Source organism: Pseudophryne corroboree, chromosome 11 (assembly GCF_028390025.1).
Source record: "Pseudophryne corroboree isolate aPseCor3 chromosome 11, aPseCor3.hap2, whole genome shotgun sequence".
In the NCBI taxonomy this organism is placed as follows: Eukaryota; Metazoa; Chordata; class Amphibia; order Anura; family Myobatrachidae; genus Pseudophryne; species Pseudophryne corroboree.
The window spans coordinates 319,209,140-319,353,318 of NC_086454.1; the positions used below are offsets into that span (position 1 = coordinate 319,209,140).

Below are 144,179 nucleotides of genomic sequence, written 5' to 3' on the forward strand. Positions count from 1 at the left end.
CCTAACAAAATTCTTTGTTACAGAGAAACTCAGGAGAGCTCCCCTGAAAGCACCCAGTCTCCTCTGGGCACAGGATCTAACTGAGGTCTGGATGAGGGGCATAGAGGGAGGAGCCAGTGCACACCCATTCTAAAGTTTCTTTATAGTGCCCATGTCTCCTGCGGAGCCCGTCTATTCCCCATGGTCCTTACGGAGTCCCCAGCATCCTCTAGGACGTAAGAGAAATTAGCATTAAACCAATACATTTGTCCCATAAAAAAACCCCTGATTTTTCTATGATCCTCTAAGCCAGTGTTTCCCAACCACGGTCCTCAAGGCACACTAACAGTCCTGGTATTAGTGATATCCAGGCTTGAACACAGGTGACTTAATTAGTAGCTCAGTTATTTTGATTTAACCATCTGTGCCGAAGCCTGGATATCACTAAAACCTGCACTGTTGGTGTGCCTTGAGGACCGCGGTTGGGAATGCCTGCTCTAAGCGCTACATCCGTAACCCTACTATACATGTCACATAATGCGAAATTATGGCGGTTTACTATGGAATGAAAGCTGTTTTATGTCCCTTATAAAACCCACGATTTTTCTATGATCCCCTAAGCTCACACACTAATACTTTTCCATATATGACTGCCTACAGCTCTACGCGCTACTATACAGGTCACATAATGCGGAATGAAAGCAGTTTGCTATGGAATGACAGCCGTTTTATTTGCCGCCCTTAACCAAATTAAGATGAAAGCAGTGCATATGTCCCATATAAAACCCCCAATTTTTCTATGATCCACTAAGCGCACACACTAATCCTTTTCCATATGCATCTGCCTACTTCTGTACCCTACGATACACGTCACACAATGCAGAATAACGGCGGTTTGCTATGGATTGACAGCTGTTTTATTCGCCTTTAGTCCCATGGGCAGCACAGACAGTGTAATAGTTAGCATTACTGCCTCACAGCACTGAGGTCATGAGTTTGAGTCCCACCATGGCCCTGTGTGGAGTTTGTATATTCTCCCTGTGCTTGCGTGGGTTTCCTCCCACAATCCAAAAATATACTGGTAGGTTAATTGGCTCCCTACAAATTAACCTTAGTGTGAATGTGTGTGCGCGTATGTGTGGTAGGGAATATAGATTATAAGCTCCACTGGGGCAGGGCCTGATGTGAATTGCCAAATACTCTCTGTGAAGCGATGTGGAATATGTGTGCGCTATATAAATAACTGGTAATAAATAAATAAATTATAGTCAATTCCTTTGAGCGTCTCCTAAACTGAGGCTCTGTTGAGGTTCTGATGCAGATGGGAGGGGTTAGAGGGGGGAGGAGTTAATGATTTAGTTATTGTGCCTAAACTCCTACAGCACTCACACTAATCCCAAGTGTAATGACTACTGCAGCGTCCTCCGGATGGATGAAAGAGGAATTAAAGTGTTTCAGAATATATTGGAATGTGAAACGATAGGAAACTTCCAGTTATCGATCACATGCGGCTGGATAACGCCACTCACCCTATGAACACCACGATGCCCTGGATACCACTGGCTATGAAGGGCAACAAGGGGTCTCTCCAATGGTGGAAGAAACAATGAAAAGATGGCACCATCAGAAGCTGTAGACTTAGCCGTCTCCACCATGCCCTCCTTACCCCTCAGCATCACATGGAACCGAGTGCCAAATGGAGTTTCTGGCAAATTCAACTAGATAACAGTCATTCCAGCTCACAACCTTCATAACTCAAAGAGAACATAAGTACAGACTAATAAAGGCAGTATATAAGTTCACATAGATACATAATTACATTGTGCAGTTAAGTATAATTATGTAGAGAAGACAAATGGTCTGCTTCTAACCTGCGCCTCTTGTCCAATTACCAGCTATCAAGCTTAACTCTAATGGGCCCTACCAACCGATACGGCAGACTGGCGACCCTGCGGCGGCAGGGGGTGGGGGAGGTGACAGGGGGAATGAAGTTTCTTCACTCCCCCCGTCACACGGCTCATAGCAGTGCACACAAATATGGACGAGATCATCCATATTGACCTGCATGCACAAGCGACGGGGCACAAACGATGAACGAGCGCGGTGCTGCGCATCGTTCATCGTTGCTGCCTCCACACTGAACGATATGAACGAGTTCTCGTTCATTAATGAACGAGAACGTTCATATCGTTTAGTTCTATCGGCCAGTGTGTAGGGCCCTTTAGACTTCTCTCAGCTTGACCAGTCTCTAATGGGCCTAATTCAGACCTGATTGCAAATCTAACTCTATCTGCACATGTTAATATATCTGCCCCACCTGCAGTCTACATGGTTTCACCCATTAGAGAAAAATATTGCTGTTGCAATAAGGTCTGAATTAGGCCCTATATTGGAAGCTTGTGAACATACACCAGTTTGGAGGCCTATCGTTTGCACCTAGTTTGCGATAGGTGCAAGTGCTCACCAGTAATGGGACTAGTAACAAACCAAGTGTACCCATAGGGGGCAAACACACTGGTAAGTATATGCTTATTCCCATGCATGCAGTCCGGAACAAGGTTCAGCTGATTTTCCGGCCAACTTTGCACCCAGCGCTATGAAGTATATTACTATGTGGATAAAACAAATTTGTGCTTGAATCAGACAGTCCCACTCTGCACCCAGAGACTCGGGCGACAATAAATCATTGCACCCATTCAGTGAATCACATAGGTCTTTTCTCGCCCATCCTATAACCCAAAGAGGGAAATAATCTGGTGACGTAAGACAAGAGCGACAAATTGAAGGAGGGAACGGAACAAAGAGGATAAGTCCTCCCTGGGAGAATTGAATAGCGTCATGCATTGGGTAGATTAGTCACCTTATTTCATGTGACTGTAACAGCGCATAATCACCCCATGGCGTACATAGGGTCCGCGAAGACCAATGCATAAAACCAATGTGTTCACCCACAAATAAGAGAGAGGCACAATCCATACGCAGCTGCGCCCTCTTGCCAGTACAAAGATCATGACGCATTTCTCACTAGTGCAAAGCGTTAGGGTGGACGGCAGTATGCCCGATTAGCACGCGGAATGCCAGACACACCGAGTAGCTGCCTCTGGTTATTATTAATAAAACGCACCTGAGACTATCGCCAACAAGCGATCCTCCCCGCAACCACTGGGGCTTATTGTCCCCGCTGCGGGTAATCTGCGATTCCCCACTATTGCGCCAAATGCAAGCAGAAGACTCAACTTGCAGGAAATGAAACAATTGAGAATTTGCAACGAAAAATACTTTTTATTTACAAGATTCACACAAGTCCAAAATATATGCCATTGATACAGGATACATTCATACAATATTTATACTCCTCGGAAAGATAAACGTACGTGGAAACCGCTTCATTTGTAAACAAAATAAATGTTAATAATTTGGGCTTCCACTACAAAGACAAGCCATTTCCCTGCCGCCTGCAAATGTGTTTTGACAGAGGGAACAGAGCTGCTCAGATGTCTGGCTTCATGCTCAGAGGGCAGGAAAGGCAGAAAACGCAGCGCGAGACAGGACTGTATACACACAGAGCAGCGGCTCCGAGCCTAACCTCTCACTAAATGATGAGGATGGTTTAAGCTAGAAAAATACACAATCTGCTCTGGTGTTTAACATTCACATCCCAAATAAAATAAACACTTCCCTCTGTTCTCCTGTGTGTTAGTTACCGAACCATCCGGCGCTGGTAAAGTACAAGTTCAAAGCGAGCTTCCCCATTACATTGGTGACTGGGAAGTGAGAGCTTCATGTACGACAAGGAGGCCTGGAGGCGTGGTTTTGTCATAGTTGTTTTTATCATTGGAGTCAAATTAAATAGAACAGCAAATAAAATGCCCATAAACAAAGGGCAACTGCTATGGAAAAAAACATATATAGCAATAAAAAAAACTGTGTGTGCTGTACCATAGTCTAAAGCAGGGATGGGGACCCTTAGGCCCTCCAGCTGTTGTTGAACTACACATCCCAGCGTGACCTGCAACAGTTTTAGCATGGCCAAATTGCAAAACTGTAGCAAGGCATGCTGGTATGAGTAGTTCAACAACAGCCAGAGTGCCGAAGGTTCCCCATGCCTGGTCTAAAGTAAGGGGAAGGCAACGGGCAGCCCTCTAGCAGCTGTGGAACTACAAATCCCAGCATGCTCTGCCACTGTTTTGCTGTTAGGACATGCTAAGACTGTGGCAGGGAACGCTTGGATGTTACATGTTGCCTATCCCTGGTCTAAGGTGTTGTTACAGGTTACTGCCCTAGCAGCAGGTACCCCGCGTATAGCGCAGGACTGGCTGGACGATGGACGTATTTTGCAGACTTTGGGCCTAATTCGGAGTTGTATGTAAAACGGACGATAACGCACATCTTGGATGTTTTTGGGTCTGTGACATGCTGCTGGCACTTGGGGGTGACGACAGGCAGTGCTGCAGAAAACAGGAGAGTGTCGGGAACGTTTATCTGGGCCTACTGAAGCCAGTGGATGCACCGTGGACACTGCTTCAGAGAAGCCAGCAGGAGGCGTTCATTTAAATGAGACTCCTCCTGCGGAATTAACATTTTTATTTTCATTGGAAAAGAACAGATGCATCTTGATATCTATTATAGTAGATAGAAAACTAGGGACACCGTTACCACCCTTGTTGTTTTCACAGCATTATGAGCCCCAATCCCCAGCAATGTAAAAACAGTTATTTAAGCCAGGAAATGGCACAATGTTGGCCAATGCATCTGAACAATGGTAACCGTGTTTGTGTCATTTTAATTCTGCCAGATTTTAATGGACACATTTTCCTTAGGTCAAGGTAAAGGCAGGTAACTGCAGAGCATGCTGGGAAATGTAGCGTGTTGTCACTGTGGTGATGGACGGGGGTAAGAACATGGAATGATGGATGAATGGGGCCTATTTATTTCCGTACTCTAGAATAAACTACCCTCCTGGGTTCCTCATATTCTTCCTCTTGCTCCGAGTCATCCTCACTCTCCTCCTCCACTGGCTGCCGTGTCGGCAGGGTGCTCGACAGACTCTGAAACACAAACGGCGTAAGATTTTACTTCAGATGAATTCTACTGCAAATGTATTCCATTTATTCCATTCAACTTTTATTTTTTCATTAAAAGGAAACACACAGACACAGGAGTATGGTAGAGAGTACAGTTTCCTACAAGGCCGGGTAATCGTGACTCTTCCCCCCCCCCACCCTGAAATATGTAACCCTGTAGTGACAGTTCACCCATTGGGGTATTGCAGATGTCAGCAAGAATTGGTGGTCAGTCCTTGCACCACTGGAGCTTACAGTCTAAATTCCCTGCCGCACAAGGATACATAGGGAGAACATAAAAATGGGCACAGGTAGGCCATGATTGAGACTCAAACGCATAACATGACCTTGCTCCAGTTTATACAAAGAACACGTGCGCATGGAAGATGTGGGGGGCGGAGAGGGGGATGTGCGCTAGAGGTCTCAAATAAAATTCCACAGATTTAGGGGAATCTGGCAAGTGATAACACAGGGGAGAAGGCAATGTTTGGGGGCATGTACTGATACCTTCTACTGTGCAACCCTACTGGTGAATTGTACTGTGGTTGACGAACAACACCGCTTATAAATGCTGCAACTTTTCTTTTGATAACTATGGAACATATAGTCATGCAACAGCTCAATACACCTCCCTGTAGCAACTAGAAGGAACCCTCCGTTTACCATCAACTGAATATAATTTTTTCCATAGAGATAGTGTACTGGTGCATACGTCCGGGGCTTGGCTGCTGGCCTCAGGTAACGGGGTGTGGTGGGAATGACCCTTATGCGCTAGAAGCGGGGACAATTCATAATGAGGGTGGACATTTAAAACTGCACCTATTCTGTTTATCATACATCTGGAATCAGCAGCTTTGTAGCCACCTATTCACCCATTTGTCTTCTATGACTTTCCCCATTAGGTTACACAGCAACCACTCAGTCATTAACAGATCACCATTGCCATAGATAGAGCCACGGTATCCTGCAGCGCTGCACAATAATGTAGGCGAGGCACAAGTGCGGATCATTCAACCTTGTCAGGGATTACAGCGATTCGGCACTTCCCATGCACCCGCTGCGCTCTCTCCCTTCACAACGTGAACAGTAATTACAAGCAGCGGGCGGCCAGGTTCCAGATGAGTGAATCTGCCGTTGCCGACCTGTGTCTTCTTCTCGTCTCTCTCACAGCATCAAGCAGCCAGTTGCATGACAAGGAATCAATTCTTGGTAGCACGTTTTTTAATTTCCTGAAACCCTTCTCACGTACCGGGGCAGTGATTCATGTGAGGCTGTTCATGCCGAGAGGATTATTGCCGTCCTTAGGGGAAAAGCCGAGGCGCAGGAAATGTCAGCGGTTTTTATTAACCCTCTCAGCTTGTGCGGACTGGAGTAATGCAACTTTTTTTCCCCATACAGGTCTTGTTGGGAACAGGAACATTAGTGAAATATCCCCAATGTAAGATTAACTCCTTCCCTGCCAAGATACTTTTTCATCTCTCCGCTGACGAATACTCTGCTACTAATTTTGCTTACAGAAAGTACCGGTGGTGAGGATAACCCCCCCCCCCCCCCCACCTACCCCCACCACCTCTCACGACCTGTCAATCGAAAACCATTAGCAGGCAATTAACCCCTTCACTGCCGAGACTCTTCTGCAACTTTGTAGCATTTCAACATCAAGAACAGTAATTTATGCCATACCTTTGTATTCATTTCAGAAGCGTTTAAATGTACTGAAAGTAGCAGCAGTTTGCTTAGATCTCCTCTAAGGACAGGCCACCAAAAACAGCGTTTTTATTAAAACTGCTAGGATTTGGGTATTAGAACCTCCTCCCACCTCCTCCATACATGGATTTAATAATATTAATGATCTCCACAACATAGCGTGTTACTGTCTGGTGATCACCAGTAAAATAACTACTACGAGGGGGATCAGTACGGAATCCCGCCGGACGGGATCCCGGCGGTCGGAATACCGACACCGGGATCCCGACTGGCACAATCCCGACAGGGGGGCGAGCGGAACGCAGCCCCTTGCGGGCTCGCTGTGCTCGGCACACTAATTTATTCTCCCTCTGTGGGTGTTGTGGACACCAACAGAGGGAGAATATGTCGGGATTGTGCCGGTCGGGATCCCGGTGTCGGTATTTCGACGGAGGGGATTCCGTCCGGCGGGATCTTGACCGCATCACCCTAAGAGGGTGTACTCATTGAAAGAATGTAAACTCCTCTTTTATATGAGGGGGCCCCCAAACTTAGAGGTGCCATGATGGGGAGGGACGGGGACCGGACTGTACATATTTTCCTCCCCATCCACCCCAGATCTACTGGTATTTCTGCAGTGCAGATTGATATTTACTAGCGATTATAGGGAACACATCATTTCAAAGAATAGACTCTCCTCCTTCAATGAGGGTGCCTGTGCATTTATTATAGACAGGATAGGACAGATTAGCCCCTATTCCTGTATTTCATAATGATATCTGTAGTGCAGGGGATCCACACGCGATCACCAGAGAATAACTTCACACACCCATCTTTGAAACGAGGGAGCCCTGATTCGGTTTATGCCAGGGTGGGGGAGATAGGGGAGGGATCATTAAAAGTGCTCTATTTCCTGGCTAACGGTTTTGCAAGGTTTATCCTTGAAAGGGGCGGAACTCAATGACATCATTGCGGGCCCAACACAATGACGCCAACAAGCCACACCCCATCTTATGTCCAAGAGAAATAATTTCTAAGAATGGGACTTCTCCCCCATTTGAAACCCTGCAGTGTTTAGGACGAGTCCCACTCATTCTTAGCAGCAAAGGGGTTAAACAGGAGCAATCTTGTTTCAAAGAGAGTACTTCTCTATAAAATGCTCCATATTAATTTCTATCCAGAAAATAAACCAGTGCAACTTAAGCAACCAGATTTACCAGCAACAGAAAACGGGTAATTGTAGAAATTAGTTTCTCCTTTCTACTCATCAAACTACTGTGACGGCTGCAAATGGGAGCAGCTAAAGTCCGACGATAGTCACCACATCTATCAAAGCTCTACTTCTTTACCATATTGCTCGTGTTCCAGGTGGTGTTGGAGGACAGGTTTGTTGCCTGAAGTGGTCGTGCGTCTTGAATCCCAGTGTTTATATGTATCTTTGCCCGAAAATCCTGTAAAAAGTGAAGAGATTCCATTAGTTCAAACCCAAAATAAAAACTTACTCTGAACTAAATTTACTAAACGCGTAATCATTTCTGATGCTATGGAGAATGAGCAATGGGGAAATGCCATCTCTGTAGTGACGGAACCTTGCCCGCATGTTACCGTCTCTACTTTGGCTTCTTTAATTGGAATAGCAACTATGATGCCACTGGTTCTGCCAACTGGATGCAGGTTATTTTGGGGTATGGATGAAATTGTTAGAGGTTGTGGGAAATGCCTCATGTCGGAAATGAATAACAGTGGGGAAGCCTTTTCCAAATTTAGGGGGTTATTCAGAGATCTTAGCAGTTTTTGCTAAATTAGCAAATTGCTAAGGATCAAATCACATGTTGGGGGATGCCCAGCACAGGGCAAGCTGCCCAGAATGTATGGCGCATTTCAATTGCGATCACATAGCAGGAATCAAATTAGAGAATGACCACCTGCATATGCAGCCAGACCACTGCCATGTTTCTGATGCAGGTGATGTAATCGGCCCGAAAATGGCCATGACACAACTGCGTTTCCTGCTCCACCCCCCCCCCCCCCCCCCCAATATTGCGTCACCACCCCTGAGCCCCCGCCGCCTGTCAATCATAATGTAATTGCATCTTTCCGCATTATGATAGGTTATGCACGCGCACTGTGGCTGCTGCGCCTGCTTAGACGGACGATAATCGTCCATTTGCGAATCTTTAAATATCCGCCTTCGACCCTAACAGTCAGGGTTAACTGGATTAGTTGCCTGGAAGCGACTTTAACTGGCCTTTTCATGTGAGCAATGACCCAGATAATGATGAGATCTACCCCCACAATGATTCCTGGAGAAACCAAACCTTGGTGGCGGGGAACCCACAGTTCTACTACTCAGAGTGGAAGGTTTATATAAAAGTCCCTTCCTTTAGACCAGTGGTTCTCAAACTCGGTCCTCAGGACCCCACACGGTTCACGTTTTCCATGTCACCCAGCAGCTGCTCTGTGTATCACCAACTGTCACATTTTAAAAATCTACAGGTGACCTGCAAAACATGAACCATGTGGGGTCCTGAGGACCGAGTTTGAGAACCTGTGCTTTAGATGATGATGAAAAAACAGAAGTGATGGTGCACCTCATGCCACATGGATGGGCGTTAACAATAGCATACAGGACAGGATACCTCCATATCTTTCTCTAGCTCGCAGTCTTGCAGGCTGTGAAATGCGTTGGTGTAAACTTCCAGTGCCCGGGAATGGAAGACCATCTCAATCGTCAAAAAGTCAGAGAATATTTTCTGGTAATAAAAGAAAGATAGATCGCATGTGCATGGCAAAACACACAATAAAAGCTTTGCTTTTTTTTTTTTTTTTTAATAGCTGGAGACAGCTTGCGAGAGACAATAGGTGAACTCCGTAGCAGCGGCAAGAATCATTTTTCTAAAACAATCTGATGAATTTTTGGCTGGGGACATGTTATGACTTGTTTAAGATACACATCCCTTAAAAGCATGGATTAGCCCTTATAAACATGGATTATAAATGGAGATAAATTATAAATTCACGTTTAATGTAAAGAATCTGGTCAAACATTCAAACACTGGATCATTTTCTGAGCATTTTCTTATTCAGAAACCAGATGGAAGTTTGCTTGCATTACATCCATTTCCAATGTGAAACTGTCATTTGCAAGATAAAGAAGCAGATTTAACAGCCAAGAAGTGGGATGACCAAAACGCAGCAATGTATACTGTATGTGAATATTTGGGGGCCTTGTAATAGCTGCAATAGTAAGAGTGTGTGTTTTTTGGGATAACCTTCAAAAACGCACAACCGAGTACTCTTATAGGGCGGAATTTAATTGTTGCGCGTGGGCACCCGACAGAGCTCCGTTTGGGCGCAAACGGCTGCTAGCGCCAGCATTTTCGAATCAGCACTTTGGTTGGGTTTAGTCGTTTTAAACCCAGGCTGTCTGGGCACGATCAGTGCGAAACCCCCACATTTGAATAGCGCCCATCCGGTTACAGGGTCAAATGTAATAGTCTGGTTTGCGGATCTTTAAAATGTGACAGTTAGTGATACACCTGTGCACCTGTAAACCGTGTGACCTGTAAAACAGGGACTGTTTAGGGTCCTGGGGACAGACTGGGGCAGATGTATTAAAGGCCAGTCCTCACTGGCAGATGTGGGGAGAGATGTGTGCTGAGCGTGCGGGGGGAGACAGGGGGGCCGCTCATTTCACCCAGCGGGTGAAGTGAGCGACCTGCTAGATTGGCCTGCATGCAGGCCAATCTAGCACCAGTGATAGCGATGCGCATCGCTATGAGGGGTACACACGGAGTGATCGCTGCTTAAAATCTAAGCAATCTAGTCAGATTTCTTAGATTTTAAACAGCGATCGCTCCGTGAGTACCCCCCTTAAGACTGGAGAAGTGATAAAGAAGTGATAAGTGCAAGGTGATAACGCACCAGCCAGTCAGCTCCTAATTGTACATTTTCAAACCCATAATGACTGGCTGGTGCGTTATCACCGGTTTATCACTTCTTTATCCCTTCTCCAGGATAATACATCTGCCCCGTAGTTTGAGGACCACTGAGGCAGATGTAAGAACGTGCGCTATGTGCTTTTTACACAAAGCGCATGTTATATCCCGCTGTTACCGCTTCCCCTGAATGTCAGAAGCGTCTCTCAGCTGGGATTTAAAGAATGCACACAGCGCACTGTACAATAACGTATACTGCGCTGTGTGCATAGGACCGGGCAGCCTACCTAATGTATTATCCATGAGGTGGCTCTTTGCTGCGCGATCTTCGCCTCCTGTCACTTGGGCAGCTCGGTGCTGGCGCTGAAGCACTGTAGCTGCTCGTTGTGGGGTTTTTAAAAAAAAAAATTATTGACTGTCTGTGACGTCAACGGGGCTCATCTGCGCATGCGCCGGGTCATGCTGCACGGCTCACTGGGAGCTGGGGAGACAGCGCAGGCTAGCTGCCATGCTGGCCTCAGGTGCCCGGAGTTCATACACGTGAATTGCGCATGCGCCGGAGGCTGCCAGCGGCGCAAGCAGGAAGAACTGAAAAAGACCGCATGCACAGAAATCCAGCGGCAGCGATACCAGCCTAGCCGATGTGGGAGAAGGCATATCACGGGACAGGTGAGATAAGGGTGGTATTCAGTATACCTGTTGTTGGGATCCCGGCGCACAGTATACCGGCGCCGGAATCCCGACACCCGGCATACCGACACTTTTCCTCCCTCTTGGGGGTCCACGACCCCCCTGGAGAGAGAATAGATAGCGCGCCACCGTGTCTGCAGCTCATATGCGCTCGCCCCGCTGTTGGGGTCCCGGCGACGGTATGCTGGCAGCCGGGGACTCGGCCGCCAGCAACTCATACCACACCCGTGAGATAACGCCCTCCCACATTGGCAGGCACTCATAATACATTGTGGCGGCGGGGCCGGGCGTATCACCACGATAATGTGGTGATACGCCCCCAGGCACATAACGTCTATTAGGACGTTTTTCATACATCTCCGCCAATGTTCGATCCGATCTTCCTATAAGGATTTGTACGGTACTATCTGTACACTGCAATTAGGCATGGACTGTACTAATAATGTTACTTATTTCAAAACCAAATATTCAGTGCACTGAAAATGTACGGTAACCTAGAATAATAAACCAGATCCAACGTCTGTATTGTAGTTTCATATTGTATCAAAACACTGTCACCCTTTTAAATCTCCTTGTTAAATGCGTCCGATGGTTCGCCCTGTGACTAGGTCACCTGTAGTAAAATGGAGCTAAAACACTGCAGGAAAAAATACTTAAAACATAATGAAAAGGCAAGAGAGCTGTAAAAGGTATTACGAGTCCAGCTCAGACAGCAGAGGACATACTGTACATTTCAGTTTATCAGCGCCAGCTGCGCAGCAGTCTATCTGAATGATGTGAGCGGAGTGTGATCAGTGCATTGTTCATTATTGCTCTAAAAAATCTAAATCTTCTATATAACATCTGTATTATTGCGTCCTCGCTGTGCGATATACGTTTTGCTTATTGCGCTTGCTGCCCGCCTCGAGCTCTCTGCGTCCTGTTTAGCCAGCATTCCTCGTACCCCTGATGAGTGACAAGCCACCCGCAGAGTCTGATATCATGTCAGGGACGACTGTTTACTGCGAGGCGGATGTCTGCCCTGAGTTTACAGCCGGGCTCCTGAGACTTTCCGCATGGAGTGTTGTTATAGCCACATATGAATCATTACAGACAGCAGCAGATTTTGGTTTTCTCCAGTTATGGAAATGATATATGAAGGCAGATTCCTAAGACTGTTGTGATCTGCAAGTCGGACCCCCACCGACTTGTGACTGGACAGATCTTTGTGGAACAAAAAGTCTCAGGATGGCGGTCGCTTTTTATGTTTTTATTGCTCTCATCTGTGACAAACTTTTACCAACTATAAATTAAAAACTTAGGGGTATATTCAATTAGGGTCGGATCCATTCCGACATGCATTTGTCGGAATGGATCCGACAACCCCTATTCAATCTCATCTCAATTCGACTTTTAAAAAGTCGAATTGAGATGAGGAACCCAGAGGAGGAGAGGGGGGGAGAGGGGAGCCGCGGGGAGACCAGCGGGGACAGCCGGCGGGCAGACGGAGGAGAGCAGCCCTGCAGTAGCGCTGCAGAAGGATGTCTCACAGCCGCCCGACCTCATGGCAGTGTCCACCCGGCTCCAGCAAGCGTGACCTCACTTGCTGGAGCCGGGTGGACGCTGCAGTGAGCGGCGCGGCTGTGAGACATCCTGCTGTAGCGCTTCTCTCCCCTGTATGCACTGCGGCTGTCCCCCGTCTCCCCGCGGCTCCCCCCCTCCTCCTCCTCTGGGTCCCACATCTCAGTCCGACATTTTTTTTATGTCGGACTGAGATGGTTGAAAAGGGGGCCAAAACCTGTAGGTTTTGGCCCCGTTTTCGACACAAGCACGTGGATCGGCAGCTATTCCTGTGATCCACGTGCTTTTCGACAAGTCGAATTCCTCCCCTTCCGACCTAAAAAAAGTCGAAAACTGCCGTCTTTTCGACAGACGGCAGCTTTCGACGTCAATTGAATATACCCCTTAGACCTTTCAGAGGCTCCTTGTACTGTAATTAGTATGAGAGGGGATAAATTCCTTCATCTTTGTCCTGCTCATCTCCACGGTGAAATATAAACACAAATTAGGCTGTAAATATAACAGAAACTGATCTCCCCATTGTCAGAGCTTTGGATTCAAAGGGGGTAATTCAGATCTGATCGCAGCAGCAAATTTGTTAGAAGTTGGGCAAAACCATGGGCACTGCAGGTGGGGCAGATATAACATGTGCAGAGAGAGTTAGATTTGGGTGGGTTATTTTGGCCTAAAGTGCGCTACTGTCTGCAAACCTTATTTTCAGGGACTATAACATATAGTCCATTCTGATGGCTGGCATGTGAACCAGGCCCACAGTCAGGTGGCTGGCATATAGGCCATGTGCCCATTAAAGTGATTGGCATGTAAACTAGAATGGCAGTCTAGTGACTGGCATGTAAGCCAAGTACCCAGCCAGGTGGGTGGCATGCAAGCCCAGTGCCCAAGTCAGGTGGCTGGCATGCAAGCCAGAATGCAAGTCTGATGGCTGGCATGCAAGCCAAGTGCCCAGTCAGGTGTATGGCATGTAAGCCAGAACGCCAGTCTGCAGGCTGGTGTATAGCAGACATGTAATTACAGTGTCAGAGAGGCCTTCCCACCGCTGACTTCTAAGAGGTTCCCTCTTATTATGGCCGTGGGATCTGCTCTTACTCATGCTACAGAAGATAGTGAACCCACAGCAGTAGCGCAGTTTTAGAACAATATATAACCTACTAGGAGACACAGTTCTGCGACATCCTGAGACTGGGCACCCAGATGTACAGTAGAAGAGACATATACATGACCCAACTGTGCAATGCACACAAGCAGACGCAGGTAGGTAACCTTCCAGCACAAACATTTACAATTATTAGTTACCTGAATGTCTTTGACTTTCTGCTGCTGGAAGTTATCGATGACTTCCTCCAACTGCTGCGTAGTACGCGCTGCGTCTAGAGACGCTTTCTGTACGTTGGACTCTGCCTGGAAGGATGGATCACACCAAGGAGACAGGAGTCAGGCACAAGTTCCAGTGGGCAAGGGTTAGTGCCATGACTACTTGATGGCAATGCTTGTATCTAGCCCCCTGGTGTCCTATAAGAACCAAATCATCATAGAGGCAACATTCTCTATCTAGTTCGCTGCTTGGGCACAGTACACACGGGCACTCATTTACGTCGGAACTATTGCAACGCAGCAAGTGTAATGCACATTGTGAAAGACGTCCCCACTTCAGAGAGTGAATCCAGGACCTATGTTGTTAGGAGAACCTGAACCCTATTGCTACTACTTATGGATCAAGTATGTGACAAAGACTTACTGCTGCTGGGTATATGAGCTTTAGTACTGGGGCAAATCTCCATTGTGCCCATATTGTAGTATGAACCCAGGGATTACATGTGTGACGGATCAGGGAAGGACAGCACCAGACACGGCTCGGGGAAAGCCAGGGTCGGAAGAGTAATGGTAATACAGAGGAATGGAAAGATGAATCAGGAAACAGGGACAGAGTATGGGCCTGACAGACATGTAAGGAAGTGGGAGCGATTTATCGGGTCAGCATTATGGATTAGAAAAAGTGTTAAACTAAACAGGCAACAGTCTGCTAATGAAGCCTTGCACATGCGATAGGATTAAACAGAACGTGAGTGTGCTGAGGGAATCAATTTACACTTTTCTGGGGTTCAAGGCAATAACAGGAGTAAAAAAAAACATTGGACTTCACACATCAAAACATTCCTCAAGAAAAGGAAAAGCAGAATGCAAGATACTGGAGCTAACAAGCAAATATTCTCCACTTTACATGCATTGACCCCTACATTTAAATATACAGTAGGGATATACTTAGTCACCGTGGAGTTGCACGACACCTGGCACTTGGGAATTTATATGGCCATGCAACTTCCTGGTGACTAGGAATATCCGGATATTTCCCAGCAGGCAGGGTATGACACCATATAGAACTTTCACAGACTGCTCTTACGTCACTGTGTTGCGGATCAGTCTCATTCACTGTGCCAGTATTTCTCTCTGCCCGGCTTATAAAGAGCAAGTTGTGAAAATTATATATAATGAGTTAATCAGGCACAATTAGAGACATCACAAGACGGACTCGAGTGTCTGGCAACAGTCATATGTTACCGGTGCAGCAATCCATATAAAGATATTAATTCCCCATCTGGTGATTATGCACATTATTGAGGATAGATGTGATGCTGGATTTACTGCACTTGTTCCTGGCTGACCGCTCTCCGTAAGGAGAGGTATACAAATGGGAGAAGTCGTTAGACCCGATGCAGATTCATTTGCACCGTTAACGTGAGCCGACTTATACCAGACACGCTACTGACCGCGTTACCTTGTTTTGGGCGTCGCCTGCAGACTGAAACGCAACCACAGGACAATCACAAGATACGCAGAGAACTCTTTATCGTAGCTAAACATAATTTACATTACACATTTCTATGTAAGCCTCATGCTACATCTATCAGTGGAATAACAATGCAAAGAGTGTGGAAAAACAATCTACTATGTTACAGGTTCTCAACTACAACCCTCAAGTACCCCAAACAGGATTTCTGTCTGTGTAAGCAGGTGGTGAAATTACTTACTGAACAAAATAGATCAATTCAACTGAAAATTATTACAGAAATCACCTGAGAGCTGAAGTTGAGAACCCCTGGTCTAAGTAATCACTGGGCCAGTGAGAGATTCCCTGCATATACAATGGGGGCACAGGGAAATTGGTGCAAGCTTGGCATACAGTGCAGCACAAATGAACCAGGAAGAACCATGGGCAGTTTGTATCACTCATAAGTGAGCATACAAGCCAGGTTTCACGTCTTCTCATGTAGACTCACACCTTGCATTGGAAGTCAGAGTTACAGAATATTAGGAAAGGCGATCGTGATGGGGCAGCCCATGGGAATACAAGTAGGCAGTGCTTATTCACATGGCTGCACATCAGCGTCCGAATACCTTGTGCAGGGGGGACGCTAAGCACATTATATATATATATATACACACACACATATATATATATATATATATATATATATATATATATATATATATATATATATATACACACACATATACATACACACATACACACACACGTGTAAATGTATGTAATATATGTGCTGGTGTGTGTCCGGGATCGGCAGCGGTGCTGTATACCACAGCCACTGTGCAGAATCCGGGACTCTGCTTTAGGCTTCCCTCTCCTAAGCCCGCCCCCAGACTCTCATTGGCTAGTTTTACAGGAGTCTGGGGGCGGGCTTAGAAGAGGGAAGTCTAATGCCAAGTCCCGGATTGTGCGTGGCGGCTGTGGTATACAGCGCCGCTGCCGATCCAGACACACGGCAGCACATATATTACATACATCTGCGCATGTATCTTTATATGTGCTTAGCGTTCCCCCCCTGCACAAGGTAGTCGGCGCTGGAGCCACCACTGGTGTACACAGTGGGGGCACAGACCAGCCATAACATATAGGGGAATGTTTAGGTGTATATGTAAGCATTTTGTGTGTACAAAAAAATAATAATAATAATTATTATTATTATAGCACTTTTCTCCCAATAGGACTCAAAGGGCTTTACATTTTCATTTACAGTACAAAATAAGCTTAACAAAGAGAGAACTAAACATATGGGTTGTATTTTTAGTGACTAAAGGGACATTAGTGAAACGCGTGAGTAAACAGGAGAGTTTAGTCTGTTTTTGAAAGGTTCTAGATTGGGGCCTCTCGAACTGTGCGGGAAAGCGAGTTCCAAGGAGTTGGAGCCACAAAGCTTGACCCCCAGATGAAGTCAGGGAGGTTCTAGGTACTGCTAATAATCCTTCATCTACAGATCGCAGTAAGCGAGTGGGGCAGTATGGAATCAGAAGCTGTTTCAGGTACCTTGGTCCCTGGTCATGTAGGGCTTTGAAACTCAGTAAGCCAATCTTGAAATAGATTACCCATCTTACAGGCAGCCAGTGAAGAGTAAAGAATAGATACTACGTGGCTGGAACAAGGCTGGTTGGTGAATAGCCTGGCAGCTGCAATTTGTACCATCTGCAAGTGGAGTAATTAGTTTGCTGGGAGACCCAGGTAGAGGGCACTGTATGTGTGGTGATACAAATGCACGTATGACTTTAGGCAGATCTGAAGGAACCAAGTGCTTTATTCTGACTATGTTCATCAGATGAATGAGGATTTGATTGCGGCTGATACCTTATGTTTAAAGTGCCAAGTGTATGTGCCTAGAGGACAAACAGAAGTAAATGCAGAGAAAAAGAAAAAGCACTGTGCTTCTCGTGTAATGATGGTTCCCCACAATGCTTTAATATACAGAGGAAGCTTAAATATATATGAACTTTGCAATATATATAAGTTGTGCACAAATTAAAAATTATACATTAATGGTCTGTTTTGTTTGTGTTCCCTTTCTTTAGTACTATGGATAAACTGTAGGTGTCACTATTACCACAGATGCCCATGCAGAGATTTAGTGAGTGGACCCCTGTACAAAGCACACTGGAAGTTCCGTAGGTTTTCCATCAATGTTCTTAATAGTGTCCGCCTGGCACATGGTTCATCCTCAATTATGGCTTATATTAATCAGACAAGTGAGCAAACACCAGGAGTGTACTTGTTGTACGTGACACCTTCTTGTGTCTACAGCTTGTGCAACTGGAGGCCCAACATAAACCCAATTAAAAGTACAGGATGTCACATGACCTCCAGAACCGCTGTGCTTGTGCAAACATCAAAACCTTCTCCTGAGTGGAAGTAGCTGTACACCCCTCTACACAGCAAGGAACACCCCCAAAATATACACTCTCTATCCCTTTATTTATTTATTAAGTTTCTTATATAGCGCAGCATATTCCGTTGCGCTTTACAATTAGAACAGTAGTAATAGAACAAGCTGAGAAAAAACAGACAGACAGAGGTAGGAAGGCCCTGCTTGTAAGTTTACAATCTATAGGGAAATAGGCATTAATACACAAGGATAGATGCTACCTATTGCATAATGATCACCAGATTGCTAGGTTCTTAATAGGTTGTATGATATGATCACCCAGCAATGTTGGCCAAGGGTCAGGAGGGTGTGAGAGTAAAGAGAGACAAGATATGTGATGTTATGTGTAATGTACAGAGAGGATGTAATTAGATAGGGTAGTATTGAAGGTTATGTGGGTGGGTCTGGAATTTGATAGGCTTGTCTGAAGAGGTGAGTTTTCAGGGAACGTTTAAAGGTTTGGAGACTAGGGGGGAGTCTTATTGTGCGTTGGAGGGCATTCCACAGAGTGGGTGAAGCCTGGATCAAGTCCTGTAATTTTGAGTGGGAACAAGTAATCCAAGTAATCTTATCAATAGCCCCCTCTACTAGATGAAAGTCGGATTTTTGTTCTGCTATGAAAAATTGAGTGTCCTAATGAGGAGACTACTCTGTCATTTCCAATTAATATAGTATTCTGCGCAACTTCATGGACCAACCGCTGCAAAGGTCTGTCATATTGCTCCACAAACCTACGTGCTTCAGAAGAGAACCAATCTCTGTGATATCACAGATCCCTAATGAATGAATAGGTTGAATATTGGTTTAGCGGTTTAGTAGGGAACAGGTACACTTCCACTTCTATTTAATGCAGAGAGAAGTGGGGCTCAGCTGAAGTCTATGGGGGACCATTCCGAGTTGATCGCTCGCTAGCAGTTTTTAGCAGCCGTGCAAACGCATTGTCGCCGCCCACCGGGGAGTGTATTTTAGCTTTGCAGAAGTGCGAACGCTTGTGCAGCAGAGTGCCTGCAAAATCTTTTTGTGCAAAACAAGACCAGCCCTGTAGTTACTCTTCGAGTGCGCTGATTGTTACGATGGGGGGGGACGGCTGTTGACGTCACACACCCGCCCAGCGAACACCCAGCCACGCCTGCGTTTTTACTGCCACGCCTGCGTTTTTCTAAGCACTCCCAGAATACGGTCAGTTCACACCCAGAAACGCACACTTCATGTCAATCTTCCTGCGTTCGGCCGTGCGACAGGAATGTTCGTTAGACTCTGTGCAAACCCACGATGCTCATTGTACCTGTACGACATGCATGCGCAGAAATGCCGATTTTTTAGCCTGATCGCTGCGCTGCGAACAACGGCAGCTAGCGATCGACTCGGAATGACCCCCTATGATTTAAGCACATGTAGCAGGAGTTAACATATCTCAGTAAATTAAAGTGACAAATGATCTGTGGACTAAACCGTTAAAAGCATTAAATAAATATGGTGCAGTATCATAAAATGCTCCGAGATATCTCATTTATTTATGCTACATTCACTTTAACTCTGATTTAAATCACCGTAAGTGCTGTAAAGCGCTGGGGAATGGCAGGGGAATGAAATCCGACTCGTCAAGTACCGAGAGTAAAGTGTCATCATATTGGGTGATAATGAAAATCTAACAAGTTGGAGATTAGGCACATACAGCATTTATCGTTATTATCCGCTAATTCGCAGTCATTTGGCCTTGTGTCACGGGCGCAGCGAGATGACCAGCACAGATAGAAACATTATTAAAGAACGAAAATTGAATCTTTAAATAGTTTTCCTTTTTTTTTATTAAAGAAAATGTTTCAAGACAGTTAAGACACTCGCTAGTGACAAAGGCCCTCGTTCCGACCCGATCGCACGCTGCACTTCCTCGCAGCGGTGCATTCGGGTCTGGAATGCGCATTGCGTACACGCGTCGTTGCCGCTGACAGCGGAGAAAGCGCTCGCAGCGTCGACCGCAAGAAGATTGACAGCAGGAAGGCATTCCAGGGCGTCAATTGACTGTTTGAAGCCGTTTCCGGGGAGTGGTACGAAAAACACAGGCGTGTCCAGGCGAACGGAGGGCGGATGTCCGACGTCAAAGTAAAGCCCATCGTCGCTGGTTCCGTCACACAGGGTAAGTATGTCCAGGGCTGGTCTCGATTTGGTAGGAACTTTTTTAGCATAGCAGGGCTGCACAAGCGATCGCAGCCCTGCTATGCTAAAATACACTCCCCCATAGGCGGAGATTAGTTGATCGCACCAGCAGCAAAAAGTTGCTTGGTGCGATCCACTCGGAATGAGGGCCAAAATACAGTTAGGAAATAGTGCGGGGGTAAGTGTAAAGTAACATGTGTAAAGGGCACTACAGAGTATAATAGGTCAGATGTATTAAGCCTGGAGAAGGCATAAAGAAGTGATAAAACCAGTGATAAGTGGAGGGTGATAACACCAGCCAATCAGCTCCAATATGTAAATTGACAGTTAAGAGATGATTGGCTGGTGCATTATCACCTTGCACTTATCACTGGTTTATCACTTTTTTTATGCCTTCTCCAGGCTTAATACATCTGCCCCAATGAGTGGGGTCTCTGCTGGGTGTGAAGTGCGGGGTCTCCGCTGGGTGTGACATTTAAGGACATATTATTATCTCTTAATTACTGTCTGTAATTTACAGGGAAAAATAACGGTGGGATAATGATACAACACTGACAGAACTTTACAGTAACACTTAATGAAGCAATTTTCCGGGAGGCTAGACAGAAAGGAATTGGAGTTACTTACTATGAATGGGGCCTAGTGGAGACTTGAATAGTGCACGGTGAGAAAAAGAGGCCGGAGGGCCCTGCTCATGAAAATATACATGGGAGTGGTATACCATAAAAAGAGGAGTGAACTGTGGAAAAACTAAATATAAGGAGGGCTGCTGAGTACATTTCCAGGGCATGTTTGACTCCATGAAGGTCTTATAAGGGGTATAGAAGCGCAGCACAGTAATATTATTGGATGCAGGAGTGGGAAGCGTTAAATATTCTAAAGGCAAGGCAATAATCAGAGGGAGAGCTGAGAGAGCAAAGGACTGTGAGATATAGGGGGTTATTCCGAGTTGATCGTAGCTGTGCTAAATTTAGCACAGCTACGATCATTCATACTGAAATGCGGGGGGACGCCCAGCACAGGGCTAGTCCGCCCCGCATGTCAGTGCCGCCCCCCCCCCCCCCCCCACAGAAGTGCAAAGGCATCGCACAGCTGCGATACCTTTGCACTTCAAGAGTAGCTCCCCGACCAGCGCAGCTTTAGCGTGCTGGCCGGGAGCTACTCATCGCTCCCCAGCCCGCAGCGGCTGCGTGTGACGTCACGCAGCCGCCGCCGCGCCCCCCTTCCCCCCAACGGTCCTGCCATGTTTGCGTTGGCCGGACCGCGCCCCCTAAACGGCAGCTTAACGCCGCAGTCCAGCCCCCTCCCGCCCAGTGACCGCCTTTGCCTCAGAGGCGATCGCTAGGCAACGACGGCTGGCATGCGCCGGCGCACTGCGGTGCAATTCAAACCCGATCGCTGCGCTGCAAGAAACTGCAGCGAGCGATCGGGTCGGAATGACCCCCCATAGATCGGGTAAGAGCGGATTAGTGCTTTCAAAGTAAGGATGAGGAGTTTAAACTGGATTCTGTAGGGGAAGAGGAGCCAGTAAAGAAGATGAAGGAGAGGATGTAGATCAGGTGGGAGATGTCAAGGGCATGATATGGGTGAAATGCGTGGAAGCCACCGCTGTAATGAGTGGGGCACAGCTGGGTAGAATGTGTGGGGGGCACCGCTGTGTATATTTGCAGATTTTTATGAAGCGATTGTTCCATGATAACATGTTTTATCCTATTAATGCTTGTCAGCGACATGATACATATAGCCTGTAATGTACAGCAGATGCTTGTGTGAGCCTACTAATTTATTCTTTAGAAGTAAAATAAGCGATCAAAATCTAAACTCTAATTAAACTTTACTTCATTAAGTTTACATATGTGGTGTTCAATTGTAAACAGTGCTTTTATGCTATAAATCAGGGTACAAGGTGGAAGTGTATTCTAAATGAGTATACCAGTAGAAGCCAAATGCTCTATTAAATGAATATGTCCCTATGTATTGTATGCTCAGGGCACGGTGCAGAAGGGCTGTCACTTACCTGCACCTCCGCTAATACGGAATGACGTAAATAGGGCACTCACCTGAGACTGCAATAACAGGAGTCAAGGAACAGTCACAAAGTATTCTACTGATTGCACAACAATATCAGTTCCCTGGGGTAGAACAGTTTCCATATTACCAAGTCAGTGCTAAACAGAAGACACGGAACCAAACACAGCATTAAATTGTGTAAAAGCTCCCGTACAACGGACAGATTTACAGCAAAATGCACTATACTGTATAACAGGGGTGTGGATCATAGGGTCGAACACACTTAGGTCGACTACTATTGGTAGACAGTAACTAAGTCGACACCTAAAACAGGTCGACATGACAAAAGGTTGACATGAGTTGTTTTTTTTTTTTTAAACCGATGTCATTTTCTTCGTAGAGTGATGGGGAACCCCAGTTAGTGCGCCGCTGTGCTTGGCACAGGTTACCATTCCCAGTTGTAGTCCACGTGAAAAAGTTCAAATAATGGAAAAAAATTGTGAAAAACATGTCGACCTATAAACCATGTCGACCAATAGTGGTCGATCTAATGCATGTCGACTTAAGTGTGGTCGACCTAGAGACCGGATACCATATAACAGACATATATTATACTGAAAGGCCAACAAATCAGGCTGCGGAGGAGCGATCATTCAGTTTAAGGCATATCTACCTTAGGGGGGTCATTCCGAGTTGTTCGCTCGTTATTTTTTTCTCGCAACGGAGCGATTAGTCGCTAATGCGCATGCGCAATGTCCGCAGTGCGACTGCGCCAAGTAAATTTGCTATGCAGTTAGGTATTTTACTCACGGCATTACGAGGTTTTTTCTTCGTTCTGGTGATCGTAATGTGATTGACAGGAAGTGGGTGTTTCTGGGCGGAAACTGGCCGTTTTATGGGAGTGTTTGAAAAAATGCTACCGTTTCTGGGAAAAACGCGGGAGTGGCTGGAGAAACGGAGGAGTGTCTGGGCGAACGCTGGGTGTGTTTGTGACGTCAAACCAGGAACGACAAGCACTGAACTGATCGCACTGGCAGAGTAAGTCTCGAGCTACTCAGAAACTGCACAGAGAAGTCTTTTCGCAATATTGCGAATCTTTCGTTCGCAATTTTGATAAGCTAAGATTCACTCCCAGTAGGCGGTGGCTTAGCGTGTGCAAAGCTGCTAAAAGCAGCTTGCGAGCGAACAACTCGGAATGACCCCCTAAGTGTTTACCTCCGGTGACAATTGTACGGCTAATTCAGCGGAACACAGAAATAAATGCAGATCCATATGCGTGGTTACGTGCATGTATATAGCTGCACCACCCCCAGCCATGCGTTTGTTAAAGTAACCACCATCGCTGTAAGCACACACGTTTTAGCCCAAACCAGGTGCAAGAGATCCATCCAAAATCAGACGGATCTCTACGTATGCTCAACATGGCAGTTCCCAATTCCATCTCAATGATCTCAGGGCGTGTCCTGGGCATGTTCCGCCTACATGCCGACGACAAGCTCAGAGAACACTTAGCCCTCATACGGGTGTGGTATTGATGGTCAACCGCACTAAGGTTCACAGTGTCCAGGTCGACCACTATTGGTCGACAGTAACTAGGTCGACAGGATCTCTAGGTTGAAAGGTCAAAAAAAAAGGTCGACATGAGTTTTTAAATCTTTTTTGGTGTCGTATTCGCTGTACAGTGACCGGGAACCCCAATTAGTGTACTGTTTAGCTCGCCATGCTTCGGGCAAGGTGCCTTGCTGTGCTCGGCAAAGGTTACCGTTCACATACATAGTTCACGTGGATCGTAAAGCATGAAAAAGTTCAAAAAAAAGAGAAAAAATATGAAAAACTCATGTTGACCTTTTGACCTAGAGACCCTGTTGACCTAGTTACTGTCAACCAATAGTGGTCGACCTACAGACCGGATACCCCCACATACGCAAGCCCAGCTGACTCACATTCAACCGCAAGCAGAGAGGCTTATGACTCTGAATTGTCCACAGCTGCTCACAGATGTGTAATGCTTGGCCACAGAGCATGCAGTTCTAAAAATAACAATAACCATCAGCACGACAGAGATGCCCCTGTATGTAACCCGATTATCTACTTCTCTACAAACTATCGTCCTGTTTTAGGCACGTTGTGCTGTTTTCAGGTACGAAAGATTAATTATTCTGATTAGTTGCAGGCATAGGCCTGAGAAATGCATTAGTAGATGTCAGTGGTTGGCCAGCGAGTTGCATTAGCTACAAAACAACCTAAAAAAATAAGAATTTACTTACCGATAATTCTATTTCTCGGAGTCCGTAGTGGATGCTGGGGTTCCTGAAAGGACCATGGGGAATAGCGGCTCCGCAGGAGACAGGGCACAAAAAGTAAAGCTTTCCGATCAGGTGGTGTGCACTGGCTCCTCCCCCCATGACCCTCCTCCAAGCCTCAGTTAGGTACTGTGCCCGGACGAGCGTACACAATAAGGGAGGAATTTTGAATCCCGGGTAAGACTCATACCAGCCACACCAATCACACCGTACAACTTGTGATCAAACCCAGTTAACAGTATGATAACAGAGGAGCCTCTGAAAGATGGCTTCCTAAACAATAACCCGAATTAGTTAACAATAACTATGTACAATTATTGCAGATAATCCGCACTTGGGATGGGCGCCCAGCATCCACTACGGACTCCGAGAAATAGAATTATCGGTAAGTAAATTCTTATTTTCTCTATCGTCCTAGTGGATGCTGGGGTTCCTGAAAGGACCATGGGGATTATACCAAAGCTCCCAAACGGGCGGGAGAGTGCGGATGACTCTGCAGCACCGAATGAGAGAACTCCAGGTCCTCCTTAGCCAGAGTATCAAATTTGTAAAATTTTACAAACGTGTTCTCCCCTGACCACGTAGCTGCTCGGCAAAGTTGTAATGCCGAGACCCCTCGGGCAGCCGCCCAAGATGAGCCCACCTTCCTTGTGGAGTGGGCCTTTACAGATTTAGGCTGTGGCAGGCCTGCCACAGAATGTGCAAGTTGGATTGTGCTACAGATCCAACGAGCAATCGTCTGCTTAGACGCAGGAGCACCCATCTTGTTGGGTGCATACAATATAAACAACGAGTCAGATTTTCTGACTCCAGCTGTCCTTGCAATATATATTTTTAATGCTCTGACAACGTCCAGTAACTTGGAGTCCTCCAAGTCACTTGTAGCCGCAGGCACTACAATAGGCTGGTTCAGATGAAATGCTGACACCACCTTAGGGAGAAAATGCGGACGAGTCCGCAGTTCTGCCCTGTCCGAATGGAAAATCAGATATGGGCTTTTGTAAGATAAAGCTGCCAGTTCTGACACTCTCCTGGCCGAAGCCAGGGCTAGTAACATGGTCACTTTCCATGTGAGATATTTTAAATCCACCTTTTTTTAGTGGTTCAAACCAATGAGATTTTAGAAATTCCAAAACCACATTGAGATCCCACGGTGCCACTGGAGGCACCACAGGAGGCTGTATATGCAGCACTCCCTTAACAAAAGTCTGGACTTCAGGAACTGAAGCCAATTCTTTTTGAAAGAAAATCGACAGGGCCGAAATTTGAACCTTAATAGATCCCAATTTGAGACCCATAGACAATCCTGATTGCAGGAAATGTAGGAATCGACCCAGTTGAAATTCCTCCGTTGGAGCACTCCGATCCTCGCACCACGCAACATATCTTCGCCAAATGCGGTGATAGTGTTGCACGGTTACTTCCTTCCTTGCTTTAATCAAAGTAGGAATGACTTCTTCCGGCATGCCTTTTTCCTTTAGGATCCGGCGTTCAACCGCCATGCCGTCAAACGCAGCCGCGGTAAGTCTTGAAACAGACAGGGACCCTGCTGAAGCAAGTCCCTCCTTAGAGGTAGAGGCCACGGATCTTCCGTGATCATCTCTTGAAGTTCCGGGTACCAAGTCCTTCTTGGCCAATCCGGAACCACTAGTATCGTTCTTACGCCTCTTTGCCGTATAATTCTCAATACTTTTGGTATGAGAGGCAGAGGAGGAAACACATACACCGACTGGTACACCCAAGGCGTTACCAGCGCGTCCACAGCTATTGCCTGCGGATCTCTTGACCTGGCGCAATACCTGTCCAGTTTTTTGTTGAGGCGAGACGCCATCATGTCCACCATTGGTCTTTCCCAACGGGTTACCAGCATGTGGAAGACTTCCGGATGAAGTCCCCACTCTCCCGGGTGAAGGTCGTGTCTGCTGAGGAAGTCTGCTTCCCAGTTGTCCATTCCCGGGATGAACACTGCTGACAGTGCTATCACATGATTCTCTGCCCAGCGAAGAATCCTTGCAGCTTCTGCCATTGCACTCCTGCTTCTTGTGCCGCCCTGTCTGTTTACATGGGCGACTGCCGTGATGTTGTCCGACTGGATCAACACCGGTTTTCCTTGAAGCAGAGGTTCTGCCTGGCTTAGAGCATTGTAGATTGCTCTTAGTTCCAGAATGTTTATGTGAAGAGACGTTTCCAGGCTCGTCCACACTCCCTGGAAGTTTCTTCCTTGTGTGACTGCTCCCCAGCCTCTCAGGCTGGCGTCCGTGGTCACCAGGATCCAATCCTGTATGCCGAATCTGCGGCCCTCCAATAGATGAGCACTCTGCAACCACCACAGAAGAGATACCCTTGTCCTTGGAGACAGGGTTATCCGCTGGTGCATCTGAAGATGCGACCCTGACCATTTGTCCAACAGATCCCTCTGGAAAATTCGTGCATGGAATCTGCCGAATGGAATTGCTTCGTAAGAAGCCACCATTTTTCCCAGGACTCTTGTGCATTGATGTACAGACACCTTTCCTGGTTTTAGGAGGTTCCTGACAAGCTCGGATAACTCCTTGGCTTTTTCCTCCGGGAGAAAAACCTTTTTCTGAACCGTGTCCAGAATCATCTCTAGGAACAGCAGACGAGTTGTCGGCATTAACTGGGATTTTGGAATATTCAGAATCCAGCCGTGCTGTTTTAGCACTTCTTGAGACAGTGCTAATCCCCTCTCTAGCTGTTCTCTGGACCTTGCCCTTATTAGGAGATCGTCCAAGTATGGGATAATTAATACGCCTTTTCTTCGAAGAAGAATCATCATCTCGGCCATTACCTTTGTAAAGACCCGAGGTGCCGTGGACAATCCGAACGGCAGCGTCTGAAACTGATAGTGACAGTTTTGTACAACGAACCTGAGGTACCCTTGGTGTGAGGGGTAAATTGGAACGTGGAGGTACGCATCCTTGATGTCCAAGGACACCATAAAGTCCCCTTCTTCCAGGTTCGCTATCACTGCTCTGAGTGACTCCATTTTGAACTTGAACTTCTTTATGTACAGGTTCAAGGACTTCAGATTTAGAATAGGTCTTACCGAGCCGTCCGGCTTCGGTACCACAAATAGAGTGGAATAATACCCCTTTCCCTGTTGTAGAAGAGGTACCTTGACTATCACCTGCTGAGAGTACAGCTTGTGAATGGCTTCCAAAACCGTCTCCCTTTCGGAGGGGGACGTTGGTAAAGCAGACTTCAGGAAACGGCGAGGCGGATCTGTCTCTATTTCCAACCTGTACCCCTGAGATATTATCTGCAGGATCCAGGGATCTACCTGCGAGTGAGCCCACTGCGCGCTGAAATTCTTGAGACGACCGCCCACCGCCCCCGAGTCCGCTTGAGAAGCCCCAGCGTCATGCTGAGGCTTTTGTAGAAGCGGGGGAGGGCTTCTGTTCCTGGGAAGGAGCCGCCTGTTGGTGTCTCTTCCCCCTTCCTCTGCCTCTTGGCAGATATGAATATCCCTTTGCTCTCTTGTTTTTAAAGGAACGAAAGGGCTGCGGTTGAAAAGTCGGTGTCTTTTTCTGTTGGGGAGTAGCTTGAGGTAAAAAGGTGGATTTCCCGGCTGTAGCCGTGGCCACCAAATCTGATAGACCGACTCCAAATAACTCCTCCCCTTTATACGGCAAAACTTCCATATGCCGTTTTGAGTCCGCATCGCCTGACCACTGTCGCGTCCATAAACTTCTTCTGGCCGAAATGGACATAGCACTTACCCGTGATGCCAGTGTGCAGATATCCCTCTGTGCATCACGCATATAAAGAAATGCATCCTTTATTTGCTCTAAAGACAGTAAAACATTGTCCCTATCCAGGGTATCAATATTTTCAATCAGGGACTCTGACCAAGCTACTCCAGCACTGCACATCCAGGCTGTCGCTATAGCTGGTCGTAGTATAACACCTGTATGTGTGTATATACTTTTTTGGATATTTTCCATCCTCCTATCTGCTGGATCTTTAAGTGCGGCCGTCTCAGGAGAGGGTAACGCCACTTGTTTAGATAAGCGTGTGAGCGCCTTGTCCACCCTAGGAGGTGTTTCCCAGCGCGCCCTAACCTCTGACGGGAAAGGGTATAAAGCTAATAACTTCTTTGAAATTAGCATCTTTTTATCGGGGGCAACCCACGCTTCATCACATACATCATTTAATTCTTCTGATTCAGGAAAAACTATAGGTAGTTTTTTCACACCCCACATAATACCCTGTTTAGTGGTACCTGTAGTATCAGCTAAATGTAACGCCTCTTTCATTGCCAAAATCATATAACGTGTGGCCCTACTGGAAAATACGGTTGATTCGTCACCGTCGCCACTGGAATCAGTGCCTGTGTCTGGGTCTGTGTCGACCGACTGAGGCAAAGGGCGTTTTACAGCCCCTGACGGTGTTTGAGGCGCCTGGACAGGCACTAACTGATTGTCCGGCCGTCTCATGTCGTCAAACGACTGCTTTAGCGTGTTGACACTATCCCGTAATTCCATAAATAAAGGCATCCATTCTGGTGTCGACCCCCTAGGAGGTGACATCCCCATATTTGGCAATTGCTCCGCCTCCACACCAATATCGTCCTCATACATGTCGACACACACGTACCGACACACAGCAGACACACAGGGAATGCTCTTAACGAAGACAGGACCCCACTAGCCCTTTGGGGAGACAGAGGGAGAGTTTGCCAGCACACACCAAAAGCACTATATATGACAGGGATAGCCTTATAATAAGTGCTCCCTGTATAGCTGCTTTTATAATATAATTTTTGCCACTATTTTGCCCCCCCTCTCTTTTTACCCTGTTTCTGTAGTGCAGTGCAGGGGAGAGACCTGGGAGCCGTCCTGACCAGCGGAGCTGTGTAAGGAAAATGGCGCTGTGTGCTGAGGATATAGGCCCCGCCCCTTTTCCGGCGGGCTCGTCTCCCGCTCTTTAGTGTATTCTGGCAGGGGTTAAATATCTCCATATAGCCCCCGGAGGCTATATGTGAGGTATTTTTTAGCCAAATAGGTTTTCATTTGCCTCCCAGGGCGCTCCCCTCCCAGCGCCCTGCACCCTCAGTGACTGCCGTGTGAAGTGTGCTGAGAGGAAAATGGCGCACAGCTGCAGTGCTGTGCGCTACCTTTAGAAGACTGAGGAGTCTTCTGCCGCCGATTCTGGACCTCTTCATGTTTCAGCATCTGCAAGGGGGCCGGCGGCGAGGCTCCGGTGACCATCCAGGCTGTACCTGTGATCGTCCCTCTGGAGCTGATGTCCAGTAGCCAAGAAGCCAATCCATCCTGCACACAGGTGAGTTCACTTCTTCTCCCCTAAGTCCCTCGTTGCAGTGATCCTGTTGCCAGCAGGACTCACTGTAAAATAAAAAACCTAAGCTAAACTTTCTCTAAGCAGCTCTTTAGGAGAGCCACCTAGATTGCACCCTTCTCGGCCGGGCACAAAAATCTAACTGAGGCTTGGAGGAGGGTCATGGGGGGAGGAGCCAGTGCACACCACCTGATCGGAAAGCTTTACTTTTTGTGCCCTGTCTCCTGCGGAGCCGCTATTCCCCATGGTCCTTTCAGGAACCCCAGCATCCACTAGGACGATAGAGAAAACCCATTTACAACCTGCACTGACAAAGCTTCTGTCTATGCCATGTTACCCACGTGATATCCGGGGATGAGTGGTCTTCAGTTTGCCGGCTGTTGGGATCCCGGTGCACAGTATACCGGCTAATGTAACGTAACAAGCAGAAAGGATACAATCACGTGCCGGTCCGAAGGTGTTCTGTGCCGTAATTTATCCAACTTCTCCAACTCTTTTATCTCTTTGTTCCGGACCGTGTTGAACTTCTTGATTTCTGCCTGCAGTTAATGGGGAAATGTTACAGAGACACCAGACAGATGGGGTACCGACAGCACAAGGACACAGTGACGAGTGACATACAGGACACCGACGGCACAGGGAGACCGTGACGAGTGACATACAGGACACCGACGGCACAGGGAGACCGTGACGAGTGACATACAGGACACCGACGGCACAGGGAGACCGTGACGAGTGACATACAGGACACTGACGGCACAGGGAGACCGTGACGAGTGACATACAGGACACTGACGGCACAGGGAGTCCGTGACGAGTGACATACAGGACACTGACGGCACAGGGAGACAGTGACGAGTGACATACAGGACACTGACGGCACAGGGAGACCGTGACGAGTGACATACAGGACACTGACGGCACAGGGAGACCGTGACGAGTGACATACAGGACACTGACGGCACAGGGAGACCGTGACAAGTGACATACAGGACACTGACGGCACAGGGAGACCGTGACGAGTGACATACAGGACACTGACGGCACAGGGAGACCGTGACAAGTGACATACAGGACACTGACGGCACAGGGAGACCGTGACGAGTGACATACAGGACACTGACGGCACAGGGAGACCGTGACGAGTGACATACAGGACACTGACGGCACAGGGAGACCGTGACAAGTGACATACAGGACACTGACGGCACAGGGAGAACGTGACGAGTGACATACAGGACACTGACGGCACAGGGAGACAGTGACGAGTGACATACAGGACACTGACGGCACAGGGAGACCGTGACGAGTGACATACAGGACACTGACGGCACAGGGAGTCCGTGACGAGTGACATACAGGACACTGACGGCACAGGGAGACCGTGACGAGTGACATACAGGACACTGACGGCACAGGGAGACCGTGACAAGTGACATACAGGACACTGACGGCACAGGGAGTCCGTGACGAGTGACATACAGGACACTGACGGCACAGGGAGACAGTGACGAGTGACATACAGGACACTGACAGCACAGGGAGTCCGTGACGAGTGACATACAGGACACTGACGGCACAGGGAGACAGTGACGAGTGACATACAGGACACTGACGGCACAGGGAGACAGTGACGAGTGACATACAGGACACTGACGGCACAAGGAGGAAGAGACACAAACATGGCAAACAGGCCACTGACGGCACAATGACACCGAAACACGTGGCAGACAGGCCGTGACAGCACCAGGAGACCAAAACGGACACGAGCAAGGTGGGCTGCTCTTGTCACAGGTAGACAGAGATACATGATGGAACAGGTGGACTGAAATATGAGACAGAAAGGCCACAGATGGCACAAGGAGTCAGATATACGAGACAGAAGGGCCACTGCTGGTACTGGGAGACAAGAGACAGAATGGCCACTGCCTGCATGCACAGGAAGACAGACACACGAGGCAGGTAGGGTGCCCTTGTCACAGAGAGACAGAGATACATAAGACAGTCGGGCCGTAGCTGGCACAGGAAGACTGAGATAGGAGACAGACAGGCCACAGCTGGCACAGAGAGATAGATGGCCTTATTCAGTGGTGGACACAAATCGCATGACAACTGTGGGCCGTATTCAATAGCTGTCGAGTTCTTTCCGACGAAACGGACCCAAGAGCTCTCTATTCAATGCCGGGTAAACCGGACAGGTTTGGCCCGTTCACAACAATGTCAATCCGACTTTTTTTCAAAGTCGGATTGACATTGTCGGAAATGGGGCTCGAACCTGTCGGATTTGGCCCCGCTTCCGACAATACACGCGGATCGGCGGCTCCACGTGCAAAAAACGGGCCCCTAATGAATAGGTCAGAACCCCTTCCGACCTAAATCTGTCGGAAGCTGCTGTCTTTCCGACAAGATGGCAGCTTCCGACACTTATTGAATATACCCGTGTCTTCATACGCAGCGGCACAGAGAATCAAAGACACGAGACACAGAGGCTAAAGCCATCACAGGGAGACGGACACATAAAATAGACAGGCCACAGCTGGCAAAAAGGAGACAGAAGGGCCACTACCGGTACTGGGAAAACGGGGAACAGAGGCAGCCATTGCCTCACAGTTTCATAGAGCACAAGGACGAGTTGCAGGCTGGATTACGGATCAACAGCTTTGTACTTACCCGCTTTTCCTTAATTAGAATTCCATACATTTTTATTGGGCTTAGAACTTTAGTTTCCAGCCTCTCCACCTGCAAGTAAGGAAGAGTCAGTGACAGTAGATTATTCCACCATTTCCTTCCAGACACAAGTCATGTTCTGTAAACGGCATTTATTCTTATTGTTCAGACTTCAAAAAAAAGATTTTAACACCGATATCAAGAAACGTGTTTAGGACGCTGAGACTTTCTGACTATTTTCCAGTACATGGAACATGCTCAGTTTCATAAAGATGACCTCCTGTCCTCTACGCTCCTTCTCTGACCGCTCTCCTCCACCTTGGTAATTTCCTCTCAAGCCCTCGAACTCAGATTCTCTACCAGTCTCCCCAACTTTAAAAGCACTCTTGACACGTACCTTTTTTATTAGGGTGTACCAGTCGTCCTCATATGTTATACTTTTCTCCTCCACCACTCTAGCATAGATTGTTCCCCCTTCACCATCCAACTGTTCACCCCTTCCCCCGAGTATGTAAGTTCTTACGAGCAGAGCCCTCCACCCTCTTTTCTCACCCTAGCACTATCCAGGTCACCAGTGCCCTTCCCAACTGTCTCCTCCCCTCTGCCTCCATCCACTCACCCATACGTTGGGTACTGAATTGAATCTCACCTTTGACTCACTGTATGCCTCTGCTAGCTTTAGCGAATTGCCCTACCCTCGCACCTCTTACCTGTCCTACCTGGTCTGCGATGTGAGATCAAAGTTTAGCATGCCACTTTCTGATGGTACTCAATGGCACCTTTTTTTATTTATTATAGAATTTCTGATTCTTTTAACCAGTTCCACAATAAAGGAACAAATTAGTCATATAATTTTGTTAATGACTACTTATCTGAAGGGGAAGCGGTTACAATACCGCTAATCGGGATCCTGGACGTCCCAATGCCGCCGTTGGAATCCCGACTAGGGGGATATCCAATTAGCTTCAGTAATTTACCGGTGCTAATAGTCCCGCCGGGGGCTATTTAATTAGCCTCGATAAGCCGGCACGAGACGCGGCTTATCGGGGATTTTGTTTTACCTACCTCGGGCAGGCGAAACCAAATACCCGGAAACAGCCTGCTTTTGTGCGAAAACGGGACTGCTTCTACCAAAAACAAACAGGTTTCACTTAACCTGTGTGTTTTCAGGAGAAAGGGCATATTTTTTTTTTTTTTTTTTTACAGGCGATCTATTAGGATAGCATGAATAAAAAAATTAAAAAAATCCGGTGAAACACTGTGGTAAGAACAAAACAAAAAAAATTGCAAAAAACATAAGTTTTTTGCACCCGATGTTTTGCCGGGGCTAATTGGATATCCTCCTAGCGGTGAAATGCAGCCGCCGGCTGCCCAGGGTGTCGATGGTACTATAGGGGGTCATTCCGAGTTGATCGCTAGTGAAAATTGTTCGCAGCGATTAAGTGAAAAAACGCGCGACGTACTTTCACAACGGGTCTAGCGACGCTTTTCAGTCGCAATGGCAGCCGCAGAGTGATTGACAGGAAAGGGGGGCGTTTCTGGGTGTCAACTGACCGTTTTCAGGGACTGTTCCAAAAAACGCAGGCGTACCAGGAAAAACGCAGGAGTGGCTGGCTGAACGCAGGGCGTGTTTGTGACGTCAAATCCGGAACTGAATGGTCTGAAGTGATCGCAAGCGCTGAGTAGGTCTGAAGCTACTCTAAAACTGCACAATATTATTTTGTAGCCGCTCTGCGATCCTTTCGTTCACACTTCTGCTAAGCTAAGATACACTCCCAGAGGGCGGCGGCTTAGCGTTTGCACGGCTGCTAAAAACTGCTAGCGAGCGATCAACTCTGAATGACCACCATAGATAGTACTTTTACCTTTATATGAATACTGGTACTGTCTTATTGTAGAAAAGTACTGATGTTTGGTGCTTATGCAGTAGTCTGCCGTTGTATATGGTAATTATGCTCTGGTACCCAGTTACTGTTTTCTATGTTTACGCTGTAGGGCGCTGCATACACTTTGTGGCACCTCATAATAGATAGCAATAATCACCACATCATATATGAGGGACACAAATGTGCATTCTACATACAGTATGAACATAAAGCAATGACCCTTCAGCACATTTCCCAAGGCTATAAAGTGAGGGTTTTATTCACTGCTTTCTACAAAGATATCAGCGTGAGGGAAAATGCTGACCGGGCTTTTATGAAACTCCCAAGTGAATGGCAGCCAGCAATTAATGAGTAAATAATTATCTCGCCAGCAGCCTTGTTTCCTGGAAAAGTGCCTAATTAAGAAGGTTCCGAGGCGGCCTTTACCTCCACTTTCATTCTTTCCTCCTATAGAGAGATCATTTAACTGCCTGCGCCGCCTGATTCATTAACGCTCTTCTGTGTTAGAAATTACCCAGCAAAGGTCAGCTTTCCGCCAGCAGAAGATGAACAATGTTGCGTGCAGATTATTGCTTTGAGGATTAGCTAGCTATGAATATGGAGATACGACAGGCAGGGAGGGGGGGAGGGCGGAATCCTGTAGTAATTGACTTCCACATACACTGCTGTTTGCGCGACCTCTCTCTGATACTGGAATTAGCTTTGAAGCCTCGCTCGCTACTTCCCTTTTATCCATAATTTAGGCTCTTTCAAGTAAATTCAGCTCCTGTAAATGTCACCTCTAATAAAAAAAATATATATAGTTCGCTCCCTGCTGTAAACAATATCAAATGCCGAGGCATCAATCATTATAAAACAACCAATCGCCGCCATCATCGCACAACTGCGCACATTGCTGTAACTCTGCCCTTATCAGGGTAGGGAATTAGCCGCGCATAAAAATAAAAGACATTAATGAGCTAATATAATAAAGGAGACATCACCTCAATGGAATACCAGTAAGCAGCAAAGCAGAAAGGGTAGCAGTTGATTTACAGACGGTCATAATCCCGGCAGCCATTGACCAACGGTCAAAATAGCAATATTCATTATGCCGACATGTTCAAAATGTCAACATAGTCAGAATACCGACATTTGAAATGCCAACATGCGCTTTTAAGGAATTTTTGCCCCAAAACAGACTTGTACATACTTTACCATGCCAGTGGACCTGGAGGGGAAATATAATAGTGTGCCAAGCGCAGCGAGGTACACTTAGACGGTGTCCATGTCGACATTGACACAAAAACCCCCAGAAAAACCCATGTCGGTATTTTGACATTGTCAGCATTACAGCTGGTGCAAAACACAGCTGCCAGGCTGTTAACCAACCAGCCCCGTTCCAGCCACATAACACCCATCCTCTACTCCCTTCACTGGCGAATCATCTTCAAGATTGGCTTACTGAGTCTCAAAGCATTACATGACCAGCGCCCAAGGTACCTGAAGCAGCTTCTGACCCCATACTGCCCCACTCACTTACTGCGATCTGTAGATGAAGGACTATTAGCAGTACCTAGAATCTCCCGGAATTATTCCGGGGGTTGAGCTTTTAGTCATGCGGCTCCGACTCTATGGAACTCACTTCCCCGCATAGTGCGAGAGGCCCCAACTATAGAATCCTTCAAAAGTAGACTCAAGACTTTCCTGTTTACTCAGCATTTCCATAATGTCCCTTTAGAATCTACATCAGAGGATCTCAAACGCAGTCCTCAAGGCACCCCAACGGTCCTGGTTTTAAATGTATCCATGCTTGGCCACAGGTGACTTAATTAGCACCTAAGTCAATTGGATTTAACCATCTGTGCTGAGCCATGGATATCCCTAAATCCTGGACTGTTGGCGTGCCTGGAGGACTGCGTTTGGGAACCTCTGATCTACATGTTTCTGTATTTTATGAAAAGCTTTTCTGTACTTCATTATTTTCTGTACTATATTATGCTATGTATCTGTTAAGCGCCTTGCTTCCTACTGGAGAAAGAGCGCTATATAAATAAAATTATTATTATTCATATTATTTTGACCGTGACGGTCAGTGGCTGGCAGGGTTATGACCGTTGGTTTTGTGTCCGCCGGTAAATCATACTGAACCTGCAGAAACAGGTACATCAAGTTATCATCGATTCACATAAACTTACACAACACTTACTGCTTAGTGTTACCTCCTCTGATATGGCAAAAGATGATTCATTCTAATGGTATCAGATGCTCTCTAGGCGATACCAGTGGCCTGTCTAGATTACAGTACAATGCCTCAGATGTCCAATACAAATGGCTGGACACACAGAGCCTATATATTATATAAATATAACCACTTTCTAACGAAAATGTATTGCCACTATCTCAATATGTTCTCCGCCGAAACAGAGGTAGTATTATGGCGGGTTTATATTTCCCTCCGCTTGTGCACCCTGTGCAACGCTGGAATAATTACATGATACGCTAATAGCGCTCCATCTACCTGGCATTAGAACGCGAAGTTGCCCCCATATGTACTGTTACTCATAGCAACTAATAAGACAGCGGCTTAGATCAGTCTAGTGCAGGTTAGACAAATGAAAACTAATACACGATTGGATGTTTGGAAGCCTGGAAGGCAGCACATCTTATTAAAGCAAAAGGAAACTTCTGCATTGTTTAGCTTCTCCATATTCCAATGCATTCTTATGGAATGGCAACATTTCGGTCCCATTTGCTAATCTATGCCTAACTCAATGATGTGCCGGTTTCTTAGTGGGAGATGTATCAAACCATCTAAAGAGGACAAGTGGAGATGTTGCCTATAGCAACCAATAAGATTCTAGCTATCATTTATCTAGTACAAAATGACACCAAGAATCTGACTGGTTGCTTGGAGTAACAGCACCACTCAATGCATATATGTTATTCGTAATAATACATTACGGCTCATTCTGATGGACATGCGTTTCTCCTACACTTGACACATGCAGGTCTTGTGCCTACATTGCCGCCATGTGGCCGGGCTCATCCGGCAGCGCACTGCGTTTCTGAGACAGGCAAACATAGTAATAAAGCACTGAACACAATGGTCTGTGTTCTAGAACAGGAACAATAATAGAACGTGAAAAGTTTGCAGTAAAGGTAAAGGGGAACCTTTCAGCAACTTATCATTGTGTCACCAGGGAAGGTGCTTGTCGTAGGTACCTGGGCATGTCTATAGTCCTGAATCTTTGCCAAGTCTTCAGCCATGTTTTTCAGGGCACTCCTCAGCTCTGGGTTCTCGGTGTTTCCAAAATCAATGAGTTGCTTGACCAGCTGGTCCGCTTTGTCCCGCAGCTTGGCCGTCTTACGGGTATAGGAGGCTAGTATCGTGCAGAGCTGCCCGAAGTACTTCTCCGCATTGGATACAGTGTTTTCCATAATCTTGATTTGGGCATCTCTGATGGGAAGAAAAGGTAATTAGTGGAACGATTAGAACATGGACCAGTGCTTAGGGAATGAAGTACCGTCCCCTTAACTTGCTAGAACTGAGCGGAACTGTTCATTGGGGCAACAAAGAATTGGCTTTAAAGCGGAACCCTTATCTGTACCCACTTGCAGGGACGTGCAGTCAGGGGAGGTAGGAGGCAGTGCCTCCCCTGTCATTAATGAGTAAAATAATACAAAGAAGATACTTATGACACATAAGTATCTTCTTTATTATTTTACTTATCATTAATGTGTGCATAATTAGTTTGGGAGGCACCGATCGTGGTGCCACCCGTAGTGATTGGGAAAAGATATGGGAGCGGGGAGCGGGGGGCGGGCGCGGGCTAGCAATGGGCAGGAAAGCGGCACCATTAGAAGTGCCGCTTTCCTACAGGGACGTGCTTTCAACCTATGAAAGCACGTCCCTGTGAGTGAGGCCACAGTGATTGGCCAGCGGATCCGTCACTGGATCCGCTGTCAATCACTGTGTGTGCGTCGGTGGCGGCGGAGGTGCGGGCGGGCGGCGGAGGTGCGGGATACGGCGGGCCGGGCGGCGGAGGTGCTGGCGGTGGAGATGCGGGCGGCGGTGGGACGCGGCAGTACGGACAGTTCTGCAGAGTTTGGCAGCGGAAGCGGTACCCATTTCAAAAATGGCGCCTCAGCATCATTTTTGAAATTCAAGATGGTCGCCGCGAGCTAATCATGGCTCGCCGCGTCATCGCCCCGCCCCCTCCGCTGACTTATATAAGTCAGCGCGAGGCAGCGGCTGTCAGTCAGACGGCGGAGGAGGAGCTGAGAAGAGCTCCTGAAGACCGAAGACGCCGTGGAAGTCCTGGATGGGCGGCGGCTATGCAAAAGAGCTTAGCAGCCGCCGCCCACCAGGTGAAGACGCTGGAAGTCCTGGGAAGGCGGCGGCCATGCAAAAGAGCTTAACGGCCACCGCCTCCCAGGTGAAGACGCCGGAGGAAGATGCCAGAAGCCCTGGGAAGGCGGCGGCCACGCAAAAGAGCTTAAAGGCCGCCGCCCCCAGGTGAAGACCCTGTTTAATAAAGGTTTTTTTAAAGTACGTGTAGTGTGTTTTTTTAATATTTTCTTTACAGGTGGACTACAGGTGCCAGCGGGCCCTTTATGTTCGGGCATGCTGGCACTTGTGGTTCTCCAAGTGCCAGCATGCTGGGGCAGGCCTGCTGGGACCTGTAGGCCACCTGTAAAGAACAATATTACTATTCTTTACAGGTGCCAGTGGGCCATTTATGTCCGGGCATGCTGGCACTTGTGGTTCTCCAAGTGCCAGCATGCTGGGGCAGGCTTGCTGGGACCTGTAGGCCACCTGTAAAGAACAGTATTAGCATACAATGAACCCCGCACCCACCGCCACCAGGGGTGCGGGGCATAGCACTGGGCTATCAGCCCAGTGCTGGTTATTGCTCGGGAGGGGGGGACCCCATTTTAATTTTTTGGGGGCCCCACTTTCCGAGGAATTCCAACCCTGGGCTGACTGGTTTGGGGGGTGTTTAATGGCATGGCAGGGGGACCCCACACTGAGTGTCTCCCCTGCTATGGCATTACCCCCCCTGGCTGGTTCTGCCCGGGGGGAGGGGGTGTTTAGCTGCAGTGCCTCCCCAGCCCCTGACCTCACCGCACGTCACTGGTACCCAGTGGCTGCAGCCATTCTGTGACCTGAATCAACTGAAAAGCAATTAGTAACATCACAGATATGTATTTATTTCCAGTTATTAATATAGCGCTCACATATTCCGCAGCGCTTTACAGAGAATATCTGGCCGTTCACATCAGTCCCTGCCCCAGTGGAGTTTACAATGTATGGGGCCAATTCAATTGTTTTACCCCGCAGCTACCACCAGGGGAATGCAAAATAGAGCAATTCAATTGTTGCTCCTTTAGGCGCCCAGTAGCCGCGGGGCTGACATTTTTTCTCGCAGCCTCCTGAGGTGTGAGAAAAAAATCTGTGGTAACTCGGATTTAGCCAGAGGAAAGCCCCGCAAGCACAGAGAGAATATACAAACTCCACATCATTAGGGCCATGGTGGGAACTGGATTTATGACCTCAGAGCTGAGAGACAGTAATGCTAACCATTACACCGTCCATGAATATCGTAGACTAGCTATTCACAAGAAATCAGTATAAGTACAATGCAACTAGAGTCACACTATTAATGATTATCATATTCTAAATGGACTACTTGAGCCACAAAGCGCACAAACAATGGCTGCTAAACTAGATGACAGGTCTCATTTACACAAGGAACCCAACAGATATTACTTTATTAATAAAATAATATCTAACAATTATACACAGTCATAACACGTCACATCACAGGCATAAAGTATGGGGCCTGATTCAAAGATGCACGATATGCATTAGCTATTGGGAAAGTCTCATAATGGAAACTCTGGGGCCTAACATAGGGGCTAATTCAGACCTGACATGCGGGGGGGGGACCAGCACAGGGCTAGTCCGCCCCGCATGTCTGGCCCTCCCCCAGGGAGTTACCCGTCGCACTCCGGGTCGCAGCGGCTGACGTTGCCCGGTCATTTAGAATCTGTTGGCTGCTATGGGCAACTTTGCCACTTTATCTCTCTCCAAGGATCTATACATCTCCCCCATAGATCATATTTACGATTGGTTGCTATTGGCAACATCTCCACTTCTAAGAAAACTCACACTTTAGTAAATATACCCCATTGTTTTAATATGTTGCAAACTATAGGGTGCATGGGGTTTCAGCCCTGGGCAGGCTACTATGACTCATTAGTGATGTCATAATGTGATGCTGGGCAGGCTACTACGACTCATCAGTGATGTCATAATGTAACACAGCCCTATGTAAAGGTTGGCCCATCAATGTGTCAGCCACTTGTGGTGATACTTTGAGCCGCAGCGCTACTCTCCGAGTAATTCATAGAACTGGAATCCGCCGATGACTATTGGCGTTGGATTATGAAAGACGAGTTTGGATGCCATCTTATATCGTCTTGATAATATCTTCAATTAACAACTGGTAAGACTATGTAGTCTTGATTGCAAACTATGCATAAACATCGTGTTATTATTCCGGATGTGACTTGCCATGGGAAATTTCCCATCATGCAGCCTTCCGGCAAATTAATTAGAAACATCAAGCATTATATTCAGCCGCTTCAGCTTCTGTGTTCCCCATTGCTGAAAGGCAGCTTACCTGAGATCACAGACAAAATGGCATCAGATAAACTGATGTGCAGAATTGATAAGTTAAACGATGTCCTCCGCTACGAGTGGCTGTCTATCTGGGAAGCAAACATTATCTTGGATTATTACTGCCACGTGTTAGTAGTGAGGAAAGACGCGGCCAGCTTGTTTCCCAAGAACACTGTGCCCATCGTGGCTAAATCTGATAGTGGAAGCAGAGCAGGCAGAACAGGACGCCTCTTGGCTTGCGGGAAGCAAAGGCCTCTACCATTTAGCCTGTCAGGAAAACCCCTCGCATCGACCTGGCTTCCCGTTTACAGAGAATGTACGGACGGAGCTTGGAGATCATGTGATCTCCAAGTGCTGCCCCCGCCGCGTCATCGGCTATGTCACCAACCCAGCAATATGCCGGGTTGGAGACGGCAGTGGGAAGAGGAACGGACGCAGCTCGCAGCCGGGTAGCATCCTTTTTCCTGCAGTTTTTTAAGTCAGGACTGTTCTGCCTAAATTGGGACAGTTGGGAGATACTTGGGAAATGTATCAATCCTTGTAAAGAGTGAGGAAGTGGATAAGTGGAGATGTTTCCCCACTTATTTTATAGAATGCACTTGATAAGTGCTAGCTATAGAAGCTGGTTTGTTGCTGTGGGCAATATCTTCACTTGTCTATTTCTCCACTCTTGAGAAGGTTGCCCCCCCCCCCCCCCCCCCCCCCGAGCGCAGTACTATCAGCGGGAGGAGGGGGAGCAGCATAGTAGTGCTCGCAGCCTGGTCCCAACAAGTAAACAACCCTGGTAATGAGCAGCATGACACCCAGAGCCAGAGCATGAAACCCCTGGCAACGAGCATGAAACCCCTGGCAACGAGCATTACACACCGCTGGAAACAAGCATGATACCCAGAGCATGAAACCCCTGGCAACGAGAATGGAACCCAGTACATGAAACTCTTGGCAACAAGCATGGAACCCAGAGCATGAAACCCCTGGCAACGAACAGGTAATTACAAGTAATTAAAAGCATTACTGTATGACATATTGTATCACGGGCATTGCGGTGTGTGGCATAATATGGTGCAAGGGGCATCAGGGCCGGATTAAGGGCCACATGGGCCCGGCACTGAAAATATTCAAGGGTCTATTGGAAAACAGAAATGCAATTCAGGCCCGGCGCTAACCGCTCAGCAAAGGGATGCAGGTCAGGGAGGCACCAGGCTGGAGAGGCGCTCTCCCCGTTCTGCATCCCTGAGCTGAGCTGCTGCCGACTGCTGCTACGCCTGTCACACTCTAGGATAGGCAGCGACGCCGGCAGCACGAAGCATCGCTCCCCTGTCACAGACTCTCAGTGCGGACCTAAAAGGGGGTGGAGCTACACGGGACCAGGCTGTAGCCTGCTGCTCAGGACAGAGGATGAGCTGCCAGACTTCCTTATGTAAGTGGCTGAAGAGTGAGCGAATAAAAGTGTGTGTGTGTGTATATGTATACAGTATCTGTGTATATGTATGCGTGCGTGTGTATATGTATACAGTATCTGTGTATATGTATGTGTGTGTGTGACTGTGTAATGTATGCACAATGGGGGTCATTCAGAGTTGATCGCTCACTAGCAGTTTTTAGCAGCCGCGCAAACGCATAGTTGCTGGCCACGGGGGATTGTATGTTCGCTTTGCAGGAGTGCGAACGCCTGTGCAGCCGCGCGGCAGCAAACACATTTTGTGCAAAACAAGACCAGCCCTGTAGTTACTTATTCTGTGCGATGATTGCTGCGACGAATGACACGGTAAGGACGTCAGATACCCGCCCGGCCACGCCTGCGTTTTTCCAAACACTCCCAGAAAACGATCAATTGTCACCCATAAACGCCCTCTTCCTGTCAATCTCCTTGCGATCAGCTGTGCGACTGAATGCGTCGCTAGAACCTGTACAAAACCACGATGCTCTTTGTACCCGTACGTTGCGCGTGTGCATTGCGGTGCATACGCAGATTAGCGCCCGTACGTTGCGCATTGCGGTGCATGCGCAGATTAGCCGTTTTTTTCACTGATCGCTACGCAGTGAACAACGGCAGCTAGCGATCAACTCGGAATGTGTGTGTGTGTGTGTGTGTGTGTGTCTGTGTATGTACTGTATATGTGTGACCGTGCGGCATAATGTGTGTAAGCGTCACTGGTATAAGGGGCGTTATGTGTGTAAGCTTCACTGGTACAGGGGGCGTTACGTGTGTAAGCGTCAGTGGTATAGGGGGCGTTACGTGTGTAAGCATCACTGGTATAGGGGGCGTTACGTGTGTAAGCATCACTGGTATAGGGGGCGTTACGTGTGTAAGCATCACTGGTATAGGGGGCGTTACGTGTGTAAGCATCACTGGTATAGGGAGCGTTACGTGTGTGTAAGAGTCACTGCTACAGGGTTCATTGTGTGTTTAAGTGGCACTACTACAGGGAGCATTATGTGTTTAAGCGTCACTGCTACAGGGGACGTTACGCGTGTGTAAGAGTCACTACTACAGGGTTCATTGTGTGTATAAGTGGCACTACTACAGGGAGCATTATGTGTGTAAGCGTCACTGCTACAGGGCGTTACGTGTGTAAGCATCACTGGTACAGGGCGTTACGTGTGTAAGCATCACTGGTACAGGGGGCGTTACGTGTGTAAGCGCCACTGGTACAGGGGGCGTTACGTGTGTAAGAGTCACTGGTACAGGGGGCGTTACATGTGTAAGAGTCACTGGTACAGGGGGCGTTACATGTGTAAGAATCACTGGTACAGGGGGCGTTACATGTGTAAGAGTCACTGGTACAGGGGGCGTTACGTGTGTAAGAGTCACTGGTACAGGGGGCAATACGTGTGTAAGCGTCACTGGTACAGGGCGTTACGTGTGTAAGCATCACTGGTACAGAGGGCGTTACGTGTGTAAGCGCCACTGGTACAGGGGGCGTTACGTGTGTAAGCGTCACTGGTACAGGGAGCGCTACGTGTGTAAGCGCCACTGGTACAGGGGGCGTTACGTGTGTAAGAGTCACTCGTACAGGGGGCGTTACATGTGTAAGAGTCACTGGTACAGGGGGCGTTACGTGTGTAAGAGTCACTGGTACAGGGGGCAATACATGTGTAAGCGTCACTGGTACAGGGAGCGCTACGTGTGTAAGAGTCACTGGGACAGGATGCGTTACGTGTATAAGCGGCACTACTACAGGGAGCATTATGTGTATAAGCGTCACTGCTACAGGGCGTTACGTGTGTAAGCATCACTGGTACAGAGGGCGTTACGTGTGTAAGCGCCACTGGTACAGGGGGCGTTACGTGTGTAAGCGTCACTGGTACAGGGAGCGCTACGTGTGTAAGAGTCACTGGTACAGGATGCGTTACGTGTGTAAGCGCCACTGGTACAGGGGGCGTTACGTGTGTAAGCGGCACTACTACAGGGAGCGTTATCTGTATAAGCATCACTGCTACAATGGGCATTTTGTGCGCTGTCCCTTTGTAAAGTATGGGAGGGAGCAAATTTATAGTTTGCAGGGGAGCGCCAAACACCCTAGCACCAGCCCTGATGCAATCTTAATAGTTATGCTTTATGGCTGACCATGTGGCCAGCTGGTGGCTAGTGATCACCATGCTGCCATGATGATGGGCCTATTTTTATGTGGCAGCCTGTAGCTGGAGCTCCATTCGCCCCATTGTTAATCTGGCCCTGGTGGGGGTAATAGTACAGATAACAGCTCCCTCCCCACTCACACTGACTGGGGGTCTCTGTACAGGGTGGTGGGGGTTGTAATATAGAGAACAGCCCACCCTCCACACTCACACTAGGGGGTCTCTGTACAGAGCAGGGCGGGGGATAATAGTACAGAGAAGAACAGCCCCCCTTCCCACTCATATACTGGGGTCTCTGTACAGGGCAGGGGCTGTAGTAGTACAGAGAACAGCCCACCCTCCCCACTCACACTGACTGGGGGTAATAGTACAGGTGAGGGAGCAGCCCCTCCACTTCTATCTCACCTGGACAGCACTATGTTCATCCTGAGGGTCTATGGAGCAGGGCGGGGGTCAGTCTCCCTCTCTCAGGTGAGTGAGTGCCGGGCAGGCAGGCAGCAGCAGCAGCACAGCCGGATCCTCTGCACAACTGTTACCCGGCAACCTGCAACACAGACTCAGGGCGTGCCGGTGCCGCTGTCTCCAGGGGAATGGCCACACGGCTACACACGGCCGGAGTCCCTCCCATCGGGGCCCCAAACTCCCACCAGCCTGACACTAACGGGTGAGGGCTCACCCCAAACACCCGCCAGCCTGACAACTGACAGGTGTGAGGGCGAATTAAGGGCTCTCTCCATCCACACCCGCCCTAGCCCTGAAGGTTTTACCTGAGAGGCGGACACCCGTGGGACTACAAGCCCCAGCACCACCACAGCGTTCTGGGAGCTGTAATTCCACCTCACAAGTTTCTGTGTAGATATAGCAAGATCATAAGGAACCATATATTATTAATGACTCCAGCTATTTGCCACGCAGTATATTATATTATCAGGGCCTATTTATTACCTCATGAAATGTTGCAATGTGTTTTCCCCTGTATCTAGGTGCATTTGCTATTTTACCTTTACTCTCATTGCTGTAAAAAAGGGGCGATAGGCCGCTGTACACCGCAGGGCAGCCGTGGGCACTGTGTGGCCCTCCGAGCCTCTTGGGCCATTAGCGCTTTCCTGATTTATTGTCAAGTTTGTTTGTTGTAGCTGGCAACATCTGTGTAAGATGGCTGCTGATATGTTATTACTGATAGGCGCCGCTTTCTTTGCTAAAAGGCATTATTTCCACCTATTTCCGAGCTTGAAGGTGGCGTGCTGTCCATTTGGAGGTTAGGCTGGGTACACACTAAGATGTCGGGCTGATTGCGCCATCGCAAACGATATATCATAAGTGCATACACACTACAATGTATTGGCAGTGATCGCATCATACTTGCCTACCTGACCCTCTCCATGAGGGAGAAAATGCTCTGTTCCTGGACTTTCCTGGTAATGTATGATTGCCATCACCTGTGGTGAGCTAGGTAATTGATAAGAAAGGTGTTTCACCACAGGGGATGGCAATCATACATTACTAGAAAAGTCCAGAAACAGCATTTTCTCCCTCATGGAGAGGGTCAGGTAGGCAAGTATGGATCGCATCCCGGAGCATACAGGGCTGTCACATATCTTCTGCTCTCAAGATCAGAACAAAAGATAGTATACATGCAGTATACATCCCGCGGGAGCTCGCATCATATACAATATCACCCGTACACACTGTCTGACGTAACCGATATATTGTATGAGCCGGCGGCTCGTACAATATATCGTGTGCACATTGGACAGTGTGTACCCAGCCTTAGCCTCATGCTGTTTAAAAATATGTAGATTAATACAAATATTAAGGGTCAGTTCTATTGCAAGCAGTGTAATGTTGGGAACACACTAGACCGACAGATCGGCTGTAAGTTGATCCGCCGACCGATCTTACCGATCGTCAGCCCGAAGTGTTGTGCCTGATGTCACAACTGGGCTGGCATGTACATGTGGCAAATGTACGTGTATGCGTACACACAGCACAATATGGCTGTGCTGCAGGGCTGATGTGATATGTCTGTGAATGACGTTCACAGACATCGGTGGTACACACCCCACCGACGCGCTCACGATATATCGGCCATTCAGTTGAACGGTCGATATAGCGAACAGTGTATGCCCACTTTAAAATCCCATGTTTTCAAGCGACATACAGATTCTAGCTATTATCTTCTAGAAGGTGTTAAGGTGCATACACACTAGGCGTTTTTGCCCAGTGTGTATGCATAGCGATGATCGCTGACATCGCTGGGCTGAAAAGCGCTCAGTGCATACACACTGAGCGCATTTCCCCCCTGCCCAGCGATGTCAGCGGGGGTGAGCGGCTTTCCATAGCAGGACGCTATGGAAAGCCGCTCACCGCGCCGTTCATCTACTGGTAACACCAGTAGATGAACGGCGTCCGCTAGCGATGAAGCGGGAGCGCGCATCAGCGCTCATCGCTGGGGCATACACACTGGGCAGCTTTGAGCTGAAAGCAGCTCAACACACCAAAAGTGTCCTGCTTTCAGCTCAAAATCGCCCGGTGTGTATGGGCCTTAAGATAAATAATACCACTTTCAGACAGAAATGTCTGAAAGTCCTTGCATTGCAATGCCGAGTAGTTTTGCCGGTCCCTGTCTGACCTCCTTTCACGCAGACAAGCAAATTACCGGGTCGAGAATTTTGACCCAGTAATTTGCAGATCAACACGGGTATTTTGTCTGTTATTCATGAAATTACCGGGTAGAACTGCTTCACCCGGTAATTTAATTTTCTGTGTGAAAGGGGTATAAGTACAATCTGATTGATTGCTATAGGTAACATATCCACTTCTATAAACCCGCACTTTAGTAAATATTCCTCTGAGTGTGCAAGTGACATGAAAAATCTGCAAATGCCTTTATCAAACAGAAGCAGAAACATTGAACCCTTGTAGGTGCACCATAATGTGTTATATCTGTCTGTGCCTTTCAGGTGTGCTGTGGCAGTGACTGAACCTGTTCATCAGCAAATGAGATAAAGGCAATTAGCAAGTATTGTGTATCTACATCTTCTGTACAGTGTTTGGCTTGTCTAGGATAACTGATTCTTTGTGTCTCTGTAGGGTGGTGGTCTCTGTCTCCCATCTGCTAAACAGGTAATATCTATCATGTATTTACCAATATTATTACAGATGCTTAATTAACTCCCGGTTGCTTTACCATGCACAACCCCCACCCACATGCTTTTTTGGGAACCTGTGGCCTTAAAACAATGTTTAGTATGCAAAAGATATAAATTTGGAAACGTATACACACATGTAGAAAATCAGGGCTTCTTGATGAGTATGTGATTTGACTTTAGTTCTGGGGAGCTTTGAGATGTAATAAAACAACACTGCAGTATATGGTTTATTACAAAATGTAAATAAAGGTTCCTCTAGGATTCCAGTATATATTGCTGAGCATTAACGATTATGGGGTATATTCAACTGAAGTCGAAACTGCCGTCTTGTCGGAAAGACTGCAGTTTTTTTACTTTTTCAGGTCGGAAGGGGTGCCGACCTATTCAATCCCCGGCTTTTTTATCCGACAAGTCGGGGAATTCAACTTGTCGGATAGCACGTGGATCGGTGGAATAGCTGCTGATCCAAGTGCTTCTGTTGGAAACAGGGCCAAATCCTACAGGTTTTGGCCCTGTTTCCGACCATCTCAATCCGATTTAAAAAAAGTTGGATTGAAATGACGGAGCTGAGACAGGGGAGAGCAGTGGCTACAGCACAGCATATGTAGGAGGATGTGGCCCAGCCGCCGCTCACGGCAGCGTCCACCCGACTTAAGCAAGCGAGGTCTCGCTTGCTGGAGCCGGGTGGACGCTGCCGTGAGGTCTGGCGGCGGTGCCACATTCTCCTACAACGCTGCTGTAGCTGCGGCTCTCCCCAGTCTCCCCCCTCTCCTCCTCTCGGCTCCCTCATCTCAATTAGACTTTTTTTGGTTCAATCATTTTTATTGAAACAGAATTTTGTACATTTCAAATATTAAGATACAGTAAACAAAATCATGTAACGGTTAGATTACACAGAAGAATCCTTCCGTGAAGGAAATCCGTTGTATTCACCAGGGCTCGTAGTGAAGTGTAGTTTAAATTTGAGTTAAGTATATGGTAGGTCGACGACCTTCTATATTGCTAGGAAATTAAACCTCAGATAATAGGAAGGAGGGGGGGGGGGGGGGAGACGAACAGAGACGAGACAGGGTAATGAGGGGATGTACATATAGGGGAAGTTCAAACGAGACACCTTACAATATGTGCTAAAATATAGTATATGAGAAAACCAGCTATCAATGTGTATTGTTGAGAGGGTTTTAACCCTCCAAACAAATAACAAAAAAAAGGGAACAGTGATACATTAGCTTGGTATTAAATATCAGACAAAAATAGACAATGAATGAAGGAGGACATCGAAATCAAGATAGAGAACGGGGTAAGCTAGTATAACAATATTTCTCTATCGTCCTAAGTGGATGCTGGGGTTCCTGAAAGGACCATGGGGAATAGCGGCTCCGCAGGAGACAGGGCACAAAAAAGTAAAGCTTTACTAGGTCAGGTGGTGTGCACTGGCTCCTCCCCCTATGACCCTCCTCCAGACTCCAGTTAGATTTTGTGCCCGAACGAGAAGGGTGCAATCTAGGTGGCTCTCCTAAAGAGCTGCTTAGAGAAAGTTTAGTTTAGGTTTTTTTTTCTTTACAGTGAGTCCTGCTGGCAACAGGATCACTGCAACGTGGGACTTAGGGGGAAAGTAGTAAACTCACCTGCATGCAGAGTGGATTTGCTGCTTGGCTACTGGACACCATTAGCTCCAGAGGGATCGAACACAGGCCCAGCCGTGGAGTCCGGTCCCGGAGCCGCGCCGCCGACCCCCTTGCAGATGCTGAAGCGTGAAGAGGTCCGGAAACCGGCGGCTGAAGACTCCTCAGTCTTCATAAGGTAGCGCACAGCACTGCAGCTGTGCGCCATTTTCCTCTCAGCACACTTCACTGGGCAGTCACTGAGGGTGCAGAGCGCTGGGGGGGGGCGCTCTGAGAGGCAAATATAAACCTTATACAAGGCTAAAAATACCTCACATATAGCCCATAGGGGCTATATGGAGATATTTAACCCCTGCCTGACTGGAAAAATAGCGGGAGAAGAACCCGCCGAAAAAGGGGCGGGGCCTATCTCCTCAGCACACGGCGCCATTTTCTGTCACAGCTCCGCTGGTCAGAACGGCTCCCAGGTCTCTCCCCTGCACTGCACTACAGAAACAGGGTAAAACAGAGAGGGGGGGCACATTAATGGCTATATATATATATATTAAAGCAGCTATAAGGGAGCACTTAATATAAGGATATCCCTTGTATATATAGCGCTTTGTGGTGTGTGCTGGCAGACTCTCCCTCTGTCTCCCCAAAAGGGCTAGTGGGTCCTGTCTTCATTAGAGCATTCCCTGTGAGTTTGCGGTGTGTGTCGGTACGTGGTGTCGACATGTATGAGGACGATATTGGTGTGGAGGCGGAGCAATTGCCAAATATGCAGATGTCACCCCCCAGGGGGTCGACACCAGAATGGATGCCTTTATTTGTGGAATTACGTGATGGTTTATCTTCCCTTAAACAGTCAGTTGAGGACATGAGGCGGCCGGACAATCAATTAATGCCTGTCCAGGCGCCTCAAACACCGTCAGGGGCTGTAAAACGCCCTTTGCCTCAGTCGGTCGACACAGACCCAGACACGGGCACTGATTCCAGTGACGACGGTAGAAATTCAAACGTATTTTCCAGTAGGGCCACACGTTATATGATTTTGGCAATGAAGGAGACGTTACATTTAGCTGATACTACAGATACCGTAAAACAGGGTATTATGTATGGTGTGAAAAAACTACAAACAGTTTTTCCTGAATCAGAAGAATTAAATGACGTGTGTGATGAAGCGTGGGTTGCTCCTGATAAAAAGTTGATAATTTCAAAAAAGTTATTGGCATTATACCCTTTCCCGCCAGAGGTTAGGGCGCGCTGGGAAACACCCCCTAAGGTGGACAAGGCGCTCACACGCTTATCCAAACAAGTGGCGTTACCCTCTCCTGAGACGGCCGCACTTAAGGATCCATCAGATAGAAAGATGGAAGTTATTCAAAAGAATATATACACACATGCAGGTGTTATACTACGACCAGCTATAGCAACTGCCTGGATGTGCAGTGCTGGAGTAGTTTGGTCAGAATCCCTGATTGAAAATATTGATACCCTAGATAGGGACAATGTTTTACTGTCGTTAGAACAAATAAAGGATGCATTTATCTATATGCGTGATGCACAGAGGGATATTTGCACACTGGCATCTCGGGTGAGTGCTATGTCCATTTCAGCCAGAAGAGCCTTATGGACACGACAGTGGACAGGCGATGCGGATTCAAAACGTCACATGGAGGTTTTGCCGTATAAAGGGGAGGAGTTATTTGGAGTTGGTCTATCAGACTTGGTGGCCACGGCTACTGCCGGGAAATCCACTTTTTTACCTCAAGTCACTCCCCAACAGAGAAAGGCACCGACCTTTCAACCGCAGCCTTTTCGCTCCTACAAAAATAAGAGAGCAAAGGGCTTGTCGTACCTGCCACGAGGCAGAGGAAGAGGGAAGAGACACCAACAGGCAGCTCCTTCCCAGGAACAGAAGCCCTCCCCGGCTCCTGCAAAAACCTCAGCATGACGCTGGGGCCTCTCAAGCGGACTCGGGGACAGTGGGGGGCCGTCTCAAAAATTACAGCGCGCAGTGGGCTCACTCGCAGGTAGACCCCTGGATCCTGCAGATAATATCTCAGGGGTACAGGTTGGAATTAGAGACGGATCCTCCTCATCGTTTCCTGAAGTCTGCCTTACCAACCGTCTCTTCCGAAAGGGAGAGGGTGTTGGAAGCCATTCACAAGCTGTACGCTCAGCAGGTGATAGTCAAAGTACCCCTATTACAACAAGGAAAGGGGTATTATTCCACTCTATTTGTGGTACCGAAGCCGGATGGCTCGGTAAGGCCTATTCTAAATCTGAAGTCCTTGAACCTCTACATAAAAAAGTTCAAGTTCAAGATGGAGTCACTCAGAGCAGTGATAGCGAACCTGGAAGAAGGGGACTTTATGGTATCCTTGGACATCAAGGATGCGTATCTACACGTTCCGATTTACCCCGCACACCAGGGGTACCTCAGGTTCATTGTTCAAAACTGTCACTATCAGTTTCAGACGCTGCCGTTCGGATTGTCCACGGCGCCTCGGGTCTTTACCAAGGTAATGGCCGAGATGATGATTCTTCTTCGAAGAAAAGGCGTATTAGTTATCCCATACTTGGACGATCTCCTAATAAGGGCAAGGTCCAGAGAACAGCTGGAGACAGCTTTAGCACTATCTCAAGAGGTGCTAAGACAACACGGGTGGATTCTGAATATTCCAAAATCCCATTTAATCCCGACAACTCGTCTGCTGTTCCTAGGAATGATTCTGGACACGGTTCAGAAAAAGGTTTTCCTTCCAGAGGAAAAAGCCAAGGAGTTATCCGATCTGGTCAGGAACCTCCTAAAACCAGGAAAAGTGTCAGTACATCAATGCACAAGAGTCCTGGGAAAAATGGTGGCTTCTTACGAAGCAATTCCATTCGGCAGATTCCATGCAAGAATATTCCAAAGGGATCTGTTGGACAAATGGTCAGGGTCGCATCTGCAGATGCACCTGCGAATAACCCTGTCACCAAAGACAAGGGTGTCACTTCTGTGGTGGTTGCAGAAGGCTCACCTATTAGAAGGCCGCAGATTCGGCATTCAGGATTGGATCCTGGTGACCACGGACGCCAGCCTGAGAGGCTGGGGAGCAGTCACACAAGGAAGAAACTTCCAGGGAGTATGGACGAGTCTGGAAAAGTCTCTTCACATAAACATTCTGGAACTAAGAGCAATCTACAATGCTCTAAGCCAGGCGGAACTTCTCCTGCAAGGAAAGCCGGTGTTGATTCAGTCGGACAACATCACGGCGGTCGCCCATGTAAACAGGCAGGGCGGCACAAGAAGCAGGAGTGCAATGGCAGAAGCTGCCAAGATTCTTCGCTGGGCGGAGAATCACGTGATAGCACTGTCAGCAGTGTTCATCCCGGGCGTGGACAACTGGGAAGCAGACTTCCTCAGCAGACACGATCTTCATCCGGGAGAGTGGGGTCTACATCCAGAAGTCTTCAACATGTTAATAGACCGTTGGGAAAGACCAATTGTAGACATGATGGCGTCTCGCCTCAACAAGAAACTGGACAAATATTGCGCCAGGTCAAGAGATCCACAGGCAATAGCTGTGGACGCACTGGTAACTCCTTGGGTGTACCAGTCAGTGTATGTGTTTCCTCCTCTGCCGCTCATACCAAAGGTATTGAAGATCATACGGCAAAGAAGAGTAAGAACAATACTAGTGGTTCCGGATTGGCCGAGAAGGACTTGGTATCCGGAACTTCAAGAGATGCTCACGGACGAACCGTGGCCTCTACCTCTGAGAAGGGACCTGCTACAGCAGGGTCCCTGTCTTTTTCAAGACTTACCGCGGCTGCGTTTGACGGCATGGCGGTTGAACGCCAGATCCTAAAAGGGAAAGGCATTCCAGAAGAAGTCATTCCTACCTTGATTAAGGCACGGAAGGAAGTCACCGTGAAACATTATCACCGCATTTGGCGAAAATATGTAGCGTGGTGCGAGGATCGGAGGGTTCCGACGGAGGAATTCCAACTGGGTCGTTTCCTACATTTCCTGCAATCAGGATTATCTATGGGTCTCAAATTGGGATCCATTAAGGTTCAAATTTCGGCCCTGTCAATATTCTTCCAAAAAGAATTGGCCTCTGTCCCTGAGGTCCAGACTTTTGTCAAGGGAGTACTGCATATACAGCCTCCTGTGGTGCCTCCGGTGGCACCGTGGGATCTAAATGTAGTTTTAGATTTCCTCAAATCCCATTGGTTTGAACCATTGAAAAAGGTGGATTTGAAATATCTCACATTGAAAGTGACTATGTTACTAGCCCTGGCCTCTGCCAGGAGAGTATCTGAATTGGCGGCTTTATCTTATAAAAGTCCTTATCTAATCTTCCATTCGGATAGGGCAGAACTGCGGACTCGTCCGCATTTTCTCCCTAAAGTGGTATCAGCATTTCATCTGAACCAACCTATTGTGGTGCCTGCGGCCACTAGCGACTTGGAGGACTCCAAGTTGTTGGACGTTGTCAGAGCCTTAAAAATATACATTGCAAGGACGGCTGGAGTCAGAAAATCTGACTCGCTGTTTATATTGTATGCACCCAACAAGTTGGGCGCACCTGCTTCTAAGCAGTCGATTGCTCGTTGGATTTGTAACACAATTCAACTTGCACATTCTGTGGCAGGCCTGCCACAGCCTAAAACTGTAAAAGCCCACTCCACAAGGAAGGTGGGCTCATCTTGGGCGGCTGCCCGAGGGGTCTCGGCATTACAACTCTGCCGAGCAGCTACGTGGTCGGGGGAGAACACGTTTGTAAAATTTTACAAATTTGATACCCTGGCAAAGGAGGACCTGGAGTTCTCTCATTCGGTGCTGCAGAGTCATCCGCACTCTCCCGCCCGTTTGGGAGCTTTGGTATAATCCCCATGGTCCTTTCAGGAACCCCAGCATCCACTTAGGACGATAGAGAAAATAAGAATTTACTTACCGATAATTCTATTTCTCGGAGTCCGTAGTGGATGCTGGGCGCCCATCCCAAGTGCGGATTATCTGCAATACTTGTACATAGTTATTGTTAACTAATTCGGGTTATTGTTAAGGAGCCATCTTTAAGAGGCCCTTTCTGTTGTCATACTGTTAACTGGGTTTAGATCACAAGTTGTACGGTGTGATTGGTGTGGCTGGTATGAGTCTTACCCGGGATTCAAAATGCCTCCCTTATTGTGTATGCTCGTCCGGGCACAGTACCTAACTGGAGTCTGGAGGAGGGTCATAGGGGGAGGAGCCAGTGCACACCACCTGACCTAGTAAAGCTTTACTTTTTTGTGCCCTGTCTCCTGCGGAGCCGCTATTCCCCATGGTCCTTTCAGGAACCCCAGCATCCACTACGGACTCCGAGAAATAGAATTATCGGTAAGTAAATTCTTATTATCATCATATATTAAATGGCTTCAATGTGGATGGCATTCGAGATAAAAGAACAGGGAGAGTGTTCGCTTCAGTGATGAAGGTAGAAATCTATCATAATACCTTCTGAGAGATATTAATATGATGCTCTAGCGGGAAGGGGGTCTAGACCAGAAGGGGCTGTTGTGCCAAATCAAGGGTGTTTAAATAATATTTCCATTTCAAGGCAAATTTATTATAGGAGAGAGATGGATCTAGAGCCAAAGAGCATTTGTCGAAGAGGAGTAATTGAAGCATTCTATTCTTCAGTTCGCATAGGGTCGGAGCTGAGTGTACTGTCCAATGTGTTAAGATCATTTTTTTGGACATAGTTAGTATGATTGTGAGTAGGTGAATAATAGATGGTGTGTCTGCAGGGAGTGTCCAATTTCTAAAATTAATGCAGAGGCATGCAAGTGGATCAGGGGTTAATGAGGTAGAAAGCAATGTGTTAATGAAGACTAGTACCTTCCTCCAGAACTTGAGTATTTTTGAGCATGACCAGAAACAATGGAAAAATTTGGCGTTCATCATTTTACATTTGCAGCATTGGCCCGACTCAGAGGAGAGCATATATTTTCTCTGGGCTGGTGTGATATAAAGTCCATGGAGGGTCTTAAAGTGGACTTCTTGGAGATAGGCTGACTGGAGAATTTTCATGGTGGTATGATGATGAGATATCAATATTTGGGTATTAGTAATTTCCGGGCAGTCCATGGACCAAGATGTAAGGAGAGGGGTAAGCGGGTCCTTATCAGTGGAGTCAAGAAGTAGTTTGTATAGGAAGGTTGTTTTATATGCTCCATTATGTAAAGTCAGAAAGAGTGGGATTAAGGGGTCTGGGTGAGAGAGTGAAAGGATAGGTGATTTGATGGTGTCATCATAATGTCGAACTTGTAGGTACATGTAGAAGTTGGAGTGTGGGATATCGTAGGTCTCATGTATGGAGTTAAAGGGGAGTATTCGCCCTCCAGGATCAAATAATTTGGTGGCAAGGTCTAGTCCTTTAGTGCTCCAGTTTGAGAAGGAAGAGTTATGCAATGAAGGGGGAAAGTTAGGGTTGCCCCAGAGAGGGATGTAAGGTGAGATTGCATGATTTCTATTCAGGAGTTTATTTATATGTATCCAGGCGTCATAAGATCCTCTGAATAAAATGTGATTGAGAATGTGGTGTGGGAGGAGTCGTAGGGGGGTATGCAATAGAGCGCTAGGTGAGAATGGGGAGAAAATAGCATCATCTAGAGAGCGATCTGTGTATGTAGATTTATTAACAAGCCAATCCGAGATGTACCTGAAATGGATTGATAAGTGATAGAGGGTGAAATCCGGGATGCCCAGTCCTCCCAGTCTAGTCGGATGCGTTAGCTTGGATAGTCTCATCCGGGGTCGTTTGCCGGTCCACAGGAATGAGGAGATCAGTGAGTTTAACATTTGTACATCCGACTTTGGCAGGGGGGAAGGTATCATTTGAAGACAATAGAAGATTTTAGGAAACATTATAGTTTTAATTACAGCAGCTCTACCTAGTACAGATAGGGGGAGTTTTGTCCATGAATTTAGTTGGGTTTTAATTTTGGAGTATAGGGGGAAGAAGTTCGCTTTATAGATCTGAAGGGGATCACTTGTGATAAGGATACCCAAATATTTGATATGGGAGGACTGGATTGTGAATTGTGCTAAAGCGGGGTCAGCGGCCAAGGACGGTGCCAGAGGTGTGATGGGGAGGATTTCAGATTTGTGGACATTAATCTTGTACCCGGAAGTTGGACCAAAGGAGGATATAATGTCTATGATTACGGGTATAGAAATTAAAGGGTTGGACACGAAAAGCAACATGTCATCTGCGTAGAGAGCAAGTTTCAATTCAGTATGTGCGAGAGGGATACCTGTGAAATCAGTAGATGCCCGAAGAGCAAGTGCTAGGGGTTCTAGGGCGATGGCAAAGAGGAGAGGGGAAAGAGGGCAACCTTGTCGTGTACCTTTTTTGATTGGGAAGGGAGGAGATAAGTAGCCATTACAGGCAATTTGGGATGAGGAGTTGGTATATAAAGTCCGAATGAAGGATATATATTGGTCAGGGATTTTAAATTTGGTCATGGTGTCAAATAGATGTGGCCAATGGACTAGATCGAAGGCCTTTTCGGCGTCAATCGATAGAATGAGATTGGGGGAGTCAGTAGACGTTACAGGGGATAGCTTTTGGGTAGCCGCCAAAACTTTGCGGACATTGCGTACTGAGTGTCTGCCTTTAATGAAGCCAGTCTGGTCCTGATGGATTATATGGGGGAGAAGGGGGTTGAGACGTTCTGCCAAAATCTTGGTAAGGATTTTATAATCACAATTCAGTAGTGAAATGGGGCGATAAGAGCCAGGATTGGAGAGGTCTCTGCCCGATTTAGGAATCACTTTGATGATGGCAGAATTAAAGTATTCAGGGATATTTTGGTTGATCAAAATATGATTAAAAACCGATTCAAAAACCGGGGTTAATGTGTCAATAAAAAATCTATAGAATTCCCCAGAAAATCCATCAGGACCAGGAGCTTTGGCAGGTTTGAGTGACTTAATAGCGTTACTTATTTCAAAAGTGGAAATGGGGGCGGTGAGGGAGTCTACGAATTCCGTCGGTAGTTGTGGATAAGTAAGTTGTGTCCAGGTACTGGCGAGTTTACGTTCATCCATTACAGGAGAAGTTATAGGAGGGGAGGTAGTAGTAGGGATTGGGGGGGCGTAGATGTCTGTATAGAAGTCTGTCATAACCTGAGAGATTTGTGCGGTGGAATTAGTAACGGAACCATCTTGTAGTTTGAGGGGGTGGACAATCATCGGTGCTCTAGTGCCATTGAGGATGTTGGTGAGTAATTTACTAGTCTTATTACCGAATTTATGAAAGCGATAATGAGAGGAGAAGTTCATCTTATCAGACATGGACTGAAGTAATTCTTCAAGAAGGGATTTGGCAGTGAGATATTTGGAGCGTGTGGTAGTGGTAGGTGTCTGGACATAAGAAGCATAGGCGTCAGTCAATGATTCTTGGAGAGTTGTATAAGAGTGAGAGAGTCGTTTTCGCAAGGAAGCCTCAAAGGCCAAAATGGAGCCTCGCAGCACCGATTTGGCCGTCATCCAATAGAGAGAGGGGTCTGTAGCTAAAGTGGTCTTATTATGGGTATGGAAATCAGTCCATGCCTGATCTAAGTGTTCTCAAAACTTCAGGGAGCTAAGGAGATAGGCTGGGAATCTTAATGTTCTATATGGGGATAATTCTCTTTTTGTGTAGAATGAGAAAGTGACCAGTGCATGATCAGAGAGAATGATAGGATGTATGTTTGCCTCTTGGACCAAGGGAAAAAGAGTGGAAGAGGGAAAAATAAAATCAATGCGAGACAAAGTGTGGTGCGCTGCCGACAGGCAAGTATATTCTCTCTGGGTTGGGTGAAGCGTTCTCCATACGTCTATTAATTGGAGTGTTTTTAACAGTGAAGGTATCCCCAGGGAGGGGGACGGGGTACGGTGTCTTCGCGTGGAGGATCTATCAAGAGTAGGGTGAGCAGTGAGGTTGAAGTCGCCACAAAGAATAATGGGGGCGGACATATGTGGGAGTAGTAATGTAATGAGCTTCTGGAGGAAGGATCTAGAATAGATATTGGGTGCGTAAATGGAGCAAAGAGTGTATGTCGTATTAAATAGTGAGAAAGAGACTATCAATATCCTGCCGTCAGGGTCAGAGTAAGTGGAGAGTATTTCTACAGGTAATTATTTGGAACATAAAATCACTATCCCTCTGGATTTGGAGTTATAGGGGGCAGAGGCCAGAATTTTCCATTTAAGCATCTGGAGTTTCAAGATCTCTGGGGGTAAGAGGCGTGTTTCTTGGAGGCAGGCAATGTCTATAGATTGTTTGTGTAAATATAATAAAAGCTTACGGCGTTTAGCCGGGGAGTGGATGCCACCGACATTGAAGGAGCCTATCTTCAGTTCAGTCATATGTGTCTGGATGAGAGTTGAATTCGTTCCTCTGAACATGAGCTTCTTGGAGTAAGATGTCGGTGAACCTAAATGAAGAGAAACATGAGGAAAGAAGGGGGGGGGGGGGGGGAAACATGCAAAGACAAGACATGGGGAATACAAGAAAACATAACAATAGCACGATCAACATGCCAAGCGTCCAAAGGACAAAAATGACATTCCGCAAATGTAACAAGAAATATAACTGTGGGCGTATCCCGTGTAAGGGGATAGCCTTAGATAACTGTAGGTACCGAGGCATAACAGGTGCTTAGGGACCCTGTAAAAAGAAAGAAACTGACGTAATGGACCTAGACAAACATTAATGGAGAGAACCATAGGTTCTGGGACATATTAAATGAATAGCTGGGACGAAGTGGTGTTTTAGAACGGGAGAAAGGTAGTTCCAGGGGTGGTAAGAGGTCAAGCAGGGGTGTCAGTGATGTCAGCAGTAGATTCCTCGCGGTCATCAGATAGGAAGGCGTGTGCATCTTCAGGTGTCGTGAAGTCATATTGGGTGACGTTTATGAAGATCCTCAGCTTGGCCGGATAAATGAGGGCAAATCGTCGATTCATGGAGATTAGCTTCGAGCAGATAGGGGAAAAGGATTTACGCATACGTGAAAGTTCCACAGAGAAGTCCTGAAAAAGGCGTAGTTGTTTTCCTTCCCACATAAGATTTTGGATCTTTCGTGATGCTCTCCAGAATGACACCTTGTGGAGATAGTTTAAACATCGGAATAATGTGACCCTAGGGCGTGAGTCATTCGGGTGGGGAGGCGGGCCGACTCGATGAACTCTCTCCACCACTAGGTCTTTACATTCATCTTCAATGCCTAGTAGCTTGGGTAGGGTTACAGAAACAAAAGAAGCCAGTGCTGGGCCTTTAATATTTTCAGGGAGCCCCACCACCCTGATATTATTACGACGGGAACGATTCTCAGCGTCATCGATTTTGTTCCATAATTGGTTGTTTTCTTTCTGCAGCTTAATAATATCCCCTTGTGCCAAATGCATATCGTGACAGAGCGCTCCTATACGGTTTTCAGAGTCAGAGACTCTAGTAGTAAGGTGCTGCAGCTGCTGAGATATGTCCGCCACAGCCTTAGATAATAAGGGTGACATTGTGGATTTAATAGCTTCCACAATATCTCCGTATGTAGCGGGAGTGTCCGGGTTGCGGCGTACCTGCGGGAGGTCTGTCAGCTCCTGGGGTGAAGCCACTTTCTTGGAGGCTGGCATGGACGGGGCCGAGGACGCGTCCGGCGCCATGTTGGGATCGGCGCGGCGCTTCTCCTGACGAGGTGGCTGCGGTTTCTGCGAGGCGCCCGGAGCCAGGTATTTATCCATCTGAGGAGCGTGGATGATAAGCCGAGTAGCGGTCACTGTGTTCAACCGATAACGGTTGTTTATTTGCGGGTGAGCGGGTCCCTGAGCGGAGCAGCGTTTTCAAGCTGCACTCCGCATGCAGCCGTAAGCGGAAGTCCTCAATTAGACTTTTTTTAAAGTCAGATTGAGATGGTTATTGAATAGCCCTTGTCAGATCCATTCCAACAAATGTATGTCAGAATGGATCCGACTTCAATTGAATATACCCCTATGGGGGGAATTGAACGCGACTCAGATGCGTTTGTGTAGCGTTCCACCCACTTATGTTATTTTCCTGATCCGTGGTGTCAGAGCGTTGTTCTAGGCTTTGCAGATGTGCATACAAAATGCATTAAGTGCTAGATTTCAATGCCTGTATATAAGATCCATTTTAACAGGTACATCTTGTAAGTATGGACAATGGACATATACAACATAAAGCTGCTGTAATAAGTCAGTTGCACAGTGCAATTAGTTTAGCTGTATGTTGCAAATATCTGGAATAATTGTTACTGAATACAAGAATGGATGGTAAACTAATTGCATTGCAAACATGTATGTGTATTTCTCTTACGTCCTAGAGAATACTGGGAATCTATTTAGTACCATGGGGTATAGACGGGTCCACTAGGAGCCATAGGAATTTTAAGAAATTGATAGTGTGCGCTGGCTCCTCCCTCTATGCCCCTCCTACCAGACTCAGTTTAGAAAATGTGCCCGGAGGAGCTTATCACGTCGCTGGAAGCTCCCGAAGAGTTTTCTGCATTTATTTTATCTGTTTGTTATTTTCTCTTATGTCCTAGAGGATACTGGAGTCCACATTAATACCATGGGGTATAGACGGGTCCACTAGGAGCCTTGGGCACGTTAAGAAATCAATAGTGTGCACTGGCTCCTCCCTCTATGCCCCTCCTACCAGACTCAGTTTAGAAAATGTGCCCGGAGGAGCAGGTCACGCTTTGAAGAGCTCCTGAAGAGTTTTCTACATTTATTTTTCTATTTGTTATTTTCAGTCAGGGCTGTTTGGCAGCAGCCTGACTGCTTCGTGGGACTTAGGGGGGAGAACGGCTCAACTTCCTCAGTTATTGGTCCCGTTTCTCTGCTGACAGGACACTGAGCTCCTGAGGGAGCCATTTGTGAGCCACACCACGGCACAGCATACCCTCCCGCAGCACGCCGCCACCCCCTAACAGAGCCAGAAGACTGAAGAGTGGTGAGTACAGCGACGGCGTCCCGGTTAGCGGGCCGCCGGCTGGAATGGCGGCACAAGGATAGGAGCGCAGCTCTGAGGACAGGCTGTGCTCCGGGGGCTCAGAAGGACATTTTCATATAGGTGTCCCGCTGCTGAGTGGCGCGCTGAGCCACCACTGTTACCCACACTGACTACAGACATAACAGGGGTTTTAACCCGCTGTTATGCACAAGATTTACCTCAGTTTCAATAAAGTGTGGGAAGCCGCGCACGATTAAAGGGGTGGGGCTTCTCATTAAGCGGCTCCAGCAGCTCACCAGTGCCATTTTCCCTCTGCATATTGTACAAGCAGCATATACAGGCAAGCGCAGCTCCTCCATAAGGACTCCTCATCTCCTTAGCGGTACCAGGGGGTCTTAGTGAGGGGGGGGGCAGTGTGTGTGGGTGTCCCTTCACAACATGTCCAGGGACTGCGTGTCATGCACAGCAAAGTGTCTTTCCTCCCCTGGGGACTCACTACCCTGTACTCAGGATAGTGTCCATTCTCAGGCTAGTGGGGCAGAACCCCCTTGGTTAGCTTCCATTAAAGGGATGATATCTAATATTTCTACAAAATTATCCCATAATGAGAAAGAGACGCAATTTTTAAGACAGTCTATGGATGACCTAATGAATAAAGATACAGACCCCATACCAGCGTCTCACACCCCCGCCATTTGCCCGCAAAAGCGTACTCTGGCCCAACTCCTGCAGGGTGATACAGATGATGATACGTCAGATCCAGAGGAGGGTGGAGTAGATGCAAGTGGGGGGTGCCGTCCTGTCACAGGGCATGCAGGCCATGATAGAAGCTGTCAGAAATGTCCTGCACATTACATAGAAACATAGAATTTGACGGCAGATAAGAATCACTTGGCCCATTTAGTCTGCCCCTTTTTTATCCTTTAGGTAATCTCAACCCTTTTTGAACCTTAATTCTTTGTAAGGATATTCATATGCCTATCCCAAGCATGTTTAAATTGCTCTACAGTCTTAGCCTCTACCACCTCTGATGGGAGGCTATTCCACTTGTCCACTACCCTTTCTGTGAAGTAAGTTTTCCTTCAATTTCCCCTGAACCTGCCTCCCTCCAGTTTTAGTGTATGTCCTCGAGTTCTAATACTCCTCTTCCTTTGAAGAATGTTTCCCTCCTGAACTTTGTTAAAACCCTTGGTATATTTGAAAGTTTCTATCATGTCCCCCCTTTCCCTTCTCTCCTCCAAACAATACATGTTAAGATCTTTTAGCCTTTCCCGGTAAGTTTTGTGATGTAGGCCATGCACCATTTTAGTTGCCCTTCTTTGTACACTCTCTAATGTATGTCACAACTGAGGGCCTGAGCTGACGGGAGGCAGCCTCAGTTGTAGGGGCTGAGATGTACCGGAACCTGGGAGGTTGTATCAGACCCCTGGACATGTAAGTAACATGAATAATAACTGCCCGAAGGCGTGACCACGACAACTTGGATAAAAGTCAATGATGTTTATTATGACAACTCCGCAACACAGCAGCAGTAAAAGAAAATGTAAAAAAGTCAGCAAAGAATAAATACAGTTCCTGGGTACTACAGGATGGCAGGAGCCACAGGGCACTGGTAGTGTGAGATAGTTCTTATAATCTTCTAGATGGAAAGTCCTTACCAGGCCCGACTGTAGCAATGGAGATAACCCAGGATTGTACCAGCTGGTGTTCCAGGAAAAGCTGGGTTGCTGAAGATAAAACGGCTGCTGTGGATACTGGCTGGAACCAGACTGTTGTTAGCACGGAGTGGATACTGGCTGGAACCAGTTAAATCATAAATGAACTTGGGAGCGATGAAATATGAACTGAAATGTAGAACTTGAGAGCGGAGAAATAATAATACCGGTGGAGAGTGGTAAAGTGTAGAAAGGACACCGGCCCTTTAAGAGAAGCTGTACTCTGCTGGAAGCTGGGCTGGAAGCAGGTAATGTTGTAGCTGGAAACAGATGAATCCACAATGGATTGGAGAGTCAGGCTACACCGCAGGTGGAATGCTGGTGCGGGTCTCTATGGTGGAAGTCTTGAGACAGGAGCTGGAACCTGGAAGACAATCACAGGAGAGAGACAAACAGGAACTAGGTTTGACAACCAAAGCACTGACGCCTTCCTTGCTCAGGCACAGTGTATTTATACCTGCAGCAAGGAAGGGATTGGCTAGGCAATTATGCAGATTAACAATACTGACAACAGATTGGAGGAAATGATCAGCTGACAGAATCCAAGATGGCTGCGCCCATGCAGACACTTGGAGGGAAGTTTGGTTTGTAATCCATGTGGTAATGAAAACAGTAATGGCGGCGCCGGCCACTGAAGACAGGAGACGCCAGGCTGACAAGTGCACATCCAACCACGCGGACACAGCGGAGGCCGCGGCTGACGTAATCGCCACTCTGACACTCTGCATGCAGAAGCTCAGGGACGGCGGCGGAGGCCGCGGGAGACGCCATGCCAGATGTAATAAGGCGTTACTGTGACAGCGTCTCAGAGAGACAGGAGAGGATGCAGGAATGTGAACATTAGGATAACAGATGGGATCCGGTCCTGGAGCGCTGAGCCAGCCTTAGGAGGCATCTGATGGGTAAGAAATGGCGTCCAGATACCCGGATCGTGACAGCACCCCCCCCTTTAGGAGTGGCCCCAGGACACTTCTTTGGCTTTTGAGGAAACTTGGAATGGAATCTCCGGACCAAGGCAGGAGCATGGACATCAGAAGCATTGGTCCATGAACGTTCCTCAGGGCCGTAACCCTTCCAGTCAATAAGATACTGTAGTTGACCGTAACGGTGACGTGAGTCCAGGATCTTGGCCACTTCATACTCAACGCCTCGTTGAGTTTGGACTTTCGGAGTTGGAGGAAGTGAGGAATGAAACCGATTCAAGATCAGAGGTTTCAACAGGGAAACATGGAATGTCCTGGGTATTTTTAAGAAGGGAGGCAACTGAAGTCTGTAAGCAACAGGATTGATGACTTGTTCAATCTTGAAAGGACCGATATAGCGAGGTGCAAACTTCATACTGGGAACTCTTAACCTCAAATTCTTCGTGGATAACCATACCCGATCACCCACCTTGAGAGCAGGAACTGCTCGACGCTTCTTATCCGCAAACTTCTTGTACCTGAACGATGCCTTGAGCAGAGCTGATCGTACGCTCTTCCAGATATTGGCAAACTGATGCAAGGTGATATCCACTGCGGGAACAGAAGTTGCTGGAAGCGGTTGGAACTCAGGGACTTTAGGGTGGAATCCAAAGTTAGTGAAGAATGGTGTTGAAGCAGATGAAGAATGATACTGGTTGTTATGACAGAACTCGGCCCAGGGAAGTAATTGAACCCAGTCATCTTGAGAGGAGGACACATAGATGCGGAGGAAGGCCTCCAAGTCCTGATTCACCCTCTCGGTTTGACCATTGGTCTGAGGATGGTAAGCCGTGGAAAACTTTAGCTTGACTTGAAGGACTTGACATAAACTTCGCCAGAATTTGGCTGTGAATTGAACTCCTCGATCTGAGATAATTTCTTCAGGAAGACCGTGGAGTCGGAAGATCTCTTGTATGAATACTTGAGCCAACTTGGAAGCTGACGGAAGACCGGTGAGAGGAATGAAGTGTGCCATCTTGGTGAACCGGTCAACTACCACCCAGATGGTATTGAACTTGTTGCACATGGGTAAATCTGTAATAAAATCCATCGACAAATGGGTCCAAGGTCGACGGGGAACAGATAGTGGAACCAGTTGCCCCGCAGGCGACTGGCGGGATACCTTATGTTGAGCACACTTTGGGCAAGATGCAATAAACTCCAAGACATCCTTTTTCAGAGTTGGCCACTAATAGGACCTAGAGATAAACTCCAGGGTTTTTTGGATACCTGTATGTCCGGCAAAACGGGAAGCATGGGCCCAATGCATGAGCTTCTTCCTTAGCATCGGTTTCACAAAACTTTTCCCTGATGGGGGCGTAGAGTCCATCCCTACCGTGGAGAATGCCAACGGATTTATAATAGGATGCTTGTCTGAAGACTCTGACTCATTTTCTTGCTCCCATGAGCGGGAAAGGGCATCGGCCTTGCGATTCTGAGAGCCCGGACAGAACTGGAGTTTAAAGTCGAACCTGGAAAAGAAAAGTGCCCATCTGGCCTGACGAGGGTTGAGACATTGTGCGCCTTTCAGATATAAAAGGTTCTTGTGGTCTGTAAGTATGGTGATTGAATGAGAAGCTCCCTCCAACAGATACCTCCACTCTTCTAGAGCGAGCTTGATGGCTAGCAACTCCTGGTCGCCAATGGCATAGTTGCGCTCAGCTGGGGAGAACTTCCGGGAGAAGAAACTGCAAGGGTGTAAATGGCCATCTTTAGCCCTCTGAGATAACACCGCTCCTACTCCAACGGAGGAGGCATCCACCTCTAAGATGAAAGGAGAGTCGATGTCAGGCTGTTTCAGAACAGGCGCAGAGATGAACCTTTGTTTTAAAAGATGAAATGCTTGCATGGCTTATTCAGACCACTTGGACGGGTTAGCACCCTTCTTAGTGAAAGCAGTAATAGGCGCCACAATGGTGGAAAAGTCTCGTATAAACTTTCGGTAATAGTTGGCGAACCCCAAGAACCTCTGGACCCCTTTGAGGGTTAAGGGTATCGGCCAATTTTGGATTGCTTGTAGTTTCTCAGGATCCATCTCTAGTCCGGAACCGGACACAATGTACCCTAGAAACGGAATGGACTTGACTTCAAAGCCGCATTTCTCTAATTTGCAATAGAGATGATTGACACGGAGACGGGACAGAACCTCTTTAACCCAAAAACGATGTTCCTCTAAATCGTTGGCAAAAATGAGGATATCGTCTAGATAGACCACGACATGACGGTATAGAATGTCTCTGAAGATCTCATTGACAAAATGCTGGAAGACAGCTGGAGCATTACTCAATCCGAAGGGCATGACGAGGTACTCATAATGTCCGTCACGGGTGTTAAAGGCGGTCTTCCACTCGTCACCCTCACGGATCCGGATGAGATTGTATGCACCTCTCAAGTCCAGCTTTGTAAAGATGGTAGCTCCGCTAACTCTGTCAAAGAGCTCAGTAATCAGGGGTAAAGGATAACGGTTCTTGATGGTAATGTCGTTCAAACCTCTGTAGTCGATGCACGGCCGCAGACCACCATCTTTCTTTTTTACAAAAAAGAAGCCTGCGCCGGCTGGAGAAGAAGAAGGTCGAATGAACCCCTTTGCTAGGTTCTCTTTAATGTATTCCTCCATAGAATGCGTCTCAGGCAGAGACAACGGATAAGTTCGGCCTCGAGGTGGAACCTTCCCTGGAACGAGATCAATCGGGCAGTCCCATTCTCTATGAGGAGGAAGGATATCAGCAGAAGCTTTACTGAACACATCCGTGAAATCTTGATATGGAGGAGGTGGAACATCAGACGACCTGGGGGAGGAAGAACAGACAGGCAATACTTTAAACAAACATGTCTCAGCACAGGAGGGACCCCATGCCAGGATTTGCGTAGTCGTCCAATCAATTGTAGGATTGTGAAGACGGAGCCATGGAAGGCCCAGGACCACAGGATGTGTGGCTCTTGGAATCACTAAAAAAGAAATAAGTTCGGAATGAAGAACTCCCACTCTCAGACGAACTGGTAGAGTCCTTAAAGAAATAACTGCATCAAAAATTTTGCTGCCATCCACGGCAGTTAAAGAAATGGACGAAGGAAGTCTCTCGGTGGGTAGGGACCACCGTTTAACATAGGCTTCGGTAATAAAGTTCCCAGCTGCTCCGGAATCAAGGAGGGCAATGACGTTCCGATAACGTTGAGCAACTTGAAGCGAGACTGGGAGATTACAATCTTGAGGAGATGGAGAGGAGATCATTACTCCTAGCCGGCCCTCTCCTTGGCGAGCTAGGATTTGGAGTTTCCCGGACGTTTGGGACAGGCATTAATGGTGTGAGACGGAGCTGCACAATAGAGACAGAGAGACTCGGAGAGACGTCTTCGGCGCTCAGCAGGAGTTAAACGGGAACGGCCAAGTTGCATGGGCTCATCTTTAGATGGTGACAGTTGACGAGGAGGAGGAGCAGAAGATTTTGGAGCAGATGATCTTCCACGCTCAGTTGCTCTCTCTCTGAAACGTAAATCAACTTTCGTGCAGAGTGAGATTAGCTCATCTAACTTAGAAGGTAAGTCTCTGGTAGCTAACTCATCTTTAATACGCTCAGATAAGCCATGCCAGAATGCAGCATACAGGGCCTCGTCGTTCCATGCCAGTTCGGATGCCAGGATCTGGAACTGTATCAGATATTGTCCTACAGTACGTGACCCCTGGCGTAAACGGAGAATCTCGGATGAAGCTGAGGTTACCCGGCCTGGCTCGTCGAAGATGCGCCTGAATGTTGACACGAAGGCAGTGTAGGAAGATAGCAGGGTGTCGGACCTCTCCCATAACGGTGATGCCCAATCAAGGGCTGAGCCACTGAGAAGAGAAATAATATAGGCAATTTTTGTACGGTCACTGGGAAAATTGCCAGGTTGTAGCTCAAACTGAATCTCACACTGGTTGAGAAATCCCCTGCAGAATCTTGGAGATCCGTCAAATTTTGCTGGCGTTGGAAGATGAAGACGTGGAGCAGAAATGGGTAAGGTGGGTGGGGTTATAGCTGGAGTCACTGTGGTTGACGCACCAGACGCGCCTGATCCACGGAGAGTTGTCTGAATCCCATCCAGCCGAGTAGAGAAATCCTGGAGACAGCGGATGATGTGGCCCTGTGCAGCCTCCTGATGTTCTAGCCGGGCTGCCAGTTCTTGCATCGGCCTGGCCGCTTGATCCTGGTCTCCGGCTGGATTCATTAGGTCAGTGCTTACTGTCACAACTGAGGGCCTGAGCTGACGGGAGGCAGCCTCAGTTGTAGGGGCTGAGATGTACCGGAACCTGGGAGGTTGAATCAGACCCCTGGACATGTAAGTAACATGAATAATAACTGCCCGAAGGCGTGACCACGACAACTTGGATAAAAGTCAATGATGTTTATTATGACAACTCCGCAACACAGCAGCAGTAAAAGAAAACGTAAAAAAGTCAGCAAAGAATAAATACAGTTCCTGGGTACTACAGGATGGCAGGAGCCACAGGGCACTGGTAGTGTGAGATAGTTCTTATAATCTTCTAGATGGAAAGTCCTTACCAGGCCCGACTGTAGCAATGGAGATAACCCAGGATTGTACCAGCTGGTGTTCCAGGAAAAGCTGGGTTGCTGAAGATAAAACGGCTGCTGTGGATACTGGCTGGAACCAGACTGTTGTTAGCACGGAGTGGATACTGGCTGGAACCAGTTAAATCATAAATGAACTTGGGAGCGATGAAATATGAACTGAAATGTAGAACTTGAGAGCGGAGAAATAATAATACCGGTGGAGAGTGGTAAAGTGTAGAAAGGACACCGGCCCTTTAAGAGAAGCTGTACTCTGCTGGAAGCTGGGCTGGAAGCAGGTAATGTTGTAGCTGGAAACAGATGAATCCACAATGGATTGGAGAGTCAGGCTACACCGCAGGTGGAATGCTGGTGCGGGTCTCTATGGTGGAAGTCTTGAGACAGGAGCTGGAACCTGGAAGACAATCACAGGAGAGAGACAAACAGGAACTAGGTTTGACAACCAAAGCACTGACGCCTTCCTTGCTCAGGCACAGTGTATTTATACCTGCAGCAAGGAAGGGATTGGCTAGGCAATTATGCAGATTAACAATACTGACAACAGATTGGAGGAAATGATCAGCTGACAGAATCCAAGATGGCTGCGCCCATGCAGACACTTGGAGGGAAGTTTGGTTTGTAATCCATGTGGTAATGAAAACAGTAATGGCGGCGCCGGCCACTGAAGACAGGAGACGCCAGGCTGACAAGTGCACATCCAACCACGCGGACACAGCGGAGGCCGCGGCTGACGTAATCGCCACTCTGACACTCTGCATGCAGAAGCTCAGGGACGGCGGCGGAGGCCGCGGGAGACGCCATGCCAGATGTAATAAGGCGTTACTGTGACAGCGTCTCAGAGAGACAGGAGAGGATGCAGGAATGTGAACATTAGGATAACAGATGGGATCCGGTCCTGGAGCGCTGAGCCAGCCTTAGGAGGCATCTGATGGGTAAGAAATGGCGTCCAGATACCCGGATCGTGACAATGTATTTATATCCTTCTGGAGATATGGTCTCCAGAACTGGACACCGTATTCAAGATGAGGCCGTACCAATGACCTATACAGTGGCATTATTACTTTTTTTTTCCTGCTACTGATTCCTCTGGCTATGCAACCAAGCAGTTGACTTGCCTTTCTCATTGCTTTGTTGCATTGCTTTCCTGTCTTCAAGGCACTTGAAATAGTGACTCCTAAATCCCTTTCCTCTTCAGTAGTTTCCATTATAGTACCCTTGATACTATATTTAGCCTTTGGGTTTTTGAGACCCAAGTGCATGATTTTGCATTTTTTTAGCATTAAACTGTAGTTGCCATGTTCTTGACCATTTCTCAAGCCTAGCTAGGTCATCAGTCATTTGTTTTACCCCTCCCAGTGTGTCTACCCTGTTGCAAATCTTTGAATCATCTGCAAAAAGGCATACTTTCCCTTTAATACCATTTGCAATGTCACCAACAAAGATATTAAAGAGAACTGGTCCAAGTACAGATCCCTGGGGTACTCCACTGGTAACATTTCTTTCCCGAGATTGCACTCCATTTACTACAACTGTCTGTTTCCTATCCTGCAACCAGGTTTTATCCATTTAACTGTTTTATAATCCACCCCCACACTTTCAAGTTTATTTAGCAGTCTGCGATGTGGGACAGTGTCAAATGCCTTACTAAATTCTAGATATTCTACATCTACAGCTCCCCCTTGATCTATTATGTTCATCACAGAGTCAAAAAAGTCTATAAGATTTGTTTGGCATGATCTCCCACCAGTAAATCCATGCTGTTTTGGATCTTGTAAGTTGTTTGATTTAAGATATTCCGCAACTCTTTCTTTTAATAGTTTTTCCATTACTTTCCCTACTACTGATGTAAGGCTTACTGGTCTGGAGTTACTTGCTTCTTCCTTGCTTCCACTTTTGTACAGTGGAACTACATTCGCTCTTTTCCAGTCCTCTGGAATGGCACCTGTATTTAGTGACTGGTTAAATAATTCTGTTAATGGTGCCACCAGCACATCTTTTAGCTCTTTTAGTATCCTTGTGTGTATCCCATCTGGCCCCATTGATTTTTCCACTTTTAGTTTTGAAAGTTCTGTTAGGACCTTCTCTTCTGTAAATGTAGTTTCATCTACCTTATTTTTATGGATGTCCTTGCAGCTTAACTTTGGCCCTTTCCCTTCTCCCTCTGTAGTAAATACTGAGCAAAAATAATGATTTAGGTAAACTGCTATTGCCTTGTCTCCCTCCACCAAATTCTCACTCTCTCTTAAGGCTTCTTATTCCTCCATTTGATTTTCTCCTTTCATTTATATACTTCCAAAAAGTTTTGCCCCCTTTATCTACTGACTGGGCCATTTTCTCCTCAGCTTCTGCCTTTGCACGTCTGCCTTTCTTAGCATCCTGCCGTCTGTCAAGATACACCTCTTTGTCGTTATTATTTTGAGTCTGTTTGTATTTCCTAAAAGCCATCTTTTTTGCTTTCACACTAGTTGATACTTCTTTTGTGAACCACACTGGCTTCCTTTTCCTAGTGCTTTTCCTAACCCTTTTGATACAAAGGTCTGTTGCCCTTAGTACTGCCCTTTTCAGGTTTTCTCACCTCTCCTGCACTCCTTCTAAGTCCCTCCAGTCCGTCAATGAATAACTTAAACATCTCCCCATTTTTTAAAAGTCAGCATTCCTAAAATCCAATACCTTTGTTTTTGTGTGACAGGAGTTGGATCCTGTCTTTATACTAAACCATACTGCTTGATGATCACTGGATCCCAGGTGCTCACCCACATATATGTCTGATATCCTGTCACCATTTATGAGAATTAAATCTAATATTGAGTCTTTGGGAGTGGGCTCCCTCACCAATTGCTGTCCAAATCCTGCCCCTGGCCTGGTGGTCTATAGATCACCCCAATGCGAATAATATCCTTCTCCCCGGTCCTGATAAGACGGCTGAGGTTGAGGAAGATTCTTATTTTAATATAAAAAAAAAAAAAAAAATCCTCAGCTACTTTTCTGGCATCAAAGGAATTAAATACTTTGAACAAACTTGGGCTAATCCTGACAAGAAATTTCAGATTCCTAAAAGATTAATTACATCCTTTCCCTTTTCTCTGGATGATAGAAAGAAATGGGAAAACCTGCCGATGGTGGACGCATCGGTATCTAGGCTGTCGCGTAAGATAGTCTTACCTGTTCCTGGGGCAGCATCCTTAAAGGACACAGCTGACCGCAAGATTGAGAACACTCTCAAATCACTGTACACTGCTGCTGGGGTGGCCCAGAGGCCCACTATTGTTTGCGCATGATCACTAAAGCCATTGCACAGTGGTCCAATACCTTAATGATGGACTGGATACCTTACCCAGGGGGTAGATTGTTTTACTCCTGCAGCATATTCAGTACTCTGCTACCTTTTATAGTCAAGGCCTTAAAGGAAACACACGCACCACTGCCATGGCAGTTTCAGCACGCAGGGGCTTGTGGCTGCGCCAGTGGACGGCGGATGCGGATTCCAGGAAAGGAGTGGAAAATCTACCTTTCACAGGTGAAGTCCTGTTTGGAGATGAACTGGATAAGTTGATATCCCAGGCTACGGCTGGTAAGTCTACGTACCTTCCTTTCGCAGCACCCCCAGCTAGAAAAACCGACTCTGCTCCGACTCTGCAGTCCTTTCGGTCAGCAATATTCAAAGGCAGATCCAAGGGTTCTTCTACAGCCTTCAAAGGTAGCAAAGGTAAACCCAGAAAACTGTCCGTTGCAGGTTCTCCGGAACAGAACCCCGGATCTGCTTCCTCAAAGCCTTCAGCATGACGGTGGTCCACACTGCCTGGAAGATAGGCAAGTGGGAGCTCGGTTACGTTATTTCAGTCACGTTTGGGCAACATCTTGCCAGGATCCATGGGTCATAGATCTTATCGCCCAGGGATACAGACTGGAGTTTCAGGAACTCCCACCTCACAGATTCTTCAAATCGGGCTTACCAGCTTCTCCGGAAGCAAGTGTGACTTTACAGGCAGCAATTCAAAAACTGGTTCAGACTCAGGTCATTGTCCCAGTTCCACTTCAATTACACAACAAGGGTTATTACTCCAAACTGTTTGAGGTTCCAAAACCGGACAGTTCGGTGAGGCCATTCTCAACCTCAAATCTCTGAACCCGTATTTAAGGGTGTTCAAATTCAAGATGGAGTCTCTGAGAGCGGTAATCTCAGGTCTGGAGGAGGGGGAATTCCTGGTGTCTCCGGACATCAAGGATGGGTACCTTCACATTCCAATTTGGCCGCCTCATCAGGCGTATCTAAGGTTTGCACTGCAGGACTGTCACTACCAGTTTCAGGCCCTGCCATTTGGCCTCTCCACGGCACTGAGGGTATTCACCAAGGTAATGGCAGAGATGATGTTTCTTCTCCGTATGCAGGGAGTGAACATAATACCATACCTGGATGACCTGCTGATAAAAGCGCCTTCCAGGGAGAGGTTGTTGGACAGCATTGCCCTGGCAACCCGACTTCTCCAGGATCACGGGTGGTTTCTGAACTTGCTGAAATCCCACCTGGAACCAACACGGAGGCTTCCGTTCCTAGGAATGATCTTGGATACGGAGGAACAAAGGGTGTTCCTTCCGTTGGAAAAGGCATTGGTAATCCAGTCAATGGATGTCCTAAAACCAACCCGTATATCGGTGTATCTGTGCATTCGCCTTCTGAGGAAGATGGTAGCCTCTTACGAGGCTCTGCAGTATGGAAAGGTTTCATGCAAGGCATTCCAGCTGGATCTGTTGGACAAATGGTCCGGATCGCATCTTCACATGCACCAGAGGATACGTCTGTCGCCAAAAGCCAGGTTTTCTCTTCTGTGGTGGCTCCAGACTTCTCACCTGACCGAGGGTCAATGGTTCGGGATTCAAAATTGGATTCTGCTAACCACGGACGCAAGCCTCAGAGGTTGGGGAGCAGTCACCCAAGGGGAACAATTCCAAGGAAAATGGACAAGTCAGGAAGCCATTCTTCCAATCAATATTCTAGAACTAAGGGCCATATACAACGCCCTTCTTCTAGCTTCGTATCTTCTTCAAGATCAAGCCATTCAGGTTCAGTCGGACAATGTGACGGCAGTAACGTACATAAATAGACAGGGCGGAACGAAGAGCAGAGCTGCAATGTTAGAGGCAACAAAAATTCTCCTCTGGGCAGAAAGACACGCGGTGGCGCTGTCGGCAATCTTCATTCCGGGAGTAGACAACTGGGAAGTGGACTTCTTCAGCAGACACAACCTCTACCCAGGAGAGTGGAGCCTTCACCCACAGGTGTTCGAGTCCTTAACAAGTCGGTGGGGAATTCCACAGATGGACATGATGGCCTCTCATCTCAACAAGAAGCTATAACGCTATTGTTCCAGGTCGAGGGACCCACAAGCAGTGGCGGTGGACGCTCTAGTGACTCCATGGGTCCACCAGATGATGTACGTGTTCCCACCTCTTCCTCTGATCCCAAGAATTCTCAAAAGAATAAAAAGGGAAAAGGTTCAAGCAATTCTCATTGCTCCAGATTGGCCGAGAAGGGCCTGGTACGCGGATCTACTGGAGTTGCTCCTGGAGGACCCATGGCCTCTGCCTCTACGAGAGGATCTTTTGCAACAGGGGCCGTTCATCTATCAAGACTTACCGTGGCTACGTTTGACGGCATGGAAGTTGAGCGTCAAATTTTGATCTTGAAGGGTTAATGGTCCCGTTCCCTGCTGACAGGACATAGCTTCTGAGGGAACTATTCGCACGCCCCACCACGGCAAGCGTACATTGCCGCAGCACGCCGCCACCCCTAACAGAGCCAGAAGATAGAAGAGTGGTGAGTATTAAGCCGGCGTCCCGGTTAGCGGGTCAACGGTCATCATGGCGACATGAGGGTACGGAGATGCACGGCTTCTATGGGGGCGGCAGAGTCTCCAGATTCGGTACACAGTGCGGATGCACCGCTTCTGAGGGAGCGAATTGAGTCAAACTACACTACGGGTGTACTCCGTACCCAGACTGGCATTATAGACTTAAAAGGCATCTGACTCCATTTTAAGCACTAAAAATCACCTCAGCCAGTATAAAAAAGCAGGAAGACTGCGCACCATTGAAGGGGCGGGGCTTCACTATGAGCGGATCCAGCAGCTCACCAGCGCCATTTTCCCTCTGCAGTGGACACAGACGCGGACTGACAGGGACGCACAGCTCCACCGGAGAGACTCCAGATTACCTCAGCGGCACCAGGAGGTCATAGCAGGGGGGGAGCGCTTACTAGTATACTAAGTCCCCAATCTGGGTACTTAGTCTGCGACCGAGCTAAGTTTGGCATTAGCAGTAAGGGCGCTGTGTGCTGGCTCCAGGTTATCTCTGTGTCTCTCTTGAATGGCTCTTTGTGGGTTAATTGTGCATTTAATGTGTGTGTGTGTATGTGTGTGTGTGTACTGTCACAGTATGTCAGACAAAGAGTGTGTTTCATGTAAGGCACAGTGTTCCTCTTCTCCAGGGGGTTCACTACAGTGTACTAAGTGCAGTGAACCCTCCGACGCTAGCGGGGCAGAACCAGCTTGGCTGGATTCCATTAGGTGAATGATCTCCAATATGGGTGTGGGTCATTAGGTCGACATGGTCATTAGGTCGACATGTACAAGGTCAACATGGGAAAGGTCGACATGGGTTTTTTGAATGTTTTTGGTGTGGTTTTCTTCAAAAAGTGACGGGGAACCACGGACGCAAGCCACAGAGGGTGGGGACAGTGGCGGTTCTTGCCACGGGCAAGCAGGACTTTTGCCCGGGGCGCCGCCTTCCGGAGGGCGCTGGCGCCATCCGGAGGGCGCCGCACCGTGGCAAGATCCGCCACTGCTGCCCGCTGTGTCCCCCGTCCGCCTCCGCTGCCCGCTGCCGTCCCCGGCGCCTCCTGTGAAGGGAACTAGACGCTATGCGTCTAGTTTCCCTTCGTGGAGAGTAACTGCTGAGCGGTGCGCGATGACGTCATCGCGCACCGCACAGCAAAGGTCCTCTCCACGAAGGGAACTAGACGCATAGCGTCTAGTTTCTCTTCGTGGAGAGGACCTTTTGCTGTGCGGTGCGCGATGACGTCACCGCGCACCGCTCAGCATTCAAGCGGCGCTTTCAATGTACAGGGGGCGTGACTCACCACGCCCCTATATTAGGCCACACCCCTTTCCTGCCCGGGGCGCTCTGCGCCCTTGAACCGGCCCTGGGTGGGGAGCAGTCACACGGGGTGCAGTTTCAAGGAAGATAGTCAAGTCAGGAAATCGTCCTTCCAATAAACATCCTGGAACTCAGGACTATCAACAACGCCCTTCTGCAGGCCTCCTCTCTACTTTGGAATCAGGCCATTCAAGCCAGTCGGACAATGTAACGGCGGTAACGTACATAAACCGATAGGGCGGAACGAAAGGCAGGGCAGCAATGTCAGAGGTGTCAAATTCTCCTCTGGGCGGAAAAACACGCTGTGGCATTGTCGGTGGTCTTCATTCCGGGAGTAGACAACTGGGAAGCAGACTTCCTCAGCAGACACGACCTACACCCGGGGGAGTGGAGCCTTCACCCGGAAGTGTTCAGGTGCTTGACACGTCGGTGGGGATATCTACAAATCGACATGATGGCTTCTCGTCTCAACAAGAAGCTCAAGCGGTATTGTTCCAGGTCGAGAGACCCACAAGCAGTGGCGATAGACGCTCTGACATCTCCGTGGGTCTACCAGATGGTGTACGTGTTTCCTCCAATTCCTCTGATCCCAAGAATTCTAAAAAGAATAAGAAGGGAAAAGGTTCAAGCAATACTCATTGCTCCGGACTGGCCAAGAAGGGCCTGGTACGCGGACCTTCTGGAGATGCTCCTCGAAGATCCGTGGCCTCTGCCTCTTCGTGAGGATCTTCTGCAACAGGGCCCGTTCGTCTATCAGGACTTACCGTGGCTACGTTTAACGACATGGAGGTTGAGCGGCTGATCCTAGCCAGGAGAGGGATTCCTGACAAGGTCATCCCGACTATGATCCAAGCCAGGAAAGGGGTAACGTCTAAACATTACCACCGTATATGGACGAAGTAGGTCTCTTGGTGTGAGAGCAGACAATATTCCGCGGTGGAATTTCATCTGGGACGTCTCCTGCTTTTTCTGCAGTCAGGAGTGGATGTGGGCCTACGCCTAGGCTCCATTAAAGTCCAGATTTCGGCTTTGTCTATTTTCTTTCAGAAACAATTGGCTTCTCTCCCTGAGGTCCGGACGTTCTTGAAAGGTGTTCTGCAGATCCAGCCTCCCTTTGTGCCTCCCACGGCACCTTGGGATCTCAATCTGGTGCTGCAGTTCCTCCAAGCAGATTGGTTTGAACCGTTACAGGAGGTTGACGTAAAATACCTTATGTGGAAGACCGTCACACTGTTGGCCTTGGCCTCAGCAAGACGTGTGTCGGAACTAGGGGCGTTGTCTCACAAGTGTCCCTACTTAATTTTCCATGAGGATAGAGCTGAACTCAGAACTCGTCAGCAATTTCTTCCTAAGGTGGTGTCTGTTTTTCACATCAACCAACCTATTGTGGTTCCGGCTGTGACGGACACCTCTGCTACTTCAAAGTCTTTGGATGTTGTGAGGGCTTTGAAGGTGTATTTAAAGAGAACAGCTCATCACAGAAAATTTGACTCGCTGTTTGTTCTCTATGATAAAATTGGGTGTCCGGCTTCAAAGCAGTCTATTGCACGCTGGATCAAGCTCAGGATTGTCTGTTCCAAAATCTGTACAGGCTCACTCTACTAGGTCGGTGGGTTCTTCTTGGGCGGCTGCCCGGGGTGCCTCGACTTTACAGCTCTGCCGAGCAGCTTCTTGGTCAGGTTCGAACACATTTGCAAAGTTCTACAAGTTCGATGCTTTGGCCTCTGAGGACCTTCAGTTTAGTCAATCAATTCTGCAGGAACCTCAGCACTCTCCCACCCGGTTTGGGAGCTTTGGTACCTCCCCATGGTACTAAATGGATTCCCAGTATCCTCTAGGACGTAAGAGAAAATAGGATTTTATTTACCTACCGGTAAATCCTTTTCTCGTAGTCCGTAGAAGATACTGGGCGCCCGCCCTGTGCTTCATTCTTCCTGCACTGTTACTTGGTTAAGTATTCTGGTTTGTTCAGCTGTTGTTCATGTTTGGTTAGCATGTTTCATGTTTGGTTAGCATGGCTTTCCTATTGTTCTGTGTGTGCTGGTTCATAATCTCGACACTTTTCTTATCTATCCTTCTCTCAAAGGTATGTCCGTCTCCTTGGGCACAGTTTCCTAGACTGGTAGGAGGGGCATAGAGGGAGGAGACAGCGCACACTATCAAATTCTTAAAGTGGCCATGGATCCTAGTGGACCCATCTATACCCCATGGTACTTAATAGATTCCCAGTATCCTCTACGGACTACGAGAAAAGGATTTACCGGTAGGTAATTAAAATCCTATTTTTGCCTGAATCTAGTCTGAAAATGGGTGATCTTGCAGCATTACTTAATATAAAACATAAAATACATGGTAGTAAAGGATACTTCCTCCTGCAATAATTCCACACCAGTTGTAGGAGGGGCTTTGACAACCCAACTAGCGGGGGAAAATAAAGTAAAAATCCTATTTGTTTGTAGTTAATTTTGTCTAGTTCTAAAATGACAGTAATAGTTTTGATAAAGTTATACTTTAACCTTAGCTCCTTTAAAAATCTGGGGTAAGGTGCTCTGGGCCAAGTAACCCTTTACATTTTATCCATAAATAGTCCAAGTCTTATGATCACCTTCTAACACTACCCATTTAACACTAATGTTCAAATATGCCCTCACACCAGCGATTAAAACATTGACTCCATAATTATAAAGGGAGTCAAAAGGGGCCTACATACGGTGTGATATATCTACCGATATGGACTATATAGTCCATAATGGTAGAAAACACAGTGCATATCGCACTGTGTGGAAACATCTTGCGATGCCGATGCGTGGTCCCACGGGATTGGCATCGCAAGGAAAAATAGAGTGTGCAGGCAGGGCCAATATTGACTGTATCAGAGGTACGTGCCCTCGTCCACAATATAGTCAATATCGGCCGTTAGCCTGCATCGCACCATGTGTAGGCGGAATTAGAACGAACATTTGTAGAGTTTAAAATACTAGTACTGTCTCAAAGTAATTTATCTGCTCAAACATGCAATACTCACAGTTGTCAGAGGGGGGCAGCAGATGACTCCTTGCAGTGATTGAAGAGTTAACATCCCCAAATTTGATTAATTAAAAAAAAAAATATTATTTCATTAGGAAGGAAAGCGTATCACATACATTATTGGTCTTTTTTTAGAATAATACATTTTATAAACCTATAACTTGGCTCCACTTGCTTGAAGCAGTTTTTCCAAGAAACAGATGGGTGTTAAATAACAAAACAAGCGGAGGAAAAGTTTATTTTGAAGCTATCAAATTGCCCAAACAGGAAAAGTCTGTGCAGTCATCTTGGGGGTAGCTTAGCAGTTCAACACTAATTACATTGTGAGCCAATGAATGACTAATTACCTGAAATGCAGAAAATGAAAAAGAAAAAAAAAATCATATAAAAAAAAAAAAAAAAGCTAGTGCTGGTGAATAATATGTTTATTTATAAAGCGATAGAGAACAATGCAGGGCATTTGGATTGGATCCCAGTGAAGTTTTGCAGGATGTAAAGTGAGCTGTGAATGTAATTATACTCTCCGTTCCGTCCTCTGTATAATTGTAGCTCTGTGGATTCCGTGGCCTCCTCCAGCTAATTACCTTATGTCTCCTATAGCGGAGACTGAGAATTGCCTAAGACAGGCCAGGAGAAGGCGGAACTGTGTGTCCTACCAGCTTGTTTAACCCTCTCGTCTGACATTTCAGGAAACTGTTTAAGGACTAGAAAACCTAAATTTCTAGCCACGCTACACCTGGTTCTGAGAGGGACGCAGGGCACCTGCCGTACGCAGATTCCTGATTATCGGCTAATCTGTAGCTGCGCAAGGCCTGTTCTGAGCATCTGCAGACTTGCGATGTAACCCATAGTACCCCTCTGTCGCTGCCTGATTGAGAGGTAGCTGCAGGGCCGGATCTAGGGGGGGGCGAAGGGGGCGATCGCCCCCCCCTAACACAGTCATAGCCATGCCCACTTTTGAGCAGAAGAGAGCTCTCTGGGGAGAGCCTGAGGCAGAACGATGTGCTGCAGCTTATACCACAGCAGCACAGAGGAGCAAGGAGAGCAAGGGTTACAGAGCATTTGCCCCTCACTTGCTGGTGTGTGGGTACTAGGGCTAATAAATACAATTACACCATAGCACAGTCACATGTACATAGAACAATCACAAAGCTCTATCTCAGTCTCACTCAAAAAGTTCAGTCAGAATTGTGAGGAGGAGGAGTTAGGATTGCAGATGGGAGGAGTTGGGATTGTAGAGGGAGGAGTCAATATTAAACAGTAAACCGCCCCCCCTAAAGAAAAGTCTAGATCCGTCCCTGGGTAGCTGCTTGAGGGTTTTGTTTTGGAAGGGAGCGGGGGGAGGCTTGCGCTCCCAGAAACGGGGGTGTATCGCCCCCTGTTTCTGGGAGGAGGGGAAACCAAAGGTCTGTGTGTCACTACGCAGACTTCCTGGCCTCGCAGACCCCACTTCCATCAGTCAGCTGTGAAAATTACTGTCACAAGCGGCTTTGAACTACTGTCCATCGCTGAATCAGTCCCACTATGCAAAAAAAATTTTTTTGTTCAAACATTTTATTTGCACATTAGGTTAGCATTATACATACTGAAAATAATGCATTATGCTGTTTCTTTATAGAGAGTGGCTTAAACTGGTGCATGAACATCAGTGTTGACTTGCTGAATTTCAGTCTAGCCAGTGTTGATATGGGCGGAATTAAATAGCTGCCGGCGGACGGGGAGCAATTGAATTGTTTCTGCCGACGGGCGTGATAACCTCATTTCAGCTCGCTACCCCCCTGGGTGTCAAGCTGAAATGCTCAAAGTGTCCCATTTGGGCGCTAAACTGGACTTTTCGCGATTGTGCCCATTAGTTTAGTCTGCTTTTGACGCTTTACGCAGATATACCAGACAGCTAGAGGCACGATACGCGTGATAACGGGGATCAGTTGAATATCGCCCCGCGATCTCCCGTCACTTTAGACGGGAGATTGGGCGCAATATGACATGTTCACTCTATATCACTATCATGTCAACATTCTCATGTCGACCTAAGTCAATATTTTGAATGTTAACATAACATACCATGAGTTGGGTACGAATCCCGGCAGTCATTATCATGACGGTCAGGATAGTCACAGCAGTATCCCGACAGTTTCCGGTTAGTATTTTGACCCTAACCGTCCCCTCCCGCAGCCTAACCCCATCCCCCCCATCCCCCTGCTGTCTAACATAACCCTCCTCCTAGTGCCTAACCCTTCCTTGTACTTGGGATTCTTTGACTGTGAGGATCCCGCTGTCTGCAACATACCTATACTACACCTAAATATAATTGCTTATATTAAATTAGACGCTGTGCGCCCCCAATAATTAGTGATAAGTGCTGGCAGATAAAATATGAATTTCTGCTGGCGTCTAGACATCCCCACAGCAGAGTTCCAAAAGTAGATACCAGGAGTCGAGATCCACCCAATGTATAGTAGTGGCCACTGTTGTCCAAAGAAAATGTGATGACATCATCTCCAAGCGCTGGTGATCTGTGTCTCTGCTACTTTTAGTGTGACCCGTGTCACGCTGTCACACTGCAGACTACCCTGGTTGGTCCTGGGTTCGACCGTAGTCACAAGCGGGTTGTGGTCCTGGGCCCCGAACCCAAGTAGTCGCCCCGGCTGTATCCCAGGTCAGAGGCTCAGTGTGACTCGGGCAGTCTGTCAGAGTGTGGCTGTCTGCAGTAGAGTGCTCCATTCCACCTATGAGCTAGTACAGTAGCCTTTCACTCTGGTTTCCGGGTGTCTCCGCCAGATGTAATCCAAGTTAACTGGGGAATAGTCATGCGGCAGACAGTGGTGATCTGATTCACATTTTGGGACAGATTCTGAGTGGAACACAAAGCGTCTGCAAGCACCACAGTCTGCGGCAGCCGGGATCACCACCTTATGCTAAAGTGAATATTGCCTGTTTTCCATTGTACCTTCCGTGGCTGTCTACATTTATATCAGCAAATAGACGAATGGGTGCAAAAGACAAGTCTGTAACTGGCGTCCAATCTCTGTGTGCGTGCCAGAAACAAGCGAGGAAATCGGTCTACACGTCCACCACACGGATCTGCTCAGTTGGCAACTAGAAACACACGCTTGAAGATTGAGACAAGCGGCCACGCAGGGAGCGAAAACATCCACTCTTGTGTCCTCCCTCTGGGTGCATGTGCATGGTGCAGCACATGCGCCGTCTGCATTTGCTCCAGACTCACCTGCGCAGTCTGATGATAATCACAGGATGCATGCGACACGACATAGAAATTGTATATTTGGCCCAATAAGCTTGCTACACCCATAGGGATTGTAAACTTGTGTGTCTCTGTGGCAGAGATGTAGATCTCGCAATCTAGGAATGTAAGTATTATTTAATAAACGTAAGCAGCGACAGCATTATAGTCAGTTTCAGATGAATGGACCTGTTTTTACTCCTTTTACTTCTACAATTCCGCTCCATATCCATTACAGACAGAGCAAGGGCCGCGTCTGTGTTTTTGTAACGGTTAAACTTGACACCCTTACTGCAACCTCCCCGTAGACTATATTTCATGCCCTAACGTCTAGCGTGAGTGGTTCCAAGCTATCAGGAAACTGTCTGAATCCAGATGAGAGGCTGGCACTGAGCACAGGACAAGCAGATGCTCCGCATTAGTGTCACAGGATGAGAGTGACAATCCATCTCTCGGCACAGCTGTGCATGTAAACACCCTGTCTGTATTCATTTCACAGCTCTGTCCTTTAACGGGCTTTCATCCCAGCCTGACATTGCACACTGAGGGTCAGAACGAATGCTGTTGACTTGGTCACTTTCCAAACTATTTATAGATCAACAAACATCTGGCCAAACACATGCTACTGACCACACCACCTATTTGTCCACTAGGGGGCACTGATCACTTGGGGACACACAATGAGTCCTTCGAATGTTCTTTTGTCTGTTTACTTTATACATTCAGTTCACTAAACTGCATCAGCTACCAAAATGGGGATGTAACACTAATCAGCATTCTGGGCATCAGAGTGTCATTCTGACCTGTCTATTTTTTGCTTTCATCTGGTCTCTAAACTCTGCACTGTGGGTCTGATTCAGGTTTGTTAGCAAAGCAAAAAAAAGCACACAACTGGGCAAAACCATGCTGCACTGCAGATAGGGCGGAGAGATCTGGATTTGGGTAGGGTTTGTTCAAACTGAATTCTAAATTGCAGAATATACATAAAGCTGTCGAACATTTGTGGGCTACATGCAAAAGCAGCCAGTATTTACCCTGCACAGAAACAAAATAACCCACCCAAATCTAACTCTCTCTGCACATGTTACATCTGGCCCACATGCAGTGCAACACGGTTTTGCCCAGTTGTGTGCTTTATTTTTGCTATGCTAACAAACCTGAATCGGGCCCTGTGTCTCTGCATGGTAATTTCATGATGTGGTCCACTGTAGGGCTGGTCGAACTTCCCAATTCTGGAAGTCCTCTATGTGGAACAGTAGTGTGAAGCTGGAACATGTGCATTTATAGTGCGTGCTAGCAGCGTGCGGTCATATAACAACAGAGGCAACGCTGCAGCCCCCTAGGGAACAGAGCAGCACTTCTGAAGAGGAAGGCCACACCCACCTTCCCTCCCTTAATATCTCAAATGCATTGCCATGCGCTAGAGGCAGGCGTGTGTAGCATCTGTTCTACGCTGCACTGACGCACAGCATGCCAGTAAACAGGTCAGGGCTTGTCCTGCCTAAATGGAGACAGCTGGGAGGTATACTCCTACAGAGCCACAGTAATATATTACTCTGTAACAGAGCTGCTGTGGAAGTCGGGGCAAGGGTAAATGATGTGACGTGCAGCACATAATATGAGTAGAAGCAATGAGCTACGCACATGAACGCGCAATTGTGCATTAAGCTTATGGTATATACCTGAAAATTTTACATTTTTGTGTTTAGGGCTCCTTTAAAGGATAACCTAAGGATGCTTATCGGCTTTTTGACATTATTATTAGCCTTTATTTCTCTAACGTCCTAGTGGATGCTGGGGACTCCGTCAGGACCATGGGGAATAGCGGCTCCGCAGGAGACAGGGCACAAAAGCAAGCTTTTAGGATCACATGGTGTGTACTGGCTCCTCCCCCCATGACCCTCCTCCAAGCCTCAGTTAGGTTTTTGTGCCCGGCCGAGAAGGGTGCAATCTAGGTGGCTCTCTTAAAGAGTTACTTAGAAAAAGTTTTTAGGTTCTTTATTTTCAGTGAGTCCTGCTGGCAACAGGCTCACTGCATCGAGGGACTTAGGGGAGAGATTTTCAACTCACCTGCGTGCAGGATGGATTGGATTCTTAGGCTACTGGACATAGCTCCAGAGGGAGTCGGAACACAGGGCTCGCCCTGGGGTTCGTCCCGGAGCCGCGCTGCCGACGCCCCTTGCAGACGCTGAAGATGAAGAGGTCCGGAACCAGGCGGCAGAAGACTCTCAGTCTTCATCAGGTAGCGCACAGCACTGCAGCTGTGCGCCATTGTTGTCAGCACACTTCACACAGCGGTCACGGAGGGTGCAGGGCGCTGGGGGGGGGCGCCCTGGGCAGCAATGTATAATACCTGTATGGCGAAAAATACATCACATATAGCCCTTGAGGCTATATGGATGTATTTAACCCCTGCCAGATATCTAAAACTCCGGAGAAGAAGCCCGCCGAAAAGGGGGCGGGGCCTATTCTCCTCAGCACACAGCGCCATTTTCCCTCACAGAAAGGCTGGTGGGAAGGCTCCCATGCTCTCCCCTGCACTGCACTACAGAAACAGGGTTAAAACAGAGAGGGGGGGCACTGATTTGGCGATATGTATATATATTAAAATGCTATAAGGGAGGAACACTTATATAAAGGTTGTCCCTGGATAATTATAGCGTTTTGGTGTGTGCTGGCAAACTCTCCCTCTGTCTCCCCAAAGGGCTAGTGGGTCCTGTCCTCTATCAGAGCATTCCCTATGTGTGTGCTGTATGTCGGTACGTGTGTGTCGACATGTATGAGGAAAATATTGGTGAGGAGGTGGAGCAAATTGCCTGTAATGGTGATGTCACTCTCTAGGGAGTCGACACCGGAATGGATGGCTTATTTATGGAAATTACGTGACAATGTCAACACGCTGCAAGCCGGTTGACGACATGAGAGGGCCGGCGAACAAATTAGTATCTGTCCAGGCGTCTCAAACACCGTCAGGGGCTGTAAAATGCCCATTTACCTCAGTCGGTCGACACAGACCCAGACACGGACACTGATTTCAGTGTCGACGGTGAAGAAACAAACGTATTTTCTTTTAGGGCCACACGTTAAGGGCAATGAAGGAGGTGTTACATATTTCTGATACTCCAAGTACCACAAAAAAGGGTATTATGTGTGAGGTGAAAAAACTACCTGTAGTTTTTCCTGAATCAGATAAATTAAATGAAGTGTGTGATGATGCGTGGGTTTCCCCCGATAGAAAATTATTGGCGGTATACCTTTTCCCGCCAGAAGTTAAGGCGCGGTGGGAAACACCCCTCAGGGTGGATAAGGCGCTCACACGCTTATCAGAACAAGTGGCGGTACCATCTACGGATAGGGCCGTACTTAAGGAGCCAGCTGATAGGAGGCTGAAAAATATCCTAAAAAGTATACACACACATGCTGGTGTTATACTGCGACCAGCGATCGCCTCAGCCTGGATGTGCAGAGCTGAGGTGGCTTGGTCGGATTCCCTGACTAAAAATATTGATACCTTTGACAGGGACAGTATTTTATTGACTATAGAGCATTTAAAGGATGCATTTCTATATATGCGAGATGCGCAGAGGGATATTTGCACTCTGGCATCAAGAGTAAATGCGATGTCCATATCTGCAAGAAGATGTTTATGGACACGACAGTGGTCAGGTGATGCAGATTCCAAACGGCACAAAGATGTATTGCCGTATAAAGGGGAGGAGTTATTTGGGGTCGGTCCATGGGACCTGGTGGCCAGGGCAACTGCTGGAAAATCCACCGTTTTTTACCCTAAGTCACATCTCTGCAGAAAAAGACACCGTCTTTTCAGCCTCAGTCCTTTCGTCCCTATAAGAGTCATATCTGCCCAGGGATAGAGGAAAGGGAAGAAGACTGCAGCAGGCAGCCCATTCCCAGGAACAGAAGCCCTCCACCGCTTCTACCAAGTTCTCAGCATGACGCTGGGACCGTACAGGACCCCTGGATCCTACAAGTAATATCCAAGGGGTACAGATTGGAATGTCGAGAGGTTTCCCCCCTCGCAGGTTCCTGTAGTCTGCTGTACCAATGTCTCCCTCCGACAGGGAGGCAGTATTGAAAACAATTCACAAGCTGTATTCCCAGCAGGTGATAATAAAATTACCCCTCCGACAACAAGGAAAGGGGTATTACTCCACACTATATGGTGGTACTGAAGGCTAGGTGAGACCTATTCTAAATCTGAAAAATTTGAACACTTACAAGGGTTCAAATCCAGATGGAGTCACTCAGAGCAGTGATAGCAAAGAACAAGGGGACTATATGGTGTCCCGGGACATCAGGGATGCTTCCCTCCATGTCCCAAAATTTGCCTTTTCTCACCAAGGGTACCTCAGGTACGTGGTACAGAACTGTCACTATCAGTTTCAAGACGATGCCGTTGGATTGTCCAAGGCACCCCGGGTCCTTACCAAGGTAATGACCGAAAGGAGGATTCGTCTTCAAAGAAAATGGACGACCTCCTGATAAGAACAAGGTCCAGAGAACAGTTGGAGGTCGGAGTAGCACTATCTCAAGTAGTTCTACGACAACACGGGTGGATTCTAAATATTCCAAAACCGCAGTTGTTCCGACGACACGTCTGCTGGTCCTAGGGATGATTCTGGACACAGTCCAGGAAAAGGTGTTTCTCCCAGAGGAGAAAGCCAGGGAGTTATCCGAGCTAATCGGGATCCTCCTAAAACCAGGAAAAGTGTCAGTGCATCATTGCACAAGAGTCCTGGTAAAAATGGTGGCTTATTACGAAGCGCTTCCATTCGGCAGATTTCACGCAAGAACTCTTCAGTGGGATCTGCTGGACAAATGGTCCGGATCGCATCTTCAGATGCATCAGCGGATAACCCTATATCCAAGGACAAGGGTGTCTCTCCTGTGGTGATTACAGAGTGCTCATCTTCTAGAGGGCCGCAGATTCGGCATTCAGGATTGGATGCTCGTGACCACGGAGGCCAGCCTGAGAGGCTGGGGAGCAGTCACACAAGGAGTGTGATCAAGTCTGGAGAATTCTCTCCACATAAATATACTGGAGCTAAGAGCAAATTTATAATGCTCTAAGCTTAGCAAGACCTCTGCTTCAAGGTCAGCCGGTATTGATCCAGTGGGATAACATCACGGCAGTCGCCCACGTAAACAGAAAGGGCGGCACAAGAAGCAGGAGGGCAGTGGCAAAAACTGCAAGGATTTTTCGCTAGGCGGAAAATCATGTGATAGCACTGTCAGCAGTGTTCATTCCGGGAGTGGACGACTGGGAAGCAGACTTCCTCAGCAGGCACGACCTCCACCCGGGAGAGTGGGAACTTCATCGGGAAGTTTTCCGCATGATTGTGAACCGTTGGGAAAGACCAAAGGTGGACATGATGGCGTCCCGCCCGAACAAAAAATGGGACAGGTATTGCGCCAGGTCACGAGACCTTCAGGCGATAGCTGTGGACGTCCTGGTAACACCGTGGGTGTAACAGTCGGTGTATGTGTTCCCTCCTCTGCTTCTCATAACCAAGGTATTGAGAATTATAAGACATAGAGGAGTAAGAACTATACTCGTGGCTCCGGATTGGCCAAGAGGGACTTGGTAACCGGAACTTCAAGAGATGCTCACAGAGGACTAATGGCCTCGGGAGCTAAGAAGGGATTTGCTTTCAGCAAGTACCATGTCTGTTCCAAGAGGAACCGTGGCATCGGCCTTTAAGAAAGGACCTGCTCCAGCAGGGACCTTGTCTGTTCCAAGACTTACCGCGACTGCGTTTGACGGCATGGCGGTTTGAACGCCGGATCCTAAGGGAAAAGGCATTCCGGAAGAGGTCATACCTACCCTGGTCAAAGCCAGGAAGGAAGTGACCGCACAACGTTATCACCACATGTGGTAAAAATATGTTGCGTGGGTGAGGCCAGGAAGGCCCCACGAAAAAATTTCAACTAGGTCGATTTCTGCACTTCCTGCAAACAGGAGTGTCTATGAGCCTCAAATTGGGGTCCATTAAGGTTCAAGTTTCGGCCCTATAGATTTTCTTCCAGAAATAATTGGCTTCAGTTCCTGAAGTCCAGACGTTTGTCAAGGGAGTATTGCATATACAGCCCTTGTGTGCCTCCAGTGGCACCGTGGGATCTCAACGTAGTGTTGGGATTCCTCAAATCATATTGGTTTGAACCACTCAAATCTGTGGATTTGAAATATCTCACATGGAAAGTGACCATGCTGTTGGCCCTGGCCTCGGCCAGGCGATTGTCAAAATTGGCAGCTTTGTCCTACAAAAGCCCATATTTGATTTTCCATTCGGACAGGGCAGAACTGCGGACTCGTCCCCAGTTTCTTCCTAAGGTGGTGTCAGCGTTTCACCTGAAACAACCTATTGTGGTGCCTGCGGCTTCTAGGGACTTGGAAGACTCCAAGTTGCTAGACGTTGTCAGGGCCCTGAAAATACATATATATATATATATATATATATATATATATATATATATATATATATAATTCCAGGACGGCTGGAGTCAGAAAGTCTGACTTGCTGTTTATATTGTAGGCACCCAAAAAGCTGGGTGCTCCTGCTTCTAAGCAGACTATTGCTCGTTGGATTTGTAGTACAATTCAGCTTGCACATTCTGTGGCAGGCCTGCCACAGCCAAAATCTGTAAATGCCCATTCCACAAGGAAGGTGGGCTCATCTTGGGCGGCTGCCCGAGGGGTCTCGGCTTTACAACTTTGCCGAGCAGCTACTTGGTCAGGGGCAAACACGTTTGCTAAATTCTACAAATTTGATACCCTGGCTGAGGAGGACCTGGAGTTCTCTCATTCGGTGCTGCAGAGTCATCCGCACTCTCCCGCCCGTTTGGGAGCTTTGGTATAATCCCCATGGTCCTGACGGAGTCCCCAGCATCCACTAGGACGTTAGAGAAAATAAGATTTTACTTACCGATAAATCTATTTCTCATAGTCTGTAGTGGATGCTGGGCGCCCATCCCAAGTGCGGATTGTCTGCATTACTTGTACATAGTTATTGTTACAAAAAAATCGGGTTATTATTGTTGTGAGCCATCTTTTTTAGAGGCTACTTCATTGTTATCATACTGTTAACTGGGTTCAAATCACAAGTTGTACGGTGTGATTGGTGTGGCTGGTATGAGTCTTACCCGGGATTCAAGATCCTTCCTTATTGTGTACGCTCGTCCGGGCACAGTACCTAACTGAGGCTTGGAGGAGGGTCATGGGGGGAGGAGCCAGTACACACCATGTGATCCTAAAAGCTTGCTTTTGTGCCCTGTCTCCTGCGGAGCCGCTATTCCCCATGGTCCTGACGGAGTCCCCAGCATCCACTACGGACTATGAGAAATAGATTTATCGGTAAGTAAAATCTTATTTTATATGGCGCCACAAGGGTTCCGCAGCGCCCAATTACAGAGTACATATGCTCATAATCAAAACAGGAAAACAGTGACTTACAGTTGAAGACAATATAGGACAAGTACAGGGTAACTAAGTATAACTACACCAGTAAACGACATAGAGATAAGTTCCAAGGTGGCCAAAAAACTGCGGGATTTGGGCAGTTGAGGATTATTAAAGTAAGAAAAGGATAAGCACATGAGGGAAGAGGGCCCTATTCGTGAGAGCTTACATTCTAAGGGGACATGTGGTTTTGTGTGCCGTCATGCATGGATTCAGTATGGTATCCCAATGGACGAGATGCCAGAGGTCAGAATCCCGACAGCCCCTTCAAAAGTATTCTAGCCCTCCCCGGTGGTGCCTAACCCCAAACTTCCCTTCCAAGTGCCTAACCCTAACCCCCCCCCCCTCCCCGGCAGCTAACCATACCCTCCCTGTCCCTGCACCCTGCGGACTGCAGCGTGTCCCACTGGAAGAAGGTTCGGGATTCCAGGTGTCGATATTTTGAACTACAGTGTGTGCCCCAATAGTGCAAAAATACCAGCACAGATGTAGGAATATGACATTGCCACTTTTCTCTCTGCTCACTTCTCTCTGCTCATCCTTCTGGACCTCTCTGCTGCCTTTGACACTGTGGATCATCCTCTCCTCCTCCACACACTCCAAAACGCTGGCCTCTCTAGCACTGTCCTTGACTGGTTTTATTCTTACCTCACTAACCGCTCCTTCTCTGTGACTGCCCCCGGCACCACCTCACACCCTTCCATCCTTCCTGTTGGTGTCCATCAGGGTTCTGTCCTTGGCCCCCTTCTGTTCTCCCTGTACACCTCTTCCCTGGGTGCGCTCATTAATAACTTTGGCCTTCAATACTACCTCTATGCTGACGACACACAACTCTACCTCTCATCTCCTGATCTGTCCCCCTCTGTCCTCTGAGCAGACAGAGAGGGGGGTGCTTTTTCCCCCCTGGTATCCCCCCAGCACACTAAAAATTACCTGTAACCATACCTGAACCTATCTGGTAATAGAAAATCAGAGAATTGTTCACACATGTTTGCAAACACATGTTTAGCTGCTGAGCCACTTCACGGCTTCTCTGATATAAGCAGTCCTAACACTACATAATAGCAGTGCCCACACAGGGCCATGTGATTTGTCTACAGTAAGGCCTCATGATAAAGGCTATTACTAAAACACATACAGACAGAGAGATAACTTACCCGGGAGCCACCCCCAGGATCTCCCATTAGCACTACAAGAAACAGCATGTCTTCCAAATACTGCTCCCATTCAATGCCTTTCTCACACATGCAGACAAACAGTGGCAGTTGCTCGATCATTCCTGGAGATAATTATATATCAGGTGCTAGAAAGGGGGAGGGGTCACAGACAAAGAGCAGACAGAGAGGGAGGGGGTGCTTTTTCCCCCCTGGTATCCCCCCAGAACACTAAAAATGACACAAAAAAATTACAATTTGCAAACATGTGATCAATTATCTGAATTTCTATTACAAGATAGGTTCAGGTATGGTTACAGGTACTTTTTAGTGTGCTGGAGGGATACCATGGGGGTGGGGGTTGCACTGCCCTCTCTGTCTGGTCTTTGTGACCCCTCCCCCTTTCTAGCACCTGATATATAATTATCTCCAGGAATGATCGAGCAACTGCCACTGTTTGTCTGCCCCTCTGTCCTCTCTCAGGTTTCCAGCTGCCTCTCCGCAATCTCCTCCTGGATGTCTGAGCGCTCTCTGAAGCTCAACATGGACAAAACTGAACTCATCATCTTTCCCCCATCCAGAGCAACACCCCCTACCAATATCTCTATTACTGTTGACAACACCACCATCTACCCCATTCCCCAACTCTGCTGCTTGGGCGTCACTCTTGGCTGCTCCCTCGCCTTTGCACCACACATCCAAGTTCTGGCATAATTCTGTAGGTTCCAGCTACGCAATATTGCTCGTATCAGGCCATTTCTCTCCCAGAGTGCAACTAAACTTATCATCCACTCACTGGTCATCTCACGACTTGACTACTGCAATGTTCTCCTCACTGGCCTCGCTTGCTCCCATCTTGCTCCCCTCCAATCTGTCCTGAACCCCGCAGCTAGGCTTATCTTCCTCTCCCGCCGCTACACATCTGCCACGCCCCTTCGACTAAATCTACACTGGCTCCCATTCCCCTACAGAATTCTCTTCAAACTCCTCACCCTCACATACAAGGCCATCTCTAATTCCACTGCTCCATACATCTCCAACCTCCTCTCCCTTCATACTCCCTCCCGCCCCCTATGGTCGACCAATACCGTCGCCTCTCCACCGCCCTGGTCATTGCTTCCCATGCTCGAGTTCAAGACTATGCTCGTGCTGCACCCCTTCAGTGGAACGCACTCCCCCGCTCCATTAGACTCTCCCCAACCTTGCAAAGCTTCAAACGGGCTCTAAAACCCACCTATTCATCAAAGCGTACCCTCCCGACGCATAACCTAGTCCTGAGGCCGCTCCTCTGTCCCTCTGCCTCATTCCATGAACATCTCAGCTTTGCTTACATACTGCCATCAGGCTACCTGCCGCTTGCTTGCACCTCATGTCATCTGTCTGTCGACCCTTCCCACTAGATTGTTAGCTCTTCAGACCAGGCCCCTCTTTCCTCTTGTTATCTAAGCCCTCTTCTCAACACATTTCACTCGCAGCTCTCTCCTACTCAGCGACCATCTTTACCTGCTCTTTCTCCTGCTGGTAAAGGCTCATCTCTATCTATGGCCGCCAGCTCTTAGTGGTACGATGATCACTCCCTCACTACTTACATCTTAGCTGTATTATGTCTTGAGAATGTGTGGTGCTCTGTTACCTGTACTCTATTTCTGTTATTTATTTACTGTAATGCTAAGTTTTGTCTCCCTGTACTGTCCTTTGTACGACGCTGCGAAACACTTGTGGTGCCTTATAATAAAATGTAATAATAATAATAATTGCTTTGCAGAACAAGATGACGTTTGCGGGGGAACAGACTTTTGTACTGGTCAACGGGGCAACTTTACCAGAGCAAGAGGCATTTCTTGCTAAATACAGATTAGGTGCATCTATTTACCAATTGTGCAAGCAGGTTTTATTTTGAAGAGCGAGGGCAATATTAATAACAGTTATGTAGTATCAATATATGGCGGCACTTTACAGAGAAAGTTTAATCATTAACAACAGTCCCTACCCTATCGGAGCTTACAGTCTATATTCCCTACCTCGTAAACACAGACAAGGATCCACTTTTAATTGGCAGCCAGTTTATCAAACAGTATGTTTTATCACTGGCTGGTGAAATCAGATCATACAGAGGAAACACCCACAAACGTGGAACACCTAAACCCCACACAGATGAGGCCCTGTTTGGTAATGAATCCATGATCCAGGACAGGGGGCAGTGGCATAGCCAGGTTTTGAAGGTAAGGGAAGCAAAGGTTCAAAATAGGTACCAACTGTATAACAATATGTACTGCTGTACGGCAAATTACTATTGTGTGTACTTGCACAACCGCAGTGCTGTGTAGTCTGTGGGCAAAGTCCACTATGTAGCCAGTCAGAGAACGCGGACTTAGATTCCAGTTGTTAGGAGCAGAATACACCAACTCTCAAAAATTTATATAGGCAGGAATCGCTTCCACGGTTATAAATAGAACTGCCATGTGCCCAGTAGAGACGGAAACCGCTGTAATCAAGACTGTTGTCCTCCACGCTGAACGTGCTCTAAGTTAGGTCATTAAGAAGACCACAAGTAGGCCAAGATTTACTTTAGACTTGAAGCAGCTACACCATTGGCTGGGAGTCAGCTGTTCTATCTCCTGTGCTATCGTACAGCCCTAATTGTCAAAAGGGCCCAGGACTATTTCCACCTTGTGAAAGAACTTGATATTTGCAGCAGCTTAGGGTTGGTGGAGCTAGGGCTACAGAAACATATTTAGCGTTGGTGTATAAGTGTATTTCAAAGCATGCTTAAACTTATTTTTAAGACTTAATTTTATAGCACCGACATACTCCGCAGTGCTTCATGAATGGAAACAAACACTGTAACAAAGCTACACTAGGCATCATCAAAGAGACAAAAAGGTAATTGGGCCATTTGGTAGGATGTTGTGACGTTTACACTCCTCACCAGAGAACCTCTTTGGACTACTCTGCATTCTCGTACACGTTCCCCAGTTTGATTTATATAGGCCTCTCCAAAGACCAAAAGTCAGAGTCCACAGGGCAAAACCAATCTGTGGGGTGTTTTGTTTGTGATATCCTGTGCGCAATGTGACAATGATTGTGTATTGACCATTGACCAGCATTATTTTGACAAGTGATCACACTCTGTGCCCTTCCAGTGAGAATCGCCCTGACAATGCATTAATATTAAACAGCTCTAAAAAGGAAAATTGCATTGTAACCTATCGGGATCCTAAGTTGGACAAGCACATGGCAATAAAAAAAATTCTATACAATTTTCGGAATCGGTATGGGATCCCGGCGGTCAGGAGACTGACACCGGGAACTCGACAGCCAGAATCCCAACATTGAGTGCAGCATGTCCCCTCACGGGCTCGCTGCGCTTGCCGTGCTTCAGGGCCCATGGGTGACCTTGGTCGCCACACTGTTATATTCCACCTCGGGTGGTGGCGTGGACCACCACCCGAGTGGTAATACCGGCCTTGGGATTCTAGCTGCCGGTAATTTAACCGCATACCTAATTTCTCTGACGTCCTAAGTGGATGCTGGGACTCCGTAAGGACCATGGGGAATAGCGGCTCCGCAGGAGACTGGTCACAACTAAAGAAAGCTTTAGGACTACCTGGTGTGCACTGGCTCCTCCCACTATGACCCTCCTCCAGACCTCAGTTAGAATCTTGTGCCCGGCTGAGCTGGATGCACACTAGGGGCTCTCCTGAGCTCCTAGAAAGAAAGTATATTTTAGGTTTTCTATTTTACAGTGAGATCTGCTGGCAACAGACTCACTGCTACGAGGGACTAAGGGGAGAAGAAGCGAACCTACCTAACTGGTGGTAGCTTGGGCTTCTTAGGCTACTGGACACCATTAGCTCCAGAGGGATCGACCACAGGACCCGACCTCGATGTTCGGTCCCGGAGCCGCGCTGCCGGCCCCCTTACAGAGCCAGAAGCAAGAAGTGTTCCGGAAAATCGGCGGCAGAAGACTTCTGTCTTCAACAAGGTAGCGCACAGCACTGCAGCTGTGCGCCATTGCTCCTCATGCACACCTCACACTCCAGTCACTGATGGGTGCAGGGCGCTGGGGGGGGGGGCGCCCTGAGGGCAATATAATACACCTTGGCTGGCAAATCTACACCATATATAGTCAGGAAGGCTATATAGGTGTAAAAATACCCCTGCCAGAATTCCAGAAAAAGCGGGAGAAGTCCGCCGGAAAAGGGGCGGGGCTATCTCCCTCAGCACACTGGCGCCATTTTTTCTTCACAGTGCAGCTGGAAGACAGCTCCCCAGGCTCTCCCCTGTAGTTTTCAGGCTCAAAGGGTTAAAAAGAGAGGGGGGGGCACTAAATTTAGGCGCAATATGTGTATACAAGCAGCTATTGGGGGAAAAATCACTCAGTTATAGTGTTAATCCCTGCATTATATAGCGCTCTGGTGTGTGCTGGCATACTCTCTCTCTGTCTCCCCAAAGGACTTTGTGGGGTCCTGTCCTCAGTCAGAGCATTCCCTGTGTGTGTGCGGTGTGTCGGTACGGCTGTGTCGACATGTTGGATGAGGAAGGTTACGTGGAGGCGGAGCAGAGGCCGATAAATGGGATGTCGCCCCCTGTGGGGCCGACACCAGAGTGGATGGATAGGTGGAAGGTATTAACCGACAATGTCAACTCCTTACATAAAAGGCTGGATGACGTAACAGCTGTGGGACAGCCGGCTTCTCAGCCCGCGCCTGCCCAGGCGTCTCAAAGGCCATCAGGGGCTCAAAAAACGCCCGTTACCTCAGATGGCAGACACAGATGTCGACATGGAGTCTGACTCCAGTGTCGACGAGGTTGAGACATATACACAATCCACTAGGAACATCCGTTGCATGATCTCGGCAATGAAAAATGTGTTACACATTTCTGACATGAACCCAAGTACCACATAAAAGGGGTTTTATGTTTGGGGAGAAAAAGCAGCCAGTGTTTTGTTCCCCCATCAGATGAGTGAATGAAGTGTGTAAAGAGCGTGGGTTCCCCCGATAAGAAACTGGTAATTTATAAAAAGTTACTGCTGGCGTACCCTTTCCCGCCAGAGGATAGGTCACGTTGGGAGATATCCCCTAGGGTGGATAAGGCGCTCACACGTTTGTCAAAAAAGGTGGCACTGCCGTATTGGGATACGGCCACTTTGAAGGAGCCTGCTGATAAAAGCAGGAGGCTATCCTGAAGTCTGTATATACACACTCAGGTACTATACTGAGACCTGCAATTGCCTCAGCATAAATAGTGCTGCTGCAGCGTGGTCTGATACCCTGTTAGATAATATTAATACCCTAGACAGGGATATTATTTTGCTAACATTGAGCATATTAAAGACGTCGTCTTATATATGAGGGATGCACAGAGGGATATTTGCCGGCTGGCATCCAGAATTAATGCAATGTCCATTCTGCCAGGAGGGTATTAGAGACCCGGCAGTGGACAGGTGATGCAGCCTTTAAAAGGCACATGGAGATTCAGCCTTATAAGGGTGAGGAATTGTTTGGGGATGGTCTCTGGGACCTCGTATCCACAGCAACAGCTGGGAAGAAAAATTTTTACCTCAGGTTTCCTCACAGCCTAAGAAAGCACCGTATTTTCAGGTACAGTCCTTTCGGCTTCAGAAAAGCAAGCTGGTCAAAGGCGCTTCCTTTCTGCACAGAGACAAGGGAAGAAGGAAAAAGCTGCACCAGACAGCCAGTTCCCAGGATCAAAAATCTTCCCCCGCTTCCTCTGAGTCCACCGCATGACGCTGGGGCTCCACAGGTGGAGACAGGTGCGGTGGGGGCGCGTCTCGGGAACTTCAGGGACCAGTGGGCTTGCCCACAGGTGGATCCCTAGGTTCTACAAGTAGTATCACAGGGATACAAGCTGGAGTTCGAGGCGACTCCCCCTCGCCGTTACCTCACATCAGCCTTGCCTGCTGCCCTCGGAGAAAGGGAGGTAGTACTGGCGGCAATTCACAAGCTGTACTTCCAGCAGGTGAAATCAAGGTACCCCCTCCTTCAACAAGGCCGGGGTTACTATTCCAAAATGTTTGTGGTACAGAAACCAGACGGTTCGGTGAGACCCATTCTAAAATTGAAATCCTTGAACACTTATATACGAAGGTTCAAGTTCAAAATGGAATCGCTCAGGGCGATTATTGCAAGCCTGGAGAATTTCATGGTATCACTGGACATCAAGGATGCTTACCTGCATGTCCCTATTTACCCTCCTCACCAGGAGTACCTCAAAATTGTGGTACAGGATTGTCATTACCAATTCCAGACGTTGCCGTTGGTCTGTCCCCGGCACCGAGGGTATTTACCAAGGTAATGGCCGAAATAATTATCCCGTACTTGGACGATCTCCTTATAAAGGCGAGGTCCAGGGAGCAGTTGTTTGTCGGAGTAGCACTATCTCGGGAAGTGCTACAACAGCACGGCTGGATTCTGAATATTCCAAAGACGCAGCTGGTTCCTACGACGCGTCTACTGTTCCTGGGTATGGTTCTGGACACAGAACAGGATAAAAAGGGTTTCTCCCGGAGGAGAAGTCCAAGGAGTTGTCGTCTCTAGACAGAGACCTCCTAATATAAATACAGGTGTCGGTGCATCAATGCACGCGAGCCCTGGGAAAGATGGTAGCTTCTTACGAAGAAATTCCATTCGCCAGGTCCCATGCAAGGATCTTCCAGTGGGATCTGTTGGACAAGTGGTCCGGGTCGCATCTTCAGATGCATCGGCGGATAACCCTGTCTCCGAGGGCCAGGGTGTCGCTGTTGTGGTGGCTGCAGAGTGCTCATCTTCTAGAGGGCCGCAGAATCGGCATACAGGACTGGGTCCTGGTGACCACGGATGCCAGCCTTCGAGGCTGGGGGGCAGTCACACAGGGAAGAAACTTCCAAGGACTATGGACAAGTCAGGAGATTTCCCTACACAAAAATATTCTGGAACTAAGGGCCATTTACAATGCCCTAAGTCAGGCTAGACCCCTGCTTCAACACCGGCCGGTGCTGATCCAGTCAGACAACATCACGGCGGTCACTCATGTAAACCGACAGGGCGGCACAAGAAGCAGGATGGCGATGGCAGAAGCCACAAGGATTCTCCGATGGGCGGAAAATCATGTGTTAGCACTGTCAGCAGTGTTCATTCCCGGAGTGGACAACTGGGAAGCAGACTTTCTCAGCAGACACGACCTCCACCCGGGAGAGTGGGGACTTCATCCAGAAGTCTTCCAAATGATTGTACACCGTTGGGAAAGGCCACAGGTGGACATGATGGCGTCCCGCCTCAACAAAAAGCTAAAAAGATATTGCGCCAGGTCAAGGGACCCTCAGGCGATAGCTGTGGACGCTCTGGTAACACCGTGGGTGTACCAGTCGGTGTATGTGTTCCCTTCTCTGCCTCTCATACCCAGGGTAATGAGAATAATAGGAAGGAGAGGAGTAAGAACTATACTCATTGTTCCGGATTGGCCAAGAAGAGCTTGGTACCCAGAACTCCAAGAAATGATCTCAGAGGACCCATGGCCTCTGCCGCTCAGACAGGACCTGCTGCAGCAGGGGCCCTGTCTGTTCCAAGACTTACCGCGGCTGCGTTTGACGGCATGGCGGTTGAACGCTGGATCCTGAAGGAAAAGGGCATTCCGGAGGAAGTTATCCCTACGCTAATTAAAGCTAGGAAAGAAGTGAACGCAAACCATTATTACCGCATATGGCGGAAATATGTTGCGTGCTGTGAGGCCAGGAAGGCCCCAACGGAGGAATTTCAGCTAGGTCGATTTCTGCTCTTCCTACAGTCAGGGGTGACTATGGGCCTAAAATTGGGTTCCATTAAGGTCCAGATTTCGGCTCTATCGATTTTCTTCCAAAATAGAACTGACTTCACTGCCTGAAGTTCAGACTTTTGTTAAGGGAGTGCTGCATAGTCAGCCCCCGTTTGTGCCTCCAGTGGCACCGTGGGATCTCAACGTGGTGTTGGATTTCCTGAAGTCGCATTGGGTTGAGCCACTTAAATCCGTGGAGCTAAAATACCTCACGTGGAAAGTGGTCATGCTGTTGGCCTTGGCGTCGGCCAGGCGTGTATCAGAATTAGCGGCTTTATCATGCAAAAGCCCTTATCTAATTTTTTTATATGGATAGGGCGGAATTGAGGACTCGTTCCCAATTCCTTCCTAAGGTGGTATCCGTTTTTCATGTGAACCAACCTATTGTGGTGCCTGCGGCTACTTGGGACTTGGAGGATTCCAAGTTACTGGACGTAGTCAGGGCCCTGAAAAATATATGTTTCCAGGACGGCTGGAGTCAGGAAAACTGACTCGCTATTTATCCTGTATGCACCCAACAAGCTGGGTGCTCCTGCTTCTAAGCAGACTATTGCTCGCTGGATCTGTAGCACGATTCAACTTGCACATTCGGCGGCTGGACTGCCGCACCCTAAATCTGTAAAAGCCCATTCCACGAGGAAAGTGGGCTCTTCTTGGGCGGCTGCCCGAGGGGTCTCGGCTTTACAAATTCGCCGAGCTGTTACTTGGTCGGGTTCAAACACTTTTGCAAGAGTCTACAAGTTTGATACCCTGGCTGAGGAGGACCTAGAGTTTGCTCATTCGGTGCTGCAGAGTCATCCGCACTCTCCCGCCCGTTTGGGAGCTTTGGTATAATCCCCATGGTCCTTACGGAGTCCCCAGCATCCACTTAGGACGTCAGAGAAAATAAGATTTTACTCACTGGTAAATCTATTTCTCGTAGTCCGTAGTGGATGCTGGGCGCCCATCCCAAGTGCGGATTGTCTGCAATACTTGTATATAGTTATTGCCTAACTAAAGGGTTATTGTTGAGCCATCTGTTGAGAGGCTCAGTTATATTTCATACTGTTAACTGGGTATAGTATCACGAGTTATACGGTGTGATTGGTGTGGCTGGTATGAGTCTTACCCGGGATTCAAAATCCTTCCTTATTGTGTCAGCTCTTCCGGGCACAGTATCCTAACTGAGGTCTGGAGGAGGGTCATAGTGGGAGGAGCCAGTGCACACCAGGTAGTCCTAAAGCTTTCTTTAGTTGTGCCCAGTCTCCTGCGGAGCCGCTATTCCCCATGGTCCTTACGGAGTCCCAGCATCCACTACGGACTACGAGAAATAGATTTACCGGTGAGTAAAATCTTATTTTTCATGTCATTTTTCAATATTATATTGCCAAGCTTGAGGTGCCTTATTTTCTCATGTCTCTTCCAGACTGATTCTTATTTTTGTGGTCTGTTCAGTTAATGTTCAGGTTCTTCAGAGATGCTACTTTGCTAATTTTACCACTGTGGAGAACTGTAAAGGGAGTAAAGGTTTAATTCAGACCTGTTCGCAGAGCAAATGTTTTCTCTAATGGTCAAAACCATGTGCAGCGCAGGTGGGGCAGATGTAACATGTGCAGAGAGAGTTAGATTTGGATGGGGTGTGTTCAAACTGAAATCTAAATTGCAGTGTGAAAATTAAGCAGCCAGTATTTACCCTGCACAGAAACAATATAACCCACCCAAATCTAACTCTCTCTGCATATCTGCCCCACCTGCACTGCACATGGAGGGTCATTCCGACCCGTTCGCTCGCTGCGTTTTAACGCAGCAGAGCGAACGGGTCCCTGCTGCGCATGCGCAGGCGCCATAGTTCGCCTGCGCATGCGGGACGGCCGAGGGAGTAGCAGGATAGCGATTGCCTCTTGACAGGCAGAGGCAATCGATGGGCGGGAGGGGGCGAAATGGCGGCGTTTGGCCGCCGTTTCGTAGGCGCGGTCCGGCCAACGCAGGCGTGGCCGGACCGTACGTATGACATCACGCAGCCGCTGTGGGCCAGGGAGCGAGGAGTAGCTCGCTAAAGCTGCGCTGGCCGGGAGTTACTCCTGCAGTGCAAAGGTATTGCCGTTGTACGATGCCTTTGCACTTCTGCAAGGGGGGCCGGACTGACATGCGGGACGGACTAGCCCCGTGCTGGGCGTCCCCCTGCATGTCAGGAAAGATGATCGTAGCTGTGCAAAATTTTGCACAGCTACGATCAACTCTGAATGACCCCCATGGTTTTACCCATTAGAGAAAGATTTTGCTTCTGCGATCAGGTCTGAATTTGTCCCTAAGTTACTGTGTTGTACACTAGATGGCACAAGAGATACTAAATGGAGAAAAAAGTAGCTGGTTAAAACAAGGTAAATTACCACTGACAATGTAGTGGCAGCGTAAGCTGGGAGGCGCTAGACATAAATTTAAAACACTGATTTGACACTTTTCTGGATTTCTTTTTCCCCCACTGTCCACGTGTTCACAACTGTAGTTACAGAGACCAGTTTTCCCATATACATTTTGTACTATCCTACTATTATACAGCAGTATTCTGGCTGCACATTGCTGCGGTATAGTACAGGGGTTCATGTCTTAATAGTACTTAAGTTCCAAATTACCGTACGACAATATGTGCACCTACTTTTAAATTCCTCCCTTTGGGTAGAGAAGGTAAAAGGGGAAGTGAAGGGGACATATTTGGGTGCTGGGACCCTTGTCCTCTTTAAAAGGTTCATTAAACACCCACTTGGTGAACTTCCCTAAGCACCCATAGACGTCTGTGACAATACACACACAAATGGTGACAGAACTATAATCTCAGCAATGTCCCCCTCTTGGTTCTAGTCGGCCGCTGACAGTGCTGTAAGCATAGTTTCTGCGTGTGCCGTTAAACATCTGTTTTGCCCATTGGCCTTGACTACAAGCGATAATCCCATGCTGGGAATAGTCCCTGGGAGGTAGCCAGGCTCTGAACGCTTCCAGCCGAGCTTTCTTTAAAGGAATGAGGCTCTTAGAAATAAATACTGTGGCGTTGAATATCCAAGGCGTTGGGCCCAGGAAACCAGGAGCCATTGCCTGGGAAAGGAAAACAGGATGGAAGCAAATGGCACTCTTAACCCTGTTGTTGCTTAACACCCCTGTATTCCCAGGTCACATCAGTCTCTTGTTTAATAGACCTCGCTCTTTCTTCTGTATAGAGGTATTGCAGAACAAGCAGGAAATTGGCAATTTATGAATAGACAGAAGAAGGAGCCAGATGTATTGGAGCCGTCTCTCTTCTCCCACTGACAGCCGGCGTGACTATATGAAGTCTGCAAAGCATCACGTAAAGTGTAACCATGCTGGCTGGAGGCTGCAATGCTCAATGCTGGATCACTTCAAGTGCTAGGCAGGACCCCCTCAGAGCTTACAGGAGGGTTTTCTTCTGGGCTCTGTTACACAAAGCAAGATATAGCCATTTTATAAGCAGCATTTATGGTATCGTTATTCAGTATATTCCTCTTATGATATGCTAGAAACCAGTGACCACGCCGGGGTATGCGTCACTTGGCTGCGTTCTCAAGAATGCTGGTTATGACGCAATGGCTCCACTTTCAATGACAGACATAGATTATTATACATACTTGCATAGGCGTATCCGGGGGGGGGGGGGGGGGGCACTCGGGCTCGTGCCCAAACACCCCCCCCCCCCCCCCCCCCCCCCCCCCGCCATTTCTGACCACTTTTTTTTTTTTTTTTTTTTTTTTAAAGAGAACAGCAGCAGTACTACTGCTATTTCCGTCAGTCAGATATGATAAAGAGTCGGCACGTACTAGGACCCGCCGCGGCTCTAACAGCAAGTCCGTGTGGTAACCAATGGGAGCTCCAGCCTCCCCCTGATCACACCGCAACCTACCTCCCCCACTGCCAGCTGGCCAGAGTCCAGCGTAGGCACGGGGTTCAAATGCCAGTATTGAGTAAGACTGTTACTTATGACGGCGCAGAAGGCTTCATTAGCCCTCATTGCACCGCACTATAATCCCAGCGCTTCCTTCTCCACTTCCTTTACCACCATGCTAGGTGCAGTCAAACTCAGCTCAGCTTTGAGAAGGCGGCCCGTGTGATTGTGACAGGACTGTCCTGCAGATGTCTTATGCTGCTTGTTGGAGATCCAGCTGGCTGCTTCTGCTAATCAATGATGGGCAGTTCGTGTCCTGCAGTCTGAGTCTCAGTGCAGTGCCCAAAACAAGGAATGCTGCACCTGCCACCACCAACTAAACCCTATAATAATTATATTGTGCTGGGGTGCCTTCCAGGCTCTCATAACTAATGGAACAGGTGACCAACATTTCAAGGCCCAATCAGCCTTTTCATCAGGTTGAAACATTGGCAATAAACCAGGATTCGCTCCTACAGCCAATCATTACCCAGTGGCGTATTCGGTGAGGTCACGCCCCCGTGATACCACTCCTCTTATCTGGGAGCATGTGTGCCTTAGGTGCATGTAAATATAACTTTTACCGTTCCCCTATCACGGTGCCCCCACTTTCATTTTCTTCTGGATCTGCCCCTGCATACTTGCATACCTCCTCGGAACGTCAGGGAGACTACCTAATTTTGTGTTGTTCTCTCAGGAGTGTAGGTCACCCTCCTGGATCCTTCCTCTCTTTCTTGTGAAATGGGTTGATGTGGGCCCATGTTGGTGTTATTTGTTCCATCTTGCCCCACGCAAGAAATCAACACTTGATCCGGGTCATAGCGCAGGGGGGACGGTACAGTGACACACATTGCGGCTTAATGATGCTACAAGTGTCTTCCTCTATGAGCCAGCTAAATATTGTCGACATTTTGCAGATGTTGACATAGTAGCCATGTTGACATTAACATTTTAACATTCTGATGTCTCTATGATGGCTGCATTCCGTCATGAGCAGGTGCTTGAAGTTACGTGTGGAAGATTTAAATGAACCCCTTCACACCGCAGTCCGTGTTTGAATCCCGCTGTACTGAGAAACCTTATCCAGCCTGCAACCTTACCACCGTGTTACACCTGGTGTGTGAAAGGAGAGTATATCTGTCCCCCTGTTATCTCCCCTCCAGCCCCAGGGGCAGATGGAGGCGCAGATCTTTACAGGTCAACCGATATACTCCAGAGCTGATGGAAACTGTTGTCGGGTTGCGCTTTATATGTTGAATTTCTTATCTGCAGCAAGTGACACGAATGCATCTTTAATGTGGGACAGAGTTCACGGAGCACGCCCTAGACAGCAAAATAAGACCTCATTTAAACTCTCCCCTGCCTGTGGTCTGCAATATGGCCTGGTACTAGTAGAGACTGCAAGATGTATGCAGGTATATCAGTGACTCTATTCTATAAGCCCACTATGCCTGTTCTATCCGAGGGCCTAATTCAGTCCTGATTGCTGTGCTGCAAATTTGCATAGGTCTACGATCCGATAGTCGCCGGCCAGGGAGAGTGAAAACCCGCCCCGTGCAAGTCTGCGAATGCATGCGTACGCAGTGTGAAAATTCCGCCAGACCGCTGCAAATCCGTTTGCAGCTCAGTCACTATCAAATGATTTTTCCAGTCTGTGCGTAGCCCAGGACTTACTCCTACAGTGCCATACAAATAGGCTGTTTGTGTCCGGACGTGACGTCACACACCCGCCCTGAAAACGCTTGGGCGTGCCCAATTACCACCCACAAATGTCCACTTCCTGTCAAACACCTTGCGAACGCCCGTCCGATTTAAATTTTCTAACCGTTCTGCCGCGGTTTGGCGATGCGCCTGTGCATTGCGGTGCATTTGCATGCGCAGTCATTCAATAATCGTCCGCTGTACGAATTCGCACAACAGAGATCAGGTCTGAATTGGGCTCTGAGCTGTGGCATTATAATCTCATGCACTGGAAGCTTGGCCTGTTATTGTTCTTCCGATCCCGCCTCATGGTAATGTTAACTGGGAATCTCTGATTGCGCCTCCAAGCCTGTTATACCCTTTGGCACAAAGATTAGCTTGCTGCCTCCATTGTTTATGCCAACAATGAAGCATTCTCTGTAAAGCGCTGTACACTCTTAATTAATACAAATAATACTCTAATAACTAGTATATTGCTAATATTGTTTTCCAAAACACTCCAATTTCTCATTTATTCTCTAAACAATAACCTACTTAAATTGCAACAGTAAAGTAAGTTAATTAAAAAGAAGTGCATTATTAATGAGAGACTGAACAGTTGCAAAGCTGATTAACAGACAAGTTAACGACACAGCTACTGAAAGGTAATTTGTTAGCAGGTATATAATGCAAGTAGGTGATAGAGCATTTTTTTTCCTTTTTGCATACCACAAATGTCTCTCCATGACCAGGGCCGGATCTAAGGGGGGGGGGGGGGGGGGCGGGGGGCGACCGCCCCCCCCCCCCCCCCCCCCCCCCCCCCCTAACACAGTCATAACCCACTTTTGAGCAGAAGAGAGCTCTCCGGGGAGAGCCTGAAGCAGAACGATGTGCTGCAGTTTATACCACAGCAGCACAGAGGAGCCAGGAGAGCAAGGGTTACAGAGCATTTGCCCCTCGCTTGCTGGTGTGTGTGTACTAGGGCTAATAAATACAATTACCCCATAGCACAGTCACATGTACATAGAACAATCACAAAGCTCTCTCTCAGTCTCACTCAAAAAGTTCAGTCAGAATTGAGAGAGGAGGAGTTAGGATTGCATATGGGAGGAGTCAAGATTAAACCGTAAACCGCCCCCCCCCCCTAAAGAAAAGTCTAGATCCGTCCCTGTCCATGACACTGTTCAGCTTACGTGGGTGATGGAAATCCTCCATATGCCCAGTTGTAGGCTTCCAGTGTACTCAGTGCTCATATTAATGTAGAGGTGGTATAGAATGATAGGAGGGATATTTGTGCTGTTAGGCCTATGTGTTTTTATTGGAAGTAAAACTTCCTTTGCATCATTATTCTCCCACTCTTCTCTTTTCGTGTTAATTTAGCTAATTAGTTCTTGTGGCCGGACACCCTGACGGCCACATGGTAAATGGCGGCCACGGCACTTAAGGGGTTAACCCTTAAGTGCCCGGCGCCATTTTAAGGACAATAGGCGCTTAGCACCTCTTTTTAAATGTATACTGGCGCTAGACGCCATCTTTAAACTGTATAGGCGCTAGGCGCCGAGTGTTTTAAAAAAAATTACATTGTAGTTTGTGTGCGCCGCGGTCCCGTACCTCTCTGGTGACCGCGGCAGTAAATGAGCCCCCCGGAGCACTGGCATGTGTGTGTGAGCCAATGCATGGCTGCAACTAGAGGGGGGGGGGGCGCTAGGGGGACATGTGACCCAGGCGCTGGATCAGAAGGGGCGCCAGGACAGTCACTTCAACCCCCCTAACACCCCCCTCCACCTGCGGCTGTGGTTGCAAGGAGACGAACGCACGGCAATGAATAAACTGAAAATAAACTACAGCCCATGCACGGGCTGCTGGGTACTATAGTTTATGTTCAGTTTCTTCACTGCAATGCGCCCGGCTCCGTGCAGTGAAGAAATTGAAAAGAGGGAGGAGGTGTCAGGGGGCGCCATATTTACAGGGATCACTGGGGGCAAGTTACCTCAGCCCCAAAAGTCTACAGCTACAGTGCAGCCAGAGGTGCCGACAAAAAGTGGGCGGGGCTACAAGGCACTGCACTGTCAGTGCAAGGCCAGCCAGCATGGGAGAGAGGAGGGGAGGAGAGTGGAGACCTCACTATCCAGCATTATCCTGAGCCTGCCTAAATGGTGAGTGTGACTCAGGAAAATGGCACTGTATGTACTTATCAGAGATGTGCACCGGAAATTTTTCGGGTTTTGTGTTTTGGTTTTGGATTCGGTTCCGCGGCCGTGTTTTGGATTCGGACGCGTTTTGGCAAAACCTCCCTGAAAATTTTTTGTCGGATTCGGGTGTGTTTTGGATTTGGGTGGTTTTTCTTAAAAAACCCTCAAAAACAGCTTAAATCATAGAATTTGGGTGTAATTTTGATCCCATAGTATTATTAACCTCAATAACCATCATTTCCACTCATTTCCAGTCTATTCTGAACAACCCACACCTCACAATATTATTTTTAGTCCTAAAATTTGCACCGAGGTCGCTGGATGACTAAGCTAAGCGACCCAAGTGGGCGGCACAAACACCTGGCCCATCTAGGAGTGGCACTGCAGTGTCAGACAGGATGGCACTTAAAAAAATTAGCCCCAAACATCACATGATGCAGAGATAAATAAAAAAATAAAAAAGAGGTGCACGTATAAACAGGACATGCACACTTTAACAAACCCATCATTTCAGCCACAGGGTCTGCCACACGACTGTGGCTGAAATGACTGGTTGGTTTGGGCCCCCACCAAAAAAGAAGCAATCAATCTCTCCTTGCACAAACTGGCTCTACAGAGGCAAGATGTCCACCTCCTCCTCATCGTCCGATTCATCACCCCTTTCACTGTGTACATCCCCCTCCTCACAGAGTATTAATTCGTCCCCACTGGAATCCACCATCTCAGGTCCCTGTGTACTTTCTGGAGGCAATTGCTGGTGAATGTCTCCATGGAGGAATTGATTATAATTCATTTTGATGAACATCATCTTCTCCACATTTTCTGGAAGTAACCTCGTACGCCGATCGCTGCACTAAACACTCTTTCGGAGTACACACTGGAGGGGGGGGCAACTTAGGTAAAATAAAGTCAGTTTGTGCAAGGGCCTCCAAATTGCCTCTTTTTCCTGCCAGCATAAGTACGAACTGTCTGACGTGCCTACTTGGATGTTGTCACTCATATAATCCTCCACCATTCTTTCAATGGTGACAGAATCATATGCAGTGACAGTAGACGACATGTCAGTAATCGTTGGTAGGTCCTTCAGTCCGGACCAGATGTCCGCACTCGCTCCAGACTGCCCTGCATCACCGCCAGGGGGTGGGCTCGGAATTCTTAGCCTTTTCCTCGCAGCCCCAGTTGCGGGAGAATGTGAAGGAGGAGCTGTTGACGGGTCATGTTCCGCTTGACTTGACAAGTGTCTCACCAGCAGGTCTTTGAAAAAGACTTGTGTCTGCCGGAAAGAGAGATACAACGTAGGCTTTAAACCTAGGATCGAGCACGGTGGCCAAAATGTAGTGCTCTGATTTCAACAGATTGACCACCCGTGAATCCTGGTTAAGCAAATGAAGGGCTCCATCCACAAGTCCCACATGCCTAGCGGAATCGCTCCGTTTTAGCTCCTCCTTCAATCTCTCCAGCTGCTTCTGCAAAAGCCTGATGAGGGGAATGACCTGACTCAGGCTGGCAGTGTCTGAACTGACTTCACGTGTGGCAAGTTCAAAGGGTTGCAGAACCTTGCACAACGTTGAAATCATTCTCCACTGCGCTTGAGTCAGGTGCATTCCCCCTCCTTTGCCTATATCGTAGGCAGATGTATAGGCTTAAATGGCCTTTTGCTGTTCCTCCATCCTCTGAAGCATATAGAGGGTTGAATTCCACCTCGTTACCACTAGAGATGAGCGGGTTCGGTTCCTCGGAATCCGAACCCGCCCGAACTTCAGCTTTTTTTTACACGGATCCGAGCGACTCGGATCTTCCCGCCTTGCTCGGTTAACCCGAGCGCGCCCGAACGTCATCATGACGCTGTCGGATTCTCGCGAGGCTTGGATTCTATCGCGAGACTCGGATTCTATATAAGGAGCCGCGCGTCGCCGCCATTTTCACACGTGCATTGAGATTGATAGGGAGAGGACGTGGCTGGCGTCCTCTCCATTTAGATTAGAAGAGAGAGAGTGAGATTGAGACAGAGACACTTGATTTACTGGAGCTTAGGAGTACTAGAGAGTGCAGAGTTTACTAGTGACTGACCACTGACCAGTGACCACCAGTGCAGTTTTATTTAATATAATCCGTTCTCTGCCTGAAAAAAACGATACACAGTGACTCAGTCACATACCATATCTGTGCTCAGCCCAGTGTGCTGCATCATCTATGTATAATATCTGACTGTGCTCACACAGCTTAATTGTGGAGGAGACTGGGGAGCAGTTATAGGTTATAGCAGGAGCCAGGAGTACATATTATTAAAATTAAACAGTGCACACTTTTGCTGCAGGAGTGCCACTGCCAGTGTGACTGACCAGTGACCTGACCACACTGACCACCAGTATAGTATACTATATTGTGATTGCCTGAAAAAGTTAAACACTCGTCGTGTGACTTGTGTGGTGTTTTTTTATTCTATAAAAAACTCATTCTGCTGACAGACAGTGTCCAGCAGGTCCGTCATTATATAATATATACCTGTCCGGCTGCAGTAGTGATATATATATATTTTTTATATCATTATTTATCATCCAGTCGCAGCAGACACAGTACGGTAGTTCACGGCTGTAGCTACCTCTGTGTCGGCACTCGGCAGTCCATCCATAATTGTATACCACCTACCCGTGGTTTTTTTTCCTTCTTTATACATACTACATCTCATTATCATCCAGTCTATATTAGCAGCAGACACAGTACAGTACGGTAGTCCACGGCTGTAGCTACCTCTGTGTCGGCACTCGGCAGTCCATCCATAATTGTATACCACCTACCCGTGGTTTTTTTTTTCTTTCTTCTTTATACATACTACATCTCATTATCATCCAGTCTATATTAGCAGCAGACACAGTACAGTACGGTAGTCCACGGCTGTAGCTACCTCTGTGTCGGCACTCGGCAGTCCATCCATAATTGTATACCACCTACCCGTGGTTTTTTTTCCTTCTTTATACATACTACATCTCATTATCATCCAGTCTATATTAGCAGCAGACACAGTACAGTACGGTAGTCCACGGCTGTAGCTACCTCTGTGTCGGCACTCGGCAGTCCATCCATAATTGTATACCACCTACCCGTGGTTTTTTTTTCTTTCTTCTTTATACATACTACATCTCATTATCATCCAGTCTATATTAGCAGCAGACACAGTACAGTACGGTAGTCCACGGCTGTAGCTACCTCTGTGTCGGCACTCGGCAGTCCATCCATAATTGTATACTAGTATCCATCCATCTCCATTGTTTACCTGAGGTGCCTTTTAGTTGTGCCTATTAAAATATGGAGAACAAAAATGTTGAGGTTCCAAAATTAGGGAAAGATCAAGATCCACTTCCACCTCGTGCTGAAGCTGCTGCCACTAGTCATGGCCGAGACGATGAAATGCCAGCAACGTCGTCTGCCAAGGCCGATGCCCAATGTCATAGTACAGAGCATGTCAAATCCAAAACACCAAATATCAGTAAAAAAAGGACTCCAAAACCTAAAATAAAATTGTCGGAGGAGAAGCGTAAACTTGCCAATATGCCATTTACCACACGGAGTGGCAAGGAACGGCTGAGGCCCTGGCCTATGTTCATGGCTAGTGGTTCAGCTTCACATGAGGATGGAAGCACTCAGCCTCTCGCTAGAAAAATGAAAAGACTCAAGCTGGAAAAAGCACAGCAAAGAACTGTGCGTTCTTCGAAATCCCAAATCCACAAGGAGAGTCCAATTGTGTCGGTTGCGATGCCTGACCTTCCCAACACTGGACGTGAAGAGCATGCGCCTTCCACCATTTGCACGCCCCCTGCAAGTGCTGGAAGGAGCACCCGCAGTCCAGTTCCTGATAGTCAGATTGAAGATGTCAGTGTTGAAGTACACCAGGATGAGGAGGATATGGGTGTTGCTGGCGCTGGGGAGGAAATTGACCAGGAGGATTCTGATGGTGAGGTGGTTTGTTTAAGTCAGGCACCCGGGGAGACACCTGTTGTCCGTGGGAGGAATATGGCCGTTGACATGCCTGGTGAAAATACCAAAAAAATCAGCTCTTCGGTGTGGAAGTATTTCACCAGAAATGCGGACAACATTTGTCAAGCCGTGTGTTCCCTTTATCAAGCTGTAATAAGTAGGGGTAAGGACGTTAACCACCTCGGAACATCCTCCCTTATACGTCACCTGCAGCGCATTCATAATAAGTCAGTGACAAGTTCAAAATCTTTGGCCGACAGCGGAAGCAGTCCACTGACCAGTAAATCCCTTCCTCTTGTAACCAAGCTCACGCAAACCACCCCACCAACTCCCTCAGTGTCAATTTCCTCCTTCCCCAGGAATGCCAATAGTCCTGCAGGCCATGTCACTGGCAATTCTGATGATTCCTCTCCTGCCTGGGATTCCTCCGATGCATCCTTGCGTGTAACGCCTACTGCTGCTGGCGCTGCTGTTGTTGCTGCTGGGAGTCGATGGTCATCCCAGAGGGGAAGTCGTAAGCCCACTTGTACTACTTCCAGTAAGCAATTGACTGTTCAACAGTCCTTTGCGAGGAAGATGAAATATCACAGCAGTCATCCTGCTGCAAAGCGGATAACTGAGGCCTTGACAACTATGTTGGTGTTAGACGTGCGTCCGGTATCCGCCGTTAGTTCACAGGGAACTAGACAATTTATTGAGGCAGTGTGCCCCCGTTACCAAATACCATCTAGGTTCCACTTCTCTAGGCAGGCGATACCGAGAATGTACACGGACGTCAGAAAAAGACTCACCAGTGTCCTAAAAAATGCAGTTGTACCCAATGTCCACTTAACCACGGACATGTGGACAAGTGGAGCAGGGCAGGGTCAGGACTATATGACTGTGACAGCCCACTGGGTAGATGTATGGACTCCCGCCGCAAGAACAGCAGCGGCGGCACCAGTAGCAGCATCTCGCAAACGCCAACTCTTTCCTAGGCAGGCTACGCTTTGTATCACCGGTTTCCAGAATACGCACACAGCTGAAAACCTCTTACGGCAACTGAGGAAGATCATCGCGGAATGGCTTACCCCAATTGGACTCTCCTGTGGATTTGTGGCATCGGACAACGCCAGCAATATTGTGTGTGCATTAAATATGGGCAAATTCCAGCACGTCCCATGTTTTGCACATACCTTGAATTTGGTGGTGCAGAATTTTTTAAAAAACGACAGGGGCGTGCAAGAGATGCTGTCGGTGGCCAGAAGAATTGCGGGACACTCTCGGCGTACAGGCACCACGTACAGAAGACTGGAGCACCACCAAAAACTACTGAACCTGCCCTGCCATCATCTGAAGCAAGAAGTGGTAACGAGGTGGAATTCAACCCTCTATATGCTTCAGAGGTTGGAGGAGCAGCAAAAGGCCATTCAAGCCTATACAATTGAGCACGATATAGGAGGTGGAATGCACCTGTCTCAAGCGCAGTGGAGAATGATTTCAACGTTGTGCAAGGTTCTGATGCCCTTTGAACTTGCCACACGTGAAGTCAGTTCAGACACTGCCAGCCTGAGTCAGGTCATTCCCCTCATCAGGCTTTTGCAGAAGAAGCTGGAGACATTGAAGGAGGAGCTAACACGGAGCGATTCCGCTAGGCATGTGGGACTTGTGGATGGAGCCCTTAATTCGCTTAACAAGGATTCACGGGTGGTCAATCTGTTGAAATCAGAGCACTACATTTTGGCCACCGTGCTCGATCCTAGATTTAAAGCCTACCTTGGATCTCTCTTTCCGGCAGACACAAGTCTGCTGGGGTTGAAAGACCTGCTGGTGAGAAAATTGTCAAGTCAAGCGGAACGCGACCTGTCAACATCTCCTCCTTCACATTCTCCCGCAACTGGGGGTGCGAGGAAAAGGCTCAGAATTCCGAGCCCACCCGCTGGCGGTGATGCAGGGCAGTCTGGAGCGACTGCTGATGCTGACATCTGGTCCGGACTGAAGGACCTGACAACGATTACGGATACGGACATGTCGTCTACTGGCACTGCATATGATTCTCTCCCCATTGAAAGAATGGTGGAGGATTATATGAGTGACCGCATCCAAGTAGGCACGTCACACAGTCCGTACTTATACTGGCAGGAAAAAGAGGCAATTTGGAGGCCCTTGCACAAACTGGCTTTATTCTACCTAAGTTGCCCTCCCACAAGTGTATACTCCGAAAGAGTGTTTAGTGCCGCCGCTCACCTTGTCAGCAATCGGCGTACGAGGTTACATCCAGAAAATGTGGAGAAGATGATGTTCATTAAAATGAATTATAATCAATTCCTCCGCGGAGACATTGACCAGCAGCAATTGCCTCCACAAAGTACACAGGGAGCTGAGATGGTGGATTCCAGTGGGGACGAATTAATACTCTGTGAGGAGGGGGATGTACACAGTGAAAGGGGTGATGAATCGGACGATGAGGAGGAGGTGGACATCTTGCCTCTGTAGAGCCAGTTTGTGCAAGGAGAGATTGATTGCTTCTTTTTTGGGGGGGGTCCAAACCAACCCGTCATATCAGTCACAGTCGTGTGGCAGACCCTGTCACTGAAATGATGGGTTGGTTAAAGTGTGCATGTCCTGTTTTGTTTATACAACATAAGGGTGGGTGGGAGGGCCCAAGGACAATTCCATCTTGCACCTCTTTTTTCTTTTATTTTTCTTTGCGTCATGTGCTGTTTGGGGAGGGTTTTTTGGAAGGGCCATCCTGCGTGACACTGCAGTGCCACTCCTAGATGGGCCCGGTGTTTGTGTCGGCCACTAGGGTCGCTTATCTTACTCACACAGTCAGCTACCTCATTGCGCCTCTTTTTTTCTTTGCGTCATGTGCTGTTTGGGGAGGGTTTTTTGGAAGGGACATCCTGCGTGACACTGCAGTGCCACTCCTAGATGGGCCCGGTGTTTGTGTCGGCCACTAGGGTCGCTTATCTTACTCACACAGCTACCTCATTGCGCCTCTTTTTTTCTTTGCGTCATGTGCTGTTTGGGGAGGGTTTTTTGGAAGGGACATCCTGCGTGACACTGCAGTGCCACTCCTAGATGGGCCCGGTGTTTGTGTCGGCCACTAGGGTCGCTTATCTTACTCACACAGCGACCTCGGTGCAAATTTTAGGACTAAAAATAATATTGTGAGGTGTGAGGTATTCAGAATAGACTGAAAATGAGTGGAAATTATGGTTTTTGAGGTTAATAATACTTTGGGATCAAAATGACCCCCAAATTCTATGATTTAAGCTGTTTTTTAGGGTTTTTTTAAAAAAACACCCGAATCCAAAACACACCTGAATCCGACAAAAAAAATTCGGTGAGGTTTTGCCAAAACGCGGTCGAACCCAAAACACGGCCGCGGAACCGAACCCAAAACCAAAACACAAAACCCGAAAAATTTCCGGCGCTCATCTCTAGTTACCACCTCTTGCTTCAGATGATGGCGGGGCAGGTTCAGGAGTGTTTGCTGATGCTCCAGTCTTCGGCACGCGGTGGCTGAATGCCGAAAGTGGCCCGCATTTCTTCGGGCCACCGACAGCATCTCTTGCACGCCCCTGTCGTTTTTTAAATAATTCTGCACCACCAAATTCAATGTATGTGCAAAACATGGGACGTGCTGGAATTTGCCCAGATGTAATGCACGCACAATATTGGTGGCGTTGTCCGATGTCACAAATCCCCAGGAGAGTCCAATTGGGGTAAGCCATTCTGCGATGATGTTCCACAGTTTCCGTAAGAGGTTGTCAGCTGTGTGCCTCATGTGAAGCTGAACCACTAGCCATGAACATAGGCCAGGGCCTCAGCCGTTCCTTGCCACTCCATGTCGTAAATTGCATATTGGCAAGTTTACGCTTCTCCTCAGACGTTTTAGATTTTTGGGTCATTTTACTGAACTTTTGTTTTTTGGATTTTACATGCTCTCTACTATGACATTGGGCATCGGCCTTGGCAGATGACGTTGATTCATTTCATCGTGTCGGCCATGACTAGTGGCAGCAGCTTCAGCACGAGGTGGAAGTGGATCTTGATCTTTACCTATTTTACCCTTCACATTTTTGTTGTCCATTTTTTAATGTGTGGAATTATATGCCAGTAATATATCAATAGCAATGGCCTACTGTACTGTACTATATGTATACTGTTGGTCACCAAAATGCTGCACTGTCCTACTATATACTGCTCACAATAATGCAGCACAGAGATAGTATACTTGACACAGAGCTGCAAGATACAGCAATGGCCTACTGTACTGTATTATATGTATACTGCTGGTCACCAAAATGCTGCACTGTCCTCCTATATACTGTTCACAATAATGCAGCACAGAGATAGTATACTTGACACAGAGCTGCAAGATACAGCAATGGCCTACTGTACTGTACTACTATAATTATATGCTGGTGGTCCCCACAATGCAGCACACTGAGCACAGATATTTGCAGCACACTGAGCACAGATATGGAGCGTTTTCAGGCAGAGAACGTAGATATTTTCAGCACACTGAGCACAGATATTTGCAGCACACTGAGCACAGATACGGAGGTTTTCAGGGAGAGAACACATCCACGTCCTCTCCGTTCAATCTCCAATGCACGAGTGAAAATGGCGGCGACGCGCGGCTCTTTATATAGAATACGAATCTCGCCAGACTCCAACAGCGGGATGATGACGTTCGGGCGCGTTCGGGTTAACCGAGCAAGGCGGGAAATTCCGAGGCTGCCTCGGAACCGTGTAAAATAGGTGAAGTTCGGGGGGGTTCGGATCTCGGAGAACCGAACCCGCTCATCTCTAGTACTTATGTGTGTGATTACTCTCTCTCCCTCACCCCTCTCTCCCTCTCTCACTTTCTCCCCCATGGGGCGAAGTAATGAGGGGTACTACTGTGCAATGTAACTAGAAAAAGTTTGCACTACTGCGTGGTGCAGTTGTAATTTTTTTTTTGTATTTTGTCTTTGTTCATTTGTATTTTTATTATTTTTGTATTTAATTTTTTCATTTATGTATTTTTTTCTTTATCATATTTGTTTTTATTATTATTATTTTTGTGGGTTTTTTTGCTTGATTTGGGCGCCGAAAATCCTAGTTTCGGCCCTTCCCAATGCTTTTCCCAATTGATACTGGTTCATTCGATTGCCAGTATAAATTGTTGAATTGAGTATAATGTATTGCAGGTCAGTTTGAAATGATGGGGAAATCATGCTGGGCACGGTTTTCACTCTGACCCGTGCGCTGTGCACAATTATTATTTATGGGTCTGCCTGTTTCTGCCCAATGAAGAGCATCACCATTAGCAGAAACTAGTTCAGTTTTGTGACAACCTCATTAAAAAGTTAGAAGGAACAGGTGCTACTCTGAGTTTTCTGATGAGCATTGGTTTGGGATTTACCCTGCGGCTCATGTGAACAGTAGGGACATTCAAGAACAGGGATTAATGTTCCCAATGCCTGCACGAGTTTGAGGGCAGCTTCATCGTGCTGGAACACTAAGCGAACTAATCCCGCAAACGCTTGTCTAACAATCCCCAGTCCAAGGTGTTAAGGTTTACATGGCTGATCCGGTAACCTGTGATCCATCCCAGCTGCACTGATCTGACCAGTAAAGTATCTGTTGTACAGTCCACTGAAAGGTCAGAGGGAGAAGCTCTGGCCAGGCCTTTGAAAGGGAAGACTGCCCACAATTTTAGGGAAATCAATATGAGATTCACATCATGTGAAAATAAATTATCACTCACTGGGATAAACAAGATTTTCACAAGTTCCCTCCAACATAATTTATAACACAATACAGCATACATCCTGTTCTATTCAGAAGATACATTTAGTTTCCGCTAAAACTATATGGCTGCCTCCTGTGGGCTCTTACAGTCACGTTAATGGCCATTTACAAATACTACAGCAGTACAAGAAGCAGGTGGTCATTAGCATTCATTTTTTAGATGGTTCTCACTTTGCAACAATTATTTCGACTATTCCAAGGGCTACCTGATCAGTCACACAGGAGATACACATGCTACACGGCAACATTTTTACCCTAAGGGTTCATGTACATGCCATGGGTGTAAAGGGGGGTACACACAGAGCGATAATCTAAGCAATCTGACTAGATTGCTTAGATTTTCAGCAAGATCGCTCCGTGTGTAGCCCTAACAGCGATAGCGATGCGCAGCCCCGCGCATCGCTATCGCTGCTGCTAGATTGGCCTGCATGCAGGCCAATCTAGCGGGTCGCTCACTTCACCCGCTGGGTGAAGTGAGCGGCACCCCCGTCTCCACCCGCACGCTCAGCACAGATCGCGCTGTGCTGAGCGCCGAGAGAGATGTGTGCTGAGCGGTTCGCTCAGCACACATCTCTCCAGCATCGGGCCGTGAGTACTGGCCTTTATGTCCTCATTGCCACTGGACTTGAGCTTCACACACCATTGAATGGGAAACAGTACAACTCAAGCAGGACTTTGCAAAGCCTCACAAGGGATTGTTTATATGGACAAAATACAAAATAGAGCACAGACACACAACCTTTACCTCCGATGTTTCTTGTTGAGACGTGAGGCCATCATGTCTATGTAAGGCACGCCCCAACAACTGGTCACTTCTGTGAATACTTCCGGAGGAAGGCCCCATTCTCCTGGATGTCTGCTGAGGAAGTCCGCTTCCCAGTTGTCCACTGGAAGATCGCTGACCGCGCCAACGCGTGCCTTTCCGCCCAGAGGAGGATTCTTGACACCTCTGACATTGCAGCTTTGCTTTTTGTTCCCTGTCGGTTTATGTAGGCCACCGCCGTTACATTGTCCGACTGTACTTGAATGGCCCGATCTTGTAGGAGATGTGCCGCTTGGAGAAGACCGTTGTACACAGCTCTCAGTTCCAGAATGTTTATTGGAAGAATGGCTTCCAGGTTTGACCATCTTCCTTGGAAGGTTTCCCCCTGAGTGACTGCTCCCCAACCTCTGAGACTTGCATCCGTTTTTAGAAGGATCCGGTTCTGAATTCCGAACCTGCGGCCCTCCAGAAGTAAGGCATGTGCAGCCACCAGAGGAGCGAAATCCTTGCCTTCGGTGAGAGACGTATCCTCTGGTGCATGTGCAGATGAGATCCCGACCATTTGTCTAGGAGATCCAGTTGGAAGGGTCGAGCATGGAATCTTCCGTACGGTAGAGCCTCGTAGGAGGCAACCATCTTCCCCAGAAGGCGAATGCACTGGTGAACCGATACCCGGGCAGGCTTCAAGACATCCCGGACCATTGATTGTATCACCAAAGCTTTCTCCACCGGTAGGAACACCCTCGGCACTTCCGTGTCGAGGATCATTCCCAGGAAAGACAATCTCCTTGTCGGATCCAAGTGTGACTTTGGAAGGTTCAGGATCCAACCATGATCCCTGAGCAGACGAGTCGTGAGTGCAATGGACTGCAACAACTTATCCCTGGACACTGCCTTTATCAGCAGATCGTCCAGGTATGGAATTATGTTCACTCCCTGCCTGCGGAGGAGAACCATAATCTCTGCCATCACTTTGGTGAACACCCTCTTTGCCGTGGAGAGGCCGAATGGCAGTGCCTGGAACTGATAGTGAAGGTCTAACAGTGCGAATCGGAGATGAGCCTGATGCGGCAGCCAAATTGTAATGTGAAGGTACTCATCCTTGATATCCAGGGATACCAGGAACTCCCCCTCCTTTAGACCTGCGATCACCGCTCTCAAACATTTTGAATTTGAACTCCCTCAGATAGGAGTTCAACATTTTCAAATTCAAAATTGGCCTGACCGAACCATCCGGTTTCGGAACCATGAAAAGGTTCGAATAGTAACCCTTGTTTTGCATCTGAGGTGGAATTGGGACAATGACCTTTGACTTCTCCAATTTTTGGATGGCTTCCTTCCTGTAGGACAGCCCTGTCTGCCAGTAAAGCTGGTAAGGCTGATTTGAAGAATCGGTGAGGCGGGAGTTCTTGAAACTCCAGCCTGTACCCCTGGGCCACAATATCCTGCACCCAGGGGTCCAGGCCGGAAAACACCCACATGTGGCTGAATCGTCTGAGCCTTGGCCCCTCCTCCAGGCCATGCGGTCCACCGTCATGCTGAGGATTTTGATGTACCAGAAGCAGGCTTCTGGTCTTAGGAACCTGCAGTAGCAGTTTTTTTTTTATTTTGCACGACCTCCTCTAAAGAAGGTGTTTGAAGGCTTGGCCTTTTTTGTTTTTGCTGTCCGAAAGGACTGTGATGGGAATGAAGAAAAAGGTTTCTTCGTAGCAGGTGCAGCTGAGGGAAGAAAAGGTGACTTACCTGCAGTTGCCGTGGAAATCCACGCATCCAACGCTTCCCCAAATAGAGCCTGACCTGTGTATGGTAGGTTCTCCACACCTCTCCTGGATTCCGCGTCGGCAGACCATTGGTGTAGCCAGAGTCCTCAGCGAGCCGAGACAGACATGGAAGATATCCCTGCAGCCATCGAACCCAGGTCTTTCATGGATTCCACCATAAATCCTGCAGAATTTGTGTTACGTAAAAACAATTCAACGTCCCTTTTATCCATTGGATCCAATTCTTCAAGTAATGTGCCTGACCACTTTACCATAGCTTTTGAGATCCAAGCACAGGCAATAGTAGGTCGCAATATCACCCCTGAAGCCGTGTATATGGATTTGAGCTTAGTGTCAATTTCGCAATCAGCCGGTTCTTTTAACACGGTAGATCCTGGGACAGGTAAAACCACCTTCTTTGACAGTCTGGAAACAGATGCGTCAACTATGGGTGGGTTTTCCCATTTCTTTCTGTCCTCCTCAGGAAAGGGAAAACAACCAGAACCTTTCTGGGGATCTGGAATTTTTTCTCCGGGTTTTCACAGGATTTTTCAAATATAGCGTTTAATTCTTTAGACGCAGGGAAGGTTAGCGAGGCTTTCTTATTATTCGTGAAGTAAGCCTCCTCAACCTGCTCAGGTGTTGCGTTAGTAATATTCAACAATGGCTTCAATCATCAACTGCACCCCTTTTGCAAGAGATGCCGCTCCCCTCAGCACATCCCCCTCACCGTCTGCCATGTCAGAATCGGCATCCGTGTCCTCTTGCATAATCTGGGCAAGAGCACATTTTTTAGAGTGTAAGCTAGGGGGACCTGGAGGAACAGAACCGGACCATACAGCCATAGAGTTTTGTAAAACCTGAGTTGCTGTCTCAGTTTGCGCAACCCTAGTAGAAATCTGAGAGATCATACCCTTAAGAGAGGCTAACCACTCAGACTCCTTAGCAGGAATCTGTGCTAAACCAGTGCAATCCTGATTACATGGAATGGGGTCATCCTGAGAGGACATATCCTCTGCAGCATATGACACAGAGTCCCTAGACATGGCCACAACAAACACTCCACACACACACACACACACACGCACACGCACACACACACACACACACACACACAAAGCAGACAGAGTTTCCCCCCCAAGAATGCCAAGAGAGCCACAGAGCTTGGAGCCAACCCACACACAGCGCTTTTTAGATATAGGAAAAACCCTATCCAGCACTTACTGTGCACCTTAATAGGTTACACAGTATATATCAGTATATCACACCAGACCATCAGTAACCAGCCTTCTCCCATCCCTTACCAACCCTTCCCATCCCTCGCACCAACTCTGACATCTTTCTCCCATGCATCTGGAGAGGAAGTCATGGCCCTCATTCGTTCCCGTCCCCTCCCCACCTCCCCACTTGACCCTATCCCCTCCCGCCTCCTCCGTTACCTCTCTCCTTCTGCTTGTTCCCATCTTTCCGACCTTCTCAATCTCTACCTCTCATCAGGCACTGTTCCATCTGCCTTCAAGCATGCACTCATCTCTCCTATTCTTAAAAAAACTACCCTTGATCCAAACACTCTCTCCAACTACCGACCCATCTCTCTCCTTCCTTTTGCCTCCAAACTCCTTGAGCGTATTGTCTACAACCGCCTTACTTCCTTTCTTTCCTCACACTCACTGCTTGACCCATTCCAGTCTGGCTTCCGTCCTCTCCACTCCACTGAAACTGCCCTTACAAAAGTATGCAATGACCTCCATGCTGCTAAATCTGAGGGACACTACTCTCTACTTATTCTACTGGATCTTTCTGCTGCTTTTGACACTGTGGACCATCCTCTCCTACTGCAAATCCATTACTCAATTGGTCTACGTGACACTGCCCTCTCTTGTCTGTCTTCCTACCTTTCTGACCGTTCATTCTCTGTCTCCTCTCATGACTCCACCTCCCCCTCACTTCCACTAACTGTAGGGGTACCTCAAGGTTCTGTCCTTGGTCCTCTTCTCTTCTCTCTCTCTATACGTCCTCACTAGGTAAGCTCATTAGTTCTTTTGGTTTCCAATATCATCTCTATCAGTGATCGCGCTGAGGCCCCCAAAAAGTGGGTCCCAGGGACCCCTCACTTTTAAAAATTGGGGTCCAACCGGTCCTTTTCTGGGTCCCATTGGGTTAAAGGCTCTTATTGATCTTAATCTTATTTGGACACCACAAAAAAGAGTTGCAAGGGGGGGGGGGGGTGACAATGCTGCTGGGCTGTGTAGCATGCAGGTCACCCTGCACCAGAGCTGTAACTAGACATTTTGGTGCCCTTTGGCAGAAAGTGAATTGATGCCCCACCTCCAAGATCCCAGAATGCAGGCAGTGCGCCGTAAAAATTTAGGGGTGTGGCTTCATGGGGAGGGGGCGTGGCCACATAATAGTGCCAATTCACATTACGCCAAACAGTAGTGCCGCTTATACACATTGCACCAAGTAGAATCTCCTATACACACTGCGCCAGTTAGTGCACGTTATACATATTGCTCCAGATAGAACACATCATACACAATGCGACAGGTAGAGCATGTTACACACACTGCGCCAGATAGAGCACATTACACACACTGCGCCAGATAGAGCACATTACACACATTGCGCCAGATAGAGCACGTTACACACATTGCGCCAGGTACAGCACGTTACACACATTGCGCCAGGTACAGCACGTTACACACATTGCGCCAGGTACAGCACGTTACACACATTGCGCCAGGTACAGCACGTTACACACATTGCGCCAGGTACAGCACGTTACACACATTGCGCCAGGTACAGCACGTTACACACATTGCGCCAGGTACAGCACATTACACACATTGCGCCAGGTACAGCACGTTACACACAGTGCGCCAGGTACAGCACGTTACACACAGTGCGCCAGGTAGAGCACGTTACACACAGTGCGCCAGGTAGAGCACGTTACACACAGTGCGCCAGGTAGAGCACGTTACACACAGTGCGCCAGGTAGAGGATCACTTACACATTGCAGCCACCACCTCAGACCCCCACTACTTGATGTGCAGGCTAGAGATGGTGTAATATGGCTAGGGAGAGAGAGGGGGGGGACAGGATACAACCTGCTGTTGCTAGTGGCTGCTATTACATGTCTCCCTGCAGCTCAGCCTCTTGGGCTCCATGAGCTGAATGTTCAGAGCAGCCCTCACCCCTGGTTTGTGCCTAGCCCTGTCCTATGCTGGGAGCTGGCTGCACACAGTAATAACTGTATGGTTGGTTCTATATCGGAGGGGCTGAAGGGACCTTGTGACGTATTGAGGGGAGGAGCTACGTCACCAGGGGGAGGAGCTACGGGCGAACAGGGTACCCGAAAAGTACCCTCGCGGGCTCGCTTCGCTCGCCACGCTTCGGGCACGGTGGCTCGCTCCGCTCCGCTTCGCTCACCACCTAATTACTAAAGGTAATAGTTGGTGGCGTGGATAGTAGAGGAACTATCCCGCTGGCCTAGCTCCTCCCCCTTGCGTCGTAACTCCTCCCCCTTACGGAAAAGGTCCCTTAGCCCACTTGATTCTAGCATCTACCATAACTGTATGGACACTGCAGCCCTCCCCCAGCACCTCCGAGCTCCGTTCACAGCACAGCCTAATAAATCAAGCAGAGGCTGCCGCTGATCTCCATAAATCCCGGGTGGTAAGGGAGTGTGTACAGCGAGAGCTTCGTGATGGATTACATAGAGAGGATCAAGGACGGACTTTGCTAGGGGATGCGAACACTAGCAATGACGTGCGGTAGTGCACTGTAGCCGCCCTTTCCCTCCTTCACTGCCAGATCCTCCTGTGCGGTGTGCTCCTGGACATACTCCCCAACCCCATCCCCGCTGCAGCTGCGCTTACTGAAGCATGCGGGACATCAGAGGTGCGTGGCCCCCCTCCCCCATGTGATTCATATCTAAAACACTGCATCAGCCGATCAGAACTGCAGCAGCGCCAGCACTGAACAGGCAGGTAGCTGCTGGGTTATGAATACACAGACGGTCACTCACTGTCGCGGCCAGAGCGCCCGGGAAGCAGGGAAGAGTCGAATACACTTTTTCTGAAGGGGTGTGTCCCTGGGGACGCGCTCCACTCAGATTGGCTAGAGGTGTAATGATTGATGTCTCCCTTGACCAAGAGGCTCCTTCTCCACATATTTAGTTCTCTCTGCAGCCGGACAAGGTAGAAATCAATCATTACACCTCCAGCCAATCCCAGTGGAGCGCGTCCCCGGGGACCCACCCATTCAGAAAAAGTGAGTCCCTGGGTCTTATTATTGGGTAAAATACGCGCTATGCCGCGTTTTTGCGATCACTGCTCTATGCTGATGACACTCAAATCTATCTTTCCTCTCCAGACCTCTCCCCTGCTCTCCTCGCTCGTATCTCCAACTGTCTCTCTGCTACCACTTCCTGGATGTCCCAGCGCTTTCTTAAACTTAACATGTCTAAGACCGAGCTGATCATCTTCCCTCCCTCCCGCATAACCTCACCTCTTACAATCTCATTATCTATTGATGGCACTACTATCTCCTCTAGCCCCCAAGTGCGCTGTCTTGGAGTAATCCTTGACTCCTCCCTCTCCTTCAAACCACACATTCAGCACCTCTCACAAACCTGCCGTTTTCATCTAAAAAATATTTCCAGGATCAGACCCTTTCTGACCCAGGATGCTACTAAGACTCTTATCCACTCACAGGTCATCTCCAGACTGGACTACTGTAATCTCCTCCTGACTGGCATTCCTGACAAATACCTCTCTCCACTCCAATCTATCCTCAATGCTGCTGCCCGGCTCATTTTCCTCACCAAACGCACTACGTCCACCTCTCATCTCTTACTAGACCTTCACTGGCTCCCCTTCCCTTTCAGAATCCATTTCAAGCTTCTCACACTTGCTTACAAAGCCCTCACCCACTCCTCTCCCATCTACATCTCTGACCTTATCTTCCTTTACACTCCCACCCGTCCTCTTCGCTCTGCTAATGCACACCGACTCTCCTGCCTACGGATTACTTCCTCCCACTGCTACCTCCAAGATTTTTCACGTGCTGCACCACTTCTCTGGAATTCCCTACCTCTCCCCCTCAGACTCTCCACCTCTCTACAAAACTTCAAACGGGCTCTCAAGACCCACTTCTTCACCAAACCCAGCCAAATCTCATCCTAAACCTCAGTTCCACGCTCTCTATGTACCCCATCTGTCTCACCCCTGCCTGCCTACCCCTCCCCTTTAGAATGTAAGCTCTAACGAGCAGGGCCCTCTTTCCTCATGTGCTTATCCTTTTCTTACTTTAATAATATTTAACTGCACCAAATCCAGCAGTCTTCTGCAGTGGCGTAACTAGAATTTTTCTCCCCCAAGCCAAAAAATTCTTTGGCTGTCCGCATGTCAGTCTGCTGTAAATCAGTGGCGCCCCCGCAGCCCCTCGCCCCCAAGCCACCGCGAGGGCTGCGGGGGCAGTAGTTACGCCACTGGTCTTCTGCCACCTGATACTTATTCCAGTGTCAAAAAAAGGAAAGATTGGAACTGCGCATATCATCCAAAATGAGACATTTATTCAATATCACAATATAAAAGAGAAAATTCCCCCAATTACTGGCCGGTTTTAATAGATAAAACAATTAGAATACTGGTTAGTGTATTCAATAAATCCTAACATAAAATTAACACATATATCAAAATATTATGCTTTTAAACACATAGAGATATTAATCTGATTCTTGCATCCATTCACAGGTGACTCATATAACATAGCAGGCGTCCCTGCAATGTTACGCAGGTATTCAAAAGTCCGCAGGACTAATTAGAAATGCAGCAAAGTGTAAATATAATTCAGTTGCTATACCCCTGCACAAATGGGGTTTTGTAGAATAGCAGAAATGTCCCGAGAACTGGTTAATGCAAAGACAAAGCAGCAGTTGTAAGCTTGTGATTAGTAGTCTCTTTAAGGCAGGAGTGTTTGTTAAAAGGCAGTCTCTGATAGCAGGCAATTATTAAAGCACACAGATCTGGGAGCACATTCCCTAATCCCCTATACACACTGAGGAAGCCGCTGAGGTCAGACCAAAGCGGAGAAACGCGTATGTGGATGACCGTGAGTTCATAGCCGGCCGGCTCAATTGTTGAATAGGAAAACTCTGTGGGCATAACTGCTCGTTGTATGCATAACTGCATGATGCTATACTAATATCTTGGCACCCGGACCCCAGTGCTATGGGGATTAGGGAATGTGCTCCCAGATCTGTGTGCTTTAATAATTGCCTGCTATCAGGGACTGCCTTTTAACAAACACTCCTGCTTGCCAGGGGACTGGTGACTCACTCGCCACTGAAGTCTTCTGGCTCTGTAAGAGGGTGGCGGCAGGTGAGTGATCACCTGTAGCGGCGAACGTTCATTCCCCTCAGGAGCTCAGTGTCTTGTCAGCGGAGATAGTGGCTCAGACCGCTTAGGGCGAACACTACTCCCCCCCCCCCCCCCCCCCCTTCCCCCCTTCCTTAGTCCCACAAAGCAGGGAGGCTGTTGCCAGCAGCCTCCCTGTGCCTAAACTCTATAAAAAAACACAAAAAAAAAAAAAAAACGGAGAAACTCCTAAGGAGCTCCCCTAGCTGTGACTGGCTCCTCCGGGCACATTTTCTAAACTGAGTCTGGTAGGAGGGGCATAGAGGGAGGAGCCAGCCTACACTCTCAAACTCTTAAAATACCAATGGCTCCTGGTGGACCCGTCTATACCCCATGGTACTAATGTGGACCCCAGCATCCTCTAGGACGTAAGAGAAAGAAACTTAATAAATAATAGTGTTTTTCTTGCTTCTCGTCCATGTAACTAAAAAAAAATAGAGCTAATGTAACAAATCCGATGTCCTATTCAGAATCAGCACCACAAAGTTGCTTATAATATTGCTCTAATATGATTGCCAATAAAATAAGTGTTGATATGTGTTATCTTTGTACAGATGCACAGAATGTGAATAATGCAATTTAAATATTGCAAAAGCCGTAATTAATCACCATTCAGATCTCCATGAATGAAAAGGCGCTAATTCCTCCCAACTCCCCCCCTCCCCCACCACCACCATTCCTCCACCCCCTTTAATGACTCCTATCTGACTGTGCATCACAAGATAATGTATTAAACACACACACACACACACACACACACACACACACACACACACACACACACACACACTCTCCAAAATGCTTCATATGCCTGGTGGCTGAAGAGTTAATGGATAGGAAGCGGCTGGAGAATTGTGACATTTCACAGTAGACCCCCCTTTCCCTCCCACCTACTCCTATTGTATTCATCTCTTATTTTGTTTAGTTTGTGTTTGACAGGCCACAGATGTTATGTGTCTTGGGGTAGGCAGCTCGGCAACAGCTGTATACTGTAACTTGCTGGTTTGCTGCACCTCAAGACTCCATACATGTAACCATGAAACAGTAATGCCCCCTACACAGTCGTCAATATGCCGCCGAGCTGCCCGACGGCGACGGGCGACATGGGCGGCGGGGGAGGGGGGACGGGGGGAGTGAAGTTTCTTCACTCCCCCATCACCCGGCTCCACGGCAGTGAATGCTGATATGGACAATCTCATCCATATTGGCCTGCATGCATAAGCGACTGGGCACCAACGATGAACGAGCGTGGGGCCACGCATCGTTCATCGTTGGTGCCTACACACTGCACGATATGAACGCGTTCTCATTCATTAATGAACGAGAACGTTCATATCGTTTAGTAAAATTTATTAGTGTGTAGGGCCCTTTACATACCCCTCTGCTCAGTTGTCTAGTGGAGATACGGTGGTTAGAAATGAGAACAAACGGTCTGTATGATTTGGCCACCATTTATGTCATCATATCTGCAGGGCAGTTATGTATTATGACGAGAATAGTGGACTTCATGGGGTTGGTATGGCTTGATAATGGCCCTCGTTCCAAGTTGAAAGCACGTAGCAACTTTTTGCTGCTCGTGCGATCAACTTGATGCCGCCTATGGGGGAGTGTATTTCTGCATAGCAGGGCTGCGATCGCTTGTGCAGCCTTGCTATGCTAAAAAAAAGTTTCCTGCAAAACAAGACCAGGGTATGAGTTACTTACCCTGTGCGACAGATCTAGCGATGAAGCTCCCGGTCCTGACGTCAGAAATCCGCCCTCCAAACGCCTGGATCCGCCTGCGTTCGCCTCACCACGCCTTGAAAACGGTCAGTTGACGTCCCGGAATGCCTCCTGCCTGTCAGTCTTCATGAGATCGCCGCTGCGATCACTTTCTGCGCTGGCGGCGTCACTGCCCAGTAACCACCGTCACCAGGCAACGACGTGCGTACGCATTGTGGCCGCCGCGCAGCCGCAGTCCCGACCCATTCGCACCGCAGCGAAGAACCGCTGCATGCAAACAGGTTGGAATGACCCCCAATGTGACTTATTATTATTATTATTATTATTAATAATAATTTTATTTATATAGCGCTCTTTCTCCAATAGGACTCAAGGCGCTTAACAGATACATAGCATAATATAGTACAGAAAATAATGAAGTACAGAACAGTTTTTCATAAAATACAGAAGCATGGAGATACTAAGGCACCGTATAAGCTTCCGTGTTGTCATGTGATTGGTTGCCACAGTAATCAAATGACACTCTATAGATATAAGTAATTATTAGCAGCCAAGGGTAAATTATATTTACCAACATTCTTGTTGTAGCCAACCAGTGAGTGATCTATGTATAAAATACTCACACAACTTTTTTGAGTCTCTCTAGACATTTCGGACAATTATGGAATAGTGTAATACTACGGGGTGCTAGAGTCTATCTGTCACTCTGCTGCTCTTCAGCCCACTGTATGACCCACCCCTCTTTGCATAGATGACAGATACGCCTATACATTCTTCCCCTAACAATAAAGTATACCCTTGTGATAAAATCAAACTATGGGGGTAATTCCAAGTTGATCGCAGCAGGAACTTAGTTAGCAATTGGGCAAAACCATGTGCACTGCAGGGGAGGCAGATTTAACATGTGCAGAGAGAGAGTTAGATTTGGGTGGGTTATTTTATTTCTGTGCAGGGTAAATACTGGCTGCTTTATTTTTACACTGCAAATTAGATTGCAGATTGAACACACCCCACCCAAATCTAACTCTCTCTGCACATGTTAAATCTGCCTCCCCCGCAGTGCACATGGTTTTGCCCAATTGCTAACTAAATTCCTGCTGCGATCAACTTGGAATTACCCCCTATGTCTTTGTATTTCTGCTGCACAGGGCTTTCCAGGCGATTTGAACACTTGCCGACAACACTACTGTCTGCCTGATCAATAAGTGTTTGCGTGACTTGCTCCCTGTGTAACTTCCTATAAAATAATTAGCAGTAGGATGCTAGCACTTATGACAACACCTTACGGCCGTCCACGTCCTGATATTCTGTCATCAGCCCTTCACTAAACGTGTTCCACTTCCAAGATATTTAGGGGGTAATTCCAAGTTGATCGCAGCAGGAAATTTTTTAGCAGTTGGGCAAAACCATGTGCACTGCAGGGGGGGCAGATATAACATGTGCAGAAAGAGTTAGATTTGGGTGGGTTATTTTATTTCTGTGCAGGGTAAATGCTGGCTGCTTTATTTTTACACTGAAAATTAGATTGCAGATTGAACACACCACACCCAAATCTAACTCTCTCTGCACATGTTATATCTGCCTCCCCTGCAGTGCACATGGTTTTGCCCAACTGCTAAAAAATTTCCTGCTGCGAGCAACTTGGAATTAGGCCCTTAGTGTACACTTGTAATCCACAGACCTCATCGTACACATCACGTGTTGGGATTCTCTGTCCGTGTATCACCTCTCTCAGTATTTTTAGAAAGATTACTCTGTCTGGGATATGTGGTGGTATCTTCATCCTGCTGATCTCCGCAGGCCTTCTAAAAATGGCAATCAGAGTAAAGTGGAAAGTGTAAAAATATCTCTTGACTTAAATCACCCAGCTCCTGCCTGATTACCCAATACATGGGCTGGCCCTGCCTCCATCTGACATCACACAGGGTCCCAAACTAATAGGGGAGACCTGCTAGAACAGTGTTTCTGATCATAGGGGGTAATTCTGAGTTGATCGCAACAGGAACTTTGTTAGCAGTTGGGCAAAACCATGTGCACTGCAGGGGAGGCAGATATAACATGTGCAGAGAGAGTAAGATTTTGGTGGGTTATTTTGTTTCTGTGCAGGGTAAATACTGGCTGCTTTATTTTTACACTGCAATTTAGATTACAGATTGAACTCACCCCACCCAAATCTAACTCTCTCTGCACATGTTATATCTGCCCCCCCCCCCTCCCTGCAGTGCACATGGTTTTGCCCAACTGCTAACAAAGTTCCTGCTGCGATCAACTCAGAATTACCCCCCATGTGCAGACTAAAGTTTCACAGGTGGCGACGCGAGTGGATTATCCCAGCTCAGGAAAGCAGACATGTCAAGTCTTGTATGTCGCAGGCACAACATCACTGTTACTCAGTGTCACTATCTTTAAAGCTGCAATCCCACATACTGTATTTTTTTTTTTTGCTTTGAAATAGTGAGTGATGGACCTCCTTAAGAGGGCATCTAATAGGTATTGTTTTTAGCTGTACCCTATAAATCATTCCCTATCAAAATCTATTAACAAGGCAAGTATGACTGCTACACTCGCACACAGACGCACAACGTTCAGTAGGTTAGATTATGTCAGAGTGCAGAGCCGGCCTTAGGTATAGGCAAACTAGGCAAATGCCTAGGGCATTTGGTATACTTAGGGGCACCAGAAGCTTCTGCTGATTAAAATGATATGCGGCATGCCTATATTCTTTATGTGACTGCGACTGTATCTGCATACGAAATGCTACGTTGCAGTGTATTCCTGGATATCACTATAAATAAGAATTTACTCACCGGTAATTCTATTTCTCGTAGTCCGTAGTGGATGCTGGGAACTCCGTAAGGACCATGGGGGATAGCGGCTCCGCAGGAGTCTGGGCACAACTAAAAGAAAGCTTTTAGACTACCTGGTGTGCACTGGCTCCTCCCACTATGACCCTCCTCCAAGCCTCAGTTAGGATACTGTGCCCGGAAGAGCTGACACAATAAGGAAGGATTTTGAATCCCGGGTAAGACTCATACCAGCCACACCAATCACACCGTATAACTCGTGATACCATATCCAGTTAACAGAATGAAATTTAACTGAGCCTCTCAACAGATGGCTCATAACAATAACCCTTTTGTGAACAACAACTATGTACAAGTATTGCAGACAATCCGCACTTGGGATGGGCGCCCAGCATCCACTACGGACTACGAGAAATAGAATTACCGGTGAGTAAATTCTTATTTTCTCTGACGTCCTAGTGGATGCTGGGAACTCCGTAAGGACCATGGGGATTATACCAAAGCTCCCAAACGGGCGGGAGAGTGCGGATGACTCTGCAGCACCGAATGAGAGAACTCCAGGTCCTCCTCAGCCAGGGTATCAAATTTGTAGAATTTTGCAAACGTGTTTGCCCCTGACCAAGTAGCAGCTCGGCAAAGTTGTAAAGCCGAGACCCCTCGGGCAGCAGCCCAAGATGAGCCCACCTTCCTTGTAGAATGGGCTTTCTCTAACGTCCTAAGTGGATGCTGGGGACTCCGTAAGGACCATGGGGGATAGCGGCTCCGCAGGAGACTGGGCACATCTAAAGAAAGCTTTAGGACTATCTGGTGTGCACTGGCTCCTCCCCCTATGCCCCTCCTCCAAGCCCCAGTTAGATCTCTGTGCCCGAACGAGAAGGGTGCACACTAGGGGCTCTCCTGAGCTTCTTAGTGAAAGTTTTAGTTTAGGTTTTTTATTTTCAGTGAGACCTGCTGGCAACAGGCTCACTGCATCGAGGGACTAAGGGGAGAAGAAGCGAACTCACCTGCGTGCAGAGTGGATTGGGCTTCTTAGGCTACTGGACATTAGCCCCAGAGGGACGATCACAGGCCCAGCTTGGATGGGTCCCAGAGCCGCGCCGCCGGCCCCCTTACAGAGCCAGAAGGCAGAAGAGGTCCGGAAAATCGGCGGCAGAAGACGTCCTGTCTTCAACAAGGTAGCGCACAGCACTGCAGCTGTGCGCCATTGCTCTCAGCACACTTCACACTTCGGTCACTGAGGGTGCAGGACGCTGGGGGGGAGCGCCCTGAGACGCAATAAAAACACCTTAGATGGCAAAAAAACGCATCACATATAGCTCCTGGGCTATATGGATGCATTTAACCCCTGCCAGAATACATAGAAAAACAGGAGATAAGGCCGCCGATAAGGGGGCGGAGCCTATCTCCTCAGCACACTGGCGCCATTTTCCCTCACAGCTCCATTGGAGGGAAGCTCCCTGGCTCTCCCCTGCAGTCACTACACTACAGAAAGGGTTAAAAAAGAGAGGGGGGCACTAATTAGGCGCAGTATTAACTATACAGCAGCTATAAGGGGAAAAACACTTATATAAGGTTATCCCTGTATATATATAGCGCTCTGATGTGTGCTGGCAAACTCTTCCTCTGTCTCCCCAAAGGGCTAGTGGGGTCCTGTCCTCTATCAGAGCATTCCCTGTGTGTGTGCTGTATGTCTGTACTTTTGTGTCGACATGTATGAGGAGAAAAATAATGTGGAGACGGAGCAGATTGCCTGTAATAGTGATGTCACCCCCTAGGGGGTCGACACCTGAGTGGATGAACTGTTGGAAGAAATTACGTGACAGGGTCAGCTCTGTATAAAAGACAGTGGTTGACATGAGACAGCCGGCTACTCAACTTGTGCCTGTCCAGACGTCTCATAGGCCGTCAGGGGCTCTAAAGCGCCCGTTACCTCAGATGGCAGATATAGACGCCGACACGGATACTGACTCCAGTGTCGACGGTGAAGAGACAAATGTGACTTCCAGTAGGGCCACAAGTTACATGATTGAGGCAATGAAAAATGTTTTACACATTTCTGATAATACGAGTACCACCAAAAAGGGGTATTATGTTCGGTGAGGAAAAACTACCTGTAGTTTTCCTGAATCTGAGAAATCAAATGAGGTGTGTGATGATGCGTGGGTTTCCCCCGATAACAACTGATAATTTCTAAAATGTTATTGGCATTATATCCTTTCCCGCCAGAGGTTAGGGTGCGTTGGGAAACACCCCCTAGGGTGGATAAAGCGCTCACACGCTTGTAAGGGCTCTACCCTCGCCTGAGATGGCCGCCCTTAAGGATCCTGCTGATAGAAAGCAGGAGGGTATCCTAAAAGGTATTTACACACATACTGGTGTTATACTGCGACCAGCAATCGCCTCAGCCTGGATGTGCAGTGCAGGGTTGGCGTGGTCGGATTCCCTGACTGAAAATATTGATACCCTAGATAGGGACAGTATATTTTTGCCTATAGAGCATTTAAAAGATGCATTTCTATATATGCGTGATGCACAGCGGAATATTTGCCGACTGGCATCAAGTCTAAGTGCGTTGTCCATTTCTACCAGTAGAGGGTTATGGACACGTCAGTGGTCAGGTGATGCGTATTCCAAACGGCATTTGGAAGTATTGCTTTATTAAGGGGAGGAGTTATTTGGGGTCGGTCTTTCAGACCTGGTGGCCACGGCAACAGCTGGGAAATCCACGTTTGTACCCCAGGTCGCCTCTCAACATGAGAAGACGCCGTATTATCAGGCGCAGTCTTTTCGTGGACAAGCGGGCAAAAGGTTCCTCATTTCTGCCCCGTGACAGAGGGAGAGGAAAAAGGCTGCAGAAATTAGCCAGTTCCCAGGAACAGAAACCCTCTCCTGCTTTTGCCAAGCCCTCGGTATACGCGGGGGCTTTACAAGCAGAATCAGGCACGGTGGGGGGCCCGTCTCAATGAATTTTAGCGCGCAGTGGGCTCACTCGCAAGTAGACCCCTGGATCCTTCAGGTGATATCTCAGGGGTACAAATTAGAATTCGAGACGTCTCCCCCTCGCCGTTTCCTAAAGTCGGCTTTACCGATGTCTCCTTCTGACAGGGAGACAGTTTTGGAAGCCATTCACAAGCTGTATTCCCAGCAGGTGATAATCAAGATACCCCTCCTGCAACAGGGAACGGGGTATTATTCCACACTGTTGTGGTACCGAAGCCGGACGGCTCGGTGAGACCGATTCTAAATCTAAAATCTTTGAACACTTACATACAGAGGTTCAAACTCAAGATTGAGTCACTCAGAGCAGTGATTGCGAACCTGGAAGAAGGGGACTACATGATGTCTCGGGACATCAAGGATGCTTACCTTCATGTCAAAATTTACCCTTCTCACCAAGGGTACCTCAGGTTTATGGTACAGAACTGTCACTATCAGTTCAGACGCTGCCGTATGGATGGTCCACGGCACCCCGGGTCTTTACCAAGGTAATGGCCGAAATGATGATATTCCTTCGAAGGAAGGGAATTTTAGTTATCCCTTACTTGGACAATTCCCTGATAAGGGTAAGATCCAGGGAACAGTTGGAGGTCGGTGTAGCACTATCTCAGGTAGTGTTGCGGCAGCACGATTGGATTTTCAATATTCCAAAATCGCAGCTGGTCCCGACGACGTGTCTTCTGTTCCTAGGGATGATCCTGGACACAGTCCAGAAAAAGGTGTTTCTCCCGGAGGAGAAAGCCAGGGAGTTATCCGAGCTAGTCAGGAACCTCCTAAAACCGAGCCAAGTCTCAGTGCATCAGTGCACAAGGGTTCTGGGTAAAATGGTGGCTTCCTACGAAGCAATCCCATTCGACAGATTCCACGCAAGAACTTTCCAGTGGGACCTGCTGGACAAATGGTCCGGGTCGCATCTTCAGATGCATCAGAGGATAACCCTGTCACCAAGGACAAGGGTGTCCCTCCTGTGGTGGTTGCAGAGTGCTCATCTTCCAGAGGGCCGCAGATTAGGCATTCAGGACTGGGTCCTGGTGACCACGGATGCCAGCCTGCGAGGCTGGAGAGCAGTCACACAGGGAAGGAATATCCAGGGCTTATGGTCAAGCCTGGAGACATCACTTCACATAAATATCCTGAAGCTAAGGGACATTTACAATGCTCTAAGCTTAGCAAGACCTCTGCTTCAAGGTCAGCCGGTGTTGATCCAGTAGGACAACATCACGGCAGTCACCCACGTAAACAGACAGGGTGACACAAGAAGCAGGAGGGCAATGGCAGAAGCTGCAAGGATTCTTCGCTGGGCGGAAAATCATGTGATAGCACTGTCAGCAGTATTCATTCCGGGAGTGGACAACTGGGAAGCAGACTTCCTCAGCACGACCTCCACCCGGGAGAGTGGGGACTTCACCCAGAAGTCTTCCACATGATTATAAACCGTTGGGAAAAACTCGACAGGTATTGCGCCAGGTCAAGGGACCCTCAGGCAATAGCTGTAGATGCTCTGGTAACACCGTGGGTGTACCAGTCAGTGTATGTGTTCCCTCCTCTGCCTCTCATACCCAAGGTACTGAGACTGATAAGATGGAAAGGAGTAAGCACTATATTCGTGGCTCCGGATTGGCCAAGAAGGACTTGGTAACCGGAACTTCAAGAGATGCTCACGGAGGATCCGTGGCCTCTACCTCTAAGAAGGGACCTGCTCCAGCAAGGACCCTGTCTGTTCCAAGACTTACCGCGGCTGCGTTTGACGGCATGGCGGTTTTGAACGCCGGATCCTGAAGGAAAAAAGGCATTCCGGATGAAGTCATCCCTATCCTGATCAGAGCCAGGAAGGATGTAACCGCAAAATATTATCACCGCATTTGGCGAAAATATGTTGCGTGGTGCGAGGCCAGTAAGGCCCGACGGAGGAAATTCAACTGGGTCGATTCCTACATTTCCTGCAAACAGGAGTGTCTATGGGCCTAAAATTGGGGTCCATTAAGGTTCAAATTTCGGCCCTGTCAATTTTCTTCCAAAAAAGTACTAGCTTCAGTCCCTGAAGTTCAGACGTTTGTAAAAGGGGTACTGCATATACAGCCTCCTTTTGTGCCTCCAGTGGCACTTTGGGATCTCAATGTAGTTTTTGGGTTCCAAAAGTCACATTGGTTTGAACCACTTAAATCTGTGGAGTTAAAATATCTCACATGGAAAGTGGTCATGCTGTTGGCCCTGGCCTGGGCCAGGCGCGTGTCAGAATTGGCGGCTTTATCCTGTAAAAGCCCTTATCTGATTTTCCATTCGGACAGGGCGGAATTGAGGACTCGTCCTCAGTTTCTCCCTAAGGTGTTTTCAGCGTTTTCACCTGAACCAACCTATTGTGGTGCCTGCGGCTACTAGGGACTTGGAGGACTCCAAGTTGCTAGACGTTGTCAGGGCCCTGAAAATATATGTTTCCAGGACGGCTGGAGTCAGGAAAACTGACTCGCTGTTTATCCTGTATGCACCCAACAAGCTGGGTGCTCCTGCTTCTAAGCAGACTATTGCTCGTTGGATTTGTAGTACAATTCAGCTTGCACATTCTGTGGCAGGCCTGCCACAGCCAAAAATCTGTAAATGCCCACTCCACAAGGAAGGGGGCTCATCTTGGGCGGCTGTCCGAGGGGTCTCGGCTTTACAACTTTGCCGAGCAGCTACTTGGTCAGGAGCAAATACGTTTGTAAAATTCTACAAAATTGATACCCTGGCTGAGGAGGACCTGGAGTTCTCTCATTTGGTGCTGCAGAGTCATCCGCACTCTCCCGCCCGTTTGGGAGCTTTGGTATAATCCCCATGGTCCTTACGGAGTCCCCAGCATCCACTTAGGACGTTAGAGAAAATAAGAATTTACTTACCGATAATTCTATTTCTCGTAGTCCGTAGTGGATGCTGGGCGCCCATCCCAAGTGCGGATTGTCTGCAATACTGGTACATAGTTATTGTTACCAAAAAATCGGGTTATTGCTGTAGTGAGCCATCTTTTCTAGAGGCTCCTCTGTTATCATGCTGTTAACTGGGTTCAGATCACAAGTTGTACGGTGTGATTGGTGTGGCTGGTATGAGTCTTACCCGGGATTCAAAATCCTTCCTTATTGTGTACGTTCGTCCGGGCACAGTATCCTAACTGAGGCTTGGAGGAGGGTCATAGGGGGAGGAGCCAGTGCACACCAGATAGTCCTAAAGCTTTCTTTAGATGTGCCCAGTCTCCTGCGGAGCCGCTATCCCCCATGGTCCTTACGGAGTCCCCAGCATCCACTACGGACTACGAGAAATAGAATTATCGGTAAGTAAATTCTTATTTTTACTGATTTAGGATGCGGCAGTCCAGCCGCAGAATGCGCCAGCTGAATTGTGCTACAAATCCAGCGAGCAATAGTATGCTTAGAAGCAGGAGCACCCAGTTTGTTGGGTGCATACAGGATAAATAGCGAGTCAGTTTTCCTGACTCCAGCCGTCCTGGAAACATACATTTTCAAGGCCCTGACTACGTCCAGTAACTTGGAATCCTCCAAGTCGCTAGTAGCCGCAGGCACTACAATAGGTTGGTTCAAGTGAAAAGCAGATACCACCTTAGGGAGAAACTGGGGACGAGTCCTCAATTCTGCCCTATCCATATGGAAAATCAGATAAGGACTTTTAAATGACAAAGCCGCCAATTCTGATACACGCCTGGCCGAAGCCAAGGCCAATAACATGACCACTTTCCAGGTGAGATATTTTAGACCCACGGTCTTTAGTGGCTCAAACCAATGTGATTTTAGGAAATTCAACACCACGTTGAGATCCCAGGGTGCCACTGGAGGCACAAAGGGGGGCTGAATATGCAGCACTCCTTTTACAAATGTCTGAACTTCAGGTAGTGAAGCTAGTTCTTTTTGGAAGAAAATCGACAGAGCCGATATCTGTACCTTAATGGAGCCTAATTTTAGGCCCATAGTCACTCCTGCCTGTAGGAAGTGCAGAAATCGACCCAGCTGAAATTCCTCTGTTGGGGCCTTATTGGCCTCACACCAAGCAACATATTTCCGCCATATGCGGTGATAATGTTTTACCGTTACATCTTTCCTGGCTTTAATCAGCGTAGGAATGACATCCTCCGGAATGCCCTTTTCCTTTAGGATCCGGCGTTCAACCGCCATGCCGTCAAACGCAGCCGCGGTAAGTCTTGGAACAGACAGGGCCCCTGCTGCAGCAGGTCCTGTCTGAGCGGCAGAGGCCATGGGTCCTCTGAGATCATCTCTTGAAGTTCCGGGTACCAAGCTGCTCCCTGGATCTCGCCTTTATTAGGAGATCGTCCAAGTACGGGATAATTGAAACTCCCTTTTTTCGAAGGAGTATCATCATTTCCGCCATTACCTTGGTAAACACCCTCGGTGCCGTGGACAGTCCAAACGGCAGCATCTGGAATTGGTAATGGCAATTTTGTACCGCAAATCTGAGGTACTCCTGGTGAGGATGATAAATGGGGACATGCAGGTAAGCATCCTTGATGTCCAGGGATACCATGTAATCCCCCTCGTCCAGGCTTGCAATAACCGCCCTGAGCGATTCCATCTTGAACTTGAACTTTTTTATGTATGTGTTCAAGGATTTCAAATTTAAAATGGGTCTCACCGAACCGTCCGGTTTCGGTACCACAAACAGTGTGGAATAGTAACCCCGTCCTTGTTGAAGTAGGGGCACCTTGACTATCACCTGCTGGGAATACAGCTTGTGAATTGCCTCTAGCACAGCCTCCCTGCCTGAGGGAGTTGTTGGCAAGGCAGATTTGAGGAAACGGCGGGGGGGAGACGCCTCGAATTCCAGTCTGTACCCCTGAGATACTACTTGCAAGATCCAGGGATCCACCTGTGAGCGAGCCCACTGATCGCTTACATTTTTGAGGCGGCCCCCCACCGTACCTGGCTCCACCTGTGGAGCCCCACCGTCATGCGGCGGACTTGGAAGAAGCGGGGGAGGACTTTTGCTCCTGGGAACCTGCTGTTTGTTGCAGCCTTTTTCCCCTACCTCTGCCTCTGGACAGAAAGGACCCGCCTTTTCCTCGCCTGTTTCTCTGGGTCCGAAAGGACTGTACTTGATAAAACGGCGCTTTTTTAGGCTGTGAGGGAACCTGGGGTAAAAATGCTGACTTCCCAGCTGTCGCTGTGGAAACTAGGTCCGAGAGACCATCCCCGAATAACTCCTCACCCTTATAAGGCAAAACTTCCATGTGCCTTTTGGAATCTGCATTCCATAAAACCATCCACTCAGGTGTCTGCCCCGCAGGGGGTGACATCACTTCTATAGGCATCTGCTCCACCTCCACATAATTTTCCTCATCAAACATGTCGACACAGCCGTACCGACACACCGCACACACACCGGGAATGCTCTAACAGAGGACAGGACCCCACAGAAGCCCTTTGGGGAGACAGAGAGAGAGTATGCCAGCACACACCAGAGCGCTATATAATGCAGGGACTAACTGAATTATGTCCCCTATAGCTGCTATAATATTTACTGCGCCTAAATTTAGTGCCCCCCCTCTCTTTTTTACCCTTTTTTGTAGTGTAGACTGCAGGGGAGAGCCAGGGAGCTTCCTTCCAGCGGAACTGTGAGGGAGAAATGGCGCCAGTGTGTTGAGGGAGATAGCTCCGCCCCTTTTTCGCGGACTTTTCTCCCGCTTTTTTAAGGATTCTGGCAGGGGTAATTATCACATATATAGCCTCTGGGGCTATATATTGTGATATATTTGCCAGCCAAGGTGTTTTTATTGCTGCTCAGGGCGCCCCCCCCCCAGCGCCCTGCACCCTCAGTGACCGGAGTGTGAAGTGTGTATGAGGAGCAATGGCGCACAGCTGCAGTGCTGTGCGCTACCTTGGTGAAGACCGAAGTCTTCATGCCGCCGATTTTCCGGACTTCTTCTTGCTTCTGGCTCTGTAAGGGGGACGGCGGCGCGGCTCCGGGACCGAACACCAAGGCCAGTTCCATGCGGTCAATCCCTCTGGAGCTAATGGTGTCCAGTAGCCTAAGAAGCCCAAGCTAGCTGCAAGCAGGTAGGTTCGCTTCTTCTCCCCTTAGTCCCTCGTTGCAGTGAGCCTGTTGCCAGCAGGTCTCACTGTAAAATAAAAAACCTAAATTATACTTTCTTTCTAAGAGCTCAGGAGAGCCCCTAGTGTGCATCCAGCTCGGCCGGGCACAAAAATCTAACTGAGGCTTGGAGGAGGGTCATAGTGGGAGGAGCCAGTGCACACCAGGTAGTCTAAAAGCTTTCTTTTAGTTGTGCCCAGACTCCTGCGGAGCCGCTATCCCCCATGGTCCTTACGGAGTTCCCAGCATCCACTAGGACGTCAGAGAAATGTAGCATTTCGTATGCAGATACAGCCGCAGTCGCACATAGAATATAGGCATGCTGCATATCATTTTAATCAGCAGAAGCTGCTTGTGCATCCTAGCTGCATAGTAATGCAAATAATATGATGCATTTTCATAAACAAAAGGCGCCCGACGTTAGCAGAGCTGACTCATGCCAGGCATCTCCTGCAGAACTAGCGGCGGTGCTAGGGGGCACCAGCCAAAATCTTGCCTAGGGCATCATATTGGTTAGGGCCGGCTCTGTCAGAGTGGGATTTTACAGTGCAGATGAAGCTCTCAAAGGGGTGTTCCAAAGTCTCCCCGTTCACTACATTATGTGCTTGGTTGCCACAGTACTCAAATTACACGGTATAGCATAGGTTCCCAACTGCGATCCTCAAGGCACCCTAGCAGTCCAGGTTTTAAAGATATCCATGGCTGAGCATAGATGGTTAAGGGGGCTATTCAGAGTTGTTAGCGAACCAAAAAAGTTAGCAATTGGGCAAAACCATGTGGACTGCAGGTGGGGCAGATGTAACATGTGCAGAGAGAGTTCGATTTGGGTGGGGTGTGTTCAAACTGAAATCTAAATTGCAGTATAAAAATAAAGACCCAGTATTTACCCTGCACAGAAACAATATAACCCACCCAAATCTAACTCTCTCTGCACATGTTATATCTGCCCCACCTGCAGGTCACATGGTTTTGCCCAATTGCTAACTTTGGTTTGCTAACAACTGAATAACCCCCTAAATCAGGTACTAATGAAGTCACCTGTGGCCAAGCTTCGTTATCCTATAACCTGGACCGTTAGGGTGAAGAGTTTGGGAACCTCTGCTCTATAGATTTATAAATTATTATTAGCAGCCGGAAGAATCAAACCAAGGAATAATGGTATTTTCCAGCATTCTTGTTGTAGCCTACACAACTTTTTGCCATTTGCATTAGACTGACTACATCAATTCATTTTTGATGTTTGTTGGTTACTTTGATGCAACTAGAATATATATGCTAATAAATCAGAAGTCCGGAACCATTGTTGTAGAGTGCCTTTTTCAGAGTTCCAAAATGACAATAATAAATGCCTCCAAAGTAGATTTTGACTATGTGGTTCTCAAATCACAGCTTCCCAGTGGACAAATAGGCTGCATTCTCAGTGATGTCACTGGTTCTTCGGGACTAGATAGGCTACATTCTCAATAATGTTCCTAGTGAGTGAATAGGCAGAGTTCTCAGCGATGTTACTAGTTCCTAGTGAATGCATAGGCTGCATTCTTAGTGATGATGCTGGTTCCTAGTGACTGGATAGGCTGTAGTTCAGTGGTTCCTAAACTCAGTCTTCAAGACACCCCAACAGTCCTGGAGCTCAAGTTCAGAACATGGGACCCCTTGGGCCAGCATTACTAAACTGCCTCAGAACACTATGCACGTAATAGTAACCTGCGGCCTGTGAAGCAAAGCGAGCCTGCTTGTTTTAATGTTCTGAACAGGGTTACTGATGTTCTGAAGCAGTTTAGTTATTATAAACCAGAGGGTCCCATGTTCAGAACTTGAAGCCAGTCCAAGTTTTAAGGCTATCCATGCTTAGGCACAGGTGACTTAATTAGTGCCTCAATCAGTTTTCTTATACCATCTGTGCAAAAGAAGGGATATCCCATCCTTCATGTTTTCTGGCTATGTCCGGTAATCCGATCGCTCTGGAGGGAGGTGTTTCTTTTCATTTCCCATATACTAGGAGTGGTTCTTATACCTGACCCCCTCTTGGCACTCTTTCACTATTACTCTGGTGAGATGTCCAAATGTGATAGATATCTTTTAGGCCACATCCTCATAGCCTCTAAGGCCGCCATTGCCTCCAAATGGAAGTCGGCGGCCGTCCCCAATTTATTAATGATAGAAAGTAGAGTCCATCAACATTATGTTTTCGAAACAGCAGAAGGCAATTATTTTTCAGAAACTACCTCTATTAGTAAGAAATGGTTTAAATGGTCCCTATATAAGGAGAGATCAGGCCAAATAGGTGTATCTGGTGCCTCGACTGACCTACCAGACCTTTCTGTGCTGCATTCTCCGGTCCACACAGGACCTTAATTTGTTAATTGATGCAGACTCCCTTTCCTTCATCATACCGTATTTTCATTGTTATATTCAGATTTCCCTGATGCATACCCTTCCTCCCCCATGTCCTTATTTGTTTTGTTGTGTTAGTGTTTTCTCCCCCGTTTTCCTTTTTCCCCCCTTTTTTTGTTTTCTTTTGGTGTTACCTATCTAAATGTAACTGTAATTTGTATGAAACCTCAATAAAAATGTAATATTAAAAACTGGAAAAAAAAAAGAAGGGATATCCCTAAAACCTGTACTATTAGGGTGCCTTGAGGACCGTGTTTGGGAACACTGCGGTATTCAGTTATGTCACTGTTTCCTATTGAATGCATATGCTACATTCTGTGATGTCATGGGTTCCTAGTGTATGGATAGACTGCATTCTCAGTGATGTCACTGGCTCCTAGTGAAGGGATAGGCTGCAGTCTCAGTGATGTCACAGGCTCCTAGTGAATGGATAGGCTGCAGTCTCAGTGATGTCACTGGCTCCTAGTGAATGGATAGGCTGCAGTCTCAGTGATTTTACTGGCTCTTATTGAATGGATAGGCTGCAGTCTCAGTGATGTCACAGGCTCCTAGTGAATGGATAGGCTGCAGTCTCAGTGATGTCACAGGCTCCTAGTGAATGGATAGGCTGCAGTCTCAGTGATGTTACTGGCTCTTATTGAATGGATAGCCTGCGGTCTCAGTGATGTCTCTGGTTGCTAGTGAATGGATAGGCTGCATTCTCAGTGACGTTACTTGCTCCTAGAGAATGGTTAGGCTGCAGTCTTGGTGATGTAAATGGTTACTGATTCCACTGAGGTTTCATTGGTATCTATGGTTGATCATTTACTTGTCCAAACATCTACTTTCGCTCAATAAATATGCAGATAATAGTAATCCTCTATATCTTCAGTAAGCAGGCAAACTTATTCTTCATGATAGTGTTGGTAACACTGTTCTACAGGGCAGTACGGATGGTGTAACATTACTGCCTCACAGCACCGAGGTCATGGGTTCAGATAGCACCAGGGCCCTAACTGTGTGGTATATATTTTCCCCATGCTTGTGTGGCTCCTAGTGAATGGCTCCTAGTGAATGGATACCTACGGGTATTCCGGTTTCTTTCTACACTCCAAAAATATACGGGTAGGTTAATTGGCCCCTGACAGAAAAAAATAACCCTAGTGTGTAAGTGTGTGCATGTGTTTAGGGCACACTAGATGGGCCAAGTGGTTCTTATCTGCCATCAAATTCTATGTTTAAAGCTGTCTGTGGATTTCATCCTCTCCCAGCAGCGCACATATTATTATTTTTCTTATTACTTTCAATATGCAAAAAAAAAATTATAATTTAGCAAAATCTTATGTTTAACAAAATAATAAAATGGAAATATTATTTATCCATATACTGTAGGATAATTGTCTCTGAAATGTCCTAGTAGTGGTATGGGGAGGGGGGCAGCCTGGACGTGTGTATATTTGGAGGGGGGAGAGGGGGGGGGGGTTATTCCCCCCATGCAGTGGGCTCTTGGCCAACAATAACATCAGTCTCCAGCAGGTCGCCACAGGAAGAGCGGCTGAGAAGTGATTTGTAGTCTGTAGCTTGGAAAGCGTGTTTCGGGAAGAGGTCTCTAGAGGTGTATTATAAAAGGGACTTGTAAGGCTGTGAGGAGACTGTCTGATAGTCACACTTCAAGAGTCCACTCTCTGCATCTTTCTTATAGTATCCCATTGGCTTATTTACAGTTTCCACAATGTTTAATGGAAGAATAGAGATGTTCTATGTTTAACTCTTGTGCAGCCAGAGGCTTCACTCCGCTCATGTCACTACAACATAAAAACATGACACATGTCTCACTGATATATTGTATAACACAATGCACATGCCAACCAATCGTTAGCGTTACTGCCTCACTGTCCTGAGGCCCACCTTGGAAATCCAATTGTAGGGGCCCACTGAGGGAAGGTGGTGCAAAGCTTGAGGGGTGTGGCCAGTCAGTTTAGCGGGGGTGTCAGAAAGCATTGCATTGCCCGCCATATTATACAGGGAGCATTGCACTTAACGACATTTAATGCAGGGAGCATTGCAATACCCGCCATATAGTGCAGGATGCTTTGCAGTAAATGTCATATAGTGCAGGATGCGACACAATGACTGCCATGTAATGCAGGGAGCATTGCAGTAACCTCCATATAGTACAGAGAGAATTGCAGTGCCTGCTGTATAATAGAGACGATCAGTGAACAGCTTATAATAGGCTACATTGCAGTGAACTACTATATAATGCAGAAAGCATTGCAGTGACCACCAAATAATGAAGAAGGATTCAAACTGACCGCCATATAATTGCAGAGAGCATTGCAGTGACCGACAAAGCCACACACATTAGACCCCCCCCACCACAGACAATATTAAAACACGCCATCCCCCCCCCCCCCCCCCCCCCCCCCAAAAAAAAAGTCCAAAACATTTCCTCCCCATTGTATAAGTGTACCATCCACCTACTTAACATTAAATAATTTTCACACCTGTTCTGGGACTTACCTGTCCAGAGAGAGGATCTGTCTGGTTCCTGTGGAGCTCCAGACTGATCTCTCTGTGACAGGAAAAATATATACAGAGAGGCTACAGGAGAGGATGGGGCAGGATAGGAGGGATTATCAGGAGAGAGGGCGGGGATTTAGGGGGAGGGTCTTCTGGGTGAGGAGGGAGCATTTACTGCTCAGGTGCTGGTAGCTGGTTCTCCAGAGTAGTGACCAGCTGCCACTAAGTAATTGGTTCACCTCCACTGGTGTTCAGAACCCCCACCCCTGTCTTCAGAACCCCTTACCCGAGAGGGTTTCTTTTTTCCCCGCCATGCCTCATGTATTTGTTTTGCATCATTGTTTTGTAACATATTTGTCTTTACAGCTACTTTCACATGGCATACCTTGGCAAGCATGTCTTTCATAAATATTATTTTATTGGCTCATTGTTCATGTTTTATTATGTTTGCATAATATGTCATGCCTTTCTTAATAACTTGATGTATATGCTAATTTTTTTTGTCTATTGACTATTTCATGTATAATTGATTTACTGGCATTCTACAATGGCAACATAAACAAAAACAAAATAATAATAATAATAGTAATAATAATAATAATAACCCTT

The 144,179-nt window shown here is 47.7% G+C and overlaps 1 protein-coding gene and 1 long non-coding RNA gene across 2 annotated transcripts; one reads left to right on the forward strand and one right to left on the reverse strand.

The window, feature by feature from the left end:
- Window positions 1–3,241: 3,241 nt before the first annotated feature.
- On the reverse strand, window positions 3,242–45,211 carry CIBAR2 (CBY1 interacting BAR domain containing 2). The gene is made up of 9 exons (XM_063945683.1): window positions 45,120–45,211; window positions 37,670–37,904; window positions 32,583–32,651; window positions 30,350–30,451; window positions 22,341–22,346; window positions 14,210–14,314; window positions 9,368–9,481; window positions 8,078–8,179; window positions 3,242–5,027 (listed from the first exon to the last, which is right to left on the reverse strand). Exons 1-9 carry the CDS (start codon window positions 45,137–45,139, stop codon window positions 4,908–4,910), a joined length of 873 nt encoding a protein of 290 aa, XP_063801753.1. The 5' UTR covers window positions 45,140–45,211; the 3' UTR covers window positions 3,242–4,907.
- Window positions 45,212–45,243: 32 nt separating this feature from the next.
- Window positions 45,244–92,634, forward strand: LOC134969613 (uncharacterized). The gene is made up of 4 exons (XR_010189509.1): window positions 45,244–45,378; window positions 47,678–47,725; window positions 47,808–47,840; window positions 92,528–92,634. It is a non-coding gene; the product is annotated as an uncharacterized LOC134969613 (long non-coding RNA).
- The last annotated feature ends 51,545 nt before the right edge of the window (window positions 92,635–144,179 follow it).

Coding starts and splice junctions, on each gene's coding strand:
- CIBAR2 (XM_063945683.1), bottom strand. CDS start 45,139: ATGAACATAGTGCTGTCCAG. Junction 32,652..37,669: donor AGGACTATAGACATGCCCAG/GTACCTACGACA, acceptor CCTTACTTGCAG/GTGGAGAGGCTGGAAACTAA. Junction 5,028..8,077: donor CCTGGAACACGAGCAATATG/GTAAAGAAGTAG, acceptor TTTGTGTTTCAG/AGTCTGTCGAGCACCCTGCC.